At 42.1% G+C, this 140788-nt stretch overlaps 8 protein-coding genes across 8 annotated transcripts; 4 read left to right on the top strand and 4 right to left on the bottom strand.

Annotated features, from left to right (window-relative positions):
- The first annotated feature begins 30006 nt into the window (after window positions 1–30006).
- wfdc2 (WAP four-disulfide core domain 2) lies at window positions 30007–31328 on the top strand. The gene is made up of 5 exons (XM_084552918.1): window positions 30007–30167; window positions 30355–30498; window positions 30686–30823; window positions 30908–31077; window positions 31257–31328. The coding sequence occupies exons 1-4, from the start codon at window positions 30065–30067 to the stop codon at window positions 31039–31041; spliced, it is 519 nt and encodes a 172-aa protein (XP_084409044.1). The 5' UTR covers window positions 30007–30064; the 3' UTR covers window positions 31042–31077; window positions 31257–31328.
- Window positions 31329–32860: 1532 nt separating this feature from the next.
- Window positions 32861–39424, bottom strand: pigt (phosphatidylinositol glycan anchor biosynthesis, class T; the record flags this gene model as incomplete). Its single annotated transcript, XM_084552917.1, has 11 exons — window positions 32861–33124; window positions 33206–33289; window positions 33512–33677; window positions 34688–34888; window positions 35552–35708; window positions 35790–35887; window positions 35975–36149; window positions 36266–36366; window positions 37452–37579; window positions 38284–38461; window positions 39022–39424. 11 exons carry the CDS (start codon window positions 39422–39424, stop codon window positions 32875–32877), a joined length of 1941 nt encoding a protein of 646 aa, XP_084409043.1. The 3' UTR covers window positions 32861–32874.
- Window positions 39425–40436: 1012 nt separating this feature from the next.
- On the top strand, window positions 40437–72763 carry phactr3a (phosphatase and actin regulator 3a; the record flags this gene model as incomplete). The annotated part of the gene is made up of 11 exons (XM_084553545.1): window positions 40437–40539; window positions 61932–62096; window positions 63556–63723; window positions 64277–64492; window positions 64806–65034; window positions 65339–65589; window positions 67266–67419; window positions 71332–71387; window positions 71723–71784; window positions 71906–72046; window positions 72381–72763. The coding sequence occupies 11 exons, from the start codon at window positions 40437–40439 to the stop codon at window positions 72495–72497; spliced, it is 1662 nt and encodes a 553-aa protein (XP_084409671.1). The 3' UTR covers window positions 72498–72763.
- A 1044-nt stretch (window positions 72764–73807) lies between these two features.
- sycp2 (synaptonemal complex protein 2) lies at window positions 73808–90482 on the bottom strand (the record flags this gene model as incomplete). The annotated part of the gene is made up of 47 exons (XM_084553816.1): window positions 73808–74003; window positions 74218–74274; window positions 74534–74612; window positions 75553–75611; window positions 75821–75920; window positions 76149–76243; window positions 76495–76676; window positions 77144–77317; window positions 77733–77861; window positions 77986–78028; window positions 78170–78475; window positions 79410–79711; window positions 80258–80408; window positions 80553–80711; window positions 81154–81300; window positions 81856–82047; window positions 82145–82209; window positions 82325–82490; window positions 82607–82667; window positions 82786–82829; window positions 82930–82975; window positions 83056–83126; window positions 83223–83259; window positions 83363–83481; window positions 83561–84003; window positions 84107–84183; window positions 84273–84318; window positions 84405–84468; window positions 85123–85173; window positions 85329–85444; window positions 85918–86023; window positions 86993–87079; window positions 87335–87379; window positions 87596–87744; window positions 87887–87947; window positions 88080–88184; window positions 88306–88351; window positions 88606–88658; window positions 88785–88927; window positions 89015–89049; window positions 89144–89238; window positions 89328–89413; window positions 89699–89723; window positions 89821–89916; window positions 89974–90141; window positions 90226–90366; window positions 90459–90482. 47 exons carry the CDS (start codon window positions 90480–90482, stop codon window positions 73947–73949), a joined length of 5103 nt encoding a protein of 1700 aa, XP_084409942.1. The 3' UTR covers window positions 73808–73946.
- A 1871-nt stretch (window positions 90483–92353) lies between these two features.
- ppp1r3da (protein phosphatase 1, regulatory subunit 3Da) lies at window positions 92354–94856 on the bottom strand. Its single transcript, XM_084554158.1, has 2 exons — window positions 94623–94856; window positions 92354–94316 (listed from the first exon to the last, which is right to left on the bottom strand). The coding sequence occupies exon 2, from the start codon at window positions 94296–94298 to the stop codon at window positions 93378–93380; it is 921 nt and encodes a 306-aa protein (XP_084410284.1). The 5' UTR covers window positions 94299–94316; window positions 94623–94856; the 3' UTR covers window positions 92354–93377.
- A 259-nt stretch (window positions 94857–95115) lies between these two features.
- Window positions 95116–98875, top strand: fam217ba (family with sequence similarity 217 member Ba). Its single transcript, XM_084554157.1, has 4 exons — window positions 95116–95625; window positions 95715–95814; window positions 95925–95989; window positions 96081–98875. Exons 1-4 carry the CDS (start codon window positions 95519–95521, stop codon window positions 97519–97521), a joined length of 1713 nt encoding a protein of 570 aa, XP_084410283.1. The 5' UTR covers window positions 95116–95518; the 3' UTR covers window positions 97522–98875.
- Window positions 98876–99140: 265 nt separating this feature from the next.
- On the bottom strand, window positions 99141–104237 carry ttll9 (tubulin tyrosine ligase-like family, member 9; the record flags this gene model as incomplete). The annotated part of the gene is made up of 14 exons (XM_084552573.1): window positions 99141–99457; window positions 99560–99684; window positions 99920–100033; window positions 100431–100627; window positions 100750–100808; window positions 101040–101127; window positions 101223–101263; window positions 102153–102243; window positions 102336–102404; window positions 102526–102711; window positions 102803–102914; window positions 102984–103076; window positions 103161–103207; window positions 104223–104237. 14 exons carry the CDS (start codon window positions 104235–104237, stop codon window positions 99387–99389), a joined length of 1308 nt encoding a protein of 435 aa, XP_084408699.1. The 3' UTR covers window positions 99141–99386.
- Window positions 104238–111895: 7658 nt separating this feature from the next.
- edn3b (endothelin 3b) lies at window positions 111896–121594 on the top strand. The gene is made up of 5 exons (XM_084554062.1): window positions 111896–112030; window positions 112461–112775; window positions 112870–113077; window positions 115619–115777; window positions 116378–121594. Exons 2-5 carry the CDS (start codon window positions 112706–112708, stop codon window positions 116430–116432), a joined length of 492 nt encoding a protein of 163 aa, XP_084410188.1. The 5' UTR covers window positions 111896–112030; window positions 112461–112705; the 3' UTR covers window positions 116433–121594.
- Window positions 121595–140788: the final 19194 nt, after the last annotated feature.

A 140788-nucleotide genomic window follows, 5' to 3' on the forward strand; every position in this document is an offset into this window, starting at 1 on the left:
TCCCAGAGCAGCAAACAGCAGTTGAGATAATGTGCTCTGCATTGTTCATTTACCAGAGGACAAAAGAATGAGTTGTAATTTTCCATCCGTTGGTGAACGTCTTTTTAAACACGTACTAGTGCATTATGAGTCAGTCTTTTCTTGTTTGTTTGTTTTTTACATTTCTATGGGACTAGACGTAGACACGATACGTCCGGAGTGCAGCTCTGCAGACAAGGGGGTCATGACCTAGTTTCCCCAGGGGTCAGCTCCCATACTCTGTTGCTGGACTTTAAGCCTCTCAAATCTGAAACACTAAAGGATTAAGCCAATGTGTGTGTTTTTTTTCCCCTTGATTTACTCTATACAAGGAAAATGCTGACTCCGTGGCAGAAGTCAGATACAGTATACAGTACAGTACGGCTGGAAATCCAAACTAGCAGCGGGGGAAGAGGAAAAAAAAAAAAAAAAAGCAGAAAAAAGCTGGGATATTATTTGACTGACATCATGTCCTCATTGTGTCATCCACCTTGCAAATCACCCTGAAGCATAATTAAGGAAAATCACCACAGGGCTTACATGCATTGACTCTTGATTTGGTGGAAGAGACGTGTATACCTTTCCCCTCTGCATGAAGGGCTGCATGAAGACAGAGAAGCTCAGTGAGAAAGAGAGCAGACTTGTCAGTCTGACCACGTTTCATTTAGCACTTCATTTCAAGGAAATTCAAGAGACTCTTCTAATTGCCTATAACATTTCAGCTCTCATTTGGAGGAAGAATGTGCTGCAGACTGCTGGAGCTTACTTCAGCGTTATTTTTTTCTTCTTCTTCCTTCTCATATAATTAAAAAGGCCAACATTTGCACACGGCGATAATGTCAAGTGAGCTAAAGTTAAAATTTCACGAACATTGTTTGTGTAAAAACAATGTGCAGGGAAAAAGTGTTTTGATTGCCCGTGTTTTGCATGCACATGCACAACAAGTCAGTGACATTTGCCCCTGATTTCTTCTCCGTTTTTGGACACACTCTATCCGACGCGTACGGCCAAGTGCGTGTTTTGTGAGCTTGTAGGGAAACAGGAGCTATTCTTATTTCTACTCAATGAGGCACATGGCATCATTTGCCAGAGAAAATTGTTTGTCATTCAAGCAGAGGAATTGTGAGTCATTCCTATAGAAAAAAATTCAAGCATCCAATCACGGTCCCTTTCAGATGAGCAATTAGGTTCCTTTTTGAGTAGCTCAAATTACAGATGTCTCTTTTTTTTTTTTTTACGGAGTGGGGGAAAAAGAGAGAGAAGAGAGAAAAAAAAAGATGGCTAATTTCAATTGAGGTATTTTTTTTTTTTTTTAATGTGACCTAACGGCTAAAACAACCAATGAATACATTTTATGTTTCAGTGACTGCACCTTTTGGATTTTATTTGCTCATAAGTCAACATTTTATTATCACACGATCATTTTTCAGGATCTTTCCGTCAGGGCGTTGTCATGAACTGCTGCTTACGTCCTCTGTTTATGCAGATCAGTTAATATGATACGAGGATTATTTCATGTAAAAACATCCTTTTTTTGTTGTCTCTCTATTGAAGTCAAGACATGCAGATTCTACGTCATTTCTACCACGCGTGGTGCTGAAACAGTGCTTTTGTTTCTCATGTTCAATCCTCTGATTAAACCAACATACTTGACCTGTGTCTGGGCTGATGGAGGACACCTTGCACTGGCCTCCACCCAGGTCCTGTATGCTGTGAAATAATAAGTCCATAAATGTATTAAAATGGCTCGTATGGCTTCAAATCTGCACACGAATTCTGAAAGTTTGTTTGGAAGCAAACATTTGGGAAATTAAAGGGATATTTACCCCCAAACTATACTATTTACAGGAGACATACTGCATGTGCAAATGATATTATGCACTGGGTAAAAGGAAAACATTTCACAATTTTACACTCATTGATATAAATCTGAAAGGCAAGCTTTCCTAAAAACTGTACTATTGTCTACCTTTAACTAAGCTTTTTAATTACTGGTACTTTTCACAAGGAGGCCTTAGAAATCGGGGACATGTGCAGTTGTTTAGCTCCTATCTTATCCATCTTCCAAATTTTTTCCTCTGACTAGCATGCAGCTGCCATGTTGAAACCATAGGCTGTATATAAATATGGACTACACGTCCCCATTTCCTTGCATTGGGCAAACTAAAGCTATTTTCCCGGGGAATACAGGCGGCGCCATCTTGTGGGTTTGGATCCAAAGTCTGCACAGTGCGGCCCGAGAGTAGAGCTACGCGGAGCCGCGTTATCGATGACTCGCCCACGCTTCCTCCAGAATCAGTCACGTTTTCGTTTAATTAATACTACGCGCTGCTCTACCTCCACCTACAAAGAAATGTTGGATTATACACTGTACGTCTTTACTGATTCATTTATTCCACTCTCACGGCCCTACGGGGGCGCTTCGCGGAGCGGTTGGCATGGTAACTTGTAGTCCACGTGATGTCATATCCTGTTTCAATAGCGTCAAATAACTAATACGAAACTTATCAGAAAAATGGACAATTGAGTGTGCGTCAGTATTATATTAACTACCTAAAATGACTGAAACCATCCTTTATTTTATTTATTTGACGTGTATTGCAGCCAGTCACCAGGGAGAGCTCTACTTGCTTTGGCACGATAGTGGGCTAGCTAGGCTCTATGGGCTGCAGTGGTCGCACATAGTTAATTGACTCAGTCCACAAACTGGGAAAATACTTTCATTCCAATGGTGTGCATTGAATGCAGGCATTAAAATGTTTATGATCAACACAACTGTACAAGTGATGGGGCCACCACTATATAGCAACACACCAATAAAACATGTCTGTAATTGAACTCTAGATGGCGAGTAACTGACCCAAACTCTGTAATGTATGAGTAAAATAGTCACTTAATATGAAAGAGTAAATGTTCTTAGTGAGTGAAAGAGGCTTTTTGTCCAACAGGCAGCAGTTAAAGAGAGAATTTCATCGTTTAGAGACAAACCAAGGTTATGCAATGTAATGCCTTCTCACCTTGGCTTTCTCAAGGGACAATAATATTATAGTCACACTTCACAGGTTGATTCATGTGTCTGTGATTACAACAGAAATGTGCTTCTTGGTCAAATTCCTGTAAGAATCTCTCTGCTTGTGATATATACTGAAGGCATTTTTTGCAGTTTTACTCAGCGTCTGTATCCTTGTACAATGCTTCGGCTCTAACAGGTTTCAGTGCAGTGCACACACAGTGATGCACTATATATTTGCCAGCAAGCCAACCCCGACACTATATTTTCCCTCTGCGTTGTTTTCTTTTAATCCCCCCTCTTACCTCTTTGCTTGCATTAAACACCTCATTTGAAAGAAATGCTTGTGCAATTTTGACCTATTGTGTAAAAGGTGTCTACAGGGAGGCCTGAGTGCCTTGTGATGTATAAGCACACTTAGTAATGACAGTTTGGACCTCTGTCAGCCTGGTAGGAGTGGCACTGTTGCACAATGGAAAGAAGGATGGAGAAAATAGTTTCTCGGCGGATCCCCTGAGAGATTGGAGATTAGAGTTTTATCGACGCTACCTTGCAACAGGATGGAGATTTTCTTCCACAGAAAGAGACAGCTGAGCCGAAAGTACACGTACTGTATGAGTCTCTGTGTGGGACATGACTGCCCGCATGAATAAAATATGGCCGTTGAACATGCTGCTCAACACTCGCGGAACAACAATATCCTTTTAAGAGTAATTTCACTTAGGCTGTGTGTCCTCGCCAGCCTCACCCCATTCTTTCTTCCTTTTTCTTTTGCAGACACAAACAAACACACACCCAGACTCATATTTTCAAGGGTGAGAGAATGCTACATTGCCATTACCAGTGAACACAGAGGCTAGGAGGAGAGAGAGAAGAAAGAGGGAGGAGGGTGAGGGTGGTGGCGGTGGTGGGGGGAGGATGGGATAAAATCCATCAGATTTGATGGCATGGTGATGTAGATAATGTTTTCTCTTTTTAGCTCAGCTCACAGAAAAGAAGGCAGAACACAACCACTTTCACTGCCTCACACTCTCTCTCTGTTTTGAATGAAAGGGAGCACAATGTACTGAGTTTGTGTGTTGAACATGTCTCTTTGTGCACAAACACCGTGCCCTTTTACCTATCAGAATGATTGCCTCACCATTATGTGATTTAATGGTAAAACACACATACTCTTAATCCGGCTACAACGCTTTGGCAGAGGAGCCGGGCTTATAATCGACGGAGTGGGGACAAAAAAAAAAAACAAAACAAAACAGAAAGAACATGATTATCCAGTTTCTCATCTGTTTGCACAAATAGGAAAGAAAACACCTCAAAAACTGCTCAACGCTACGGTAATTTGCCGCAGAGAAACATTGGAAAACAAATGTGTTCAGGAAATGTAGATGGGTTTTTAAGGTCTGAAAGCCACAGCTGCTTGGCAAGCAGGAGCTGGCTCCTTTTGTCTTTTATCTTCTTCTGTAATGTGCACAGGTGCTGCTTAATTCAATTGGAGAACGTTGCCATGGTTTTACATTAATATATTTCCATGTTACCATTACGACTGTTGTCATGGAGATGATAGGACCTATTTGAACTGAAAGCAGTGATGGTTTTATGGGGGTACTGCTCTCTCTCTCTCTCTCTGTCTCTCTCTCCCTCTTTCTCTCTCTCTCTTGCGCTCTCTCCCTCCTCTCTCTCCTTTTCTCTTTCTCTCTTTCATTTGGTTGCTCCATGTCAAGTCACATGGTATGCAGCCAGATTTAAGGCTTGACTTCACTGTTCATTTTTCCCCCTTCTTCTTTTTTTTTTTTCTTCCCTGCTTCTAACTCGGTATTGCTGGAACAGAAGATGCATTTCAACGGTACCTGGCTACCTGCAGATTCAGAGATAAAACACAGTTCTTATTCTCTCATAATGGGGATTTTCAGCTTTTGCTGTGATGCAAAAATCCAATCCGGCATTGTGCACAAGAACCGTCCTAACATACGGACACTGGGGAGAATTATTTCTTTTTCACTAATGTTCCCGTTGACTTTCATTGCCAATGAGCCCGTGTTGACTGGATGTAATAAACAGGCTAATTAGGTACAAAGGTTGCGTCGCAATGGAAACGGAATTTGCTCAAAAAATCAAAACAACTATATAAAATGCAGACATTTTTTTGAACATCGTCTGCTACGAACGTCTAATCGAGACACGGTTATTCCAATTAAAGTAATTGCACACTTTCATAAAATCAATACTGCTCCTTGGTACCGTAATTGCTTCTTTCAATCAATTTGATGCATTTTCTAGAACAAAAGGCAAAGCAGGGGTATTCAATTTACTCAAGCATACCAAAGTTGATGGAATGCTTGTATTGGCTATTAAAGGCATTGGTTGTTTTCTTCTTCTTCTTCTTCTTCTTCTTAAGGATGCCAGTGGAATATCTTTAGAGGCAAGTTCAAAGTCACCTTGTTATCTCTGGATTTTGTCTTCGATACCACTGTAACTCATTATATCCGCACGCACAAGAGGAGAAACATATTAGCACCCTGCTACCTCTCTCAAATGAGATGCAAAATGTATCACAATATGCAGTAACTTTGTTGAAATCGACCCAAGCTTCTGGTAATGAATGTGCTTGTGCAGAAACACACACGCGCGCGCGTATACCGGCGTGCAGGCTCACACACCTTGGTTGAAGGTCCAAACAAATGTAGAGGAAATCTAACAAAAGCACCCATGAGAAACTGGGCTATACTGACAGCTTTGATCCATCAGCAAACCATGATGCAAAGCAAAGTCAAATGTGCCCTACTTTTCTTTGCATTAACCGAGCCTCAAAACATTTTTCTGAATTTTTACACATACTGTATTTCAGGCTGCAGCCTCCCTCAGCACTGTTTTGAAATGAAATAACTTAGAATTAGAAATGGGTTACAGTCTGTGTGTCTCTGCTTTTCGCTCTATCTCAGTCGCACACGCTCACACTCACACACGCAGATAGACAGAAGAAAAATCCATGTTTAAGGCAACACCATTTTTCTGCATTTCATTCCTTCTTTTTGGATAATGAAAAATGCCTGATATGAAACTCTGGACTCGCAGTGCAGCACCCAGCTTTCTGCTATTCTTATACAAACACAAAGTGACAAGATGGTTACTCTCTCTGCACACTGACAGTTCATTCCGGACTAGGAAAAATGTCAAAAATGTTTAGTCACGGCTGAGTGGACTTAATTACCATCCTCTAGGCTGCCTCAGAACTCAGTGCCACTAATGGTCCCGAGCTACAGATAAAATTCCATTTACAAGAATGTTGCAGCCACAAGATCTGATTTGGGCAATATGAAATATTTACTTTGATGTAATTAAAGTGACAATGCTTATCACCCATTCTGGCCCGAAAAAAAAAGGAACGAATTGGCCTGTTTAGATAAATATGAAAACAATGATTGTTGGTCTTTTAGATCAAGCTGTCTGGGGAGAAATTGGAGGACTGTTAATAGTGTTTAGTGGAAAAAAAAGTGATGATTTTGAACCATCTGGCTCCTAACAAGGTTACTTACGGAGATGAAACGAGCTGTAACTTTTAATTAACTTGTTAGTATTGTTTCTGAAAAGTGTGTTTCACTTTAAATTACAGTACGTACTCTAAAGTCACGGGTCACACCGCAAAGTGAAAATACTGTAATCACTGCTTTCACTGACACTGACAACAACCAAACCTAAATTATTAAGTTTTTATTTTTAGGGCTCTCCAGAAACGTGCAGTCAAACATTTACAGATCTGCCACTTTTAAGCCGAAATACAGAATAAGCATTGCATTCTCAGACTTGAACTAAATAAAAACGACATTTAATATTAAAACTAATCATCATGACTTCCTGCTCAGTCAAATGTGAAGGTGCTACCCCGTCTCAGACAGAAATTGTGTGATTTAATTTATTCATGGCAGCAGGGAAACTCAATCAAACAGCATCAAATGTTTATTCAAGTTTCAACTCATACCGAGCAACAACACTTGGCTGGATGTTCTGTACATATGCAACGCTAGGCTGTTGTTGTTAAGATAGGAAATGTTGTACGAATGTGCACACTTCACATGCGAGTTTCTCTCGTGGGAGCAAGGCTATCATCCGGAGTGCCAAACTCTAGGGCTGAGAAAAATAAAGCAAATCCTCCAGTGTCCACTTGAGGCTACAAAAGCAAGTCGTTCTCGTTAGAGCTTCATGTTGAAATTCTCATTCATTCATTTTATGTAACCACCTATCCCAGCTGTCATTGGACAGGTCACCAGTCTATCTCAGGGCTAACGCAGAGAGACAGACAACCATTCACACTCACACCTACGGCCAATTTAGAATCACCAATGATCCTAACGAACACGTCTTTAGACGGTGGGAGGAAGCTGGAGAACAAGGAGAACATGCAAACTCAACAAAGAAAGGCCCCAATCGGCCCGTGGATTCAAACCCAGAACCTTCTTCCTGTGAGGCATCAGTGCTAACCACCACACCACTGTGCCACCCCAAAATTTTCAACTTAACTTAAAAAACAAACAAACATGTTTCCAGTCTGGTCCAAACAGATAGTTCCTCCTGTCATGGCATCAGTACAAAGGGATGAATCTATACTAATCTAATCTATACTGAATAATGCATAGATGTCATCACAGGGTGCTACCTGTATGCCCTAGCACCACCACCAACCGTTCCACCTCTTTGCCTATTTCGTGGGTCAGCCGGGAGTTAGGTGGTGTCAGGCACAGCCAAGATGGCGACAGCTGTAGCCACCCACACGGGGCTTTCGAAACCACTGTTCAGGAATCTCATGTTGTGACGTCAGGGAGGCTTTGTCCATCTCTATATTCAGTCCAGTACTATATACGGTACATGCAGGCTTAAGCCAGATTTATGGTGGTGCATCACCTCTACGACATATATATGCAACCTGGATATGGTGTAGCTTCAGGCCCTATACCGTAAAAATGCCCAGACATGCTAACCAGAACCACAACAGCTGTGATTGGTCTGAAATGCATTTCCTCGTTCACGTCTCTCGGTGGCTAGACAACCACATCAAATTCTCCCTACTTCTAACTCCTACACCATCTACTCAGACATCTTTTCCGTGTTGCAGTGATTTTAGTAAAAGCAACTGTTGATCAGCACTGAGCTCCTTTCCTGTTGAGAAAGTCAACAAAGCTGACTAACCACCTGGGAATCACCTAGTAAAGCTTTACTCGAGATGTTTGTTAGGACGTTCACACGCACTAATTTACCTAAAATGGTTTCTAAACATAAAAAATAGCCTTGCTTTGTTTTGAGGCACCGTTCTCTGAGAGTTTTGCATCCACTCTGCGGTACAGTGGATGTAAATGGGATTTTGTTTATGTTGCTCAGAGTATTACAACAGCAGCAACATGTCTTTGCAGAATCAGCATCCCTGTCGCTCCGGATCAATGGCTTTCCTCAATGTTCACACTGAGGTCTCTTGATTACCCATCTAAATAGAAATGTGCTTTAGAAAGTCACACCTTTTTGTCAGCTCTGAGAACCACAAATGGATTTCCTTTAGCCTTTATTGCATTTGCAGAAACCTGAGTGACAAGTTATTTATACCTTTAATCAAACCATTAGCATAGTACATAAAAAAAGTACGGATTCCTTTTTTATAATAAGGAGGGAACAGACCTTTTAAATCCGAGTGAGCGGTCGTATTAAATGGATAGTGACATGGTTAGCAAGTATAATATTTGCCATTTTGTAATTAGTACAAAACACAGTGGACATCTAAGGATATCATGACTTGTTGACCAGATGATCAGATATTTTAACTCCAACCTAAGGAGCTTTTGAGGTCTGTACTGAATTATAAAACGTAAGGAAAGCTTCCGGCTAAATTAACAAATACGTGGGCGGTTGTCAAGACAGTGCTGCAAGTTTTCATCCTCTGAGGATCATGAATGTTTCTTAAGATGATTCACAGATTTATATAAAATAATAGCTGTAACAATGTTGTCCACCAACTGGCCAATCACGAATCATGACACTGTGTTTCCTCATAAAACGCACAGGAAGTTGCTGTTTTCACACTTGCAGACGAGCTGCTCTTAAGGCCATTATGCCTCTGCACATCCGTCATGTGAAAATGAGTTCGCATGCATCACCGCTAACATAATGTTCCTAAGAGCATGGAAGAAAGGCTCACCTAACATGCAAGATGGCACAATAAAGCAGCACCCGCTGACATTAATGAAAATGTATACCATTTAAAACTACTAGAAGCAACGGCTGAGAGGAAGACAAAGCATTATTTATTAATAGTCAATGGCTAAGTGACTGGCTGTTGATGGCATGGGCTATTTTAATACAATCACCGTACACTTGGTGTGCTTTGTTGCCAGGTTCCTCCTCGGGGATAGAAACTATAATATCGTGGGCTGATGCTTATTGGGCGTATTCTGCCTTAAATCCACAGAAGAGTCACAGAAGCAGATATTTCAAGATCCTTATTTGAACATCAAGCCAACAAGTCATACTCAAGTAGAAGCATGGTTTTTTAAAAGATTTATGAGATTTCAAACAAATCATTAGAAACACTTTGACTGTAACATATAAAAAAATGCAAAAAGGAGATTTTTATTCCATAATGATAAATATCTAAAGCGTGTAAAACAAATACCTGTGTGCTGTTGTATTCCTATTTCTCATTTCTAGTTTTATAGTCCATATTTACCTCTGTCTTCCTCCCCCCTCCCTCCCTCCCTCTCTCCTCATCTCCCTCAGTTTGTAACCTGAATACAGTCGCGCAGTGGACCAATCGATCACAGGGAGTCCTTTTTTTTCATCCCGGCAATTTTCCTCTGAGGAAAGGGGGAATAATGTGAGCTAACAGTGTGGAAAATCAATGCTCCACTGGCATAGAATAACTTGGAGTCTGGCTGGCAGAGAGTACCGGGCTCCATGAGGCCAGTTTGAGTGATAAAGCCACCCCACGTCCCTTCTCTCATCCTGCATGATATGCAGCTGCCCCTGCAGAGCTACACTCACTCTTAACAGTAGGTTAACAGTTTTATTCCCCAAATCCTGTGGATTTATAAGGTGTACACTCATGCTACGAGGCTTTGAGTGCATAATGGGTGTGTGTGTGAGCGCCGGTGTGTTTGTGCATGATGCATCCGTGCTGCATATGCACTATACGCCCGCGCGCGCGTATAGCTGTATCATGCATGCATGCACGCATAAACCCCTGACATGCAAATCACTTTGACCTGTCGGTGGCCCAGCCATTACACACTCACGCTGCGCAGCCAAACACTGTTCAAAGACTGGAGCTTTATTTTAAATTCAAGTAGAGATCATAGAGTTTCCAAAAAAGCCAAATAAGTCATGCTGAATTTTTGGGGAAATGTGTTGAAAATGATGCACAAAATAGCTTCATTTGATGGAATGATGCAGCTGTAAAAAAAAAAAAAAAAAAAAAAAAAAAAACCTTTTAAGAATTTTGAGTTTGAATATTTCTCTAAAGTCTAAACATCATATAGCTAGAGTGAAGAGTCAAAACAAGCTGGCGCTGTCAGACAGCGTTGGAAGATATTCTCTTAAGTCAACCTAATAAGAAGAGAAAGTGAAGGCGGAGGGGAGTTTTAAAGTATTCCCAATGCGTTTGGCTGCATGGAAGAAACAACCTTTCTAATGAACTGTCAATGAACACCATCACTGCCATTCTACATTCACTGTGTGTGTGTACAAAGTTTGGGCTTATGCGTCACTGCATGAAAGTATTGTTTCGGTGTGTGAAATAGGTTTCATAATCAACAAGAAGCAGTTTGACACCCTGTTATTTTTTTTTTTTTGTTCAAAGCAGCACTGTCACAGTTACACCGCAAAGGATGCTCGTCTGCGTAGATGCATGTGTCCTTTCGGTGGTATGCAATCCCTTCTTCTCCACCACCACCCACACTGACCCAGGCAGCCTGAAACCTGCTGATGTTGCTTTTCAGTGGAGTTTGCTTCCTTTAGATGCGCACAGAGAGAGAGTAGGGGTGAAACACAACTTCAGTCCAGATAGATAGATAGATAGATAGATAGATAGATAGGTAGATGGAGAAAGATGTCAGGTGATGATTTAAGTTTGAGTTTAGTTTTCCTGCAGCCTTGGAGGGCTTATGCATAAGATTTTATATTACAACACAACATAATCAAGCAAGCCGCTGGTCTCTTCATTAAGAACCGCATGTTGTAACAAAGCACGGATCCGCTTGGGAGACACCAGTCACATCTCGTCTTGCCAATTACACTTTGCATGATTCCTCCCCCCAAATTAGGATGAGCCAAGATGGAAAATGATTCTTGGCATGTCGTGGGCCCCTAATTATCCATTGAACAAATGGAAATATCATTGATGTTGTGTTCTTAATCCACCCGTAGACAGAGAGCAACAAAAGCACTCTGACAGCTTTTTGGCCCGTGAAATACATAGTGAGCAGCGCGATGAGCAAACCTCAGAGTTTAAACACACGGCGTGCCTCGTCATTAAAAGTTTATTTCGTGGCCGATGCTGATTTATGACTTTTCTCCCCCCCCTGTCCCGATGGGATAACATGTTCTGTTACAGATGAACAACATGGCAAACGCATCATGAACGCTAATCTGTTCTGTGCTCGGAAGTGCCAAAAAAGAAAAAAAACACAAATAGCATTGTATTACAGGAAGTTCTCAACTGTCCTGTTGTATTTGAAGAGCCGAACTTCAATCATAAGAAGATACTCATTGTGAATACAGGGAAAATGCAACCTTTCAAACGCAGATTGCGAGAAGGAAATATCACCCCATCCAATTTTCAAGCATCACTTTCATGGCGAGGCACAAACGGATCTCTGCAGCTACCTCCAAACACTTTGCTTGTAACGCACATTTACACTCCGCGATGAGACAAATATTATTTTAAAAGAAACTTTAGATATGTTGCGCATCTGCAAATTTGACTTTATAGGAATAGCAGTGAAATAACATTACCATAAGCTTGGTGCAATGCATGCATAATAGATTGTTGTTTTCACTCTGCATATGGTAGGAGCTGGATTCGCTTCAAAGTGCACCAAATTTGCATGATTCGATGTGAGGGATTCTGGGATTAGAGAACACCACTTCCTCCCCCCCACCCCCTTTTCACTCAGCTATAGAAAGGTATCACATTCCCACAGATGGTGGGGAACATTGTGAAAATACTCCCATTACAATACGAAAAAGAGTGAGCACGGGAAACTAAGAAAATAAACACGGCATTTGTTTTCTATTTTCCCAATTTAACAGTTTTAGTCCGATGCATGCTTTTAAATACATCTAACTGAGTCCTGTCACTTTTTGTCTTCATGAAAACCGCGGTCAAAGCTTTCAAATATTATTCCCGTCTCTGTGTTTTGACACTTCCGATACTGTGACTGAAAGGAAAAGTGACAGGCCCTACATGTGCCAGGAGAGACCAGCGTCAGCAGTCGACACACACTCCTGTACAGCTGCTTGTTGCTGACATTCTTCACCCTTGTCTTCGATCACTTAAAAATGACAGAAAACAGAGAAAGAGAGGGGGAAAAGCCTGTTTGACTGTAGACAAGCCCCAGAGGCTGCCACTGAACACTGTCTGGCAAACAAGAACAAAGTGATTCACAAAGCATTAGAGCCGTGGTATTTATGAAAAACAAATGCTACAAGAAGAGTGAACTGCTCACAGACAATGCTTGGGAATTATTTTCCCTCTCTCTCCCGCTCTCTCTCTTTTGTCTTTTGCGATTCTGGCTCCGTGCATTTCTAAACAACATAAACCGAAGGCATATGTCACAGGCGACGGGGGTTTTTCACGGTAATATGTACTTTTATGCAAATGACTCGCCCATCAATGATGAGGTGTCCTTCTTCTCACTGGATAACCTGATTATAATTTAGATCAGGATGTCCATCTGTTAGGTGAACACCCACGCAAGACGTCATGCGTATGGGACGAATGAAACCCCCCACCCCTCCCCATTTCTTACCCGAGAAACAATGTCAGAGAAGGAGTCAAAGAGAAGGTTTTGTTTACGCCTGTCTCCTGCAGTTTCACCGTCTATTCCTGTTAATTTGTGCCCAATCTGGAAAGAGCTGCACTGACTCGACGCAGCGCGAGAAGAAAAAAAAAAAAACGCGCCTGTGCGACGTTGTCAATATTCTTTCAGAGGAACCAACCTTAAACAGGCTAAACCCTGAGTGGTTCTGATGAAACCAACACTTAGTGGTGGATTTTGTGGCGATCAGCACAGAAGTTGTGTGCGTGTCACTGAGGGAAATCGGATAAGGTGGCAATAAAACCAAAATCGAGTGACCGAATCATTCCTGCGTAAGATGGAAGTGTTGGTGGTTGTTGAACACTACAAGTCCGGCTGAATTAACAGACTGATGCATTTCAAGGTTTACCAGGAGATAAATAATTAAAAAATGTATAATACTAAAAAACTACTGTTGGTGTTCACAGTATGAGTAAGTTTAAAGCACCTGGTTGCTTGACACCCCCTCATCACTGGCCTATGTGGGTAGGCAGGCCCCCGATAAGTGAGAGGGTGGTCGGTGGTCTGAAGACAGCCATGCTAATGGTTCTGCACAGCAGTGCTCACGGCTAACCGCAAACATAATCACAGTTTGATTTCCATGCGCTGAATAAAAGCCGGTGTGTTGTCTACCATGTTCACCACTGCATTCAGAGGTGTTAGCATGCTAGCATTCGCTAATTAGCCCAACACCAACCAGTGGTGTGAATAAAAAAAAAAAGTAAAGCTGCCTGGCATGGTTGCACTGATTAAAGGTTTGCTCCTTCTGAAGTGCCCCCAGTGCTATCAAGCAACGCGGATCACCTTTGTTTTCGAAAACCGATCCTTGGCTGGTGAATGGATTTTTTTTATTTGCGGCGACTTTAAAGACTCAGAAATGCGATATTTTAAAAATGTAACAGTTATGTTCCTGTCCCAGTTAAGTTGGAGAATTCGCAGAGCACACTAGCTGGGGACTGCCTGGTGCAACGCCTGTTGCTTCAGTCTGTGAATATGTCTTTCATGCAATGTGGTAGACCTGACCTTCTGATTCCAGTTATGATTTGTTACTGCTTCTTATTAACTGTTGTGTGCAAGCATTTAAAACGGCCTATTTCTTTTTTTTTTTTTCATGCTTTGCAATCAGAAAGTCGGATTGACAGACATTCTTTCCAACAGCCACCATATGTAGGATTAAAAATCTGTTTGAATAGCAAACTAAAGATGTTTACAAATCCACAGGTGACATATCTCCTATCAGCTGCAGGGATAATCTCTTTCTCTGCAAAAATGATTCCCTCTTCGCAGGTGAACCAGAGAATCCTGAGTACGAGACGAGCCGTTGAAGTGTTTTCCTTCTGGCGAAGCGGTGGAGGATCAAGTCTTGTGATGCCCCTGACCTAATATGGCCTGGCCTGGACTATCAGCTGAGAATCAGGTGCTCGCTAAATATTTAGGAGGATGAAGACTTCCCGCTGGGCCGAGGCCTCGTTCATCATACGGCTCGGCTCGGGGGCTCCCTTTCCACTACTGCTCGCGCTCGCTAGCTCAAGTCTCGTGTCCTTGTTCTCCGCCACTACTGTCCTCTGTTGTGCAAATGGACAGGCATCCTAGAGATTTTGTGTGGGAAGAAAGTATTTTTGTGGGAAGAAAGAGAATTAAAAACAAAGGGTTTCAGTTCTCTGAGAGGATTTCAAGTTTCTATCAAACCCTTTAAAATGCTCGAGGTGAAAGCCGCGCTGATCAGCAGAAGTTGTGATAATAATGATAATATAATTCTGTGATTTAATGCTGGCAAGTGTTTATCACACAGCTGTTTGTTCATACACTCGGCTGATGGCTTTTGTGTGCATATATATATATATATATATATATATATATATATATATATATATATATATATATATATATAAAATGTAAAAATATGGTATTAGCGGTTTGAAGCGAATTAAACGCGAACACATTGTTCATTTGGAGAGCTAAATTAGCGCCGATGTTGAGGCTGTCTATGTACGTAGCTGAATCCTCACTGATTAAATTCCACCATAAATGATTATACTTAATGAAATGCAAGCAATTAAAGTAAAAGCCCGATCAAATGGTGGCTCGCTGTCAGTCACATGCGCTGACATGTAATTGAAAATGTCCCCTTTCACTCGCTCTCCACTGCCCCTGTAATACGAATCCGTTTAAAAACGGGTCAGGTTTCCTGACTGCGACGGGGGAGTAGATGATACTTAATCAACTAATTGACACGACAAAGACCTTTTCAAATGTGTGTTCAGTAGCATCTGGTCCTTCTCATGTTTAAGGCTTAAATTATTTACCAGCCACATATAGCATCCAAACTAGCTGCGAACATTTCAGCTGCTGATGAACACGTCGGGCAGCAAAGGTTAAAGGTTGAAGCGAGCGTTGTGCTATATGTGTATATATAGCCGATGTACATCACACTCTCTATGAGCAAATATGACATTAAACAAGCTGGCACTTTCTGACACGCTGGGGTTTTTGTGGCATGAAAAAGCACACAGCCTCAGCTTCATTGATCAACTATAGCATTAAATGTTATTACTCGTCAGGCTTTGTGGATCAAAGGTAATTATTCATAATTCACCTTTCCAAAATCCTGGGGTGTTGCTCTGTACTACAAAAGCAACAGAGAACACAGAATACAATTTAATGGATTACCATTTTTTTTTCTTGTGCCTTATGACACAATGCCACAATTACCTTAAAGCTTATTTTCAAGGCGGGCAAAAGGGGATCGGGTGACAGAAAAATAAGGCGGATAATGTTCTGCGTTGTGTTTAAGTTTGACAAACTTGCAGGCTCAAGGCGTTAACCATTTCCTGCTCCTTCATGTCACACCACAGAGCAGAGAGCCCCCCCCAACCCCTTCGTATACTGTAGCTACAGGTCACCCTTGGCCTACAGATGAACTAAGTGACAATAATTGAGTTAAGAGGGGAAACAAATGATGTCACGAGCGCATGAAGTGGAAAGAGTCGACTGATTTATTTTCCAAAACAATGCATGCCAGAGCAAATCAGTTTTATTAGGAGGAGCGGGCGGAGGTGAGGGGGGAGCTGGGGAGGCAAACTGTAAAGTAGGTTTCTCTGCAGCGCCACAGAGGGTGACTGTGATCAGCAGTAGTAGTAGTAGTAGTAGTAGTGCGGGTGGAAATATTCTCTTACCCAAAGACAATGGAAAAATAAAAAAAGTGCAAGGTTTACTTAAGCACCAGAATATAATTAGCATGTTTTTAGCGAAGCAAAAGAGAGGAGGTACTTTGAAAATATAATATTACCTGTATTATTGTTTTTCCATTTGCACATATTTTATGCAATCACATGTGTACAAAAGCTAACGTTTGTAATTTGGACCGGCAAGTGTCAACTGTAAAGCAGGTTTCTCTGCAGTGCCATAAAGGAAGAGCGTGTGCACCAAAGATTAGCTGCTCCACGATGAGGAAAAAAGTCACTTTTCTCTCTGAATCAGTAGTCGTAGTAGAAGTAGTAGTGCAGGTGGAAATATGAAGATTGACTTACCCAAAGACAATGGAAACGTAAAAAGTGCAATTTTTACTTAAAGGGGAACTTCTGTTTTTTACAACTTAGACCTTAATACTGGCATAAAATACGGTCGTTTACTCACCCATATAACTTTTGTGTAATTCGTATTCCTTCGTGAGATAATTAGATCAGCGTATATCCATGTAGTGGGAGTGACTGGGGCACCGAAACGCAGCCTCTAAATAACGCATTATCTGCCGCGAAACTCATTCATTTCACCAATATTTTGTTATCGTACGCTAGTGCTATTCCCCGTTGAGTCCGGAGTTACCTGTTATCATCATCCGGGGTCTGTAGATTGACCTACAGACCCCGGATGATGTCTCCTGACCTGGATGATGTTGTCTCTGAGCGCCGCGCGCACCTGCGACAGATCGGCTTGTTTAACTGTTATTTGCTACTGCTAGTTTTTTTGTAACATGGCTGAATATTTTTCCAACTCTGAGGTTGTGGACGAACCACCGTACGATGACAAAATATTGGTGAAATGAACGAGTTTCACAGTAGATAATGCGTTATTTAGAGGCTGCGTTTCGGTGCCCCAGTCACTCCCACTATATGGATATACGCTGATCTAATTTTCTCCTGAAGGAATATGAATTACACAAAAGTTTTATGGGTGAGTAAACGACCGTATTTAATGACGGAAATAAGGTCCAGGTTGTAAAAAACAGTAGTTCCCCTCCAGAATATAATTAGCATGTTTTTTAGCAAAGCAAACATGTTTTATTTTACAGTGAGCAGGCCCTTACAAAATATAATATTAATGTATTATTGTTACTACTAACATGAAAGCAACATTTAACATTGGTACAAGTGGACTTAATTTTGCATTTGTTCATATTTTATGCTTTCACATAAAGCAAGCGTTTCTAATTTGTACCTGCAAGTGCCGAATAAATGTGGCAGGCTAAATCAAATACCTTTGACTATGTTTAATGGCCATTTATTTTCTCACTAAGTTTTGACACAAACCACAGGGTCAGTGGATGCACACATTGCATCACCAACAACATTTTTTATAGTGTATTCATTAACACAATGATCTAAATGCATGTTATTGTGCGTTATAACCGCAGTTTCTGTGTTTTGAATAACATAAACATGGTACACGGCGCTTCTAATGGCCAAAGCATGGAGCACGAGTCGATCGTGTCACAGTACCAGCTCAAAGACGAGCGCTAATGATGTGAAATAGGCCTGAAGGACACGTTGACTTGTTGACATTTAACTGTAGGAAACTCATTGTGTTCTTGTGTGTGGAGGGGGATAAAAAAAAAAACAAAAAAAAAAACAGAGGGATGATAAAAGTGACAAAGGTTCTGTGTGCTCTTGTCCTTTAACTGGGTGACGACTTCACAGAAGAGATACTAATTGCGCGCGGGATGAAAGTGGCCGCAATTATTTCTCTATAATGGCACAGGTGCAGCCATTTGAAAGAGAGGTTGCAACTTCAGATGAAGTTTACTTGATTAAGACCGAGTCGAGGGCCTTTGTTCCTGCATGCAACTGTTTGTGCATTTGCGCATGCAACAATCACACGAATTTATATGCAACTTATGATTTAACTCTATTTCTGCTCATCTATCCGTCTACAAAGCGTGCTCACTACTCGACTAGATCTGATCACCTCCGTTGAATATTTGGGGCTGCACTGCAAAAAAGTAACAAAGGCAAATGTCCCAGTTTAGCGTTGTCAACAGGCACACTGCAGTGGCAGCTACTGTGAAAAGTTTCCCAGTCTGTAGGTGTATGTGGTAAAGCTGGTGTTCTTGTTGTAAGAGGTAGAATATGACTCATAATCCCAGATGACTCATGTGGTGAGTTAACGTCACGCCGAGGTTCGCAACATGTCATGATTGTCATTCTGATACAAGGACGGGTACGGTCCTGACAAGATTGACACTTCCTCTTTTTGTTCCACTATTTTTTAATTTATTTTTTTCAGTCAAGGGGGTTGAAGTTCTCAAGACCGACTTATCTTTGAAAAAAGCTTGATATTCATGACTATGTAGAAGCAACTAGAAAGTCTATTAAACATGCACTTAACTGCAACAAGGAGTACAGTCAGTGGAACTAGCTTAAAGGGATATGGTAGCTTTAGATATCACAGCAAATGATGTGCCGTGAACGCACCCTGAATGCCTCAGGCCAACACAGTGACTAATGCATTTAACTGTGATTAAACAGCCTACATATTTAATGTGAAAACTGGTGACATTTTACAAGAAAGAAAATGGAAATCGTCAAACTATTCATTTTGGTTCCACTCGGAAAAAAAAACAAAACAAAAAAAACATATTCATACGCCATAAACATAGCGTTTTTTACTTTTCTGGAGCAGTGCATTGTGGGAAAAGGATGATGCACTTACTTTCACCACAAACTTGCTGTTTATTTGTTATCGTGGGCTAAGCTTTTTCCATTGTTTGCTGCAATCCAATCATATAGGAGAACAAAGGAATGCCTACTAAAGGAGGCTAGAGCTCAAGGAGAATGTATAGCCAGGATGAAATCTACTGTAATTGTGCGTTTCTGCAGCACACACACACACACACACACACACACACACACACACACACACACACACACACAGACCACTATTTAAGTAAATGCAACTGCACATTGTGTGTCTTTGCACTTTTCAAATACCACAGGGGAAAAAAAGACAGTTTCTGGGTCACAGCAGGAAAAAAAAAATGAACCATAGAGAAAAAGCATTTAATACTTTTGACTTTCCAATTCTGTGTGGACACATCACGCATGCTGCACTGTACGCAGTGTAATGCATGACGATGTCAAGAGCACCCTTTGGACAGCACTCTGTGATGCTTTCTAAAACATCCTCCGTGTGTGGTCTTTAGTCTCAGTTTACTGTGTAATTTTTGCAAACGTTTATCTGGCCGCTACATATCAGATTCCACTCTTTGTTTCGCTTTAATAGGAACTATAAATGTGCTCCACTCAAATAAAAGATACCTGTGTGGAAACCTGGCATTTGTCATATTCCAGCGAGCGAGCAGGAAGGAAGGGACAACAGATGCCGGTGTGGACTCATTTATTGATATCTGCTGGCAGCGCGCGCTGGACGGACGCGGGCCACGTTAACACCCGACTTGGAGGAGCTCATTCCCTCAGCATTTTCAGGTCAGTGGTTTTCATCAGATGTAATGGGGTGGCGGTAAATTATGAATGAGGAACCACTCTGTGGACGAAGAGGATGATGCAGATTATTCATCCCTGCTTCCTTCGACGCCACTCCTCAGCGGAGGGATTTCACGCCAGAGGGATGAGGACCGTATTACTCAATAGTGTAAAGTAAGTAGATTAAAGGCCGTAGCCAGCGACTGGTATCAGCATCTGGCTTATGATCTGGATCAGAATGGGGGGGAGTCCCCAAACTTTTTAATGTCAAAGACTTCTAAGTATATATACAGTACATTTCAGCCTCTGGCTCGTGCATGATAAGATTTTATCTTAAGTAGCTTCAGATGAGATTTTATTGTTATTTTTTTGGGAGCTCTTGTATTACTCCGTATCAAGAGTCATTTAAATGTATTTGTTTAGCCTTTATTTTATCTGGATTGTCTCTGAGACCAGGAGGGGGGGTCCTGGTCAAACTGACAGTACAGTTCACAAACTCAAAGTGGCTTGGGATGGCTTAAGATAATAATACTGACGATATATAGCTGGAGGAGCTGATGGAGACGATAATGGGATGGTTAGAGGGCCGTGAACTTCAACATTATTTCCTTCATCCTCACTTCCTCTGTTTGCCATGACTACCAGCGAGCCATTTAGCAGCAGAATAAATGTTTTTAATTTACTTTTAAAACACGCCCGTGTCTGGCGGTCTGTGGCGGGGGCCCCCCACCCCCCGGGGGGCTAAACGCCAGCGACGTGTCGGTGAAGAATGATCGCTGCTGATCCTGCAGTATGCACGCTGCTGACGACTTTATCGGGACAGATCAAGTTATGGATAATTAATTGAGACGCCCGATCGATGCTTGCTGCTGGCTTCTGCGGGGCCTTGTTGCTGACCTTTCAGGCCCCCATTAGGTGCCGTTGAGGGACAAATGCAAATTCAAAAAAAGAAGAAAAAAGCCTTCCAAATGTGTGAAATGGTTGATTACTTTAAAAGAACGTCTCTCTCACAACATCAGCGCTTTTTCTGCATACAAGAAATGTACTTAAAGTCTAGTCTGGACCATCCATCCTGCACGCCGTTTCTCCTTTTAGTTATTTACCTATGCTTCAGCTCAGTGGGCTGCGGTAAATCAGTAAGTAAGCCTGTAAGTCAATCTTTTTCCTCAGTAACTTTCACAAAAAAATAACACCTCACCCGTGTCTGTCCCAATTCCTGAACTCATGATTATAAAAATTTATCAGTGAGCAGCCAGCTGCACAAGGGACCCGGATAAGAAACATCGATGCTGTAGATCTTCAGTTCTAAGATGATCCTGCACTGTTTCCTGTCCGATGGAGGTGCGGGAGGAGGAGGAGAGAGCCCGGCAGAAGAGGAGAAAAAAGAGGGGAGGGGCCCCGGAGAGGAGAAATGAGGTTGAGCTCTGATGAGGATGAATAGTGAGAGAGAAAGGGGGGGAAAAGAAAAAGGAGGGTGGAATAAAGGGGAAGGAGGAGGGGAGAAAAAGGGGCGGGAGGGGGGGAGGAAAGGTAAGGTGCTGAGAGGGGTCTAACTCTGGCATAAAAGTAAATTCAAATGCATTATTCATGGATCCCTGTGTCAAAATATCATTTACGTGTGCTGTGTTGACTCATGGCTCGTAAAATGAGAAGGACATGAAAAGAAAGAAAGGAGGGAGGAAATAAACAACTCGGGAGGCTTTCTCTATTCTTGGCCTGAAAATAAAAAAAATAAAAAAATAAAAAAGAAAGAAAGAAACCCTGGTGTACTCTCCCCCTACTTATTAGGCATCAATTATTTATCGTATCCCTCTGTTTACTATTCTTTATCCAAGTAATAAGGAGCCACCTTGTCACAGAAAGTCTCAAATCAAAGTTTGCAGGCTTGAAAAGGATCGGAGGGGATTCTAGTGTATTTCACAAAGCAATGCAATGAAATAATAAAACGCATCTCTTGTTGTTGACTTTAAGACCACATATACGAGGGTGACGATTTTCAAATCAGCCCTGACAGTGACTCCTGGACTCCTCAGTCACCTGCTTTAAAATCTGGGCCAAGACAACCAGCTGTTTGAGACGCTTTTGCCTCCGTTTTAATCATTTGAATTTCACGTATAATGAGTTCTGCTGCTACTGTACCATCATCAAGCCTCTGGCCTCTCTCTCTCACTCACTCTCTCTCACTCTCTCTCTACGGTTAAGGCTTCATCCGAGTACACCGACACCACAGCGACCCCTACAGCCGCACCGCCGTACTACCACTACCATCAAGCCACTGTCAAGCTTAATTACAGTAATAGCGGTTTCCAAAGTGAGGGTTGATTGCAAGATAAATCCAAGGGGTCATGAGACGATTAACAGGACAGGAAAAGCTGAGAAAAAGCTTTGTACTAAACCAAATTGTGTTCTTTTTTTTTTTCTTTCTTTCTTCCAGATGATCCTTTGGACCTTTGCTTTTCTTGTGAATTATTAGATAATTTTACCTTTGGAATTATCCAAAAATAATAATAATAATAATAATAAAAAAGACAGGACAGGAAAATACACACACACACAAAAAAAAAAATAGCACTTTGCGGATGACAAATGACATTTTAAACCAAAAATGATGATTTACAAGGTAAAAAGGAAGTCTGATTGAGAAAAACTAGGGTAAGACATTCAAGACCAATAATTTTCAGTGCCATTTTTATTTTTGTTTTGTTTTGTAATTACGTGATACATGTCGCCAAAAAAAAAAGGTCGCCATCTGGATTTAACTAAGCAAACAGGTACGACCCTCCTATTGGATAATTACTGCATGGGGGATTATCTTTCAGCTGGCAACAAGTTGTTTAACCCCAACTGATGCAATGAGTAGTTTCTCATTTCTTAAACAACGATGTCGAAAGACACATCCTGTGGTCGTGGGAAAGATGTTAGTCTGTTTGAGAAGGGTCAAATAATTGGCATGCATCAAGGAGATTGCAAAAACTACTAAAACTTATTAAAAAACTGGAAGGATAGTGGGGAACCATCGTCTTCCAGAAAAAAATCCTAAACTTAAACTCAGGGCTATGTTTAATAGTGACAGTAAGAGCACTTCCACACATACAATGTGAAGGGAACTCAAGGGATTGGGTCTGAACAGCTGTGTAGCCTTAAGAAAACCACTAATCAGTGAGGCTAACTGGAAAAAATGGCTTCAGTTTGCTAGGGAGCATAAAGATTGGACTCTGGAGCAATGGAAGAAAGTCATGTGGTCTGATGAGTCCAGATTTACCCTGTTCCAGAGTGATGGGGGCATCAGGGTAAGAAGAGAGGCAGAGGAAGTGATGCACCCATCATGCCCAGTGTCTACTGTACAAGCCTGTGGGGGCAGTGCTATGATCTGGGGTTGCTGCAGTTGCTCAGGTCTAGGTTCAGCAACGTTATGTGTCCAAAGAATGAGGTCAGCTGACTACCTGAATATACTGAATGACCAGGTTATTCCATCAATGGATTTTTATATCCCAAGATGACAATGCCAGGATTCATCAGGCTCAAATTGTGAAAGAGTGGTTCAGGGAGCGTGAGACATCATTTTCACACATGGATTGGCCACCACAGAGTCCAGACTTTAACCCCATCATCAATACAAGATCTTAGTGAAAAATGAATGTAACACTGGATGGAAATAAATCTTGTGACATTGCAGAAGCTTATCAAAACAATGCCACAGCAAATGTGTGCTGTAATCAAAGCTAAAGACGGTCCAACGAAATATTAGAGTGTCTGACCTCTTTTTTTGGTGCCGACTTTTTTTTTGGCCAAGCAGTGTATTTGTATGCATGCATGTTATATATGAGTGTGTATATATACAGTATATATATACAAATATATATACACATACGTTGTGTGTGTATCCATTGAGGGTGGGGGCTCATATGACCTGCTCCACTTTTATTTTGATTTATAAGGCTGGTAGAGAGCATCATCACAGAATCGCTTCATCTTCCCTCCTTTATTACACCACATTTGTTTTCATTTTACTCCCAAGGCCTGGCTGAATACATTACAGATTTCCCATGGGGCCGAGGGGCCGGCTTCTCCGCCACGGGAGACAATGGGATGACGGGGAGGGATTTCTGAGCATGCTTCATCATTAGAGGCATTAGTATTATTTTGACTTCAAAACATTATCACAGGATTATCATTATTCTTGGTATTAGCACAGTAAGTAGAGACATCGGTCAAGCGTATTGACCGTAATAACAAAAAAGAACAATTTCCTCAAGCCAGTAGTGATAATTAGAGACATTAAAAGTGTCAGGGTGTCAGAGGGGACATTTCTAAAGAGCTAAAAAAAAAATGGCTTCTGTATTTCGAAAGGGCAAATAACAATAACGACTCTGTCTCACACCTCAGTCTGAAACTTTCCACTGAAACTGCAGAAAAACAAATGTCTTCTGCCCCCTTAACTGATGCAGTTTCTACATTTAGGTTTTCAGATGAGGCAACCAGCCGCCCCCACATCCCTTCATATTACCAAGCAGGCAGTTGAGACATATTTTAGGCCCATCAGGGGTAAAGTGGGACACAAAAGCTGATTTAGTCTGAGGAAGATAACTAAGAGTAAAACATTACAGTGGAGATAATACGGCAATTGGGTTTAGCATGCAGAGAGGTCAATGGCAGGTTAATGCACAATGTAATGCATGATTCACTGTGGGGTCCTGTGGGGGAGGGGCCTGGAGGTCAAGGGGTGGCTTTGAGACTTGTTTTGGGTCAGCTGGGGAGGGGGGAAAAAATAAAAAAAATCAGGGCACAGGATGGAGAATTACATCCATTTATCATGTCTGTCATTTGATTTCGGCCCAGAGGATTTGTTTTCCATCTGCACAGGAATTCTTGTAATTTGCAACCAGTCCACTATACATTAATGTATACAGTCCACTATACATGTATAGTGGTGGACTGTATATCAGAAACAATCACCGGCCACTATACGAGTTAAACGAGTTCGGATTCTTTTAAAGTCGACTAATATGTGGTGACAGTCAAGTTGATGACTAGTCGATGATGTCACACGTAAAACCACAGTAGAAAGTAATGCTTTGCAACAATGATAAAGAAACACGCTCTACAACCACAGCAACAATTTCAAATAATAGAACACAGCTGATTAATTCACATCATTTTGTAAGATAATATAATGTAGGTTATATTATATAACGTTGTTAATTGACGCAGATAGGATTTGGACCGTTCCTCTGTTTAGCGGATGCCTTTTCAGATGAGTGTGCATTACAGTAGTACTTTTGTTGTATTTCAGGACTGACTTATTTATCCTGCATGTCCCGGCAGAATAGATCTTTAGTGAAGTATTTCCACACACTTGATGAACCGCTGCTAGTTTTCTGCAATGACCCACTGGGCTCCTCACCTGTTTTCTCTGACGCGTCCGTGTTGTTATTGTCACGTGATCGGCGACTAGTCGACTTCCTGCTTAAAGCGTCATGGCACAGCAGTAAAGTCGACTAGTCGTTACAACCTCTACCGGCCACAACATTAGGTAGGCCTATACTTGTGAAAACAAATGCATTGAATGTTAAACTCGTGTACTAAATCCCGCTATGTTATAATGTTGTAGTAGTTTGTGGTCCAGGTTAAACTGGATTGAATCAAATACTAAAGTGGCCCACTGACTATAATGGGGTAGTAGGAACATGCGAACAAGTTATTTGAAATATATGCTGTATACCATAACCTTCATGAAGCTAAGATTTAGAGCAAGACTGTTATATTATTGGTTTTCACTAGTGTACCTAATGAAATGGCTGCTGAGTGCATACTGAACAAAAACAGTAAAATATGTGGTTGAATTTTTAAGGAGTCAGAAACAAAAGGTTGAGAATCTGTACCGGAAAGTCAGATTTGGTAATACTTGCTGACACATCTTTATTTTTCAGCTGATGTTGAACATATTCATCCGTGATCCATGATTATATCAATTTGCTTCCCTTCATCTCCATAGTCCATCTGCAGGACGCCGTCTTCGGTGACGGCAGAAATGGGACGAGAAGGCCATAAAAACAGGCGATCGGCCTCATTTGAAGCTCTCCACATTCCTCGCAACTCCAGTCATCACCACACCTGCCCTAACTTTTACTTACAGTCAAACTAAGCCACATTTTTTTTTTTCTACCCCCACCTCATTCACATGTTCACCATTCACAGGCACCAGTGAAAGTGATAGCATCTACATCATTTCAAGGACATACAATAACACCCACTAGCCGAGCCCTGTTACATGAATACATAGAGGAAAGGTTTCCAGCAACACTATTCCATGATTGAATTCCCAAGGACACGAGGAAAAAAGGAAAACACTGGGGAAATGAGAAGCGAGGGGATGGAGGAGGAACAAGCTGTTTCTGAGGTTTGGCTACATGAGAGCGTAACATATACATATATATATTTTATAAAACTCCAAATTACGAAACTACAAGAGCTTTGTTTATGTATTCAGAGCACACATGTAGGCACAAGACACACACACACACACCCTTCAGAGCATCAAGTATATCAGATATTGCATGAATGCAATAAGAAGAGATTGTAAAAAAAGCCCACAGATGAGCTCTCATTGGCTACTGAGCTTGCTATAAGAAAAGCAGTTGGACATGTAAATTGCATGGCCTTTCGACTCCAGGGGGTAAAATTACTCCTCAGTGCTCACTGCACCCTGAATAACAACCCCTCTGGATTCTCCCAGTTTGAGGATTTGGGGGGGATGCCTGTCACTCAAATCAAAGCAAGACTGAATACATTTACATAGTTACACAACGTTGCAGCATCTGAGGGGGAGATGAGAGTTCATGACAATGACCAGACCAAAAACAACAAAAAATAAAAAATAGATATGATCTAATTAGATTTTATCATTTAGACATAAATCACACCAAAACCTAAATCCTAAATGTATTGTTAGGAGGTGATTTCTGTTCAGCGGGAAGTGTGCTTCATTATCAAACTTCTGTGATTGGTGGAGGATTTATTGATGGAGATTTTCGAATGGAGACAGCCACCTAGTGGTTTTAAAATGTACTGCAGCTCAGACAGAGTGGGTTTTCAAATAGAGAACATCTTGATAATCATGTAAAGCGTTTTTTTTACAGGTTGGGGCAAAGAAAACACAACATGAATTGCTAGAGCTGTCTTTGATTCATCACAAAGACTCATGTCATCTGCTGCAACTGTTAGTTTAGTCTGTTCATTTATTAGTACTTTGTGTTGGGTCAGCAAACGTTACAAAAAATACAAAAATCACTTACTTGCTGTAATAACTGGTCATGCTGCTTCTTATTTTTGGCCCAGTTATGTGGTTTCATTCATTCATTCATTCATTCTTCTGTAACCGCTTGTTCTGTGAAGGGTCACGGAGCGGGATGCTGGAGCCTATCAGCTGTCATCGGGCGAGAGGTGGGGTACACCCTGGACAGGTCTCCAGTCTATCGCAGGGCTAACACAGAGAGAGACAGACAACCATTCACACTCACATATACACCTACGGCCAATTTAGAATCATCAGTTAACCTAAGGAGCATGTCTTTGGACGGTGGGAGGAAGCCGGAGTACCCGGAGAGAACCCACGCAGACACAGGGAGAACATGCAAACTCCACACAGAAAGGCCCAGTCGGCCCGGATTCGAACCCGGAAGCTTCTTGCTGTGAGGCATCAGTGCTAATACATAGCAGTGGTATCAATTACACTTTAAACACTGAATAATGTATAATTACTACATTTATCTACGGCTATGATTACTTGCTACCGTACAGATGTTACATGTGAACCTCATGAAGCAATTCTAAAATACGTTACAGGTTTACCCAAGGTTTATGAAGTGGTTTAAATTAGCTTCTGCTAGACCAGCTACTACCTAATAATACTATTTACATGTTAATAAATAATCATATGGGGTCTGGAGGCTGTGCCAACCCCTGTATTTTGAGCTGTTCCAAAACTGCTGTCGGGGTGGGGGTGCCTGGTCTGCAACAACGCTAAGGTGGGTGGTACGTGTCTATTAGTCGCTGACACATTGTGTTTTTGGCTGGTACAGCATGACACTGCACGGTAGATTAGTGCGTTGGCACCAGTTTATCAGGATCAGAGGACTGAATCAGATAGACGGTCCACTCTCACAGCAGACTGAGCTCGGCCAGCTGAAAATGTAACTGAGCAGACTATTATTACATTAATTTGCTCCCATCACTACCGTCAGCGTGTATGGATGCAGGGATGTTCCTTTGTCCTCATAAAGAAATAAGCCAGATGCCATCTAGAAGAGAAAGAAGAGGCAATGAAAAGACTGCAAACGTATTCGGGTGCAGAAAGTAGCGCAGCTTATAAGTCAGTGTTTTATATATCTGTGTTTATAAGAAATATAAACGTTCATAATGCATGGTGGGTAAGACGCAGTCAGAAAAGTGAGGTACCAGGCCAGCTCATACTGTAAATACAAGGTGTATCAACATTAAATATCATTAAGAGAAAGTAACATTTGGCATCTTCTAGTAATTATTGGTACCAACAGGTTATATCATAGGACATTTTTGGGAAAATGGCGTTAACAACCTTTTTTTTTTTTTTTTTAATTATTACTCTGTGTTGTTGGGGTTGTTATCTGGTGTTTGATAGAACTACACATCTTAAGTCCCAGTGCTCTAAGATCATTTCTACAAGACAGAAAATTCTAATTCGTTTGTGAGATTTAGAAAACAATACCTGATAAACTGGCAGTTGGCTGTGGATTTTAGGTGGAATAAAACTTTAAACTACCATGGTTTCTTCCTCTGGATCATTAAAAAAAAATGGGGAAAAACATGAGGATCAGAGGAATGAAAAGGAGAAAGAATGGCGCAAGGGGAAGAGGAAAGACACATGGGGTCAAAATGTACTAATGCAGACAAAAGGAGACTCTTAAAATGAGCCCAAAAACAAACGATGATGTTAATAAAGAAAGCCATCCCCTTCATCAAAGCTGGAGAGGAACCCAGTGCACGTCTACAGACAACAACAGGCCTCCTCCACACAGCGACCTGGGAAAACAGCTGGAAAACAGCTGAGGTTCCCGCAGCATATCGCAACTACATCTCTCCGGCCAGACACGATCATCACCTCCGAGGTTTCAAAACACCTAATCATGCTGGAACTCACAGTGCCTTGGGAAGAGCGGATTGAGGAAGCCAACGAGAGGAAACTAACTAAGTACCAGTAACTGGTGGAGGAGTGCAGGGACATTCTACGAGACCATAGAAGTTGGCTGTTGGGGCTTTGCGGGACACTCACTCTGCAAAGCACTTGGATGTTTGGGCGTTACAGGGGCAGCCAAGAAGAGGGCTGAACCAATCCATCGCTGAACCTGCAGAGAGAGCCGCGAGGTGGCTGTGGATTAAGAGGGCTGATCCGTGGGTTGCTACTGGGACGCAAGTCAGGGCTGGCTGGGTCGCCTGGGCGAGGGTGTCTGTTGTAAGACCCGAAACACCTGTTGACCCAAGGAAACAACACTGAAGATGCGTCCCAGTGCATCCAGGAGATGTGTTTTCAAGAAAAACTTGGTGGTTATGGCTTTTTTGATACATATAACTATGTAATCTTTACCCTTCAGTCAAAATAGGAAGCATAATCTGTCTTCATTTAAGATTATCCAGACATTTTTTTGTTTCTATATATATATATATATATATATATATATATATATATGTATATATATTCTTTTTGATATCAGCAGCAAAACGTCATGCAACCAAAGTATCAGGCAGAATATATTGCTAAACCAGCTCTCACATGCATCTCCTGACTATACCTATAGATGGCAGTAGGCCGTGCTACATCCTGTGTGGAGGGTTGACACAAATTAAATTGCATCTCCTTTTTCAGATACATATACATTTGGGATATTATTTTTGCTTCATACTATAAACCACCTAAATGAACCCCCTCTGCATGATGGGATATTTTGCCTAAAACTGAAACCACTGCAGAAGAAAAGATGGCATCAAGGACAGAAAACATGTCAGTAAAGCGCAGATTTATGTAAGAAAGACAATTTTCTAAATAAATATAACATTATATATATATAACTGGGAAAAAAATGCATCCCATCCTGCAGCTTTTGGGAAAAGTGTGTCGGCTGTGATGTTTTGTGAAGGATCTCAGAGAATGAAACTCTACAGGCACCGGGACCCTGCGTCCTGCTGCTCGGCCTACAGGTTGCCTACTGGAATATTTCTCCAAACAGGAGGACATTCTTGAGGTTGACATGGAGAAGCAGTGGTCTACAGTTTGTGCACTGATTTTTGTATTTGGTGCATTTGCACACTTTAACACAGTGCTGTATGCAGAGGCTGATGGCATATTAATAGGTGAGTCCTCTCTTTACTCAGCTGTGTTTAATGTATTGTCTGTCAGTCCATTGTTTCCTTCTGAAAAAGTGCATGTTTGTCTATTTTACATAACAACCAAGTAGGCAACCGGACACCTAGAGTCATGTTATCCCAGTTACCACAGCTGATCTTTATCCTTTTCTGCCTCACTGCCTCTTTCTCTCAGTGATTCTTCCAAAACCAGGCCACTGCCCCCGTCGCCTTAATGTTGTCCCATCACATAAAGGGTGTGTGTGTGATGAAGACTGTCCAGCAGACCACAAATGCTGTGTCTTTGACTGTGGAGCTGTCTGTGTCCCTCCCGCTTTCAGTACGAGCCACACTGTTTAACTTTGTCTCAAGTGTGCAGCTGTTAAGTCCTCTCAGAGAATGAAGTGACGCGTAAAGAGTCTATTAAAAGGCAACAAAAGAGTCACTTCCAGTCAAAAGCTCATATTTTTTTCCAGAACTGTCTGTTCTGGGACTCTTTGCTCATATTGATTTGTCTTCACCTTCAGCAAAGCCAGGAGTGTGTCCTCGCAGGCGCTGGGGCTCAGGGCTGTGTGCCGAGTTCTGCTCTAATGACAGCGACTGCCCCAATGATGAGAAGTGCTGCCATAATGGATGTGGACATCAATGCATTGCACCGTACACAGGTGAGATATATATATTTACAAAAAAGATATAATCCCCCAGACACTCCTTAGAGTATTTTGCAGCCGATATATTTTTGTCCTCAGTGAAGCCAGGTCGCTGCGTTCTGCCCCAGGCCACCCCAATGTGTGCCGAGTACTGCTACCACGACGGTCAGTGTCCAGGAGAGCAAAAGTGCTGCAGGACGACCTGCGGTCACGCCTGCAGTGAACCCTGCTGATCCAACAATCAGCAACCGGGCTGCACCATACTTGTTGTACGAGAAGTACTAGCGTATATTTGTTGGCTATTTTTTAAAAATTTTTTTGCCATGTGAGAATGTGGAGAATTTTTGTGGGAGTTTTTTTCTTTTTTGTATCTCTACCAATAAAAATATTCCATATCCTGTACTATAAATGTAATACAATGCTGGTTTTTATGTTTTGAATTCCACAGATGTTTTTACGGGCTTCTATGCAAGAGTCTGGCTGTGAAAACTAAATGATGAAATACAGCAAGAATGGAAAGTGTTCCCAGGCAGAAAAGACTGCTCCCTCAAATTGTGCTTTTATACAAAAAAATAAACAGCCAAAGTAATTTACAAGGTGGAACCAGATGTGCTCTTGTTCAACTGCAAACACATGCGCCAAATGAATCCAACATTGTGATAAAACATTTATCTGGGATGTGTCCTCTTGGCTGTGTTTTGGAGAGAACACGCAGTTCTCAGCCGACCAGATATGAACATCACTTATGTGGAATGTTACTTTTTTTTTTTCTCCCCCCTTTGTTTTTGTTCCACGCCGTTGGCAAACGTGCAGGGGTGAGAATCGCTGACCGGCCAAACACAGAGATGTCTGTGTTTGTTCTCTCGGAGTCTGCCAGACGTGGGGCCAAGTTTGTTGACACAAAAAAAAAAAAAAAAAAACGTGGGAGCTCAGCGGGAAGTAATAAAGCTCCGGGCTCGGCCGTAACTCAGAACACTGTTTCTCTATTTCACCGCGGGTCATCGGAGTGAAAGACGTTTATTGGAAAGGTAATAATATTCAAGTTCTGTCACAATGCGCGGGTTCAAAGTTTCACATGCTGCTCGAAACAAAATCAAACAGCGTGGACTTCCAAGGCAGACAAGCATGACACATGTTAGGTTTTCATTACAGGGTCCTAAACATGTTGAAACAGCATCAAACTGAGGTGTAAAGGAATTAAAAGTCAACGAGCCGATGGCAATTCATTATGGAGACGTTTAACATTCAAGCAAAATAGTGCAAAATAAATGATCAGTATGTTTTTCTAAAACACATACTTTCAAACACGCAACGTGTTTGCTGAAGGATGAGTCCAGGCTTGAAAAAAACTTGGATTTTGCCCTTTTTCTTTTCTATTTTTGCAGGAATTTGCTCCTTTCTCACATCTTAAAACTAGGACACAATGCATCAGGTAATAAATATGCATCACTAATAAATGGACATGAAATCACTCTGGATTAATTGTGCGTGAATGCCTTAGCTGAGGCATCCTGACCAAGTCATTTTGACCTAAAATGTCATTTTATGTTATCTTACCTCACAGGGAGATGGCAAACAATAGGTCAGGAACACAGCACGATACCAAAAGCAATTATCTTTTCCTACACAAGCTCAGAGGCTTCATACTGCAGTGCAAGACCAAATCTTTCCCAGAATAAGGCTCTCATTTGAGCAGTCTCCTCAGTGAGAGGACACAGTATAGCTGTAATATTACAGTTCCCACAAAACTAAAACAATCAGCCCAGAACGCTGATGCAGTTCACATCGCAGCACACTGGGCAGATTTGGTTCCTTTTACTTGTCAAACAACAGCAAAACTTTCCACCCAGGAAGACACGTGTCGACATTTTTCTGTCTTTATCCCGAAGGAAATGATCATCAATATGTAAACATAAAAAAAGTCCTCTTCCATTTGTTCTTAAAACATTCGTACCAGTGTTTGACTCAGTTTTTTTTTCCCTGGATGTTACACGTTTTCTAGTGGTTTCGTCAAAAGGAAAACTTCCTTTCTAAAAGAAGAAGCCACCGGGAATTCTTGCCAAGCCTCAGAGCGGCGGCACACCCCTCATTTTGCGGATGACGTTGGCTATCCGCTTGGCCAGTCCTGGGTTGGGCTCTTCTATCTGGAAGCTCCTGGTCAGTAGATTGTAGAGGGAGCCGTAGCCCACGGCCACGACGGTGCAGGTCAGGCAGATGACGTTATAAGGCATGCTGAAGTCTGGAGTGGGCAGGTTGACGAGGAGAGGTTCGGTGTAGACGCGCACGAAGTAGCTGGACTCCTCTTTACAAGGAAAACTGGAAGGAGGTGAGGAAACGTGGTTATTATGCTGGAATGGCATTTTCCTTAGGAGAAAGAAACGACTCTGAAATACTCACAAGCTGCCAAAAAGTGGTCGTGTCTGAGTGCTGTTTGTATCCATGGCGACAGTGCTGGGCACCAGAGAACTGATAACTGAAGACCTAAAAGTTGCAGAAACAAATTTAGGTCATTTTAAAACATGAAAAATAAATAGTTAATAGTATTTATTTAGAATCTTAACAATTAATACCCTGGAGGCCTTATAATGAAATCCCAGGCTGAATAATAAATGCAAAAGCTCCAAAACAATACCGTGTGCTCATTTGCCACTCAAAATCATACACCTACCACTTGGCACGAAAAAACAACACAATCGTGCATACCCGACGTAGAAGCCGTGGTTGGGATCAGGCGTGTATTCTGTCCATTTGAGCAGAGCCCTCTCAAACTGAACCGTAACTTCAGTCACAGAGTTGGGAGGAAGCTGCACCATCATCTCCAGCAGGTGGGGCCTCACACGGTCTTTAGACGGCTGGTAGTGGATGTAACCTGGAAGAGGAAGTAGAACCATGTTTATACCAAGTTTATACACATCCTATTAGTGATAATGTTAAAAAAAAAAGTAAGTTTGAGCATAAGCCAGGCAACTAGATATGAAGATCAATATGTTTTCCACTACAGCCTAACAGACAACATGACTCATGTTCTCCTCCTTGAGGCGAAAAGAAGCATCTGCACTGAAAAACATGAACCACTGAGTCCTGTGGAGACAATGGGACTGGACTGTTCCCTGCATGACTAACTCAAGCAGGAAAAATGATTCTACCTTCCTGCGTTTACAAAATATTTCTACAGCATGAAATGTCATAATCAAGAAACTCACGATACTAGATACATTAGCAAACACAACCTGCTTGTCTCAACTTCAAAGACAGTTCAAATTTTAAAAAGGAGAAATGTAAAAAATAACTGCGTTACCTACCATGAAATAGTTGACGCTTACATCGTCAAAACGTTGGTTCAAAAAACAGACGTGCATCGGTTTGTTTCAGCAATGCAAACAAATCCGGAGTGAGATACTTGAAATTACTACCGTTGATAGTTTTAACAACACGTGTGAGGAGTTGGAGTTATTTTGTGTATAAGTTCAGCATCAAACCAAAATAAACAAGACAGAATTTCACTCCGGTTACACAGAAATGGCCTCTTACAGGAAGACATACGAACAAAATCCCTGTTATTTTGCTTCTGTTTATCTCTTAGCTCATCTCTTAGCTAAAGGGACTTTTTGCGTGTGGTTGAGAGACGTATTTCTGAGATAAGAAAGAAATATCTCCCTTTTCGGTCCACGGTGTGCTTAACCAAAACCAGGAAATTTGAGGAAAAAATTAAGAAACAAGTAAAATAAAGTAAACGTAACAATATGTGGATGATTTTATATTTTAGAGTAGACCTAGTTGTAGTTGTATAAAAACTCTGGATGATACTGCGCGTGTTCGGCTCCTGAAAATAGCCTGTAAACGCCACTCTCTGGTTGGTGTGCTCTCTGTGTCACTCACTGGGGCTGTTGTCCTTTCCCTTGCTGGTGACGGTCAGCGTGTGGATGTAGAGCCGGAGGTACCACGGCACCGAGTCGAGCAGCAGCACGGGGAAAGACCTGTAGGGGTGGTAGTTGTACATGAGCGTGTGGATCTCTCCGGTCTGCAGCCCGTATCCAGCCACGTAACGCTCGGCGTGGAGCAACGGGCGCAGCATGGCACCTGCAGGCAGGAAGGGAGAGGAACGATTATGATTAAAATCTTGTAGAATGAGATACAGCTGTTCATCAACAGAACGTCAGACTGGTTGTTAAAACATTATTCTCAACAGATTAGATGTCAGTAAATGCTTTAAAATGCTGCTTAACCTGTCTCCCAATAAAGAGAGCAGGTTTCAGGGCAACAGGCTCTACATCTACATCTTACTGGTTATTAAACGTAGAGCTAGTGATTCTAACTGAATGCACTCTGAGTCAAACTCCAGCCTAGAAGCCAGCCTGATCTCCCTTACCCACAAAATCTTTGTGGCAGAAACCTGGTCTTGATTCGCTCTGTTGGGAATTTGCTCATTTGTGCGACAGCAAGGTCTGTATCTGGTGTGCCGGTTGTTAATGTCGTTGCCATGGTAATGTGCAATCTCTGAATTTGGGAGGCTGAGTTTCTTAAGGAGAACTGAAAGGGAGAGGTCTGTGTGTTTTTTTTTTAGCTTGTTTTTCAGCAGAACCACTAGCTCCACCTTCAATCTTATTATTGCATAGACAGCGAGAACACACAATTGTTCAAACTGACAAAGGGAGATATAACAACCAATTCTTCTTGATGCATTACATTCATGTCCCGCCTTTTCACACAAATCTGAGTCATTATCTCGCTCTTCCCACTCACCTTCAGTGGTTTTCCAGCGGATCAGCAGGTTGAGGGAGCGTGTAGCGCCAAAGGTGGCTTGCTGGGTCAGATCGTACACGGAGAAGGTCCGTCTGTCCCCCAGCACCACTGCCTGGCTCAGCAGAGGAGTGGCTGGGGTGAGCTCAAACTGCTCCCCCTGCGAAAACAAGACACTGTTATTTGTTATTTGTTTCAGATCAAATATCCGACACACTGCGCATGAGGCAGGCAAACAAACCTCAGGGTTGTCTGTGATGTCGATGTATATTTTACTGGAGGAGGCCAGCGGGCACGCTTCCGTCAGAGTCCGAGAGAACATCTTGAACAAAGACCACTCTGAAGGAACAACAAAGATCAGTGATTCAGCTGGGGGGGTGGGGGGTGGGGGGTCATCTTAAGTCAAATGAGGGTGCTTTCGCCCACCTCGTTTACTCTGCCCAGAGGTGTGTAGGTCAAAGACTACATTCAGCGTCTGCCTCAGCTCCCAGGACGTGCTTTTACACTCTGGGTCCTGACACACCGGTCTGATGTGCACTGCCTGGGAATGAAAACTGCTGTGGAAGAGTTTCTCTGACTTCATCAGGACAGCGAGACCGGCCTGCAAGGGCAACACATAGGGATAAAGATTTAAAAAAAAAAAAAGAAACCGAGTTGTCTGCAGAAACACATGAAAAGAAGCCAGATGGTAATAAGGAGACACACAAAGACATTCACCTTGGATCCACACGGCAGGAGTTTCTTCCACGGTGTCAAATTCTCGGTGCAAACTATTTCTCGTGGGAGGGTGGCGTAGCGGAGGAAACGATGGTCTGTCACTTCAAGTTCAACACAAAAGCAAAAATTAGTCCGTGTGTTTTACAGTGAATTATCAACAACAAGCTTGGGAGACACCTACAGACTCCCTCCAGAACAAAAACAAAAGTAAACACAAATTTAAGTTTTAAATAATTGTATGCATTGAAGCAACTTGGTAATTTAATATCTACTGATCTTGTTTGAAAAAGTATTTGCGACTTAAGTTACTAAACCCCCACAAAACTGCATTGGTGTCCCAGGTCTGATCACTAACAACCTGTGAATGAAATCACCTCTTAAATCGCCTATTTTCAAGAGTATGTATAGCATTATCAGATAAAAGTTAAAGTTTTAAACGAGATCTGCATTCTTAGATATCAATTAAAAATATGTTGTTATGAGAGAATGTTTGAATAAAACTTTGAAAGTTTAATGATAGAAGTAAGTGATGGCTCTTATTTAGTGGTTAACTAAAGGACTGACTAACTACTCGGATAATAATCAACTGATTAATCAAAATAATAATAATTAAAAGATCAGTCAGTTGACAAAATAATTGTTTGCAACGGCCCTAATTAAATCAGTTTAATTAGGGGTTACGAAGCTTTTTCTAACGCTGCTCTTACTCTGTTTGCTCCAAAATGAATAAAATGAAAGTTTCATGGTAGCCTAGTCGAAGCCTGAACCTTCAGGTCCCCTGAGATGCTGTGGCGGGACCTGAAAAGACCAGCTCATGCTCACAGACCCTCCTGGGAGCCAATTACTTTTTCACATTGGCAATTTAAAGGTTTTGGTGACCTATTTGCTTCAATATATACAGTTATTATTAAAACTTCAACTCAGTTTGCCGCTTGTATCTTGACTGTACCGTGGTGGTTCAAGCTTGAAACAGAATCTCTCAGTCGGTGTAGCACAAGGAGGCGTGCGTGCTTGAACGATATTAAAGCTCAGTATACCTTAATACCCTGACGGTACTAAAGCCTAATGTACAATCACCTGCATGCTAAAACAACTTAAGGTGTTTGATCATACCATTAGTTTTTACACAGGTTCATCACTAGAGCGCATCATGAAAATGTAGTAGAGGAAAGAAGCCGTACTGTACCGTTGCCTATTCCCAGGGGTTTGAAGGAGGCGCTGGGCTGAACAGTGTTGGTGGAGTCAATGAAGTTCAGTGAAGCACAGAAGATGCCTGACAGAACGTTGGTCAGCTCCTTCCAAGTGGCATCCACACTGCAAATGGCAGAATATAAAAATAATGAAATGTAATAATGAACATTTTATTTATCTTTATTTTTTACTTGAGGTTCTCAGGAGTGTTTTTTATGTGCAACTAAGCTACTGCGACCAAGCAATTACCCTTGCGGATCAATAAAGTCTAAAATATTAAGACGACAGCGGCAACATAAAGCACCAGGAGTTTACAAGTGTGTACTGTACGCTCTTTACGTTTTACAAACTGTATAAAACATAAAGTAAACTGTGTCCATGTCCAATTATATGTATGGATTTATCACAGGCATGTTGCTAAAACAATGCATTTTCCTATGTATGTTGATGCAAAATGGTTAGTCTAGCTTTAATCTGAATGTATGACCAACATGAGACTCACATGAACACCAGTTTAAAAAGTAAAAACTTTCTGCTGTCCGTCGAGCATTGGGTAGAAAATATAAATTAACATCTGTCCAGTGCTTCTGTGGTAAATATTTTTCTCTATTAATCTACAAATCTATTGCATTTAGAATTAGGTCTATGCATATTATTTGGACACTGACACGATTTTTGTCATTTGTTTCATAAAATATTTTTATATATGTGTATTTCAATTGCATCACGATTTTATTTAAAATCTATATGCAGCAGTAACAAAACTATCATGGACCCGGCTGCATTTCACCTCTGCGGCTCTGCAGCCACCAGAGGGCTGCACTTACTCAGTCACAGAGTCCTGGAACCAAACCCAGAGCTCAGCCCCGGGAGGGGACGGGAGGAAGGGCTGGCCCCACTGCATGGTCCTCCAGTAGCCCTGTGTGAAGGAGATGTGCAGCTCCCGCACGGAGAACTTGGAAATGACCTGGCCCAGGGACTTGGGAAACAGCCGGTAGTGGGACACTTAAAAAATAAATAAATAAATAAGTGGGACATAACACAGATTAGGATTAAAACAACATCATTATTATCTGTCTGGACAACAAAAGAGCAGGTGGGATTGATGGGATGTGCATCAAGCCTGTTTAATATCATTGTTGTATATCAGATAAGTGTGAGTAATGTGAAGCTACAAGACAAACCTGAATGGTGGATCAGTACCAGTCACTTTCACTTTTAATATTCATTCATTCATCTTCTGTAACCGCTTGTCTATGCCAGCTGTCCACTTTTATTATATTTTACTTATTTAATACAAGAATAAAAAGGGGTGGGACTAATTTAAACAGGAAGATGACAAAAACTACAGCTAAAAACATGCTATGTAATGTTTATAGTACTTGATGCTACTAGTAGCTTAAGCCTAGTAGCTACTAGTGGCTTAAGCCATTAAATAAACCTGGACAGCCGGTTACTGTCGTAATTGTAGATTTATTTATTTCTAAAAACCCAAAACACATATGCAAATTCAACATTATTTCTGACTTTATAGCATGTTTACTCAATGCTAACAGTTAGCCTACCTTTATTTCCTTTCATGAAATCTGTTTCCCATAAGGTGCGGAACTGGAAGCTGGCATAAATATCTCCAGAGTGCAGGGGTCTGATGACCAGCTCCTCCTGGAAATCGTCTTTAGGCGGTGGTACTGCTGAGAAGACCTCGGTTTCGGGGCTAGAAGCGTCCCGTGTGTGGGCTGCAGCATCACCCGGAGTCGCTCCTTCAACCTCGGTAGCTTCCCACCGCCTCTCCTCCTCCACCACCGCGGGCTTCTCGGCCGTTTGTTCCGCTGCTTGTGGATTATCCACCACGCCGGCATGGTGGTCATTAGTTACCGTCGTTTCGTGGCTGTCCGCGACGATAAACGCGGACAAACTCAGAAGAACGAACAGCCCAGCCGAGTGGGAGCTGCACCTGTTAGCAGCCATTTCTCTTCCTGTAGCGGCGGTTCACTTCCGCATTGAGGCGTCACGCGTGGAACCAGCCAATGGGCGGCTACCATATGGAGTCCTGTGGCACTGACGTGAAGCTGCTGCTTTGTTTTGAGAAAAATATTTTTATTTTTACATTTTTACCGTTAAATACTAATACGGAATGAGCCTTTGCTTGTATTCTTATTAGTAAAAATAATACAATTTTAATACATGCATAAATCGTCAGTTTAATGATACAGTACATTTACTGTACGTAATTTTTTATTATTATTATTATTTTTTATTTTTTTAAAATTTGGGATAATTACGAGTCCATCCCGATTCCATATATTATTTTTTATTCATTTATTCCTCTAAATAAAATAGTATATTATGTATATAATAAGGGCAATTGTGCATCAGCACCTCTCGTATTTTCATTGCAATTAACAGACCGCAGGATATATCATGTAAATTAATTTATCTTATTAAAATGCTCCCCCGAATTAATCTGACATTTTATAGCGTTACTCACGCCGAATGCATCCATAATATATAGCTTTATCTAACCGTAGGAAGGCGTTAAATTATTATTTTTGTATTTTTATTATTGGTATTGGTGTGTTGCCCCAAATTAGAAAATAACCGACATTTAAAAAAAATAAAAATAAATGTCGGATACCAGTGTGTGCAGCATGGTATATGGTGTGTTGATATTTGGCCGTGTTGCTGGACAGGGATGGGCATCAACCCGCTGGCATCATCGGGGGCACATCTCCCCTCCCACATCCACACATCACCGCGCACACAGCCCAGACGCACACACACACACACACCACACACCACACACACACACACACAAATACACACACGGAATTTCAGCTCAGCCATGGCTCCCTGGTAGATGCTCAAAGCGGCTGTTGTCAGAGCGAATTAAATCTACACTCGCTCGCTGCTTTCCTCCTGACCTTGCCTGCCTCCGGTTGGGTTTTCAATATTTTATTCAGGATTCCTGCGCTGTCTCCCCATGGCTACATCGGATGGACTAGACGGCTGTCTGCAACGAGGCAGATCTCAAAGTGACCCGAATATACTCACCGAACCGGGCATCGATTTGGCGCACGGCACAGGTAAGACGGACGTGTCGCTATCTCTTTACATTTGCAAGCATTATAAACATGTGATTTTTTTTTTTTGTTGTGTTTTTTTTTTTTTTTTGAATGTTGCCTCTTCTTTGGCGATGCAAACCTCCTCGCTTGCCCAGTGGGATGTCAGAGCACCAAGGGATAATTAGCGCATATGCTTCCAACATGGGATGCAGCTAGAATATTGACTGTAGCGCCGAATCGAGGGGCTGCAAATTGAAAATGAATGTGCCATATCACCGTCTGCGAATGGCTGCGTCCCCCTCCAAATTTCTCATAAAGACGCCTGTAGCCATTTGGGGCTGATGTGCACGCAAGTAGTATTTCAGAAAAGAAAAGAAAGAAAAAAAAAACGCGTCTGTTATCACGTTTAACGTGTGCAACTTCCACTGTTATCCACCGCCTTGTGCCTCCTGGGTTCAGGACGCACATTTAACATCACAAGATCGGCATGCATGTGTGGCCCGTGATGCCAGGCTCAACGCGTTTGTTGTCTAATCTGAGGCACCGCTACGTCCCCGCTGTTAATGACTCACATGGGTTTATGTTTTGATATGTTGCATTTTTTTTAATTTTTTTATTTTAACATCTTATTCTGCATGCCTATGGGCTGCACTGACATCCCCACCCCCCTTCCCCTCTTCCCATTTCCCCCCCATGCTGAACTGATCACTGTTGTGATCAATGACCAGGCATCCACGTGATCTAGGCTATAGGATGGAAAAACCTCCCAGTTCAGCACAGCCTTGACTCACCAGCTCATATATTGCACCTGCAGGTGTGTCCGTCCAGTGTGGAGCCCCTGTTTGTTTCTCTTTTTTGCATATGAATAGGATAATGAATTGATCTTCTATTAATAACAGAACACCAGGGAGCTGTCCTGTCCTGCACCTCTCTTGCAAAAAAACGTGCTTCTAGTTGATGATCTTGCTGCACCACTATACCTTCACTGAAAATACATAGCTTGATTATTATTATAATTTTTTTTTTTTTACATAAGTGAGTCTATTTATGGTCATATTGTGTGGGCTTGGAAAGAGTCATTGCTCACTCCCACACATGGTGAGTTTTACGCACATGAAGAATGCTTGACTTGAATGATTCAGAAAAAGAAAAAAGAAAAAAAAAACAAAAACGCACTGTCGTTCACCTTTCAACTCTTCACTAATGAGGCCCGTTTCATCGCATCTCCCAGATCACACCTGTCGGCCCTCATCAACAGGCCCTGGCACATTTTAATGGACCCTCGCTGAATCCGCACCCTCCCAAGGATGATTTAATTCACACGTAGGTGAATGTGGTGATGTCACACTGGGCCTCCGACACACCTGAATAAACAACGCAGCGGTCCGGCGGTTCGGCGCGGGCTAGTGATGAGAGCTAAAGCTATCGAGGAGCATGGCCTGGAAACATGCACGGCTGCGTTACTGTATAAGGCGTGACCGCGCTATACAAATGAAACACTGACGGCAAGGACAGTGTCAGTGTCTGGTGACCTAAAGTACACAACGTCGCCAGCCCCTCCTCTTTCTGTGCGGATCATCACTGCACTAATGTCTGGGGCACCAGTCTTTGCCAAAGTAATCCTTTGGCAAAGACTGCCTTTTTTTCTCCAGTACAGTGGGCAGCTGCAGAGGCTGACAGTGTATTCATCCACTTATTACTCAACACTAGGGAGAAGAGTCAATAGAGACAACCGCTACAGCGGACCATCTCAGAGAATCCGAGCCATGTTTTCTCTTGAATTAAGTGCAGTAATCATCTAACTTCAGCCTCAGTCTCTCAGAGAAAAATAAGTCATTGTGGCTCTCTGTTCAAGTCTCCCAACAATCCAGTCCTTCAGATGAATTCTCTCATTCTGGGAGTTCAGCTGAATGGAGACATCAGGCTCACGGCGACATTTCAAAGTTAGTTAAGAACATAAGTCTGATAATAGAGGCCCGCAGTAAAAAGACTTATTTAGTCAGCAGTCTGTTCTGACAATGCTCCCTTATATTCCCCCGCAAATAAAACGTCGCTTTCGCTCAAATTTCCACTTACTCATCGCCGAGTGTCGACCGAGGTAATGGTGTGGAGAGGACACCTTGAAGCCTCGCGGACGGGGAGCTTGTCCGGACACGCTTGGCCCCGTGGCTTCGTTCCACCAAGTAACTCCTCCGTCCTACAGAAGGATGTACGCCGCTAAAAAAGCACGGGGGAAGAGTAGTTAGGAAGTCTGGAAAGGGTTAGATGAGGAATACACAAATGCTGTGCAAATACAGCTGCAGCTAAAGAGCGTAACATTTAAATGGTTTACGTTTTAGTACGAAACATCGTAAAGAAATACACATCACGGTTTACCAGATTCAAGTGGATGCTTGCTTGATCTGACCAACAGTCTGAAACAGTAGAAAGCACTTTGAGAAGTCAAAAATAGTTATTCTGATCAGATATTTCTCCAAAATTTGTTAACCATACCTAGATGCACATGTCCAACTACTCATTTGGCCTCTTGGGTGTTCAGACAGCAAAGTAAATGAAAGAACAGTGTCTCCAGAGACGTCTTCATCGTGGCGGTTCCTTCTCTCACATGGCGTCTTAAACCTGTGAACATTTGGACCCAATTAGCCGAGTTATAAGACAGCGTCTAACCACTAGCACCCACCAGTCAGGGTTTTTTTTTTTTTTTTTTTTTCCTTCCTCTGCCGGTCATACTGATACCGGGATAATCCTCTCAGATCTGACATCAGAAGGATCTCCGAGGATTGCAGGTATAAGTGGAGCCCCCCCCTCTAATGAACAAGGAGATAAATCAGACCCCGCGAAAGCTGATATGGAGCCGTGACGATGACTCACCCCAAAACAGAGCGGCGTCTTGTACATAATTCCTCTATTATACCGCGGCCTTGATGAGTAAATACGGGCAATTCTGAGTCAGCGGGCCTTATATAAGGCGCTCCCCATTTAACAAGGGTTTGTTTAAAATGAAGACGCAACAATGTATACAGAACAGTATCAGCGCCACAGCAATCCTTTGCATAGCAATTCTTAAAGACTCAGTTTTGGATTTGAATGAGACGCTGCAGATTGAAGCCAGCTACATATTCTTTAATACAAAGCTGCACTTCATTCATAAATGTTTGCACCAGTCCAGCTAAGAGCGAACTGTTTTGACTGATCTACTGGGCTTCTATCAATCAGTCTCATATCTATCAATCTGTCCATCTGTCCGACTAAAAACATGTGGAAACAGCTTGCGTTGCTCTGTCCAAAGGTATCAATATCCATCCAGCACATCAGAAGCTCCTTTATTAAAACACTGCACCTCATCTGTACAAAAGCTACTGACGAGCAAAGATGACAGTCGCAGTCGTACAGTTTATGTGCCGAGCTACTTCTTGGCCTTCCCCATGTTTAGAGAATCTGTGCTGAGCAAACGTAACCAGTTGCTGGGAGTAGCTTCATATTTACCACACAGACATGAGGGTGGTGTCAGTTCTCCCTTTTAGGTCTCGGCCTAGAAACGTAATTACATGTGTTTGATTAAATGTGTAAAATGGCACATTTTCCCCCTGATTTGTTATTTTGCGGTTAAAATATAACTTTATTTTTTTTTCTGAATGGTTTTCAACATCATCAGGAGTCTAGAGAACGGGTGTGAAGTTGCTGATCGCATGTGTTGAGGCGATAAAACAACAGAGAGTGCAAGCGTGACTGGGAAGCGAGACTGTTCTCGGTGTAAGACTGCGAAAAAGAGACCAGAAAGTAATCATTCATTATGTTTCAGCCATGTAAATGACAGCTCGGCATGGCACCGGGCTGTCTGTGTCGTGGCCAGGTCAACAGAGCTACAAAAACACACGACGACACATTAGAATAAAGTAAATTGAGGAATTCAAAAGCAAATCACAATAACTTTTAGGGCTTAAAGGGGAACTACCGTTTTTTAACAACCTGGACCTTATTTATGGCATAAAATACATCGTTTACTCACCCATATAACTTTGGTGTCATTTGGACGATATTTAGATCCATGTATATCCTCTAAATAACGCATTATCTGCCACGAAACTCGTTATTTAGAGGCTGCGTTTCGGTGCCCCATTCACTCCCACTATATGGATATACGCGGATCTAAATAATGTCCGAATGACTCCAAATTACACCAAAGTTATATGGGTGAGTAAACGATCTTATTTTATGCCAGAAATAAGGCCCAGGTTGTAAAAAACGTTAGTTCCCCTTTAAGGAGAAAATTTTGAAATTAAACGAAATATTAAATCTAGTTCATAGACAAAACAATGAACCTATTTTTCTAGAAAATATGCTAACAGATTGACAGACGCCAACAGGTTCATAGTATCCGAAAGGACAATGAGAATCCACAGTTCTGCACATAGATTTGGTCTCTTTATATCCTTTCTTTAAGTCCTTACTTCCCGTTTTCAGTAGCGTAGCTATAACTCACGCTAGAGTCACGACTCATTCGTCACATTCAACCTTAAGGGACTACTGTGAGTCAGTAAAGGCCACCTGTTAGTAGCAGCCATTGGCTATTCATCCTCTCCTCCATGATGCATAAAGGTCTCCACGGAGGCACAAGAATTATATATGTTTCAAGAGTCTGGCGTTGCTTAATAAAAAATACATATAAAACGAGAACACATCCCACGAAATGGAGAGTATCCAGAGCAGTCGTGATTGTCAGACTTTATGTATCATGTCCATTGTGAATGTGATGAGCACCTTACTCTGCTTGTGGGCCCTGGCGTGGACTTAACCGATTTTTTATGCATCCACCACGAGTCGCCTTGAAACGCGTTAGTTAAAAGCCGACGCAAAGTGGCAAGCGGAGTGAGCTCAGAGAAAAGGTCAAGCATCATTTATTAAACAAACAAGGCCACTCTATATAAAGAATCTCAAGACTTCTGTCCTCCACATTCATGTAGTCAGAAATATTGAAAAAGGGAAGAGTTGTGAATGAGTACGGAGGGCACAGAGGCAGAGACCGGCAGTGGATGGAGCACATAGAAACTGAGTAATATATGAAGAACAGGTGGGAAAAGAGGTGGCAAAAATGAACGTAAATGACCAGATACTGCCAGAAAGAGAGTAATATGGCGAAATAAGACAATGGATATGTGTTATTTTTGGGTGAATCTTAATTGATCCCACATGGATCTGATGGTAGATGTATGGAGGAGTCCCACCAGACTGGGGGTACAGTAAAGATTAAAGGTGGGAATGTCGACGCCTGGAGCTGTTTTGTTACAGTAGTAAAACAGTGCAGCCACCTGTTGAAAGACAGCTTTGCCCAGGAGATATGTCTTAGAAAAGTCTTCCCAGACCGGTGCATTAAATCCCACAGAGCACCTACCATGGAATACCAGGGAGGAAACTTCCACCGCAGCTATTAAAAAAACTGGGTTATTTAAGCGCAGACACAGTTTAGTGTCTGCACAATGCAGATTCAGTCATTTAATACCTCACTGTTCTTTGCGAAATTGAATAAAAACCATGTTGTATCACAGCAACATTTGCCAAATTGTGGGATAAACCTGAACAAAAGAGCCAAAAATCACATGTGCTTGTGACGTGTGCAAAATGTATTTACGTTACTGACTGACTGATTTGATGGATCGTGTGCTACGGCCTTCACACCGATGATATCCCAACTTTAGTTCTTAGAGAATCAGCTGCAACAAGCATTGCTGCAGTTTTCAGAGTTGGTTTCGCTTTCACTTACCTTTGTGGAAACCTTATATCTCAGGCGGATGGCTGCTAATAGGGGCTTGTGGTTAGGGCTGCAACTGACACTTACTGTAATATATTTTTTTTCTGCATTTTAGAAGAAGGTTGCCCAGTTGTTCCCATCCATTCATCAGTTTTCTAGGGGTTAGGTGCCATGCTCAGAGGTACTTTAGTCCCTCCACCCACATTGATTTTCTTTCTGTCAGTCCAGCAGTTTGAACAAGCGACCCCAGTGATCCCAAGCCTGTGTGGTGGACATTTCTGTTGGAAACTAAGATATCAGAACGCTTTCTGCACATTTAATTCGACACCTGCAGCACTGAGAAAAGCAAATGAGCAAAGAATACACAGTGTAGATCTGTTTTATACCTCTACTGTCACGTTGTTCACTCCTATTAGCTCTCTGTCTGGGTCCCAGACACAGGCCCTGAAAGAACACAAGAACGCTACAGAACATGCACAGATCAGCCACAACATTATGACCACTGACAGGATAACTAACAATACCATATTCTGCTGGGAAACTGTTGGATTCATGTGAATGTTACTTAGATATGGACCACTCGCCTAGTCCAGACCAGGCACCCCCACCCTAGGTGTCATAGCAATAACCCTAACCTTAACCTGGCCTGCAAATTCACTAGATCTCAAACAAATCAAGTGTCTGTGGGATGATCCACAGAGGCCCCTCCCCTCAACCCATAGGACCCAAAGGCCCCCCACTAACAACATTCTGTTACCAGACACCACAGGACGCCCTCAGAAGACCCATGTCCATTCTCTGATGAGTCACAACTGTTTTGGAGTTACAAGGGAGACCTACACAATATTAGGTCATAATGTTATGCCTGATCGGTGTATGACCTCAGTAGACTTATAGTTTAAAGCAGCGTCTAAACCATATATATTGACCCTTGTTTGACTATTCCAAGTCATGTAGATGTTTCTGTGAACGTCACTACTGTACGTTCCATCATTGTTCGCTGGTTAACTGTTTGCTGATCATCTAATTATTTAATTAATGAATCCTGTCAGCTCTGCACATGGTATTAATCATCATATCACCCAGCGCTACCTCTTAATCAGCCTTGATGTGTGTTGTCAATGTGTCTAGCCAGTTCTAAATATTGTGTTGATGGCGGCACATAAAAAGTCTAAGCAAATTAGAGCGCAGACAAACATGGTGTTAGTCTTTTCGTTCCCTTCTCCTCCCTGTCTGCAACAGAACTTGATCTCGTACTGGCTGAGGCGAACGGCGGTAATCTGCATCTGGATGCCTTCGCCGTCTTTTAGTAGCCCGTAAAAAAAAAAAAAAATGGAGCAAGTCCGGCATCACGACTGGCTACGTCGCTTGACAGCGCTTGAGCCATGTGTTGCCGCATCTGTCGCTCGCATGCCCACATCTGTGCGTCTGTGTTTTTCTGGCATGTGCGTCCATGTGTGCATCCATTTGCAAAAGAACTGGTTTGTGCAGACTTATGAAATAACAAAATATATATATATATATATGTTCCAGTCTGAGCTATGAATGAGCTAGAATGAGGCAGACAGTTGAACAGACAGCCCTTGGAGAACAAAAAAAAAACAAAAAACAGAGCACCTGTCAGAGACCTCGGTGCAATGGCAGCATGTAATGGAGCTATTTAGCCTCCAAAGGCTGAGGTTAAATGGAGTTCACTGAAGTTGCATGCACTATGCTGTGAAGGGTAAGGAGCTAAGAGAGGGAACTCCTCTGGGCATCCTGTCTGTGAAACAGTGGAGACACTTTTTTTTTTTTTTTTTTTTTTTTGCAGGAAAGGCAGAAGAAAGGAAGCCAGAGAGGAGGATAGAGAAAAAAAAAAAAAAAGGGGGACAGGAGAGTGAATTAGTGAGGCAGAGAGGAGATGGAGGAGAGGGAAACAGAGCGAGGAGAGGAAGAGCAGCTTTTATTGAAAGAAAGCCAAGATGTTATCCTAATTGAAGCTGGCCACAGTGAGATGATGGATAGCCTATAGGAGACCACTAACAAAGAGGCAGTGGAGCCTCCGCAAGAGCTCCAGTAACTGGCCACTTGTCCGTGGATCCTATGCCGACCTTAAGTTGATAATTAAACCGAGACTACTGGTCTGTCTGACCTTTAGCTTTCCTTTACATCGCTAATTTGATTGCCGCTCATGCCAGCAAACATGAGAACGAAACCTGCTGGGGATGATTCAACCTTCATGGAAGACATTTGATTGGATTTCAGTTCAGTTCAGTGAGCGTGAGCTGGTCTACAAACTCTTCTGTAAGACTTTACATTCCTTTGGCAGAACATTAAACCAGTTGGACGGCTGACAGTGAGAAACCACAAACAACTGTTGTGTTAACTCGAGGGCTGCAGTTAGCAGTGATTGTCAATATTGATTAACCTCTATTTTCTGATTGATTGGTTAATGGTTTCATTCATAAAATATGCAACGCTCTCTCACGGCAGTCGAAACAGCGTCCGGTGCTCGTAAAACGTTCGCGGGCATTTGAAGACAATGTACGACTTGTCCCCATTTCAAGAGACTGTGGTTTAATTCTCGCGTTCTCATTCTACTATTTCACGTTTCTGGATTCGTGTTCAGTCCTTTTTATTTTTTCCTTGCTTGCTTTTAATACCAACTGGCTAGATTTAAATAACAATAACACCTGGTTAAGGTTAAGAATAGATCACAGTTTGGGTATATATAAAAAAATGAAATAAGTGTTTGTATAAGTGCGCAAAGTTACTGAAAATCAGTCGTGCTGTGTGTCACGTCTGAGGATATGAACCACGTTAATTAAATTCTGTGACTATTCCACAAACTCCCTGTGAGATTGGGCTGAAATTGAACAAAAGAGCAATTGGACGACTTTTCTCGTTACAGCTTCGCAAGGTGCACCGTGGCATCTTCACATTCAACTTGTTGTTCAATTTACACACACACAGAGAAAGGCAATTTTTAGATTTAGATATTCAAGATTTTGCAGTGATAATAGAATTTAAAGAAGACAACGATGATGATGATTACTTTTCCCTTGATCCCTGGTTAACTAACAGATTATTTAAGCTGTAGTAAAGCAGGAAATCCACCTACAATCCTTGATATGCTTTAGAAAATGTGGTGTAACGTGTCACAGCTCAGTGAGTTTGTATCTGTTTTCATATTCTTAATTAAAATGTTTCCATGGTCCAAGTTTACCTTCATGACAAATGACCGATGTCTTAATTGAGTTTAAGTTGAACTTCCTTCAGTCTTTACCGTAATAACTTCCTAGTGAGGGTATCTGGATCGTCTCAGTTTGGACTTGCGGACAACTAAAGCAGAAAGGTGGGCACTTTCAACCCGGGAAAATGAGGACGCAGCAAAAATAAGCCATGAGGTTGCATTACGGGAAACGTGTGGCTTTGAAACTTTGCCCGTGCTATTGACTGAAGGTCAGAGCACCTTAGCCTCCGCTCATCAGCCTGCTTTTAAGTTTCACGCATGTGTCAGTTTTTTGCACGGGTCAATTGCGAAGCGCCTGTCTATGTTCTTGTTTCAGTATTACCCTAATGTACAGCAGCCTTTTTAAATGTCTCTGGCGCTTCCTGCTCCTCGCACAGACTTTTATAAATTGATGATGTACCTGTCAGACGTGTTCACAGCCTCAGCGTTCCTCTCTTCTAATGATCTGCCAGAGTGAGTCCGAGGTGGATGAAGAAACGAGTCCCAAGCCCCGCAAACGCTGAAACACTCCTGTCTGGAAACATAGGAGACAGGCAGAAAGGAGGCATAGATTAAGAGAGGACTGGGAAAGTAAAAAAAAAAAAAGGCAGGTGAAGCCGAGGTGTGTATCTAAGACAGGGGCAGTGTGAATATGACAGACGTGCACCGCAGAGACGAGCGAAGGAAAAGTGGCGCGGGGCCTCTTGTAGTCTGCTTGATAGCCTCTTACAGTACACTATTTATCGAACATCTCTGCCAAGGCCTCTGAGGAGTCGGAAAATTAAATACATAGCCAGATCAGATAACTGCACTAGAAGGAATACGGTCATAAAAAGAAAATGAATCGAACCTTTTCATTGTGTTGTTAGACGGGCTGTTTGTGAGTTGAAATAGGAAGTGGAATGACAGTTAGGGAGTGTGTGGCTGGTTTGAAGCCAAGTTAGTGCACACTGATTCGCCAGCCTATTATTTTTTTCCCCACAATGTTTTTGAATGGAAGATAGATCAGAGAAATAGGACACCATAATTGGGCCTTTAAACAAATGCGTACTGTAACATAACAATACTGTAATAAATCCAGTGAGTGATCACAGTTCAAAAGTTGTTTCAACCTTAAAGGGGAATTACAGTTTTTTACAACCTGGACCTTATTTCTGGCATAAAATACGATCGTTTACTCACCCATATAACTTTGGTGTCATTTGGAGTCATGCGGAAGATATTTAGATCCAGCGGAGCACCGCGTATATCCATATAGTGAGAGTGAATGGGGCACCGAAACGCAGCCTCTAAATAACATATTATCTGCATTTCACCAATATTTTGTTATGATACGCTAGTGCTATTCCCCGTTGAGTCCGGAGTTACCTGTTATCTATTCGCGGACGTGCAGCGGTTTGTTGTTCTTTGGCCAGCTGTTCCTCTCTCCTCAGAATTGTAAAAATATTCAGCCATGTTGCAAAAAACTAGCAGTAGCAAACTGCAGCTGAATGAGGTCAGAAGTTAGTAGGTCAATCTACAGACAGATGATGATAACAGGTAACTCTGGACTCAACGGGGAATAGCACTAGCGTATCATAACAAAATATTGGTGAAATGAATGTGTTTCGCGGCAGATGATGCGTTATTTAGAGGCTGCGTTTCGGTGCCCCAATCACTCCCACTACATGGATATACGCAGCGCTCCGCTGGATCTAAATATCTTCCGAACGACTCCAAATGACACCAAAGTTATATGGGTGAGTAAACGATCGTATTTTATGCCAGAAATAAGGTCCAAGCTGTAAAAAAACGGTCATTCCCCTTTAAATATTTTTATTGATGGTCCATTTCGCACACCTTTGAATCATGTCCCTGCGCTGACTGTCACATGTTCACCTCCTGTGATTATTACAAGGCTGAATGTACAAAATTACTGAATATATATGGAAATTACAGGTACTTCTGAGGCCTGGCTCGGCTCATTGGAGAGCCACGTGAAGATGATTGCATGCCGCACTGTGGCATAATCAGGCGACTATACAAAGCAGCCATCTATTACCTATACCAGGATGAGATAGACAGATAGATCATGGAAGGATGGGTGGATTGTGAGATGACTGAAGTACGATATTTCTCAACAGATGCTGAGACAACAACACTCGTACTCTACTAATATTCTTATTACCTTTGTATTTTTGAACATTTTACAGTTTAAATTGGGAGTGAGATGGCCACACGCAAACTAGAGACTTTTCAGTTCGTAGTCAACGCCTTAAACTAGGAGGTTCCTTAGTTTGGTATAGATTTTTTGGGGATAATTCGGTTTGTTTCTGTCAATAAAATGTGAGAAAATGGTAAAAACAAAGCCTATGGTAACGGCTTTAAATAGCCTGTTCTTTGCCTTATCATCATAATTGTCAGTTCACCACGACTAATCATTCAATCAGTCAGTTGACAGACATTTAATCCATAGTTTGATAGTTCATTAATAACTTAAATAATTCAAAATATGTTGATTCGTTTAGAATTAAATGCAAAAAGTAAGGAGTAGTCAAATTAATTTGTTGAAGCCCTGCTAAGCTTGAACTGTCAGATCCCGAAGAGTGACACCTGCAGACACAGCCTTCTATTTTTGCTCTAGTGTTTCTGTGGGCAGCGCAGTGGATGATTTATACACCTAACGCTCCAGCCAATATGGCAGGAAAGAGGAGTAGTGCACCAGTGTGCAAATATGGATGATTTTGGACGGGGAGACTTTGATGTACGACGGCAGAGTGAGTTTCAGCACCACGGACAGAGCCAGCCCTTACATTGCGGCAGGCCTGCTGAACCGAGCTGAGCCCGTGTTCTGAGTACTGATAAGTCTGTCCTGGATCACAGATGCCTTGACTCAACCGGGGCCCTTGATCTGTTGGGAAAGAGGCCCAGCTTCCAGCTTTTTTTTTTTTTTTTCTTCTCACCAATGACACATTAATGAGGAAAGCACACTGTGCAAGATTCAGGCACAAATTCCATTTAATTTAATCATCCCATACATCCATGTAAGCCAAAAGCTCAAAACTAATCCCATTAGAACTACTATTAGAACTGAGGCCTGTGCAGAGCCGGTTGTGGCTTTAAAGCAATTTCTTAATCAACACTGATTCATCACATGGTCCACACCTGTTCCACCACGGGGATAATGTCTTCTACATCACCCCGGCATCGCCGTGGCACGGAGCGGCTGCAGTGAAACTCGAATGCGTTTCAGTAACTGGACAAAAATCAGTCCCACACTGTTTCACCGAAGGACTGATTCACATTGCTTCAGCACAAAAATACAGAAGCTAGCCGGTCATGCCGTGGAGCTATTCGGTGTTTCCATTAACGCGCTGTTTAATTTTAATTTCCATATTTCATGCGTGCGCGTCCCTATAAAACTAACAGGCGCAGAATTTGTTTGACCTCATGTCCCCAGTTTGTCTTCCGTAACATGCATGAGAGCGCTATGGACATGGTTGTTACATGGTGTAATTACAAATACAACCATGCGTGTACAGTAACGTCTGTCCCGTTTGAATCCATATGTCCATGACGTATGAGGTTACTGGACGGTTAGCGCGCTGACTCGTGCTCGTATGGAGTGGCATCCCAAAAAGTGATGTAGGCTTCTGTCCATTACGCATCAGAGGTTCAGAACATGCTGCTTTTTCGGACAATAACATAAAAAAATGCTATTTTTAAATTCAGTTTTGGGACCCCCTCCTTCTCCTCCTTAATGAGTAGCAGCTTTGCACACACTGCTGTAAAGTGTGGCTCCCTGTTCTAGTTCCAGCTACTGCTCGGGCTGTTACATCAAGCTGTTTTCAATGGGCCCGAGCATCCCACACTCGCCTCGCCGCACACTTGAGGGAATCCGAAATGTGAGTGGTGTCCTCGCTGTGAGAACTTGTTTGGAAATTGCAGAGCTAACAGCGGCGAGTTGTTCTGCTCCCCTGCGCGCCTCCCCTTTTCCCTCCCTGCTCTGAGACTACGTGGTGCTCTCCTCCCTGCAGAGCACTGGGAGCACACTGGGATCCTGCTCTCGGCTCCTGCGTCAAGTGTAGACACAAAAAAAGCGCGTACGTAGTCGCGCACATTGACGACACGGTGAATATTTACTCTCGTCTGCTCTCCCTCTCTCTTGCTCATAGACGTGCTCGGTATACATTATATAACTTTCTCGGGCCCTGACCCAAATCAGTGGAAATAACAGGAATAAATTACACACGGTCGCTCACACACCTGACTCTGTTATGGGATTCTATAAACGGCCTCAGTGACCGTGCCCCGCTGCAGACCCATGGCTAATTCTCCTCCCTCACATTTACATTTGCTGTTATTTCGAGGAACTGTTAAACACCAGAGGAAGTAATGCCTCCGAATATTGTTCAGGGACAGTTTTAAAACACTCGACAGACACGCTGGCTGCCACAGAATTGAAACTGCGGCCTCTCCGTCGCAGTGAAAGAGTTTCCAAACACAAGGCTTCCTAGGCGTGTTTTTGGTCAGCAGGGTCTAAAAGTGTAATTTCATAATTAAACCATCTCTATGGAAAGGGAAATGTTTTGGAAGCAGCACTTTTCCAGATATAAAATGAGCTGAATGCGTCAATATGAATCGTGCAGTTTGTTAGATTAATGTGATGGCCTGAGGGAGCTATGGGTATGAAGGGTGAACCAAGACTTCCATTACCTGATTGGAGGGAGCTTTCTTGATGGAGCTGGATGAGATTTCTTGTAATGGGAACAAAGCCCAAAACCTAACTACGGTCTGGAAGTCTTCCTGGACGCATTCAGCATCTCCTTCTTCTTCTTCTTCGTGGTGATGCTGGGAGGGCAGGATTGAATGGCATTTTCCGAGGCTCACCCAATTGTGTGGGTGACAGGAAAAGCACTTTTAGCAGGAACATTTTCAGCCCACTGGGTGGATGCGATGGCTGCTGCGAGGCTTTCACAGTTTGTCAAAGATAGCTCGTCCTTTTTTTGGTTGAAATGCAGAGGCGTGTCGGTGTGTGAATGTGTCCTGTGCGTGTCCAGAAATGATATTGTGACTAGTTCTGTGTGAGCAGTGCGTCCCCCTTTCCAACTACCGTAGCCAGTAACAATTATTAAAGGATGTGAAGACTGAAAACTCTCACCAGTGCTTAGTAACTTGTGTTTTCCTGTCTGCATCTGTATTTTGGAACCATTCAAATTTTCCAACTTGGCGGGTTATTCACCTGTGTTTCCAGCACACAGCACGTGATCGCCTCACAGCTTTGTTGGTTTTGAGTGTTTAATTGTACTATGGAGTTTTTTTGTTTGTTTTTTTATAACCAAACTATGAATATATACTGATCAGCCACAACATTAAAACCACTGACAGGAGAAGTGAATAACATTGACTATCTTATGAGAATACAATGTTCTGCTGGGAAACTTTTGGACCTGGCATTCATGTGGATGTTACTTAGACATGTACCACCCACCTAGACCAGACCAGGCACCCCCACCCCATAACAATGACACTCCTTAATGGCAGCAGCCATCCCCAGCAAGATGCAGTCTGACACAGGCACACACACAAAAATGTTTTAGGAGCAAGTCAAAAAACATGAAGAATAGAACAAGGTGTTGACCTGGCCTTTAGATTCACTAGATCCCAAACTGATCAAGTGTCTGTGGGATGATCCACAGAGGCCGCTCCCCTCAACCCATAGGACCCAAAGGCCCCCACTAACAACATAACCAGACACCACAGGACACCCTCAGAAGGCCCATGTCCATTCTCTGATGAATCACAACAGTTTTGGAGGCACAAGGGAGACCTACACAATATTAGGAAGGTGGTCATAATGTTATGCCTGTTCGGTGTAGCTGCAGCGTAATCAGAAATACTCTAATACACTAAAAAGCTGCTGGGATATCAAAAAGAAGCAAACTTTTCTGTGAGATTCGAGATTGTTCTTTTATATTTGAGCTTGTTTACTTTAAGTCGAATAAAGATACTTTCGTATATTCTACAGAGGAAATGCAGTGATGTAGCATCATCTACAGTTGAACTAAGGTTGGCAGACAAGGAGCGACAAGGAAGTGATTTTGTTTTCAGCTATGGAAGCATCAGATATCCTGTATAAGCCCCGAAAAAAATAGAAAACACTTCACCGCCTTAACATGTTAAAAATGGGTCTTCTCTCCAAGTCACACCAGCTTGATAATGCCACTAAGGGTACGTTGTTTTTTTTGTCAGACTTGACAAAGTTCCTTCCAAGGCTGCAGAATAAAGAAGCAGCACATTATCTGATCTTGAAAAGAGAGTTTTGCGCTTCACTAAAAACTAGGGCAAATGTACAAATGAAAAAAAAAAAAAAAACATCATAAAGAACAGCAATCTCCACCAAAATATAATAAGTTTGCACTTTTCCTAACATTTGTCTGTCTGACAATGCGAATGGAAATCTAAACAGAAGAGACGCCTTTTAATCGGACACTCAGTCGTCCTTGTTGACGCCGCCTTACAACGACTTACAGCGGCTTACAAGCAAAGCCACCCACTAGTCCTCGCTCTAAACACCAACATATGGTAATAAACAAGGGCCTCGGGCCTTTCCTATTGGCTGCCGGCCTCGCTGACATAATTTCTCGCTCCTGACGCCAGTGTAGCCCACATGCCGGCGTTTTCACACTAAGGCTGTTATCACTTTGATGATGTGGAAGCTTGACCTTTTCAAGACTCATGTGGCCTTAATGCCACGATAACCATGCTTCACCAGAAATTAGCTTCATCCTCGAACCAGTTCCTGTACACATTCGATTGGGACGTCTTAACAGATTATTTTGCTTTTGTGTAGAACTTTTTTATGTTGGAATAACATCATTGGTGGTAGTGTTTTTCCTTCAGCGTAGGTGAAATGAGAATGCTATAGACTGATCTTTTATTCTTTCTTCTCCTAATGAATTGCATTGTTGTTGTTAAAAGTGATTACAACAACAAAGAGAAAACAAGGACATGACCTCTGCGCCCTCAATGGGGGTTATGGGCCGCTGCCTAATGATTTTTTCTTTTTGGGCTGGAGGACTGTACTTCTAATGAAATTAACCTGAAGTGAAGAACAGTCTTTTCCTCATATAGCAGTTTTATCACATGTATTGTTGGAAGTTCAGTGGGAGGGATGTTTGGTAAATCTGTACATTGTGTACATTTCTTTTGGTGCCAGCGACAAAATAAATCTCTCAAGCTGAAGAAAGCTTTATGAGACAAGGGCTTCAAACTTTATGCCTATGCAGATTGGACAGAATAGAACCATTTTTGTGATGCTCGTTGTCTTTATTTTAGCCTTTCTGTCTTATCTCGTCTCGTCGTCGCATGCGGCTCCAGCCCTTCTGCTCCGCACTATCCTCCCCGCGAGTTGTTAGCCGTGTGCCCTCACTGCGCCCGGGGCCCCCGAGGCAGCGGGGCTACGGACAGATGGCGGCACAGTTGCAAAGCCAAGGGGGTAAAGCGGGGAGGTTAGCTGGCGTGGCAGCGGGTAAGAAGGAGGTGCTCCATTCAAGGGCACATTGTCGGCCGCATGGGTGGAAGGAGCGGGCGGCGGGCAGAGGCGAGAAACGAAGGCAGTGTAGGGTCTGCAGGGATGAGTCAAGGGTAGGTCTGGCGTTATTTATAGCTGTGATGAGAGCAGTGAAGCACACATACCGTCTGGTAGAAGTGGCAATACATGATGTTAGGCATAGGTTTCATTGAGAGGTGCAAGCAGCGAGCTAGAGTGCTTTGCGTAAGGCATTATAATGAGATTTATAAATGTCTAAAAGCTATAAGCTATGTTGGCATGCTAACATTTGCTAATTAGCATAAGGCTAAGATTTGAGCAAACGTTTAATGAGATGTTGGCACTATAGAGGTTATTGAAATGAATCCGGAGAAGGTTATTAATACTTGTAGCAAAGTTCACTAGTTGTTAAAAAACTCAATAGATCACAGGTGTCAAACATACGGCCCGCGGGCCAAAAGCAGTCCACCAGAGGGTCTAATCTGGGCCACAGCATGAATTTGCAAAGTGTGAAAATGACATAGAAGACTGTAATCTTTCAATGAAAATAGCTGCTATTCCTGATTAGTCGACAGAACACAACACTGAGACCCAAGACTAAAAAGCAGACAGCAATGTGCCCAAACTGCACTTATTTTTCTTTATTAAATGTAAACATTCTCTTCTTCTTTGCACTAAAACAAATGGGAAAAAAATCTGGAGTTGTCGTTACTTATAGGTTATGCTATTATGGTCTGGCCCGCTTGAGATCAAATTGGGCTGCATATGGCCCCCTAAAATGAGTTTGACACCCCTGCCATAGATCATATATCCAAAAAAAGCTGAATCAAGAGCAATTGGACTCTACAAGGCGTAGCTAGGCATAAGCGCCTTCAGGTGAAAGGACAAAGGACACTCTTTTGAAGACAACAACGTCCACATTTTAGCCAGAGAAGACAGATGGTCTCAAAGAGGAAACACCATCTTCACATCAAGTTTCACCCCTGTTCACACCTTGAGACTGGAGCCTCTGACCAATAATGACAGAGAGAGAGAGAGTAAGGACCAAAATGGTGAACCAACTGATGAAAATATGATCAACTATGAGGAGAATATCACTAAATCATCTGCCTGAGCTAAAAGATCAGCGTAGAAAAGAGTAGAAGTTCTGTGCACGTGCCTGTACTGACTCACCGCTGAGTGTTTTCTGGATTGCTATTCCAGGCATCTGATTGTGTCTGATGTACCTCAGAGAACTACTGTAATAACAGTGGATTGTTGTTTTATTCTGATTTGTTTTTAATGCTGCAGAGCGAGCTTTAAACACTCATTAGATCAGTTCATCAGGTGATTCAGCAAAGCAAGGCTTTGCCTCATGCAACCTCACGGCTGAAACTATGCCACTGATATCATCCTACTACTCTGTGTGAATTCCTTTCATTACAAAATATGAAGAGGTCGCACGCAGACCCAGAGTCGTATTCAGTGCTCGCTCACATTCTTTGCCTTTGTCGTTGTCAGTGTAATAGCAGAACAGCAAAGACTGATACAGTATTTTATTTTAAGTTTTAAAGCTTTTTTATTTTCAGACTACCTATCTCTTAACAGAAGATAATGGTTAGCTCTCACTTTGTGCTCCTGGGAGGGGGATGTGCTCAGTGTGTGTCTGTGTGTGTGTGTGTGTGTGTGTGTGTGTGTGTGTGTGTGTGTGTGTGTGGGGGAGAGATCTTATGCTCCTGAATGTGCTGACAAGCTGGTTAAGTGGGGTGTGGTCCCTGGTGGCACACTAATACGCTCTGTTTTAGTTTTCTTGCCAAGTCACATTATCTTATTGCCCACTTTACTTCAGTGTTAAATCATTTGAGTTCAAACTGCACTAATGCAGCGTGGAGTTCAGCAGGCGTAGGTTATACTTACCTGGGTTCCTGAGGTCATTTTAAAGTCATATTGTGGTTTTTTTGTGTGTGTGTGTAGGGAGTTTAAAGTCGTGGGACCACCACCTGATTGGAATCGCCCTGCACACAGACGTGTGTTGGAGAGGACTGTGTTTTTGTGCAGCGATCAGACTACGGGTCCACTGCATACGCATGACACATGGATTTAATAAATCCTATTTGTATTAGCATATTAATTAGAATTGCACATCATCGCCACATGGTGCGTGTAGTCCATTCATGCTCATCTGACACACGTTTCGATACATCCTCATCCAGCGGATAAAATAAATCTCCATGTGCATGCAAGTGTTTTCACCTAAATCCTGGTCTCTGTCCAGACTCCTGTCATTTTTCTCTGAATAACCACCCCTTCTATGAAAAATGAAGAGTTACTTGATATGCATTATAAATAGCTGCTCCGTGATTGGACAAGGCCAGATTCTCCTGCAAGCTCTTCCGTATAGCAACAGCCCCCTCCCATCTCTTCTTCTTCTTCTTCTTGCCTCTTCTCCCTGGAATCCCCCCTCTCTTGTTTCCTCCCTCCCTCCCTCCCATCTCCTTCCCTCTTTTCAAAACGCAGACGGATCTCGTCCTCCATGTGGCTTCACCGCCTACCCACAATGCACTGGGTGCAGCCACTGGCTTTAGATGTGGCAGTGTCTGCGTTGGGGGCTCCTCTCCTCTCCATCTCCTCTACCCCTCCCCTCCTCTCCTCTAAGCTACAGCCTGACTCGCTCCTCCCCCTGGATCCCGCTGCTGCGGCAGCATCTGGATGTGGTCGCCATGGCAACAGGAGCGGGCCTGACCCCACCTCCTCTCCCTTTCCCTTCTCTGTCTCCACACACTCTCTCTCTCTCTCTGCCCCCCATACACAGACTCCTCTACTCCTCCTGCTCCCCCTCTCCTTCTTTTAAGCTTTTTTTTTTTTTTTCTCTCTCTGAGCGACCGGGTGCGTTTCCTTCAAGCTTGACCTGGATTCTGCGCGCGGCGCCACGTCTGCCACACTGCATGTGTGAGAGCAGTGATGATGATGATGGGTGTACATGGTCAACTGACCTGTTTTCAGGAACTCTGAGGGGTCAAGCACCCAGATTAGAAATTATATCCTTTCATCTCATCAATTCTCCTTTACGTCTCCTTCCATTTCTCTCTCTTGCCTCTTCTTACTTTCCTCTCTTCTGCTTTCCCCATTTTTTCCACCCGCTCCACAATAATTTCCTCCCAAATTCTTTCTTTCCAGCTCTTCCTCTTTTTCTTTCATGTTTGTTTCCCTCTGTTCTCAATCCCCCCCTTTTCCCTATCATTTCATTGCTTCACCCCCTTTCTCCTTATTTCTTTCTCCTCTCCTTTCCTCCACTCCTCCCCCAATCACCGACACCCCCCCTCCGCCTTCTACTCCTTGCCCATGTGCTTCAGGGAAGAAGCAAGGGTTGCAAAAAAAAAAAAGGAAAAAAGCATGAAACAGAGTCAGCTGTATCGTCCCTCCTCCATCACTGCGCTCCACATCACACCCTGAACCTCTCTGCAAATCCCCCCTCTCCCTCCACCACAAATCCCTGCCGCCTCCCACTCCTCAGCTGATTGTTTAAACAAAGATATCAGACGTGTGAAGGCGGACACGGCTTCATTTCTGTCACACTGACGTATGTAGCGCTCAAATATCTCAAATACATGGCATGCACCGTGCACTTCCGCTTTCTTGGCTCTCCACAGGCAACCCATACGCAATGTGCGCACATGAATCTGTAGGCCCACACTTTGCTGATATGAGTCACAGTCACATCATTCATTCAAATATAAGTTTCCTGTAAAGACAGAGAGGAGGGGCAGGGGAAGAAGCACAGTGCACGGGGACAGCTCATCAATCACAGTGGACAAATTAATATCATGGAGTTAGATTTGCAGATTGCTACTCCATTTAACTTCATTCGTATTAGTCAATTGTTAAACTAAATCAGCTGTATCCCACACTTTTAAATGAATGTCTTTCTTAAAAAATAGTTTAAATGTACCTTAATTTGATTTCACAAGTAAATATTTCACCTGCAAGATGAGCTCATTTATTTTCTCACGTCTACGGTACGTTTGAGTGCTTTTAAGCTTCTGCGTATTTTAATTTTATGTGTAACCCCAGAAAATCAGCAAGCACTTTGTGGAAACTAATGGGATTCCAAAAATAGAGGGAAAAAATATTTTTGTTTTTTGAATATGGCAAAAACATGGGAGCAAGGGGTTCAGACAGCATCCGTCGTGAGCAACGTAAACAGGCAAAAGCGCGTCCAGATGATTGTGGCTTTGCAGGTGGAAAGAAACGCGGCTAACATGCACTGTGGAAGATGAGTTGCGACAAATAATATGCATGTTATTGCATGTCTATATATATATATATATATATATATATATATATATATATATATATATATATATATATATATACACACACACACACACATGCAGGTATATGTGTAGCAGAGGAGCAGTATTAGAAAAAGGAAGGCTGCCACCTTGCAGCAGTCAGCCCTGTTTCTGAGGAAGCAGCAAGGCTGACACACCTGTTAATCTCCAGGGAAATGCATCTTGTGTATTCTTATTTGGCTGTCTGTGTGTGTTTTCATATCCCCCCTTAAAAAAATGGATGCTGTGAGGTATTTATTTTGATATATGACATAAGAGGGAGGGGATTCACAGTGAGTGAGTGAGTGTGCCTTGATCAAATTAGTCTTTCTAATTCAATCTGTTCACAGCACTTGGACTCCATCATGGTTTATTCAGTAAGGTGAGCGTACTAATTGGGCCACTGTTTCTCTCTTCCCCCACCTCTTTCTGGGTCCCCTTTCACCTACTTTTGGCACGTTCACCTGCCTCCATCTCCCTCCACTTTTCCTTCACTTTTGACGTTTGTGATCCCGTTTCAACCACACACCCCTCCCGTCCCTCCCCTCCCCCTACTCATCCTCCTGTCGACCCTCCTCCGGGCTTCTTCCGTTGTCTCCACTGTCGCCGCAGTAGAGGTGCTGGACCAGCAGAGGGTGCTGAGAACGGGTTGCCTGGTGAGCAGCGTGCACACTCCACCCATCCGACGCAACAGCAAGCTGGCCACCCTGGGGCGCATCTTCAAGCCCTGGAAGTGGAGGAAAAAGAAAAACGAGAAGCTCAAGCAGAGTTCCACAGGTAGGCGGCGGGGTGTTTGGACGGAGGGTGAAGGGGCTGATTACATTTCCAGGTCCCAAATACACACACACACACCCACACACACACACACACACACACACACACACTTGTCCTCATCTCTCCTAATGAATCAGGTTAGCGAAAGATAATGAGACGGTTTGGGTGAGAAGATGTGGCACGTCCTGCTCGAACGGTTTGAATTGAGGCAGTCTGCATCACTTAAACGATGCATTTATCAGAGAGTTTTACAGACTATTTTATCTCCTGAAGCCACACTGAAGCACAGTTCAAAATAATTTCTATTAAAAAGCTGGAAGCACTGACACATTGAATGTTGCTGTTTCTGAAATGAGTGGCTGAGTGACTACAATATTTTGCTTAGAGCGAGCAGTGTGGGTTCTGGAGATATGTTCACGACAGCTGTAAGTATCTTTAAAAGCCTTCTGAGTGTGCTGTCTAGGACTCATATGATGGCTACTAGCAAATAAGGTTGTTCCATACACTGATCAGCCACAACATTAAAACCACTGACAGGAGATGTGAATAACATTGACCATCTTGTGACAATACAATGTTCTGATGGGAAACCAGACCAGGCGCCCCCACCCCATATCAATGACACTCCTTGATGGCAGCCGGATGCAGCCTGACACAGGAGCAACTCAAAAAAACATGACGAACAGCACAAGGTGTTGACCTGGCCTCCAAATTCACTAGATCCCAAACTGATCAAGTATCTGTGGGATGATCCACAGAGAGCCCTCCCCTCAACCCATATAGGACCCAAAGGCCCCCACTAACAACATCCTGTTGCCAGACACCACAGGACACCCTCAGAAGGCCCATGTCCATTCTCTGATGAGTCACAACTGTTTTAGAGACACAAGGGAGACCAGGACAATATTAGGAAAGGTGGTCATAATGTTACGCTTGATCGGTGTAAAGTGCAAGCGTTGTAGGAGTTTCCACCGTTTGTTGGCTCTGTAACACGTGTGTAATAGTGACACACCAAAAAACGTGAGCTCAGTCTACACCACACAAAAAGCTGTAAAATAAACCTCCACACAATCTATTTAAAGTTGATGAATATTAATATTGATTTCTTTCCCACTCACCTTGCGTGTCCACTTCTAAAAGCTGCATTACATGTGCTGATCACAAGGCTTAATGTGATGCTCTTGCGGTAATGGAGAGTGCCGTTGACTAAAGGTGACTTAAAGAGTGAATGTCATTTAGGAAAATCCCAGATGGTCACATCAGTGTCCAGTCCTCTAACTCTATATAGACACCGTGGCTATTCAAGGGCTGCATACTGATACGTTGAAAAGAATCCTGGATTAAACCGACCTGGCTTAAATGAAACTGTTTGATGGGTGTATTATTTAACAGACGTGTGTTTGTATTTTCACACGAACCGATCTTCTCACGTTCACCGACTCATTCTTTTCTCCATCCACAGATGTAGCATTATCCAGTGGTCTTCTATGCCACGGCCCGGGCTCCCCGACTCAGGGCTGCTGCTCGGATGGCGCGCTCTTGCTCGGAGGATTTGGGGGGCCTTTGCATCCGAACCTCACGGTCAGCAGTGTGGAATACCTGGGTCCAGAGGAGGAGCATCCGCCACCAGGTTAGGACAATCCTGCCGTGTCAGTACAACACAACACAGTGAAAACACAGTTGAATCAACAGCTCTCTCTGTTATTTCACATAAATGACAAATACCAGAACCTTCGTGAAGATAAGCTTTAGTGCAGGGCTGTTATATTAGCATTCATTTTCACTGGTGTACCTAATGAAGTGGCCTATGAGCGTACGCCTGAACCAATTTTCTACACACGCACCATCAGAGGGCAGCAAAGACTATTAAATACTGTGCAACATGCTCATCGTTCATCAGAGATCTATAACGTGTACTTGTGTGCACAAAAATCAGCACAATAGGGGACATTTAGGAAATGCATGGCGCTTGTTACCACCAAATGTGTTCATACTGCTCACTATTCAGAAAGACAGCATCAGGAATTTCTATTCAAACTATCACTCTTCACAATTCACATCAACTGTAACCTGTCTCCAAAGAAACTGGTGCATAAGGGCTCCTTATACGAGGGATTACAACCAGAACGGTCACGTTATACTCTGAGCAGTAAAGCTTACATTTCTTCTTTAACGTCCTCCAGCGGCCGCCCCTCTCCAGGACTGCGAGCGGTCGGAGGAGAATGCGCCGCCGCCGGAGGAGGAAGGAGTGGAGGAGTTGCACCCTGCTGGGGATCTACCTGAGGGGCTGCAGGACATGGGTGAACAGATGGAAGAGAGATCAGAGGAGGAGATTCCTTCAGGAACTTCCCCACCACAAGTACCTCCAAAACTTTTGCCCCAGCTGAGTACCGGAGATGGTGAGTGCTCAGAGGTTGAGTAACGGTCATTTTGAAGTGGCAGCTACATATGTGGTTAAAACATTATCCGTTTTGGTACTTATATTCATTGTTTCACTAATCCTTAAGCTTGTGAAAACATTAGATCAAACACTCAACACTTATATGTTGAATTGAAAGAGTTTAAGAGGTTTATAGGAGAAAATCTAGATCTCTCACAAGTCAATGTGCTTCCAGACCTTCAGCTCAGCACCCTTCCTCTGCTAACAGATATTAGGACAGTGCAACAGCGAAAGATCCTGTGAATTAACCATCTGCGTTTACCTCCTCTCAGATTCGGGCCCCGTGTCACTCCCCACTCACCTGCCCAACTCCTACCTCCCCAAGGAGCCTCCGCCCAGGGCAACAGAAAGCCTGGCTTCAATCCCCCTGCCGCTGAGAGGGCCGCTGGCCAACCAGTCGGGGTCCCCGCATCTAGGTAATATGATGCACCCTCCTATGCCCCCTAGCTGTATTATGGAGGAGCTGCAGAGAGCCTTCGCTTCCAAGAACAGGCAGGAGAGGTGAGTTTTTGAGCTGACCCGTGGGTCTGTTTAAATAAAAGGTCGACTCTTGGCATCAGTTTTGAAGTGCTGCAGGGTTTTCAATTTTGTTGCTTCCCACTTTCTTATTTTAAATGCAGAAAACTGCTGTTACGCCCTGCTGAGTTTACAAATATTTGACTTTCATTCAAGGTTCATTAAACATGTAACTCAAAAATGCCCTTTTAAGCTTTGAGAAATGCCATCTATAAATCATCATCCACATATCATTTATTTATTTTTTTTAATCTCCAACATTAACACTATATTTGCCCCCCTCCCTCAGCGTCCATGAAGGGTGTGAGCAGGGCTCACCTCCGCGGCTGTGGTGCTCCGACGGACGGCTCTCTCGCTCCTGCAGCTCTGAGAACCAGCACCCGTCGTCACTGGGGCTCGGCTGCATCGGGGGCGGAGGGTCCGACTGGCCCAAGAAGGAGGCGGAGGAGAACAAGGAGAACGTGCGGCTGGACCAGTGCTTCTCCAACACCTCTGGCCTCCCCAACGACCTGGAAGGCTGGAATGACTCCGTCATCTCTGGTGCGTCGAAGGGCTCAAACGTTTAATTCAGAGCGGATATTCAGATATTCACGGTCTGCATTGCACATAATGGTTTTTAATTTGAAACAATGACAATGAAGTTGAGATTTGTACATTTGCCTTAATATGCTGCACTGCTGAGGCAGATAGTTTGTAGAATTTAATTACAAAGAACTTGAGTTTGGGAATTTGCAAACTTTAATGCTCCACATCTGTCTGTTAACAATGGGTCATATGATCATGTGTAATATGACAGGGTTTGGCCATAGTGACGTACCCAGACAGAAATGTCACCTAAGTTTCACAACTAATAGTCAGTGTTCCTCTCAGCGTTGCTTCCAAGTAGGCAGCTGTTTTCACCACAGTGCTCTATAAAGTCACAGCATGGATGTATGACACACTACCTGTTCAACACCAAACCACAGATCAACAGATTAACCCTTTAAAGGGCACTCAATGAAATGCTTGGAAATTCCAATTCTAGGGCATAAGAAGACTTTTTTTTTTTCACGTAGAAAATCGAGGTCAATGAAGTTACCATATAAGGTTCCTTGCCCTTAAGTGGTAAACAAATGTAAACATGCATTTAGACCATTAGAACATAAGTGCTGATTCAGGCACTTGTCGACATACACATTATCACATTAGACAACATTAGGACACTTCTTCGTGGTACCTAATAAAGCAGTTATGTTCAGCGTTCATGCAGAGGTGGTGCAGTCTGCATTTGACACTGATTTGACCTGAGAACGTTTCCTTGATCTTCACTGATTGGATGGGTGAAAACCACAGGCTTCTAAACATCACAGAGAGGCACAGGGACGCAATTTAAAATGTGTCCTGAAGTTACCAGATATGGTTCCTCGCCCCATAAAGTGTTAAGATTCACCATATTAACACCAGATAGTTCCTTTAGATGGTAGAGACCAAAACAGAACTAAAAGAGTAAACATTAGGCTTACATTAATAATAATAAATGAAGCTCAACTCCTTATGATGATGCTAAAGTTGCTGCGGCTGCATGTTCATGTTTAATAACGTTATGAAGAGGCACTAAAAAACTGATTGAAATGATTCAAATTTGTAGAATCAAGTCTTGTAACAACATTTTTCACGTCTTCATTTTGGCCCCTCTATGAGAAGAAGCTCTCAATAATGCCTCACATTCCCAATTATGTGTTTTGCATGGTTAGTAATTCAGCCTTGGAAGTTACACATAAAGTTGGTGGGTCATACAATAATATGGAAGCAAACATCTCAACCTAAACCTAAGAGAAGAAAGTAGAAAGTGGTAACGTAAATTAGCTGGAAAGTTGGTCTGGAATCTCTCCGTTGGGAAATGAATATGCTCCGGCAAAGATCCAATCTTTTGGGTGGGCTTTATGTGGAGATGGACTCAACAGTAACAGCAATGTCGAATCACGTCCCGTAATGAAATCCTAGTGGCGTGTTACACCAGAAATGTGTCTCTGCTCAAATACTTCCAAATAAACAGTGATCGGTTAGTGTGGATGTTCGTTGAAATTAAGCAGCCCCTGGTGTTATTAAAACTAAGGACTGGGAGCCACAAATTAGTTCACTCTAAAGTATGTCTTTGCATATTGTTAAGATATCCAAGAGTCCACAAAGGCTCATTTGAGTCTTCTGAGTTTTGATGCGTGTATGCGTGGTTGCAGGCACACTTCCTCGCAGGCTAAGGAAGGAGTTGCTGGCTGTCAAACTACGAAACAGGCCCAGCAAGCAGGAGCTGGAGGACAGGAACATCTTCCCGGCCAGGAGCGACCAGGAGCGCCAGGAAATACGCCAGCAGATTGAGATGAAACTTGCCAAGTAAGCAATCGATCGCTACCTGTTAGAATAATTGGAATCAACCTCGTTATCTTGGTCGATTTTGAACAGCCAGGTTATATGATACATGTTTCGTGTCAGTTACAGAGCTTTTTTTATCCCGCTTGCTGATCCTTCTAGCTCAAATCTCTGCAGTGAACAATTTCCACAGCGCAACAATGCACCTTCATGACAGATCTGGGCATGAACATATTTTTTTGTATGCTAAACCTACTGTATATTGCCTCGGTTACATAATGCCTAAGAGTAGGCGGAGGTGGGGTGAAAAAATTGAACCTATTTGGATTACCTGATGCTTCTGTACAGACTTGATTTATCTTGAGCAATCTGCGGCTTCTCTGAGGAGACTGTTTGGGTGTAATGCTGTTTACCGAAGGCAAGTCCGTGTTCTAGGAAGCCTCTCTATATTCCACCCACATTTTATCTAAAACTGTGAAGCATCCCAAAGGAGAGAATGGTATATTTATTCAAACCAAACAGAATAAAGTGAAATAAAAACTTTTTGGCACATAAAAATGCTCAGTAAAAATCCTGGGCGCTTTTAAACTACCATCGACTGAATCACCAACGATTCTCGCTGCCTCTGTGAGAGCAACAAGTGCAGGCGGACAGCTACAGCTTCCAGGAAATGTCTTTGTGCACGAGGCGCCGCTGATGTTTGGTATGCGAGTGACCTCGCTAGGACATTAATAGAACAACTTGTGTTGCTAATGCGACCAAGAAACGTAATGTTCAAAGACCGACTGCAATGTTCTCTCGTGTGATTGTGTCACAAGACTCGGGCTCTCTAACACCGGTGTATCAAAGACGGGGCTCGCCACGTCGTTACATAACCTGCTGTGAAATAACTCGCAGCCAAGCGCAAGAGTGCCACCCACACTTTCCTAAGAACAACATCTACGATCTGTCTGTGAGACAACTAATAATATCGCGTCCTTCTCTATTCTTAGACTCACTGGAAGAAAATGTTTTATTGTTGTGTGAGAACGGCTGTTTGGGGACTCTCAGGTTTGCAAGGAAGGCGAGGCAGGAGCTTGCATAAGATCTACCAGGGGCAGCGTTGTGAGACAGAGAGGTTCCACTTGTAGCACATCAGTGAGAGAAGCTGCCTGTTATATAAAGACCTTCAGTGCATCACAACACTGGGTACAATTGATTTACTTGCATTGATTTGCTTTCGATTTACAGCTGTTTCAATGTCGCCACGAGTACAGAATAAACTAATGATCTTCGAAGACATTAGGATTTTTAAAGCAGCTTTATTTGTCTGTGCTGCAGCACAACATTAGAAAACGATCCCGGCTAAAAATAGCTCAAGTGGAGGAACAGATTTCCCCTGGGTATTCAGACTAAATGACAAAATGACAATCCATCACACGCCGCGCTGGATGTCTGCATTACTCCCACCTAAGACTCAATCTGCTCTCCTTCCTTCCCTCTCATCTACATCGCACAATGAGAACTTGCAGTTACATTCGCTGCAGATCAAGCAGAAAACGGCACCAGGACTTATGGCGGATATAATAGCACCTCGTCTGTCCACCGTGTCAGTGATATATGACCTTTCTATCTTTAGAGACTCCCCGCCTGGCACTTGTGCTGCAGCCGCACTCCGCTGTTTCTAATCTTAGCTCCTGACATTGTTCAATAATGCATCTCCCCGTGCACCTCCCTTCTCTCCACAAATGTCGGGGACTTATATCAGCAGAAATAATAGCAGGGTAGGAGGAGGAGGGGGAGGAGGGGGAGGAGGGGGTAGGGGCCTGCTACTGTACTTTCAGAAAAAGGAAGAGAGCTGGGAATGGACAAATTTGTTTCCCTGGCTCAGTCTGCAACTGAAACAAAAGACTGAAAGCCTCTGCCACCCACTCATGGGCTTTTCATTCTTTTGTTTGGATTTTTATTTCCTCCCCCTGGCGGGCATACTTAGATTTTCTAGCTCATTTTACTGCAGAAGATCCAAAGTGTGCAACGGAAATTCTTCTACCAACTCGGCGTTTATGCGTCACCACAGTATTCTGGAGGATTCCTTTTAAAACTCAGCAGTGAGTCAATCCCCAAATTAACCAACAAACAGCAGCAGGATAATAAGCTTTTGTAATTAACTTGCCTTACACAGAAAACTAGTGTTAAATGTGGACGTGGACTGCCAATTCATTTACGCTGCCATAAAGTCGTGTGTTTCTAAAAAGAAGAACCTCAGATTCTCTGTAAATCACATGCAGCTCTGTGTAGTAGTAGTAAAATCCCCCTGTCGTGTGTTACTAGGCAGAAGTGAGAGTATCTGCGGGAAGACTCTGTTGTCTGAAAGATACCGAGTGTTGTTGCTAAGCAACTTGGCGATCAGGTCAATAATACGGCGGATGGTGGTATTCGCTGGGGCTTTGGAAGTGATTTTCTGTTTCATCAGTTTAAAATGTAATATAGTCGGAGGTGTGTGTGAACATTTTGTTTGTTTATCAGAGAGTCGTGAAGCAAGAACTGTCGCCCACTGAGCTCCTCTTATCCACCTGATGGGATTTAAAGAGGACGGCATAAAACGTGCCTGATTTGATCAAAAACTGATTTGATCCAAAGGCTTAATGGTTTACAGAAAAAGAAAGAAGGCAATGGAAGTGCCGTTTTAGAGCTCTCTATTTATAGTAATGCAAATAAGAAATTGCCAGACTCTTAACAACAATCTGATTTGTGCAAAATGCTGAAATGGTTCTAGACATCTCCGTCTGTGTTCCTTTTCTAATTGTAGTACTTCTCAGAAGAGAACTCTCGAGGGTAGTCAAGCTATTGAATTATTCCTCATGCTATTCCTGTCTGGCCACACATGTTAATTAAGAAAGACTCATTGCTTGGCTGTGCTCATTAGGCCTTACAGTATTGAGTAGAAACACTGTACTGGGAGACGTGTTATGTTGATATTACTCTATGCGTGTGTGTTGTGGGCGTCAAGGTCTCACGTGTACATGTGACCTAACTTTGATGTTTCACTGGACAAAACTATAAAGTGTCTCGTGTTAGCTTGGGTGAGGGGATAAAGAGGGTCCCGCTGCGTGGCGGCATTCTAGCCTATCTGTCCTTTCCACCTCTGGAGGTGCACCGCGGTGTGTGCCGCATGCTGTCTGAAGCCGGGCCCTTTGTGGAGCACGCATTTATTATTTATACAAAGTCCACATGCACTGGGATTCTGGTTCGGAGACCTTTTAGATGCTTTGATGGAGAGTGAGCGGCACATAACAGCATCAAGCTCATGACAGAAATAAAAACACAAAGGTTATATCAGTAAGTTATAGTGTTTTGAACCTAGACTTCTATTCTGTGATTGAAAGAGGTCGTGTTCTTCCTTTGAAGAAAAAAAAAAATGAATTGGAGTGGTGCACGAAAGTGGGTAATATGACTGTGCCAGTGGTCCAATGTGCATCAGCAGGTTGGGGATGCCGTGAGTGGGAGCCTGATATAGACTCCGCCTCCCTCCACATTATGCATGCAGTAACCAGGGAGACTGGAGGAGTCGCGCCCCAGCAGCCGATCACGACCCACTAGAAAAGCGCCCGTGGCGAATAGTAGAGAGGAGTGTCTGCGCTGCTGCGGCGGTGTACAGTTAAAAAAGAAGCAACACGGCGGCTGAGATGCTGCAAACAGAAACCGAGATATAATAATCTTTTTTTTTTCGGTGGAGAAGTCTCACACGGGAGAATCGCGCTTCTATTGACTATTTCCAGATGTGGGGTGCGCCTCTGCCGAAGCATCACAGCCGCGGTTTGGATGCGAGATGGAAACATAGGGGATTCCTCTCGAGAACGCGCACAGTCAAGAAACTACAGCCGGTTTAAAAAGAAGGACGGGGAGGACGGGTTGAGGCAAAATGGTTCAAAACGTGGTTCTGGTGTTTCTCCGCAGGAGGCTGAGCCAGAGACCGAATGTGGAGGAGCTGGAGAGTCGGAACATCTTGAAACGTAAGTTAACCCCAGCTCTTATTACTGTCAGCAAACTACTGCTTCACATTTAACACTTAAATATATGTCAAATGCATGAAGAAAGTAATAATAATTAAAAAAAAAAAAAAAAAACGCTTAAAAAACAAAGGAAACTGTGATGATGCATTAATGATAGAACAGGTTGTCCAGTGTAGTAGTACATTATTCAGGAGCTAAAGAGCGCATGAGTGCACATTCCTTCTCCTGCCTGTAAAAGGTGCATATAATATATATGCTTTTGCTGATCTACTGTATTTTTTATTGTTGATTTAATATGGATGTCTAAATTTGTCTGTTTATTTATTTTTCCTCAGAGAGAAATGACCAGACAGAGCAAGAGGAGAGAAGAGAAATCAAACAGCGGCTAAACAGAAAGGTACAACCCAGTGTGACTGACTGTTCTCCATGTATTTAGACCAACTAATGAGCAGATATTGTAGAAACCGAGACAACCTGACAGACAGCTCTAAGTGTTCGCCCATTCCTACTTGTTCCAGCTCAACCAGCGGCCCACAGTGGATGAACTGCGAGACAGAAAGATCCTAATCCGCTTCAGTGACTATGTGGAGGTGGCCAAAGCTCAGGACTACGACAGGAGAGCGGACAAGCCCTGGACTCGACTCTCGGCAGCAGACAAGGTGTGTATCTGCGTGGAGCGCGGTCAGATAACACAGTCACGTGTTGACCCGTTTGACCCGCCACGAACCACTTGGACTACTCAACTATTTAGGTCATTCTGCGTATATTCTTTGGCCGGCTGCTCGTCTGTCGGCATGTAGCTGTTATCAGCTTATCTGACCAAATCCCCTGTTCTCTTTAAAATCTTTAGCCCGATGATGTTTTTTTTTTTTTTTTTCTCTCCCCCCTTCCTCCTGCCATCACTTTGCCGTTCAAAGGTTGCAGCTTTCTGTGGCTCGGGATGCACTTAGGGATGTACTGATGCCGTTTTTTTTTTCCCCATCTTCCCCACAGGCTGCGATCCGAAAAGAGCTAAACGAGTTCAAAAGCACTGAGATGGAAGTGCACGCTTCGAGCAAACACCTAACGAGGTCAGTATTCTGGAGTATATGTCTGTGCATAGTGTTTTGAAATGCATGCATGCTCTATTCCGGGCATCCACGGTCTAAATTTAGCTCTCCTTGCTCATCCAGAGAGCTAAGAATAGACACGAGTGTTTCTAAACTGGGGAGGGGGAGGCTGTCCTCTGGGGAGCTTGCACTCCTACGCAGAGAGAAATGATAAAATGCAATGGTGTCCTTGGCTAAGCTTGTTTGGTAAACAGGGGTCCTTATTATGAGTCGTAACAGTGACCCAGAGGGAGGACAGGATGAGTGTCGTGCCCAGCCACTCAGCACATATAATGTCTGCGCTAAAAATAGCAACAGAGAACTGATTAATGGCTGCAATAAGAGCGGTGACAAAGGTGCCCTCCGCTCACATGATTTGTTCTTTTCTCCTTCACTCACGGTTTCCCTGCATTGTTTGTCTCTCCAGGTTCCACCGGCCATGAAAGTGAGGAGTTTCTTCTATGAAGAAATGCTGAGCTTAGAAATTTCCAGAGGCAGCTAGAAGCTGCTCAGTGGGGACAGTTCAAAGAGCCTGGAGCCTTTTCGTCTTCAGCGCCTCTTTAACATTCTTCCAGCACCCTCATATTATCAGTATGAATGCACGGGTGTGGGAGAGGAGACGACGGTAATGTTTGCGGCAGTGTGTCCTGGAGACTACTGGATGCCACATTGGAAGCGGGCAGGTGGAAGCCTCCGACTCTCAGGACAAGAGCGGAGGAAAAGAACAATCTTGTCATTCAGTCATTGTTGTTTTTTTTTGTACTAATTCATGGACTCCTTTGACAAGGCGGTGTGAATCCATGTAGTGGGAAGACGTGATGCATGTGACAAGCTTCACCTTTTCTAAACTGATGAATAATATGTCACTTGGACTGTGTAAAGACTGTGGAGTGTGGGGGAGGTCGTACTGGGGATGAATTTGATATCAACTGTACATACAGTATGTCAGTCGGGATGGGGCCGTCATTGTCTTCACTGAAAAGAGAAATACCTTTGTAAGCACTACTTGTCTTCAAAATACAAGGTCTTTTTTAAGAATGGTTTATCTCATTTTTTTAAACGATTTTATTTCCAATCAAGAATAGTTAATAAAAAGCAATTAATACATTTAAGATCTTGAATGTTTAGTTGCCGAATTTCAATACTTATATAACAATATAAACAATCAATTTGTATTAAAATGTCACATGGAAAGAAGTAGAAAGGCTTACACGTTACCTGTACTTACTAACACCAAAACATCAGAATAAAATTTCTTCTGACGTCCAACATTTAGGAACACATCCAGGTCACAATAACCCAAACACATCCACGATAAAAACAGAACCCAAGATAAATGAACGCTGAATTCAAACCTTAAAATCAACACAGCTGAACAACACAGGGCAAGAAGTCTATCACATGGTGAAATACACAACCTGGTTTGGTGTGTTCGAACCCTTGGCCAGGACTTGCTCGACTCCTGGCTCCATCAGGGGAAAAACAGAGCGTGCAGTCCTCTCTTCACACTCTTGATCTCCCCGTCTAGCTACGAACGAGAGAAAAGGCAAATTTAACACCTTACACAACATCATATGAGTCATAAATTCTTCCAGTGCTTGATGTTATGTGCAGGCTTTCAAAAGGAGCTTTATTCTACTGATGGAGTGGAGGATGCAACATGAAAGACAGTCAGAGAGCCAGCCCAGCTGTTCTGGTCTACTTCCTCCGCTGAAGGATCACCTGTGTTCGCGTGTACTCACCATCTCACCGAGGAGCCTGTCCTGAACTGACTTCATGTCTTTTCTTATCAGGCACATCTGAAAACAGCAGGCAGAGCAGCGGGGTTTTAGGGATGGTGAGGCAAAGTAGCAAAAATATGGTGAAGCAGACAGCTGGACAGACAGAGGTGGCATAATCCATTTAAAACAACAACAACACTGGAAGTTGAGATTATATATTCTTCATTCAAGCTATCCGAGGTTTGGATTTACAAAGATAATTAGTCTAAGACATGAGCGACACCATGAAGCACATATTAGACGTCAGCTGTGAAGTCCAAGTCGGAGGGCGTCAGACCTGGGATGTGAATATTCTCTCCTCATACTCCACGCTGTGACACACGTTGCTGTGGAGGGCTTTCTTCAGGGTCTCGTTTCTGGAGGGAAGGAGACAGACAGTCACACAACCAAGAGAGGGAGAACACAAGCTAACACAAGCTAAAGAAAAGGTAAAGAAAAATATACTGTGGGTTGAAGAGAAACACAGGTGAAAACACATAATCATAAATAAAAATTCAAAAGCACTTGATTTCTGGTTTACTCGTCACACTCACATTAATGGTCATCAACCACTGAGCCCCTTCATTGAATGTCAGTGACTATGCAAAAGTCTGCAAATCTGGGGAAGCATAAGTCTCACAAAGACTGAAAAATAAATCCCATTTTTACACCTTTACGTGTCCATAATGTCAATCACTCAACATGTGACCGGCCAGTCAGATGACAACGCCTACATATAACGATAGACTTTGACAGAATGACGGCTGTCACCTTTCTGTAATCATGTGTCGTGTGGCAGCGTGGTCAAACAGAAGCCACAGCTCAACCATTTAACAGCATCACTTCTCTGAATCATGGAGGCAGCAGGATGCTTTTGAGAGAACCAAGACTCCTGTGGGTAATGAATGGGCTCAACTATTTTATTTTGAGCAATAGTATTTCAGGCATGATGATAGTGAGGTATACAGTGCATGCCGATGCATTTAGGTGCTTTATATTTACATGTGGGTGTTGGTTGTATAATAATAAAAACTGTAACATGGTGTCTGACATCAGTAAACCCAGCTTAGGTATAGGAATAAGCTCTGACTACATCCCCTTTCAATAAATAGCTTGTGCCGTCGGGTGAATATTTAGTTTATGATAATAAGCTGGTGGTAAAAAAAAAAAAAATTAATCCTCGTTCCAAAGAATAAATATGTGTGCTACACAGCATTTGGGTTTAAGCCTGTGGGGAGGTATTGCTTTGAGTGTGACAGGCAGAAAAACAACGTGGCTCTGTCAGTGCTAACACAAACACACGAGACTGAATTTCACCTGCTGGTTTCCTGCCTGTGGTAAGAGCGGAGAGCCATAGTCTGTTTTTTCCAGTACATCTGTGGAAGAGTCCAAACAGTAGTCAGACAGTGATCTAATCAGCAACGCAACATATTGAGCGGCGGTTTCATCATCTAACAGACTCGTACGTCAGACATTTACTCTCTGATAATGTTACTTTCCACGTTCTCCCCTCTAAATCATACACAGCCCGTCTGTGTCAGAGCGCAGACAGAAGCGTAAGAGAGACAGAGTCAGGGTGACCTACAGTCAGGTCTTTCTCCATGTTGTTCAGGACTGTGTCATCCTGTTCCAATTTGTGGATTTCTTCCAGCAGAACCTTCTGAACCTGTTCAAGTCTCTGAGTCCTGTACAGAACAGAAAGAAGTAGAGGTAGTAGCCCATAAAACATACAACCTCAAACTTTACAGTGAACAAGCTGTTTACTGGTTATCACATTTACAGGCAACCAGTCATTCAATTAAATTGCATATCTTTGTGTTACCAAATGTTACAATTTCACATTATTCATTCATAAGGCATACATCATATAGAGAAGATATGTTTAGTGATGGTTTGTTACGACACTTACTGACCTGTATTTAGTAACTTGCGTATTGATGGAGGAGATGTGTTGCTGGACAGTCTTCATCGACTGCTTGTTGTAAAGCTCCATCATCTTGCAACGGTTCTGAACACAAATGAGATTAGATAGCGGCTCAGAATTATTAAAACAGAGCTGAGAAGAGATTTTAAAGTCCAAAACAAAAGCGGTGCTTTCTGAGAACACACATGGTCACCATGCCTAAAACATAAAAGATTATTTTTTAAGTTAAACTTAAATTAAGCTTTCAGAAGCAGGGCACTAACATAACTTAGTGTGTTTGCATATTCTCTTGTCTTGTTAACTTGTTAAGTGTCTGTGTAAGTATGTTGACCAACCTGGAACTTCTTATTTAGCTCAGAGCTCAACTGCTGACACAGGTTACTTGGGCTGACAGCGCTTTCTGGCAACTCTAAATCCTCATCTATGTCCATGTCTCCATCTACAACTTCAGCCTCCCAGTGACTGGAGCTCATGTGAGAAGAAGACATCACCTCATCCACAGCAGACAGCTCGGCAACTGTGAGTAAAAGACGGATGCCGTGATATACTCAGGAGGACAACCTCAAATTTTGTTTTTGTATTGTACAGACTGGAAATAACAGTTTCTCTCAAAACTACAAAAGAAGACCCAGACAACTGAGACATTAATGTAATTCAACATGTAGACATAAGTACCACCTACTGTAACTTAAGCAAAGTACGTCTGTCCAGACTCATAAAATATATGCAGTCAGGACTTTTTATATTCTTAGACCGCTGATCAAATTTGAATGATTTCATCGTAGAGTCTAAGTGAATGCTCATGCACGATTAAATGGAACAGACATACATACAGCTGGACTACGTGAAGGCATAAAAATGTATGTCACATGTACAGATTTTAATTCTATTGCAATACAGCTTTGCACCTTTAGGTATTTTAAAAGGTGAACTGAAATTTGTGCCAAATAGTATTAAAATAATATAAAAAAGGGAAATGTGTACCTGTGCCATGAGCTGCCTCCCTCACAGTCGTATTCTTTGTATTCCTGTATTCCTCTGATATTCTTTCCTCCGTAACTTTGAAAGTTCTATCCTTTGGTCTGATTTCCTTGTTGTCTTCTTCCTCTAAGCTGCTTTTCTCTCCACAGCTATGAGACTTACAGTGAGGTCTAGCTGCTGAAACAATGAGGATATGTGTGTAATATCCCATGTAGAGATACAATTTGTAGTATCATTACAGATGTATTAGTGCCTAACACTACATTTAAGAAGCTAGTAGTATCAAGTAGGTAAATAACCAGTTGAGAAGATGCCTCACAGGATTCACCTTAACGGCAGAATTACAAATTTAAACCAGCACAAGAGTTGTGTTGGTTTATGAAAATAATGATACACATTACCCATCTTATAAAAAAAACACAAAGTAATGTTGTGGCATTCATAATACTTTGTGTGATTAATGAGTTGTTTACGCTGCCCAGTGCAAGAAAAGCACTTATTTCTGGGTAGGATTTATTCCATCAGCACATTTGGAGCTATTATTCCAGACTTAATTCACTAATGTTTTTTTTTAATAAGTAATATGTCTTACAGGACTTGAACAATTTCCTTGGCTTCATCCGAGAAGAACGCTGCCCTCTCATCTTGCTTTTCTTCCTGTCTTCCTTTCCGTCTTCCTCAGAATCACTAGACAAGGCCATGTGGCGCTTGCGAATGGGTCCTGTAACAAGTAACATCATTAATTATAATATGTTTGGTGCAGATGGGACCTAGCTGTGGGTTTAGGTCATAGCAACTAGGAAATTCAAGTCTAAAGCACGATTTGGAAATAAAAGATGTTTTACCTGAGAAATGAAGATCTCTGTCTTGATCTGAGAGTGGTGTTTTCTGTCAGGACGGACAGTAACAAGTTAGTTGTTAACTAAGTATCCATATAGGGCTATTTCAGTCCTCCTTTCCGTTTATATATCAATCCATCCAGTCATAGTAATACAGCCATGAAGAATATAGTCAGGTAAAGAGCCCCACCTCAGTTTTAACAGACACAGCCAGGTCAAAAGTGGGGCTGCCCTTAACTCCGCCAGTTAGTACTGATGACCGAGTGGACGACTGGCTCACTGAAACCCGGGATACTGAAGACACTTTACTGAAGCCATAGTGACGGTGGCTATGGGTAATGGTGTCTTCAGGGAATGGTGACAGAGGAGGAGAGGGCATCGGTGGCTCGTCCAGCTCTAGGAGTGTGGACGTCAACAAGGGCCGAGTGGACAGAGAAGCAGGAGATTGAGGTGTGGAGGACAGGTGCTGCTGCTGCTGCTGCTGCACTGTACCTATCTGGAAACAAATTGAAACAGAAGTACGGCAGCTCAATTTGTGGTTGTCAAATTACCAAGTCTGCCATGAATCAGTAAATGATACAGACGTTATCAACAGTGACGGAAGCGCATATGAAGTGCTGCAGTGCTATTATCTTCTCTGCCAGCAGTTAAAGAGATCATTTGAGTCGTGCTACTTAACTGTTCAGATCATCTTATGCAATTCCTACATTTTCTGCATTACAGCGTGACAAATGTATCGTGAACGGCTTGGTGCAATCTCATGTTAGCCCTGACAAAGGGTAGCAGTGCAGTTACAAATTAATTATATCCAAAGCTGAAGCTGATATTTTAAGAAACATTAAATAAATGTTGTTAAGGGGAGGAAGTGTTGCTTCTTTACTTTCTCTACCCACATTTTCGTGACTTTCCACCTGCTTTGACCGGCTCACAGTCTTGCTTCCTTAAATTCTAGGTTAGTGGTAAGAAAGCCTCGAGTCCTGAAATAATTCACACCCACCACTCACGGCACTCCTGTGATTCTCACATGACTGTCAAGTGATGTCAATGATTTCCATGTAGAGTAAAGGTGTGTGAATAACTCAAAGATGCTAAATATCACAGAACCGTCCACCGCTCATCAGAGTTGATGAAGACCGAGTTTAAGATGAGAAAAGTCTAGCTGCATTTGAAAAAGTACTTTTTTGGTGCATTAACTTAAAACACCCGTTCAATAAAGACAAAAATCTGAATCAAATCAAATCCTGGTGAGACCATCTCTTTTATCTGTTTGAACAGTCTTTCCTTTTAACACAAAAAACCTCAGTGTCTGAACCTTTTGAGCAGGACTGTATATTAGCTGGGTGACGGGGAACATTTATTCTACCACAAATCTCTGAATGTCACTCTAACCCTCCACAAATCCTCCATGAGAGTGACACAGGGTGATGTACCTCAGCAGCATTCAGTTCCCTGGCAGGGCTGAGTGCAGGAGTGTGACCTCCCAGTGAAAGCAGAGATGGAACAGACTGGATGGACTGTGTCTTGTAAGAGCTGCGATTCTTTTCGGCGCTGTAGAGCAAGGAGGGCTTGCATTTCCCTTTGCTGCTAACTGTAGAGCGAGGTTTGGGTAGCAGCAGGATTGGAGACGGGGTGTCCTGGCAGGGAGGGTTAGGCGAGGCAGAGGCTGGGGATCCCCGCGGGGTAAGGAGAGGGGAGAAGGTCAAATCCAAGGTTGGGGCTGACCTCTCGACAGCTGTGAGGGTCCAAAATAAGCACAGATGTTAAAACAGCTGGCTTCAGAAGTTGAACACAGAGTAGAAGGTCAATACGTACATGCTTTTTCATATACTGTATCAAGAGGTTGATGGGTTGGAGAGCAAAAGGGTTCGTTTTGAGAAAACATAGAGTGTGTGTACAAGATGTACAGAATGGAGTTTTATAATAATGGACACTGAACCCACCAAATAAATACTTATTGGGGGTGTAACATTTTAGTTTGTAGGTGAAGAATATTCTGAAGGTATGTACATCAAACCTCGGGCCTTGGAAATAAAAGTGATATTATTTTTATCAACAGGGATAATTTTACTAGACACATAAGGACACGAGTGAGATGATATCAAACCCTAAAACCCTATTTAAACTCTCCAGTGACTTGTGATTATGTTGCTATACAGTTATAATATGCTGTATGTGGCCACTGTGATGAAACGAACAAACTATTCAAACAGCATCAAACAGACTTTAGCTGATGTCAAAGGAGTCAAATGACTGTTATCTAACTTCCACAAAGTCTTACATCTCATCTTCTCGATGGAAGGAGGGGATGGACAGAAAGAGGTCTGGCGTGCAGCCCAGGAATCCTTCAATGCACTCATCTGTTTTTGGGCAGTGATGGCATTTTTCTTATTCAACTTCGAACTTCCTTGAGGAAGATTCTCAGACCTCTGCTGCTGAAAAGTAAAGTGTTTCTCGTATTTTTGATCAGTACAAAAGAAAACCATATAGGACCACAACCCGACAATTTGTATATATTTGTATATTTAATGTAAAATGTAAGCTGGAATGTCTTAGATAGAAGTCTGGACTCCCACCTTGAGACCAGATGGCTTTTTCAGATCTGACTTGTTGCTCTCTTGTCTACTGTAGCCATCTGTGGATTTCTCATTGAAGGTGTTTTTTTTCTTCTTTACCTCTGAAACCTCATAACAGATCTCCTCACTCTTCTCCTGCCGTTGGCCTACAAAATATTTCTGTTGGCAGACAAACAAAAAAAAAAGGAATAATGGGACATTGCGGCAACTGTGTTCTTTTGGTACAACTATTATTATGAATTCACACTGTAACCAGCAACTTATCAGAAGTCAGTACACAAAAAAAGTTCCCTGTTGACTTAAATTGGTTTTCGCTTGACAAAACACAATTCGATTTCCAGGGCTTGTCATCTTCCTGTCAGTGTGACTTGGATGCAAAAACGTGGGCGTAGTTTCACATTTTTGTTTGTGAGGGATGTATGATACCTGAACACAATGCAAACAAGGCCTCAAACAAGAAAGTATGAGTAAGCTGCTAACAAAGCTGATTGCAGTATGAGCCTGTGGTGATATGAATTTGAATTTGCCACACTTGCTGTAAACCTTTTGGGATGCAAAACAAGAATTTCTTCAAGATAACATTAAACATAAAGTCACTAACCTCTAACTTTGAAGAGGGAAGCTTCTCTGAGAGAGAGACTGATTTCATGCTTCTTTTTGTTGTTTGTTTGCTGGCAGTCTTTTTCTTCTTCATCTGAGAAGCTTCATGCGTTTGTTCTGTATTCTCCATTTGATCGGTGGAGGAACACTATTTTTGGGAGACAAAAAGCGATTACTTAAATCTACTGGAAACCGCTTTACAGAATGAATAAAACAAAGATTTTTGCGTCAGGTCCAAGAGATGTATGTAGAATAAAATAAGATAATCCTTTAATTTATCCCATGTAACATACTTGATGACTTCCTGGACATCAACCATTGTTTTTAAATTTTTGTCCTTCAAACATATCAAATAGTTTAATATTATTTTTTTTTATATATATATATATATATTACAAAGAATCTAAATCTTAATAAAGTGAGTGATCTAAATTGTGTATGTCAGTGTTAAAGCACAGTCAGTGAAAACAAAATGTTTCACTAGTTTCAAAGTCTGTCTCTCTATTGTAATACTTTGATCATATTAATATCTACTGCAAAAAAAACACAACGGTAACTAGTACGGGCTGATCTGAATACTTAACGTATAGGCATATGCACACAAAATGAGATTATTTACTCATCATTTCTTAAAATGGAGACAAACTACTTATGTATGCTTAAAAAAGAAAGTAATATTAGAAAAAAGGAGCAGTTTTTTTGCCTTAAGAGCAGGTGGCATCTCTGGTTCAGATAGGTTGTCATCAGTATCTGGCTCCCTGTAGCTTCTGGTAGAGATGGCTGCAGCTCTTTTTGGCCTCTTGCTTGTTGCATGTGATTTGCTGGCAGCTGCTGCTGCTGCTGCTGCTGGCTGCTTCACTGTCTTTGGCTGATCCAGTTCGTTCTTCATTTTGGGCTTTTTCAGATACAACAGTGACACTCTGTGGCTGACTGGGGTGGTGCATCACAAGCTCATGGCACATTATTTACAAAAAGCAGCAGTACTCCCTTACCTTTTTGGGTTTGGTATTGCCCTTTAATGCTTGCAGTGAGAACGGCAGTATATCTGGGGATTCACCTGCAGTCAGACAAATCACACGGTCTGTACGGGATTTACTAGTGTCTTTAAACAACTGCATTAACATCTAGTCCTGATGTGATGAATTTCAGATTGTTTGGCTTTAAAGGCTTACATGAAGTAGGAGGTGGTACAGTGGTACATTTCATGTGTGCCTGCCTAGAATATTTGGTGACTTGGGGTTTGGGCTTCCTAGCCGACTCTCTCAGCCAGCTGATCTCTGTTGTGTCTCTGTCTGTGTCTGTGTCACTGAACAGACGTGCTTTCACGTTCCGCCTCTTCTGCAACATAAAAAGCAGCAGACACGTAGATATTTATAGACAGAGATAAGGTTGTCATTGATTAAATGTGTGCGGTATATAAAAAAAACAAACACAGTAGTAGAATTAAATTCTACTTTTTCCACAGGTTGTTCTTGCTTGGCTGTGCTGAGAAGTACTGAGGAGTTGTTGATGTCACTGTCAAACGATGTGAAAAATATGACATTAGAGAGATTTAAATTTACAGCTTCAACAAAACTTGACAGTTTCAGTGGCTGCATTCCTCGACAGATATGTCCACAGGCGATAGGCCTACCTGTGCGACGTGGCAGAGGTGTCAGTTAAGAATTTGCCGCGTCCCTAAAGTGCAATGAAACTGACTTTAAACACAGTGGCATTCGAATTGCTCAAGTATAATAAACGCTAAACATATAAAATAATCAACATTATCAATGTTTACCCCTATACTCGATGGTGTATCGATGTTAAAGGAAAAGACGTCCGACCTGCACAACAGAAAAAAAGGATTCAATAGACCCTAAAAGCCAATCGTTTCTACAGTCGTCTTTCAAATCTTTTAACTTACCTCTGTCTGACAGAGTTTGTTGTGGTTTTGCTGTGGGATTTTATTAGACTTACAGCTCCGGATAGTTCACCCTGTAGCAGATAAAAATCATCTTTAATAAGTGGGGCAAAAGTAAGTTCAAAGATGTAATATTAATACTCAAGACAAATCAAGTAATGTTGACTTACTTTACCAGTTGAAAACCAGCTCATATTGAAGCTTGGTCTATTAAGAAAAAGCACAGTCATTAAAATAATAAAAGTTTCATACTAACAATAAGATATTTTTACTTGCTGCAGTAAAAGAAAGTAACCCTTCATGTGTATACCTCTTGAAAAGAGGGGGAATCCAGCACTGACTGATATTTTCTTTTACAGTGGAATGGGTGTCAATCTTATAACGGCTAGAGATGAGCTTCACCATGCTGCCTGCAACCTCTGCATCTCTCTGGGAGACAGTAGAAATAAAAAGTTATACAAAACTTTGGAATTAACGTTAAGCTGTATAAAGTTTACAGCATCCATACCTTCTCTTTGCTTGAAGTGGTGTGCTTAGTTTCACCCTTAACCTTGGCTGGCATTCCCTTCTGGAGAGTTTTGGTGATGGACGTGCTGACTGAAGCTTTAATTGGAACAAAATCTGTCTCAGCTGATGTCTGGCCTTTGCTCTTCAATTTGCCATGGCTGGTTCTCTGGGCTCCCTGCACTTTGGGAGTATGCAATGAGGAAACCTGCTGGTCTCCCGGGTCTCTGTCTTTAGAGTTGCCTCTGACATTTGACATTTTTCTCTGGGGTGCAGCTGGCTCCTCGCCTGCAGGATCTTGTTTCCGCTCACGGAGGACCTGCTGCAGGCGCTGGGTAAGTTCTTTATGGAGTAGCTTTTGGTGGACTAGGCTCGAGTCTGAAACTGAAAATCTCTGTGGTACGGATGACCGACACTCCGGCTGTCCAGCCAAACTTAAATGAGGCTCTACAGAGAAAAAATATATAGTGTATTTAAAAATAAACATTAGAACGTCTAATTACATTTAAGCACACAACTAAAACATAAATTTGTTGTGTTCCATATTTACCAGGTCTTTGGAGACTCATTTTCTGTGTAGGCATCATTAGCATTTCAGAAACTGACGTTTTACTCCAGCTGGAAAATCTGCATTTTTAAAACATAAACATATTTACATGCACTCTTTTACCAATGAGAGTATTGACTGCCCTGATGGCAGTAGATTTGCAACTTACAGGCTTTTCCCAGTTGTGGGTTGGGTGTCCGGCACAAAACTAGGATCTGTAAGTAAAAAGATCAGTGACTGATTAAGGGGCAGCTTTACTGCACTTCTGGGATAAACTGAAGTCCGTTTAACTATACCAGACCTTGCGAGTCTTCTTTTCCCTGTCCAGACAGAACCATATCTACTGCTTTTGCCAATGGTATGTTCTGCAAGACAAGCAAAGACAAAAAAGGTTACAAATTACTATGCTTTTGTTTGGCCTACATCAGCCTACACAGACAAATGCAGGAGAAACAGCTTGTGAGACTGCAGATTTGACAAAATAAACTCTGTACTGTCTCAAATGATCTAACCAATAAAGAAGGGTAATGGAAACTGAGAAGAGCACAACACCAAACAGTTTGTAATTTGAGTCATGAGTTTATTTGCTGCTCTCACGTTTAAAGCTCCAGTGCTGTTTGTTGATCAAGTAAACTACTTTTGAATCTTGTGCATCCTCTGTATTGTTACCACTGTCAGCAGCAAAAGGGGAAAGATAACCAGCACATTGACTTTGTCTGACAGATGTTTTCATATCACATGACCATGAGCATATTGCAATAAAGTCCCCTATGCCACCCTAGCACCTGCTCCCTATCTCATCACTTCTGTTTTTCTTGCTCTGTTCCTCTTTCTTGCTCTGTTCCTCCAGAATTAGGGCCACAGAGTGACAGCCCGATACAGGAGCCGACCATTAGCTTGGTGTGTCATTATACACGAACACATGGGACATGGGACATTACTAAAATGTCCAATGGTGTCATACTCATACAAAACAGCGCACAAGTAGTAGCAGTAGTAAATATTGAGAGTGATTATACCTTTTTGTGTTCGTCAACTGTATTCTTGGCAGCGTGTTTGGATGCTGTGCTCTGTAGAGATGTGTTAAAATGAGACAAATACCATGAATTTCTAGGTCAGATTACAAAAGTAAAAAGAGAATCATATTTTACAGATGGTTGTATAACGTCACATTTGGTCTTGCCCTGAGAGAGAATTCAGAACTTACAACAATGTACCAACATACCTGCTCATTCACGGCAGCTGCATTTGTGCTTCCAGGTGTTGTGCTGTAACTGCAGGTCCTAGCAGTTGCGACATGCGAACGAACCATCTCCAGAGATGGCCTGTTTTTACCCTTTGCTGGAGAGTTTAAAAAGAAAAAAAAAACTAATTTAGCTTTATGAATAATAAATAAACAAGAACTGCCTGGGAGGGTTCAGCTTGAAAACGGAATACGGATTGATGAAAATCTAGACATATGTGAAACAGACGTGTCAGTGGAAAGATATAAGGCCTCAGTCTCCTCTCTTGTCTCAACGTAAGTCAAAACCATCAAGTTAATAAAAAAAAAAGTCTTAGTTTAGTTTCTTTTCATATAACCGTTTCTTTTTCTCACTGGATGATATGGCTGAGAAGGCTTCTGTCTAAACTACATCAAATAAAAATCCAACCCAAACTTAAACTGGTTCTACTACAAGCAAGCTAACATTTTTAGTACATTTCATTATTATAAGAATTGTATATATTTCAAGGGACTGCTGACACCTGGGCAAGAATATAATAATGGAACTGGTGTGACGGTAATTCTTGAAACACTTTCTATTGTTACTTACTTGATGGCAAACCCGAAGAGAGGGAACTGCCACCACGCACACTTCCTGCACTGCCGGTAATGAAGGTGATGGACTCTGAAAACCTCTTTTTGGCTGGCGTCACCAACTGGATGGAAAATAACAATAAAATGCGGCATTCAAACAATTCTGTAATTAAGTATTTACTCCAGATAAAGCAAATAGCACATGATCATCCGCAGAACAGAGATACAGAAATTCTGGAGTCAAGGGAGATTCAGGGTCTTTGGTGTCAATGCTAGTCTTGGTGGGGCAAATGCTGGTCAGCAGAGGCTTCAAACTGATAATGTGAGTTCCCACATTTTTACAGACTGCCAACAGTTCAAGGTGCAGACAAACATAACCGACATCAAAGATCTACCGGCAATGGCCAACTATGACATCGCCTCATGCTACCTGTGTCTGACTCTGGACCAAAAGGTTGCACTTGGAACACTCACAGAGAGCATAGCCAACAGGCAGCTAGTACAAAATATATTCTGCCCCTGTAGCTGTGGCCCAGCAGGTGGCAGTAGTATGCATCCATCGTTCAAAAGGGGGACAACCAGAAAACCCACTGTTAGCTGAGAGCCTAGAAAGCTAGGAAGAGCTATAAACCATTAGGTATCTCCTGATTCAAGATGATCGGTTGGTCTGCAGTTTTGAATTTTTGAACTTTTGTTTCAGTTCTCTGAAACTGAACGGCCGATCAGAGTGATCTTTCTGACTGACTGCTAAATCATCAGCAAAAATTAGGGCCACAGATGCTTGATATTTCACAGCCGATTAAAAATAATGCATTTGTTTGATGCAGGCATAACACAGGACGAGAAGAACAGCACCACAATGAACACAATTTACCTTCTCAAAACCAATCCACTGTTGAGTCATCTTTTGTAGGCATCAAACATAATATTGTTATGCACAGAATACAGTCTAATAAGGAGCCTCTCTCTGTGTGTATCTATATGCTCACTGACCTGTGATAGACTACTGTCACTAACAAACGTCTGTGCTCTGATAATGGAAGCTACACATCTACATATTTGATTTAATATAAAATACAGAAATATTTTACCTGTCCAGGTGTATCACGGGTAGGTATAGTGTAGGGAGCAGTGGTTTTCTCACTTTCACCAAGGGACACCTGGCTCTCTGGAACAACCTGCATAAATGTTCAGAGGATTTCTTACGCATTTAAATAGCATTCATTTATATTAATGTGATTAAAGGCTTGATATCATTTCAATTTGCACCATGTCAGTTTGACCTTAGACCATCTCAAACCAGAGCCAGTCACAAAGGTGTGCAGCTGCCCCAGCTGTTATTAGCTTAATACACTCTATGATCATCTATGATGACCATAGTATTTTATCATAGCTGTGCACTGAGAGAATCACGGTAACAAAACAATCGTTACCTGGATGCTGCTCTGCTCCATTGTAGTATTAACTACAGACGTGTCCTGACAAAAAGAGACATTATTAAAGCAAATTGTCATATTCACCATGACCACAGTCTCTGCTTGCTGTGGTTTCACAATATTTTTTTCAAGGGGTGCCGAGTTCTTCTTAATGGCGTTATTAATGTCATTATTGTACGTCTTATTATAGTCGTGTGTGGTGTGGTGTGTTGTGGAACAATCAGAAAATATAGTGTGAGTAGGCCATGGCTTCTCTACTTGGTTTTTGCTGTGCCCGTAGACGTTCTGAGCAGCCTGCAAGATGTCCAGGGAGGAGCTGAAATGGATGGTAAGAGTGGAGCCCTCCACTGCACCAACAACCACCACCTCTGACATGTTTATCTGTAAGACTTTGGTCTTTCCCTTTTCTGTAGGTAAAGAACAAACAGATTCACATACCTGTAAGTCTATCAAGTTAATGTATGCATCAAAAATGTATGTGACTTATTGAATGCAAAGAATAATACCATGATACACAACATATGATTGAAAAGACAATGTTTTGATTACCTGCAACAGTGTAGCTTTGGACTTCATTCTCATTGATACATATCGTCTCCCAGTGGCTCTCCTACATGAAGATTAAACATGTTGTTAAGATTCTCACAGATGTTGACGGTTGACCTAGCTCAAGAATGAGATGGTTTGTACTGTATGTAAGTGATGCTGTTTTTTTATATGGACACTGATGATCTTGAGGTACCTGTACCCCTTCAGTAGTCAAGGAAAAGTAAAAGGAGATGCTGCGGCTGCCAAGGTTGAAGTCAATCCAGAATTCCTCAAGCTTCTCATCCAGGGGCATCAGCAGCTGACAACATAACCACAATCTTTCCAGAACACCGACTAACAGAGTACATTACAGACTGTGACATTCAAACTCACTGGCAAACTAGTTCAAAACAAACAAAAGGAGTTAATTGTGTACTGACCTCATACTTGTCCAGATAAACTTCCAAACTAGGGTACGAATACACTCTATGGTATAGAAAAGACACTGTTATTCAGTTATTGTGCATCGTAAGCAATGCATGTGTGCCGTGGTCTAATGAAGAATAAAAGATTAAATATGTTATAGTTTTTTAGGCCTGAATTACATAAATATTTATTCTGTGGGTGTGCGACATTGCTGGGAAAAAGAGGAACACATACGAACCAAACAGTCATCCTTATTTATTCTCTAAAGTCAAAAGGGCAAAAGAAGCATTTAAAGAGAATATCATTGTGTGCACCTTCTCTTGTCTCCCTGCATCCCGTTCACCATGTTCAGGAACTTGCGACAAGCCTGAAATCAAACACATTTACATTCAATTCTCTGTAATCACTCATAAAAGTATTTTAATACAATGCCAAAGTAGTACCCCAAGGTGTGAATGTAAATGTTTAACTGAGCATAAACTGTCCAGTTTACCGTCTCAAACTCTGAATCACGGATCTTGGCAAATGCACTGGCCACATGCCCCATGCTAAACCATCGATCTGCTTGTTGTTTCCTCTGGTTAGGAGTAGCCATTCTGCACAGTGCCTCCATCAGGGATGACTGAAAATCATAATCTGACAAAAACACATTATGTGGAACATATTTTGTGGCTCTTTGTGATTATGAGTGAACAGACATTGTACCAAACACAACAAACTTACCACCACCCTCCACTATTTGACCAGCCAATTTGACCCTGTAAAACAAAATAAACAAAAAAGCTTCAACAGTGTGTGGATATTGTAAATATGGGTAATAGTGATTCTTACTACGAGGAAACTGGGACATACATGATATCCGAAGCCTGCTGTGAGGTTAAGATCTCCCTGTCTCTCTTCAGCTCCACTGGGATTTTGTCCAGAATTAAATTAAATTTACGGATTGCCTGTTAGAACATTATTAGGAAAGTTGATTTAAGAGCACAAACACATCAGTCTTGTACCAAAAAAAGTAGTTGTTAAAACAATTTCCAACCTCTTTTTGAATCTGGATGTCAATTCTGGGGTCTACAGCCAAGTGGCCAACAGGATACAGGAAGGACTCTGTGATTTTGTACGTTCCTGCAAAAATGTTGTGACAAAACTGTTAAAAGAGACAAAACTTACAGTCCTAAGAAGCTCATCTTGATAAGTACACGCTCTATTCCACCTAAATTTGTAACTCTAACTTTAAAATTACACATTTTACTACTTCGATGAACAATAACATTTAAACATTTATGTAGCAATTCAGTTGAAATATGTGTATGCTGGTTTTAATTTCCTTTCGGATACTAAAAATGACCAATTGAAGAAAAAACACAAACTGAGAACAGAATGGAAATAAAAAGTAATATACAAGCGCACCCTCTTTGCACGCTTCATGGACCGCCTGTGACACAAAGAAAAGAAAAAGAAAACACTTTTACATCAGGGACACTAATTTGTTTCATTACAAAGAGTGTGTTTGGGAATAGACATCAGCTCACCATTAAGGCATTTAGGAAGTCCTCGGAGAGAGTGAACAAGGTTTCATCCCACTGAGGGCCACACTGGATCCATAGTTGCCTGCATTTCTCAAACCACTGCAACATGTGCACAAACAGGTTCAGTCAACAACTGAGTCCATTTACTTATACCACACTAACAGACTGTGTGTGTTTTAGATGTATACTCATCTTCTGAATTAGGCCTTGGGCTATTAGCCCTGAGAGTCCTTGACCACCATCAGGTAGTTTCAGGTTTTTCCCATACTTGTGGAGGCTAGCAAGAGCCAAACTGGCTGATCTGAGATCATATTGATTCAAACTCTAAGGAACATTGATAAGGTTTAATAAATCCACAAACAACAGACCATCATGGTGTGCTCATAAGTGCATGGGACTTCATCTTACCTCTCTGACAAGTTTATCCAACTTAGTGAGAAACTGTTGGGAACATTTCATGGAGGCCTCTACACATATGTCTCTTTGCAAGAAGACATCCAGCGCTTGAACGTCCCCACTCTTTAACACCTCATCGATGACACTCTCCAACTGCACATAAATTAGGGGTTTAATGTTCTTCATTACTATAAAAACAAACATCTGAGTGAGATAACCAAGTTGTCAATGCTGTACGTTCCCACCTGAGTGGCCTGACCCGGGGCCATTCTTGTTTCTGAAGACTTTACAGCCACTTGGTCTCTGCAGTCTCCTCAAAATGACTGCAAAGAATAACTGGAAGCATAAACCTACCAATCTTGAAATTCTCATTTGCCAGTTCATTAGGTACACTAGTGAAAACGAATGCAATTGAATGTAACATGCACTAAATCTTAGCATCATGAAGGTTATGGTATTCAGCATTTGATTAAAATAACTGAGAGAGATGTTGATTCAACTGTTTTTTTTCTCTGTACTGTATAATTGTATTGTTTCTCTATTATTTTACCTATTTCAGTCAAAGGGCTAGGCTAAATAACAAGTTTAACAGCACCACAAACTACATCCCCCAAAATGATCTTTTCTGTTTAATTGAATACAATTAACCTTAACATCCCCTAAAATGTATTGTTTGATGATTTTTTCCCCCTTACTTTAATTGTACCAGCCACCTCAATCAAGACGGTTCTGAATCTGATTATTATTTATTTCTTTTTGCTAGGTGTACTTAATATTTTGTCAACTTATGGAGGATTGGACACTACACACTGACTGACTCATTGATTTAAAAAAATAAATAAAAAAATGTTAGTGAGGACAGACTGTATTTTAACACGCTACTTTTGTATATTGTAATCTTAGCTAACATAAACTATTCCTAGCTAACAAACGTTGACTCTTCCCAGTTAGCTAGCTTAGCAAATAATGGCTTTCCTTGCTAATGCTAGCACTAACTCGTAGTTAATGCTAATTAGTGACAATAACTGTCAACGGAAACTGAATAGCTGAAAGCGGTTGAAGAAAAAAAAGTTTGTGATTTAATAATCCTATGTCTTTACTTACCATGTTGTCAATTTTCGCACAAAAACAGGACATGATACTATTTCTTTCTCAGCTTTTCAATCGCTCAACTCCGAAACGCGCGAACGGTCGCCACGCAAGCGCATGACGTGTTTCAACCAACGTCTCACGTCATGCGTGCCCTCTGAGCTAACACTTTTAATATAACACATTGTTATTACACATTTCGTTTCAAATTGATTAAAAAATAAGTAAGAAATTGCACCTCACTAACATTCTCCAAGTTATGTGGCTATGAATTTATTCGTGATCTGTGATTACACGCTCACTTGCCAGAATATTAGGCACACCAATGAAAACTAATGGATTCTAATAGCTTCATGACTGTATTAATGTTTAATTGAAGTTGAAAGAACATCCTAAGGGTGGCATTTCTGTATAATAATAACTACATAATCATAACTGTATAATCATGTTGGAGGAGGTAGTTGGTGGTGCTGTTAAACTGGATTCAATTAAAGTGTTTCTATTATTTAGTCCAGCTCCCTGACTAAAATGGGGCTGTCAAATTAATAGAAACATGTGTCAGTACAACACAAATACTACAAAACCACAGCCCCTAAAATTAAAACACAGTTGAATCAACAGCTGAAACAAATGCTTCATGAAGATAAGATTTTGTCTAGGATGGTTATATTACCAAGCATTCGTTTTCAGCAGCGTACCTAATGATCTCACAAGTAAAAAATATAGATAAAAGAGATGCCCCTAAAACTGTCCCACTTCCATCAAACGCTACCTGCCTGGTTCTTCCCTTACAACCATGTTTTATGAACATATAAAAACAAGTCACCATTTGAAGACAACTGGTTCTCATAGTATACCTGCAACACTAAATGAATATGCTGTAGATGTAATTCCCTGTGGATCTTAATTCACTTTAAACACAGTAAAACTGGGCCCTATGGACTACAAGATATGCTTTCTATTATTCACATACAGCAACAGAAAGATTAGCCACTTATTCCATTTCACATCAACCAAATTCAGAAACAATAAACGTTTATTCAAAATTAATAAGAATGAAACCAAGCAAGTATTTCCTCCTCCCAGAAGAAAGGGACAATGAAAGCAATCGATTAGTGAACTTCCTTTAATATTTTTCTCTAAATTAATACTCATGTCTGGTTTGCATTATGCGGTGTATTTTGCTGTTAGGTGTATCGCTTCAGTCATACTGATCTCATTCGGTTGTCGCTCTGTCTGTTGAAATTAAGAAAATGGAGAGAAGGAAAAAGTCTGTACTGAACTTGGAACAAGTCCTCACTTCCACAAATCACAAATAAATCAGTTATTTTGTCAGTAACAACTACAGTGCATGTCCCTTGAGCAAACAATATTTTATTCCTGTTCAGCCGAAAACATTGACAAAAACATTTGTGTTATATTGTGTGAATGTTTTGTCACAGGAAATTAGAAAGGCTAACAAAAGAAAGCTACAGCGAACATCTGATGATATTCATATCACAAAATGTAGCTTCATTTATTAAACAAAATAAGCATCCATCTCATGGTTTATTAAAATATCTATTATATGTTTTAGTCATTTGGCTTTGCAAGGTTTGACCCAAATATAAACTCTGAACAAAGAGGTAAAGTGGTTCAGCAGATCAATTCTCAGCATTGTATAAAATTATTCTCTACGTGAAATATCCATCTGGAAGAAAACAGTGGACTCAAGTGCATTCATTTTCCTTATTATATAATGATGCAGTGCTCTGTGGGTGTCACTTCAATTGGATGCTCCCACACTGAAGAGCATTTTTTAATATAGATATGAAAATCAATAATTTTGTGCAAAAACACAAGCATAAAAAAGTGGCACTAAAAGTGGCATAGTGTATAAAGTGCGCGTAGTATTTCAGTTTGCCCAGATTTGACACTTTATCTTGAATCTAACTTGATTCAAAGCGTTCCTCCGTTGGCACTACTAAAAAAGAAAGTTAAATGATATGTCACTATTCAGTTATACCTTTTATATGCTACGCTGCCAGCAGTCATAAAGTGCTCTTAACAGATTTCGTCTACATTTAGTGTGCATCCTATATGAAGTGCACCATGCTATCCTCACATTCTTTAGGCACAGTGAGTTTGTAGTTTTGGCAAACCAACTTATAATTATTTCCATCATTGTTGTCCCAGTATTCAGCACCGCCAACTTTGTACTGAATGGCAAACTCTAGCACTGCTCCTGGATGCAGGAATGGAGGGACGGGCAGATGGAAGCGAAATGTATCACAACTGAGTTGGCGCCCTTCTCCTTCCCAGGTACTGGTGCTGGTGGACACCCAAGAGGCTTTTGTTTCTGTGCAGCTCTTCCAATTTGTAAATGAATAACGGGCTGTGACATCTTTCACAAAGTCCAAATTGAGGACCTGCGTAATTCCGACGACCCCCAGTTCAAAACACAAGACTCTCTCCAGACACACTTTCTGCACATGAAGACGATGCAGGAATCCTGGCTGGTCTCCCGGTTGTTGGGCAAAAACCGGCTTCAGGTATGGCAGGGAAATCTCCAGATGCCTTCCATCTGCCATCTCTGCGCCCATCAACAACCTAAATGTCACATGATGTGGCACAAATGGGTCCTCCCCTGACTTAAAAAGCTTGACGTCTTCCAGCTCCAGACCCAAAGAATCGACAAACCGCACACCAACACTCCTGCACTGCTTCCTCTTAGCAGTGGCGGACGGCAGAGAGTGCGACCGTTGTCGGATGATGGGCTTGGGAGTGGGTTCACAGGAGAGACTGCGATGGAGCTCTTGTTTTCTGGGCTGGGAAACTCTGGGGCTCGGGGGTCGGATTGGAACCGGCTTTTTCCCAGCGTGAGGTTTGTCAGCTCGAAGCATTTCAGTCAGATTGATAGTCATGCAGGGCCTGGATGCCATGCCGCAGCTTGACGTTGGCTGCTCAGATTTTGTAGGAGTGATCTTCTCCGGTCCAATAAACCACGCTCTATCCATGTTCAGTTCAGTGTTCTGCTCACCTGTAGTAAGTTGTAAAGCATAATAATGTGTTATTATGTCACATTCATGCCCCTATTTTACTCAAATCAAATTCATAGTAACTTGGCTGTAACATGTGTGTACTCTTTACACCAATAACTCACGATACTGCAATGCAACTTTTAACGAGAACAACAATTTAAAGTGTGGACATTCACAGTCACAGCAAGTGGGCGTGTACTCTTGGAGTACGTGCCTGAATGCATACAGTACATTTCCCTTTCTGTGCAGTTGTAGCATGACTTAAATTTCCTCAAATATGTCTCAGTAAAGCGACGTGACCTCACCATATAAAGACACGAAGCGCTGGATGCATCTAAATCTGCAGGACGTAGCCTAAAGCCCGATCCTCCATGTACAGCAGTATTTGACAGAGCTGCGCGTTTCCGTGCGTCACATAGTCTCCGCTATTGGGAGCAGACTGCGTAAACTGATTTGTAAACCTGTGACCACAGACTCAGCTCCCCAAAAACTCCCCATGTCTCCAGCTAGGAGTAGATGGAGATCGGCTAACATACGCGCAGTTAACAGGAAACTGCACACGAACCTGAACGTCGCATGGGTGATTGAGTAGTTTGAGATTAACTGTTACGCTCGCAGCTGTTGTTTTTAACTCGTTTCCCCAGAAATTATACGGGCCGGCCCCCTGCTTGTGTTCCCCATTGTTTATCGACTGTAAAAGGCGTTTAAAAATGCTCCGCAAGAAAGGCACTAAAGAGCGACTGGTGTGGTTGTACTACAAGTCCCATAATGCACCCGTGACGCTCATTTCGACACAGGCTGCGAGCCAGTCAGCAGCAGGTAAACAAACCTATCTGACAGCGACGGCGAGCCAAACAAAGCGTTTGCGCCGTTCGGCCGTGTTGCATTTGTAATGGCGAGAAGGACGAAAGTGGAAACAGAGATACGTCTGCTGTCTTTAGTCCTTTAGGTTGAACGCTGCGTTGTTATTTAAGAGCGAGGCAGGTCGACGACAAAACCAGAGGGACGCGTTTAACCTGCAGTGGAGGAGACACTGTTATCTGCGCATGATGCATTGCAGCACTCAGGAGAAAATGGGTGTTTTTAACCCCATTTGCAGACTAGAGTATCTGATTCGAGATGTCGGCTGGGTTCTTTAGCTACCGTGTGATTTATCAGCGTTGGACTCAAAGACAGCATACCCCCGGTGGCGCATCATGGGGCCCATCATGCAGGAACGCACAGCATCCACGACACTGAAGCGCGTCGTCTCCAAAGAGAAGATACGGGTAAAAAACACTGAAAATAGCGGACCGGCGACCAGGTAGGCCTTTATTTACAGTGACAGATATGTTTATGGCAAATACATAGTTAAAGGGACGAGCATGGCAAACCGCTATCATGTTTCTGCAGTGCAAAGAAAGGTAACAAGACGAAGAAGGCAGGTGGACAAATGAAAAATGGCCTCCCAGGGTCAGGTCAAGATAAGGACACAGCAACACCTATGTATAGGGTATGTGAATGACATCCTTAATAATCAAGCAGAGATTATTTTTCAGCAGTATAGTCTATGTGTGTCTTAAAATTAAAAAAAATAATCAAACAATTCACATTGTTTTATAGGGTGCACAGTCTAAAGGTGGCAGGGTCAAATCTGGCACTGCGCGGAATACAAGCAAAGTCTCCAGGTAAGCGCTGCCTTCTCGAGTTTTGCTTCAGAAAACAGTAAATCCCTAAATCCCCACAAGTGTTTCCTCAAACTAATCTGCCTCTTTGCAGTCCTGAAGAAGAAGGAGATCGGAGACCTCAACTCCGCAAACACTCATCTGCACACAGGAAGGAGGAAAAGCTGGAAAACCAGCGGATGTTACAGTGCAGCAGCGAGCTCCACCAAAACCGCGGGGGGATGGGGAAAAATCGCCGAGCCCTCTCCCTGCCTCTCTCTCCAATATCGGGGCTACGGCACATGCCCGCTCACCCCCTGACGCACTCCCCAGCCCCCACCCCGGAGGCACTACAGCAGCATTACAATCACAAGGATGAAGACACTGACAGTGCCAGCGATCTGTCAGACTCAGAGAGACTGCCTGTGCTGCCCTCTCCGTGCACCCCCTGCACCCCTCCTCACCTCAACCTCCGGGCCGAGGTCATCAACAGCAATGACTTTCCCCCGGAAATTCCAGGACCATATGGGGCAATGGCCGATGAAGACGGGAGTGAAACGCCCAGCTACAGTTATCCAGACTTTCTGCCTCCTCCCTTCAACAGCTGGAGTCTGAGACAGCTGGCAGTGTTTCTTCATACGGAGGGCCGTGGTGCCCCCCGGCCCAAGCCTGTGGGGCCCTTAGAGAAGTACCTGGAGAGGCTGCTGCAGCTGGAGTGGCTCCAGATCCAAACAGTGCAAGCAGAGAGCAGCCGTCAGCCCGGGAGCCGTCCAAGGCCTCAGAGTTTCCCCGCTGCCGCCGCTGCTCAGCCACCCAGGCCTCACACGGCTCCACCATCCCGACTCAACTCCCCTAAAGGGCTGCGACACACCCAGCGGGCCTTCCCATTTGCACCTGTGAACAACCCCCCGTCACCTGCCCCAGCTCAGCACCAGCTATCCCGCCTTCCAGTTTGTCCCCACTGCCACATCCGCTTCCCGTTGTGTAATGGAAGCTGCTCGGCGTATGCCTACCAGCGCCACTCGCGGCTCAGCCCACTGCTTGAACGCAGAGCCCGACCTGGGGCGCCAGCGAAGCGGAGCAGCAGCGAGACCCGAGCAGCATCCACAGAAGGTAAAAGCCCTGGAGCACCAGGCGGTGGTGGTGGAGGAGGAGGGGCCCAGACCCCAGTCAGCCCCTCAGCTGGAAGGAGTCATCTCCGGCAAATGCAGGCCACAGGCAATGCTCGTAAGCAACCCCAGGAATCTGGCACTAACCCAAATGGCAGAGGTCCTGCGAGGAAGAGCCGTGTCAGAGCCAACTCTGAGACAGATGTTAAAAAGGAGCCTGTTGGCGTTAAAGCAACCGGTGCAGAGAAGCGTGCTTTTGCTGCAAGTAAGAGAGAGATCATCACGTCCAAGAGAGAGGAGAGGGACTGGCAGAGGACGGAGGCAGGAGCTCAGGCCTCTAAAACTGCCATGAAAAGAGCCGCTAAAGACCCGTCGTGTTCCTCCAAAGCTACGCTCGGCACCAAGCAGAATGGCAAAGCAAAAAATGTGCACTTTGTGGCAAAGTAACCCCCACAGGCCTGCAGTATAGTGCTTTACTTATTACTTACCTGGTACAGGAGCTTGAACCTACGCTTGCTTTCTGTGTGATCTGTGTTATACTAACTTGTTGTAACTGTTGTACAGCAATCTAAATCCAGCAGTGGTGTACAGCATTCAAAAGGTCAGAACTACCTGACAGCAAAGTGACACTAGGACTAGAACAACAGAATTATACACTCATCCTAAAAGTTTTAGTCATAATGCTGGACTGTGCTTTGATAGAAGGCTCCGTATGACCCTAAGCACTGCTAGGACTCTACAAACACAGCTTTTATGTAAACTAAACTCTATTGCACTGCAGTTATCTCTCAGTATTGTACTAATGTTAACATAGGCATAAAATAAGCATCTTCTGAACCGCTGGACAGTTTTCACCATAAGTTGTCCACAGTGAAGTCAAACACCGGTCATTACATTTTAGTCACCATATACAACCGTAGCTGTTACTAGTGCAATTTTTTGATGTTGGAATGTACTTGTTTTCAATGTTCTTACTTTACTTGACGTTGAGTTTTCTCATTTTTCTTTGGTGCCTCATGTTTTAAAACATATGCTTATTTAAAACATCCCAGCTGAAACGAAGGAGGCACGCTTAAGTGGTGGGGTACGTCAGTGGTGAACTTAGATATGGATGTATTTCTGCTATAATTTTACTTTTTATTTATTTATTTATTTATTTATTTTTTACAAGGGCTTTTCATGTTTGAACAGCTTCAACTGTAGTCTACGAGAATAAAGTGTATTTTGCATAGAGCCGAGCTCTTCCTACCATTGAGGACGGTGTAATGTTTGCTACGAATGTAAATGCATATTTTTCCAAATTTTCTATACCATAGTTCTATTTATGAGAAGTGTCACCGTTGACTCGTCATTGTCATTATTATGTTTACATCGTCACGCACAAAGAGGAAAAAAATAATAAGTAAAAGAGAGCTGAATGTAACTTTATGTCTGCCGTGCCGTCATTCCTAGGATTCAGTGCAATTTCCACACGTCACCGCTGTCAGGCTGTGACATGGTAATGATAAACATATCACCTCCGCATTCCACCGCATACTTGACGTCTTTGAGTGTTTTTATCTGTTTCTTGTGATTTACCATGTGCACTTGATTCACAAGGACACTACATCGACGTAAATGTGAGACTGCACCTGTGTACTTATTATCCATGTATCAAAGCCATAGATAAGTGGCCAGGAGTGGCAGTATTATTATAAATGTGTACACTGACATTGACATGCACGCAGAAAGATTGTGGTATTTTCTCAGTGTTGAATGCAAGTATTTGTAAGGCATAAAAATAAATGTTTTGCACACAAGGGAGCACTCGTCTGTTGGATGTTCTTTGGAGCACCTGAAAAAATGCACAGTTATCAACTGACTATGGTACTTGCACGTCGTAAAATAAATTCTAAAATCCATGGATGCAAAGAGAACTACGGATGTCCTGATCGGTATTGGGGCCAATCAAGGCAAGTCACTTCGAATCGGAGTGAAAATCCCCCAGTGCAGGATCTTATCTTAGAGTCATAGTCATTAAATCATGCCAATTACTGATTTCATAAGCAAAGCGTTTTTATACCAGAATACTTCTCCTTGAACTCTATAGACTCATAAATGTTTGTAGTACATTGAAGAAAATGTGAACTTCATTCATTTGCATATTCAGACTTTTCACAAACATCTAATTTAGTGTGAAACGATTACTAATACTGTTGTTAAATGTTTTGTCAGTCACTCTGTGTTCACTGGAGCCTGTCTACTCCCACCATGATGATTAAGTCTCTCTCCCGTCCTGTGCTGTGGAGGCAGGACAAGAATTCTGACGGTGATTACATCTTCTTCTGGCATGGAAGTGGTTTTAGAAGTTGGCGAAGCTGCTTCTCTCTGTCATTCACACACCCTGGAGAAAAAAAAAAAAACAGGTGTGTATTTAGAGTGATTAGTAATGATGGAACAATAAATGCTTTGATTTTTCTTTTTTTTATAAAAGCAGTTCTATTACCTAGATGTGTGTTGGCGGTGAACCCTAAATTATCAAATGTTTGTAGATTGAAATCTTCTCTATAAACAGGCCCATCATTCCACATGAGATCATAGCCTCCCACCCTTTTCTCCTTGCCAGTCAGCCTAAAGAGAGAAACAGTCGGTTAGAAAGCATTACAGAAAAACAGAGATAAAATACACAGCTTCTCCAAGGTGCTTCTTTACATCAGATATGCTTTAACTCGGGCTCAAAAGAACAAAAAAAAAAAATAAATGAATAAAAGTAATGAATGCGATGTCTGTAATCAATGGAGGGACAGAGAGCTCCCACTTTGTTCACTTACAGCAAAAGGGAAAGAGTTGAGAAAGAGGCCTTTACCTTCCCTCCATATCGACAACATTCAAAGTGTCTTCCAGCAGTCTGCACTTCATCTCGTAATCCTCTTGACTACTGGGTGTGTGTGACGGCGAGGCATTCACCTCGATTAACCACCTGCAAAGGTATTTAATCAGCCCTTTGAACCTGCATTAAGCAAGTCCAAAAGGAACAGCAAACAGTGCAATAATGTGCGTTGGCATTTCCTTTCAATACTGGCACAGTGGTGAGTTTGTGTGTTATTATTTACAGCCAAATTATTGCACGCCTTGCACTTTTTCATATATCCGGGGCAGATTTATGGGGTTCTTTATACATGGTTATTTCTGGAACGTAACACTAACAGATTTACTGCTTTGTTTTCAAGTATCTAGGAAAGCAAGCACAATGTGTGCCATATTTGCATGTCTCTGCGTGCCCTTTTCTGTGTTTATTTGTGAGCATGCACGCCTTAGAAGTGTGTTTGAAAGCAATTGTTCTAGGGAATGAATGTGTACACTGTGTGAGCACTCACGGCTTGAGGTTCTGATCAAGTAATATGTCGTAACCGTAGAGCTCAAAGCAGTGCTTGTCATTTATAATGACCTTTTGCACACTCTGTAGACTGCGGACAAAGATGTTATCCATCTCTTTAAACAAGGTCTCTACCATCTCTCGACCATGCTTTGCAGTCAGGTATCTTCGAAGCTGTTGCATCTGCCACTTACATCCCTATTTGGAGATGGACGAAACAATGCAGGAATAGAGAGATGATACTGCTGATTGACAGGGAGACAATTGAGTAAACAGAAATACAACACTTAAGGATTTCTTTAAGGATTTGAATTACACACCTTTTCAGGATCATAGTCTGGGGCCGTTTTTTGAACAGACACGTTGGTGAGGTGCATATCTGAAAAGGGATGCTAAGGAGAATTTTAAAACTTTAATGATGTGATCACATCAGGCTCAGAAATTGGGTCAAACTGAGCTATTTAAAACTGACTTTGCCTGAATATTTGATTAGACAAAGGACAAATGTGTTGGGAATTACTTGTGCCAAAAGCTCAAAACTAGACTATCACATATAGTATCAACATTCAGATGAATGGCCACAAAACTTAATGAAACCAAAAAAAGATACACTTGTCATCAATGCTGCTAAGGGAAAAGCGAGTGCTTGAGAAGCGGGCAAAGCCGTCTCGATACAGCCAGGCCTTCAGGGGAACATACTGAAACACAAACACACATGCAGATGCACTGATGTCAACGTGCAGACATTTTTTTGCATGTATAAAGCGTTGTAAATAAAAGACTCAGTACGTACTGATGTGACCAGCACGTAGACTCTCAGGTCAAATTTTCTGCCTGTAGGGACAAAAAGCATAAAAGTAATGAAGCAAGGATGTAAAGCCTGCGGTCTGTCACTGGCCCTCTAGTGTACAATAAGTCTTATTTTTTGTGTTCTACATGTGTTTTTATCTCCCACTTGGTTTTTCAAGCCTGTTGCACAGTGGAAAGTTGGGGACGACTCCTCCAGCAGCTACCTTTAAACGGGTGTTAACCCACAACCGGCTTCCTTCCTCCGGAGCCAAAGCCAGTAGTTCGATTTCTCTGCCTCTCTGCCCTTCTCTTCACATTCCTTTACTGCCTTCTGCAAATTTAGCCACGTCATGGCAGCACCACGAAGCAGTTGTACCACTACTCTACTGACAAAGCCCCAGCATCCAATTTCCAAAGGGTAAAACCTGGGATTTCCAAAATGCCTCCTGGCAATCCTCTGCAAGTTCGGAGTATTCCAGATGTTTCCCATCATGGGCTGCTGTCATGCCCACTTCCCAGGGAGCAGTGGGTTCAATAATGAGGATCCTTTCTTTCACAAGATGTTTGCCTGGAGAGTGGTTGTAACAATCTCTCTTGGGAAGACCAGCTGCCTTTTAAGTTCAACCTGCATTTCGTGTCTTTCCTGGATGGATCTTGTGCTGGTACTTGGCGGACAGAGCCTGGCTTCAGGGTGGGGACTGGTACTTATGGGGCATGATTTGCAGCCACCCTGCAGCTCTCCAGGAGATCAGTCTGCTTGCCCTGTACTTGATTATGAGGCCGTCTGAAATGTCCCCGAGTCAACACCCCGTCTGATTCTTCCCAATTCTTAATTTTTTTGTAAAATTATTTGTTTGCACATTTGACGATTTCTTTCTAAATGCAATGTAATCAAAATGTATTTTTCAGTGTGTGTGTGATTTTTTTTTTTTACCATTAATTAGGTAGGGGTTCTCTATGTAGCGTTGTGCCACATAATTTTCCACTTGGGCTGCATCCTTCTGTTCCTCAGAGCGGGTGCCATCCTGTGTAAGCACACTATTATCAGTCTACGTGGGTCTGCGTGCACAGAGTCTATCCTTAGCGATTTAACATACAAAAAATAAATTAAGGTTACCTTCTTCCAATCCATGATGTCTTTCAATTTCCTGAACAAGAAAATGCCTCTGCCTTGAGATTTTGCCACCTAAATGAAAAGACCGGTGCATTTTTGTGACTTCTGAGCAATATGTCGATAAATTAATGTTAGTTTCTGGTTTTATCTAAATGTGGAGTTAAATATATATTTTTACTGCACTTCAGCTAACCGGCTTCATGATCCAGGTGCTCCCAGGGCTTCTATTGAACTCTTCTACAAACAGGTGATACTCGCTGGGCAGTGCAAAAGTGCAGGGGAAGAAATCGCATCTGGCAGCCTCCATGCGGCCAATATCCCTTTCCAGATTCTTCTGGTATCTTTTGAGGTTTTTCACCATGAGGTTTTTCCGGGTTAGCTATGACATAAAACCCAAAATCATCACATACTGTATTTGACGTCTCCGGTTTATAGTCTCACAACAAGCAGCTAGACAGATGCTACCTCACCTCATAATGGTTGCGAAAGTGGTTTATCCTCACATGTTCCTCCATGTATGTATGATCAAAATTCTCCCGGAGCCAACCGACATCACACCAGTTGAAGTCCCACTCTCCATCACTGTGAGAAGGACAAAATGTGTCATACACATACACCGCCCATCTTTTTGTGGAATAAACATCTACTCACTCTTTGACTTCTACCCAGTTGGGTCTTTGGCGTAGGACATCTTGTATGGTGTTGAGCAGGCCACATTTGTAACGCACACAACTTCTTCCCTCCCTGAGGCAACATTATAACACAGTCAGCATTGCGGCTAAGTGTAAACAACTTATAATTCACAGCCAACTCGAGAGCAACACACACCTTTCCTCACTTTTGCCATAGTCGCTTGAACCTTTGTATCCAGATGTCTGTGGAGACGAAACAGCAAATAAAAATCTCCAAATGTGTTTAAGGTTAAATGTAAACATTATACAAATTACACATCAAGGTCATTTATAGCTGACTATAACTAAATGTGAACAAAACTGCATGCATGACATAGGCATCAGTGCATATGTTTATTGGGACCATTACAAAGCCTTGTGTTTATACTGATTTTCTGAATTTCTTACATTTAGCGCTGACACATGCCGACATACACTCACTTGCCAGTTCATTAGATACAGCAGTGAAAGCAAATGCATTCTAATATATCAGTCCTGCACTAAATCTTATCTTGATGAAGGTTATGGTGTTGAAATAGCTGAGAAAGCTGTTGATTCTAACCGTATTTTCATTTTGGAGGCTGCAGTTTGTAGTACTATTGAAGTATTTTGACAACCTAATTTTAGTTACATGACTTTTAATTCAATCTAGTTTTACAGCACAACAAACTACTGACAAACTGTCAGCATAAATTGAACATTAGACCCGGCACAAAGCTGAGATGTACTGCAGGGCTGTTATATTTGTATATGTGTATTTGCATTTGTTTTGTACCGAATAAACTGATATTAATAATACAAAAAAAAATATTGGATGTAACAAAAAATGACTAAAACTAAAGCTTTTTAAAAAACAAAATAAAAAAATAAAATAAAACTGAAACCCATCTCTAGAAAATAATAAACACATCAGTTAGCAACTAGCTTCCTACTAGTTAATGTTATCTAAGGCCACTTACTCCAAACTTTATCCCAATTTGTGTTATGTATATACATTGTAATATATAAGAGGCACAAACTGGTGCTAACCCATTACACACGAATTATTTGCAAAGTCTTCTAACCAGACAGTGGGTTGAGTTCAATGCAGCTATGAACCTGGGTCCTGTTTTTCCTTTAGGAATTCATAATGAAGACCTAAGCTAAGCTAACGCTAGCAAACCTATATCACGTCCCATTTTGTTTTGGTAAAATAAATCCCTCAGGGTTTCCTGTTTACCTTATACTTTGACATGGATGCGCGCACAAATAAAACAGTCACAAAGTATGATAGTGAAGTTTATCCAAAGATACGTCCAAGTAAAATTAAGCTAGCAACAGCCTCCGAAGATAGCAACGAGTGTTTGACAACAGCTGTTGTCATGGTGACCGCGCAACCGACTAAAGGAAGATTGTCCCAGTTTATTTCCCGTAGCGTGTGTAGAGGCCTTCAAGCTAAAGTTAATGAGGTTGTAATGTCGTGCAGAGCAGTAAATCCTGCCTTCATTAAAGTTATAATTATGGCTCTTTTGAATTATAGGATTGACACTGAGCTACCTGCACTTTAGGAAATCAGAAAAATACAAAAACAAAAAGAGACAAACACAAATCTATGAATTATTTGAAGGTAAATATATATACTATCTGTGTATATAAATATAGACACACATATATAATTGTTTTATGCATTTTCTTGTGTATTTATTTGCTTCTATCAATCCTCAACCGTAATATCAAATCACCACTTGGTGGCGACAAATCCACATCTAACTGAAGAATAGAAAGGTGCAAATACTTGTAGCTAATTCCCACTATTTTTCTTAAATAAATAAATAAAATAAATAAATAAACATAAAACATTACCTTGGTGATGAAAATCAATCAACGTGTCAAATGATTTACCCATTGTGAATAAAAATTCTGAACATGCAGAGAGAATTTCTTGTTCCATTGTTTAATGTTCTCCAGTTAGATTGTTTTGCTTGAATTAGATTATTATTTTTTTTCATATTTCACTAAACTGTGACCCATCGATTAAAAAGAACACACGTCAGCGTACTTCTGAACACAGCACACACGTTGAATGAATTCATTTCGCAACCACTTATGACTGCACTCAGTGACGGGAAGATTATGAAAACAAGGAGGGGAGAGGACCTGGCTCACACTTGATATTTGATCCCTTTCTGCAAAGATTAAAACCCTCCATGGCTCATTGAGTAAACACAGTTCCCTGCACATTCACCCCTTCACACATCAGCAGATGGTTAATGGATTGTGTCTAATCTTTTAATGTTTCTTTGTGACGGAGGCCCGTTTTGGCTCAGAGTGCATAGCTTTCCTCAAAGAAACGTGCAGGTAGGCCTACACCTCGATGTTTTGGCTGTTGTTAATGTGAAATTAACAATAAATACATATTTCAAATATATAGAGAGAAAAAACAAAAACAGTGAATCTAGTGAAATTGTGAATGGTGTTCTTTTAAACTTGGGTTCAGCCAAGAAAACATGTATATGCATGTTTGATGCAGTCTCCAAATGCTAATAAATATTTCCATTTGCTTCGGCTACATGTCATATGACTAAGCACACATGAATCCTTCACAGAGTTCAAGAGGCAGACACATCTCATCACATCAGCTGTTCTACAAATAGATAGATAGATAGATAGATAGATAGATAGATAGATAGATAATTTACGTTGAAAGTTTTATTTTCTAAGTTGCTCACCATTACTCCAACCTAGTGTGTTCCCCCTTTTCCATTTCATTCAACCTGACATTATTGTTTTTCAAATTACTACTTCACCCCATCACAAATGGCAAGTTTCCCCCCCACACACATCAAATCCCGTTGCCAGTAGTTCCAAATTTACATTATGGCAGCTGCCTTACAAATTCAATTTCCAGGTTTAGTGCTTAATGATTTATTAGAGACTGTTTAGTCCTTAAAAAAAGTTTTCTCTCTCTCTCCCTCTTTCTCTCTCTGCATTGTAGAACCCAGCCTCCACAAAACTTTATATCTTAATCCCAAAACAATCGTTAAAAGCCATCAGAGCCAATCAGAGGTCAACCTCTCAGCAATCTTTTAGGGTGCATGTGTCTTTGCAACAGTTTTGGTTTGGCAGCCATCCCTCCAGAGAATTTCTATCAGTCTCTGGTAGCAACTGGATGTCTCATGCCTATAATTATGGCTAACCACTCATGTTTTTCTCCTTACACAACATGGAAAGGCAGCTCCATGATCACCAGCATCTTGGAATGTAAATTGTTTACGAGGACTCACAATGGGGTTGTCTCTTTTCACCGTTCTCTACGGATGTGAAGGTAAAGTCCAACTTTATCGTCCAATTGTAATTGTCATTTTAAATCTGGGTTTTCCTCTCTCACGTCCCCCCCTCTTTGACCGGCTTAGTTTGGCAGTCCCGGTTTCACCACCGTGCAAGTTTTGCATAAATCCCAATATCAGCACTTAATTTGAAGACCGTGCAGTTTCCATTGGGTGATGTTCATATGTCCTGGTGAACCGTACACGCTCCTCCACAACAATACCACAGCGCAGGAACGCTGCGGGATCCTGGGGATCTGATGGTATTAATTTGAGAGGTGTCAGTGTGACAAACCCTGCCATGGAAGGATTTTTAGTTTGGTGGAAAGTCCAGAGATTTTGCTGTAGTTAGTAAATAACATCAAAGCCGTCTCCACATGCAGAGGAAATATCTAATGTCTGTCAATGATTCAAGTCAAGACAGGAAGGTAGTAGGGGTTTGAACTGTGACAGAAAGTCAGTGAGAGTCCATGTGTAATGTAAAGTGTCCAGGAAGTACTTATGACAATATTCCATCAATCATAGGTGAGCAGGTAAATATAAATAATGACCACCATCATGTCTTACAATATGTAATCAGATCTGATATGAACGTAATAGAGGAAATACTTTACTTATTTATTTTAAAAACAAATGGGACTCATCAGAGAATGGACATGGGCCTTCTGAGCGTGTCCTGTGGTGTCTGGCAACAGGACCTTTGGGTTCTATGGGTTGAGGGGAGGGGCCTCTGTTGTTCCTAAACCGTTTTTGTGTGTGTGCCTGTGTCAGGCTGCATCCTTCTGGGGATGGCTAAGGGGGTGCCTGGTCTGATCTAGGTGGGTGGTACATGTCTAAGTAACATCCACACGAATGCCATGTCCAAAAGATTCCCAGCAGAACACTGCATCGTCACAAGATGGTCAATGTCATTCACTTCACCTGTCATAATGTTCTGGCTGATCAGTGTATGTAGAACTATTATACACCAGTTCATCATATTCATTTCAACAGGCTTACCTATCTGCAGCCTCTGAGATGTTAATGCCACTTGTTTATTATTTCTCCGCTTCCTACCTTAGTAGCGCCGGAGCCCTCCAGGGGTAATGACCGCGCAAATCCCCGTGCCTCACACACACAAAGTGTTTTCTAACAAAACATGAGAGGAGGCCAAGAATAACAGGACAAAGTGGTAGCTGGAGCCCGCCTGAAATGCACTGCATTCCCTTACGTCTACCGGTGCAGGCTACGGTGTGTCACATAGAGTTTCCCCTCTGAGCACTTCACGAGCACATGTTGGCTACCGGAGAGTGAACATATAGCACATGTGTTAGAATGTCGGATAATATGTCCGATTTTTTGAGCCAAAGTGAGAAGTACATGAGATTCTGAGGAGTTCGGCAGTCTGGGGAATACAAGAAACCTCCTTTTGGGAAAACTTACTGGGTCCTGCATGGATTTATATAATTTTAATAAACACGAGGTAAACAAGTGCTAAAATGCGTTGCACAATGCAGCAGGCGCTAAGTGAAAGAGATTTAATTATATGAGGCCCACAGTTACGTTTTACTCCCTAAATTTAGTTTATTGCTTTGATAGCCCATGCCAAACCAGATTTTGCACCATTCTCATATACTTTTGACTATCTACTCAGATTAAATAACCAGCAGTGATCATATGAACCCACATTGCAACATCAGACTGAAGAGACCAGGTTGCAAGAGGTCCCTGGATCCCCAGAGAAGACTCCAGAACGATACACTGAAGGCACGCACACATCGTGCGACCGCACACAATCAACTCTCTGATAGCTTTCTGTCTCCATAACTCTGGTCAGGAGAAAGAAAACAGAATATGGTCTTAATTTATCTGGAATTCTCTCCGTTTCCCAGCTTGGGGATGGTGCCAGAGAATTGAGGTATGGCACAAAACCTTAGCCTTGGGGAATTTGGGAAGCAACCAGAGGGCATTCATGAGCCAGACAGATTAAGGTTGCCTCTGAAGATAAGTGCAAATCCAGGACACTTATTGTTTGTAATCCCGAGAGCGAGAAGGTAATCGGTTCAGAAAAACATTAGATCATTACGGCTACACACCCAAGCAAAACCTCCAAAACTTCTGTCAGAGTACACACCGATTACATGTATGTATTTTTATTTATTTTTTATGTCTGCAGGAGGAACTTGCACTTGCGTTATCCTACATCTGTTAGTTCACCCTTGGACAATTATTTCAACCTATAACAGAGACACAGCGCAGGCAGGAAAAATATTAAAGAACATGCGGAAACATTAACAGGTTTCCTCTTGTTTCAGGCAGCTATGACATTCTGCTGTTTGGAAGCAATGATCACGCCAGGAGGCAACACAGACTGAGCGGAAATTGGAGTTAGAGGCTCAGTGAGCAAAGTTTGTTTTCATGAGAATGATCTGAGCATGGCGGCTGTAGGTGCTACCCCCGCCCACTGGTAAAGGTCTGATGGTTTTCTTTTTGGGTTTTTTTTTTTTGTGTGTGTGTGTGTGTGTGTTTTTTTTCTCGTCTATATTGATCACATTCCAACACTGCACGAGTCACCTGAGCAAACATCAGTATCAATGCTTTAATGATTTGCGTTCGTAAATAATTTCATGTCATTAATAATTTACTTTTTTTTTTTTAACATGAAACCTACGCTTCCTCTACTCTTTTGTCTAAACTGTGAGACAATTCATGACAACTTCAAATCGCCAGAGATGTTCCTGTTTAACTTTGATTAATTAATTACCTGTATATATTGTGTCTTTTTGGATCAACTGTATTCGTGTTTGTGTGCTTTGTGTAAACAAATTGTATCTCTAATTTGATCCCACGTGCATTTAACCCATCCACTGATATGCATAGGGAGCACACCCAGGATACATGCGACCCAGACCACCTCCAAACATGGTCACCAGATCAGATCTCTCAAATGCGATGTCAGTGCATCTTGGGGGTGTTCACACCTGTTGTTTACGTAATCGAATCACCCAGATCGGATCTTAATGCAAGGTCTGAACAGGCCCTTATACATGTGGGCTGCCACCTGTAATTCAGGGATTACTCAGGGTCATGTCGAACCACTTGTTGCTCAGTATTACTATGTTCTTCTCTGTATTGTTATGCATTTTTTTAATTTTTTTTTTCTGCTGGGAAACTTCTGGACCTGGCATTCATTCATGTGGATATTACTTAGACATGTACCACCCACCTACACCAGACCAGATACCCCCACCCCATAGCAATGACACTCCAGCAGGATGCAGCCTGACACAGGCACACACAGAAAAAACGGTTTAGGAACAACTAAAAAAAAAACATGAAAAACAGCTCAAGGTGTTGACCTGGCCTCCAAATTCACTAGATCCAAAACTGATCAAGTATCTGTGGGATAATCCACAGAGGCCCGTCCCCTCAGCCCATAGGACCTAAAGCCCCCCCACTAACAACATCCTGTTACCAGAAACCACAGGACACCCTCATAAGGCCCATGTCCATTCTCTGATGAGTCACAACTGTTTTGGAGGCACAAGGGAGACCTACACAATATTAGCACAACGTTATGCCTGATCGGTGCACATATGTGCTCAAAAACAGAATTAAGTCATTTTTTTCTTTTTTCTTTTTAAAGGTGGAATCAAAGGTGAACTAACTAATGATTTGATCGCCTTCAGCTCCAAGCCTTCACAGTTCCTTAAACATCCCAGACACTCTGAGCCAGCAGCAGGGTAGGGTGTCATCCTCACCGAAAGCTGACTGGCGGGTAAAAATCCATCACCCGCTGCTTGACATATATCTCATGTTCCCCTCTTCTTCTTCTTCTTCTGGTGAAGCTGAATTTCGCTGAGGTTGCGTGACTGACTGGATCAGTCAACAACATTCCACTGAGAACCGATAAAACATCTTGGTTGCTTTGGCTCTCCGCCCACGTCTGTCAGACGAGGTGGTATGCTGTGGATTATGAGCGGATCTATACCTTGGACTCATACGTTCCGCCATCCATCAAACAGGGACAGATGGATCTTTATCTCATTTGTCCATTATCGGTTTCTAAATTCTGTCTGTGGAGGACAGTTAGGTAGTCCATCAGTCCATACGTCCACAGTCAACCAGGTGTTTACAACGGCTAAATTCTCTAGTTCCTATCCCTCTAGTTTGTGTAACTCCTTTAAGCGTGACAGCATTAAGAGAGGAAATACACCTGAACATGTACCTTACAGGTGCATGAGCTGGCCTTCCTAAACTTACAATTAGGCTTCATGTGAAGGAAAGGAAAGAGGTTGTACTATGTGGAAGGACAATGAAGGCATTCTGATTCTGATACTCTCCCCCGAGTCTCTGCCCCTACCTGGCCCCCATTGTAAAACAACCCTAATGCATGCAGCTGTGGACCAGCACAGACTCCAGCTACACACAGGTTACAAAAACGCACAGTTTTTTCTTAATCCAGAGAAAATGCTCCAGCAATCATACAAGTCATTTACTGAAACCACAAGGCCACCGTGTAATTAGAGAACTATAGGTGTTTCTGCCGTATTACAATGTCCTAACCTTTTCGTTTGCTTTTTCCGTACACCGTATATCTGCTTTGTAATGCAAGAAAGGCGCACAGTTGCTAAAACTAAACATACAGACTTAAATCATTTACTGCAACTGGCTCCAATTTGTCTCCACGAAAAAAAGGTGAAGGAAAATACTTCTGGCTTCACACATATTTATGCAAACTACACCACTTTACTCAGTCTAAAGCTCCTCCTTAAAGTCAAACTGCACATAGCTAGGGAACATCTGTGTTAGATGGAAACTGTTGGATGGATGAATTGGTGCTCAGAAATTATGGGCAATGTGTGGCATTTCTGTGTGGAGTTTGCATGTTCTGTCTGCGCAAGTTCTCCAAAGACATGCTCGTAAACAGATTAACAGACTGGCGACTTGTCCAGGATGTACCCCTGGGATAGGCTCCAGGCTCCAGGCTCCAGGCTCCAGGCTCCAGGCTCCAGGCCACGTGGCCCTCCAGAGTAGAAGTGGTTGCAGAAAATGAATGAATGAAATTATGGACATGTTTTGGACATGTTTCATACTAGCTCTGATCAAATATAATACAAACTCATGGAGGATATGGTACCATCTCTAAGTCAATGTCAGGAAGATACACACCGATCAGCCACAACATCATGCCCACTGACAGGAGAAGTGAATAACATCGACCACCTTGTGACAATACAATGTTCTGCTGGGACACTTTTGGACCTGGCATTCGTGTGGATGTTACTTAGACATGTACCACCCACTTATACCAGACACCCCACCCCAATGACCCTCCTTGATGGCAGCAGCCATCCCCAGCAGGATGCAGCCTGACACAGACACACACACTAAAACGCTTTAGGAACAATTAAAAAAAAAAAAAAAAGAAAAACAGCACAAGGTGTTGACCTGGCCTCCAAATTCACTAGATCCAAAACTGATCAAGTATCTTTGGGATGACACACAGAGGCCCCTCCCCTCACCCCATAGGACTCAAAGGCACCCCACTAACAACATTCTGCTGCCAGACACCACAGGACGCCCTCAGAACTGTTTTGGAGACACATGGGAAACCAACATAATATTAGAAAGGTGGTCATAATGTTATGCCTGATTGGCTTGTATAACTGAGGATCTGAGGGACTGCTTCCTTGCATTTAACACACTCGTGGGATGACCTACATAGATCATGGTGTGAAGTGTAAGTGTGTATATCTACCTATAAACTTCTGCTTTAAATAAATACATTATTATAACTTCACAAAAAAAAGCCTCGACACAAACTCTGTTTAAGATAAATATTAATGACAGAAGAATGCTGCAATGTGATGATAATCTCTTTTACTGCATTTAAACGTGTCCTTCACAAGGCACGAATCACAGCTAAGGTGGAGAAAGCTTCATACGCGCACAAACTGTAGTCTTATGCTGCTGCATCTGACAGAGGGGGGTGGTGAGGGAGGCGTGGGCGTGAACCCGAGCCTCCCCAAAGCCTCGTATCTTTAATTTCGGCTTTTAGACGGCGAAGTGACTTTATGACGATCGCTCCTCATGGTGCTCCAAAGATTTACTCTGTGACTGCGGCGTTTTACATTATTTTTTTACATTCTTTCTTTTTTTTTTTTCATCAGCCTAAGGAAAACCACAGTTTCCTCTCACTTCAGTGCGCAATTTGCAGGTAGGATTTATGTCATGAAGCCGTACATGTGAGCGGCACAGCGCGTAAATTACGCACCGACACTTTCCTTCCACGTCTGGTCCGGACCACATGAGCTGCACACGGACTTCTACCACAGTTGATGGATTTTCACTCCACGATGGTGGGAGATTAATTTGCATCCTGATCGGGCTATGATTCGTTTTGGAGCTATCTGACATGGCAAAGACACTGCCCATCCTCACGAGAATCATGCTTTTCAAAGTGCTGACGTTCATTCTCTTACAAGGTACGTCTGCGGCATTCATTAATATATCCAGGCTGTTTAATATCATTTAGCACTTTCTCCTTTCGTTAATACTCAGCTTCTGCTTCTTATAAAGGTGTTTTCTCGTCCCATGATTCCGTCAAATCCGAGGTCAACCCCGGAGGTCTCCCAGACTCCAAGGTGTTTGGCTCCGGGGGATCCACGGGTTCCCATCTGTCAGAGACCACGAAGTCCAGACAAAAGCGCTGCACCTGTTATTCCTATAAGGATAAAGAGTGCGTCTACTACTGCCACTTGGATATCATCTGGATCAACACTCCCGAGTAAGACGCGCTCTGTTAAAACACTTTAAGATATCCATAACTCTCCAGTAATCTGTTCTCCTGCTTGCGCAATAGCCCGTGCTGTCCTTTTGTTGGTGGGGATAAAGGCTAGCAATTAAGACAATTTCAAACTCAGATTGGCATGTGGATGGGTTCATGCAGTCACGCCTAGTAACCCCCTCCCTGGGGCGGCAGACGCCGTCACGGTTCAAGTGACGACAAGCCCAACAGAAAGCAGCTGAATGATTCGCCAAAAAAAGTTGTCATGCTCGTATTTCCCGATCACATGGTACGGGTCGTGATCTGTTATGTGTTCATATTGACCAGCTTCAACTACGAGTTCAAACGGAACGAGATCAAGGGCAGACAATTAAAACACAACCATGGCAAAATCACTGGTTATGAATTATGTGTAATGTTGACGTCTCTATGGAAACAGATGCTTGTTTTTGTTTGGTTGCACTCAATTAATCTGCACGCATGCACTTTCTATGTGCAAAAACCCCCATGCAACTGAATGCTGCACCACCTGAAAATAAGATCCTATTTCAAAGGAGCGTCCATTTCAAGCATCCTCATCAGTCATGGGCTAGCCCCGTGGAGACCTGAGATATGAGGGGAACTTTTTTAGGCACTTAAAGGAAAGTGGGAGGAAAAACTAACGCCATAAAAAGCTAAGTGTGCCCAGTGAGAAACAGGCACATGTTTCCTTCTCCCCGTGGTGGACGTCAAACTAAACCGCTCTATTTACAAAAGATCTTTTACTGTGCCAATAAATTTGGACCAAATTAGATTTCTTTGTGGCAGCCTCGAGTCTGCTTATAGAGGTCGCTTTAAATTGCACGCAGCTTAGCTCCATGAACCCATTCCGAGGCTTGAGGCATAGACGAACACTTAGCGAGGCAACATAATGAAGGCGTTATTACCATTTTGGAGGTAATTTGTGACCACCAATGGGAACAGGGCCCTCCCAGCGACATGCTCGCTGTGACTGGTTTTGCTTGTTCCACAGGTGAGGAGGATAACGTAAGAAGCAGTTTTTTTCCGAAACGCACAGTGTGTTCAACATGTGGGCAGGCCCACCGCATATTAGTAGCAATGGCTTAAATTATTATTCCTGACACCTTTTTATTTCGAGGATTGACACGTTCTTACCGCATATTAAAATCCTTGGCAAGGCGGTAGGAAAGCATTCTTTCTTCCTCTGTCTTCTAATGCCAAGTTTGCTGTTGGCTGTTTCAGGTAAACAAGTCATTATGTTACTGCCTAACGTGCTGGGACAAACTGACATAGTTTAAACGCTGAGCGGTAAATTCACATATAGCCCAACATGAATTAAAAAAAAAAAATAGTGAGTGGGGAGCACTGGACTATAGCTGGAAGATAAACTTGTTTCCTTTCAGCTCAGTTCACAGAATCTCAGTAAAGATAATATACAAGAGTGCGTCTCCTCCATCCCAAATGTCCCATACGAGCCACACGTTTCTCTTGTTTACAAGACCAGGTGAAAGGTAACTTCCAACTCATAGCGCGTATGACCTCCCCCCGAGACTACAGTTGCAATTAAAATGTTTTTCGTCAAAGTCAGTGTCTCAAACGGCTCTTCCACAATCGGGTAATTACCCTCAGCTGACAAAAGATTTCTTGCGCTACATCATGACAGGACTCTGGCTCCCAGCCACCACTTCAGACAGAGGCGGTTTAAGGTTAAAGGGTCGTTCTCTCTGAAGTGAAACAGTCAAAATCGCCGCAAGATCTAGCTAACCAGACGCAGAGAAAGCAGCAGCAGGCCGTCAGCAACACTCCAGGTATTCTGTCAGATACAGGCAGCAGGCCGTCCGACATGATCTGACAAATCTCCAAGTGAAAGCCATTTATTCGCACTGTCGATGGGTCTTATAATTCAACTGTCAGAGAGTTGAAGGATCAAGGCAGTCTGTTCACACGTATGGGCTGACCGTCCTCTCACCCACTGCGATTTTTTAAGAGCAGGCTTTGACCCCCGAGGGCCTTGTTAGTCCTAAATCCACAAACAGCCTTTTCTCAACAAAATCTGTCACAGATGGGCGAAAACAGGTGAGTTGAAAGGGAGAGAAAACAAATGATGCCCGTCTGACACTCCGCTCAGAAATGCTGGCGGGCAGATGGAAGGATTACGGGCGAGAACAGGCAGTACGGTGATGACTTTGTAAATTTGATCTATGGAAGTCATATTTCGAGCTTTTTCACTCTCACTGACCTCTCTGGGAGCCTTTGATTTTCCATTACCTGCTTCCACTGGTCATTCTAAGAACTTAAAACAAATGTTCGCAATTGGTTCAAGCCATAAAATAAAGAACCTGTACCCTATAACCTATAACATGCAAATCTATAACAGATTGTAAAAATAGCACTTATGATTGTGCAGGCATGCATCGTGCAACTTTTAGAAATTCTTTTGGAATCTAAACTTATAAAATAAAATAAAAAGTAATTATCTTGCAACAATTCTCTTTGAATTCTTACTTTTACCGATAACCGGCCTGTGTTTGTTCTTACCAGGCGCACCGTGCCCTACGGGATGTCCAGCTACAGAGGACCTCAGCGAAGCAGACGCGCTGCCGGCGAGCAGCCACCCGAACACGTGGGGGCAAGGACGCCACGCTGCGTCTGCATTGTGACCGACGCGGACCACGAGTGCCACGACTTTTGCCTCTCGAGGTCAGTCTCTCCGAAGCTCTCTTCTCATTAACTCCAAGATCGCAGTTTTCCCTGTCATTTTGGTTTTTATCAGAATCAGGTTCATTGTAGGCGGGTGCCCCCGGTTAAGCAAATTTATATGCATTTGTATGACATTTGTAATAGTTTTATATTTTCATATTTGGATTTACTGGCATAGAAAAGCATTCTTTAGAAATTAAAGATAAGTATTTCAAGCTGTTAGGTGTCCGTTTAACTAGAAAATTTGACAAAAGAGTCCTTGTAAGAAGACTTTAAATTTAAAATGAATTAAAATGATTTAAGATGTTACATATAAAAGAAAGGACACACATTTGTTTGGCAGAATGCACCAACTAAAAAATACTTTTCTAGTGAGGAGTTAAAGAAAACTTCCAACATATTAAACCTATTAGAAACAAGAATAGTAAGACAAGGCACGCTTTATCTGTTTTGAATACGTTTCTATTCTGTAGCGATGTCAGTGCAAGGCTTTGATGCCGCTTTGATTTTGAAATCATTTGTCTCTTGGGACTCAACAAAAACCTTATCAGGGTTAGTCTTTTAACATCACAGATTTAACATGAAACGTTCTCTTCAAAGGCCCCTCCAGACTCTGCCAGCCGGGAGTCTCCACAGAGTCCCGGGCCTTGGATGACCCGTTTAACGCCCCTCCATCTGCCGCTCCTCGGGTGAATGGACCCTCCCCTCCTCCTCTTCGGCCCCTTCACTCTCCGTCAGGCACCTTGCCTCCCCGGGTACGCACAGTCAAGGAAAGAACTTTGGAGTTTAACACTGCCGACATTCCTCAGCATCATAACTCTTGGAGCAAGTTCCATCAGGCCGAGCGGTTTCAAGAACTCTTCAGAAAATTCGATACAGATCCCTGGAGGCTATCCCCCCTCCCCCCCCCTTTTTTTGTTCCCTCTTGAGCACGAGGAGTACTTTCACCATAGCATAATAGCCAGTGACCATACCTATGTCGAGCTCGGTCTTTCTAAACCTTAGTATTTGTACCGAAAGGTGTGGACGGCGCTGGACTCAATCTGACATAAAGCTTGTATCATTCTACCGAGGGACCACAAAAAGACATTTCCACGAAAACGCTGAAAGGCAAAATGGAGCCATGGAGAATAGGAGCAATGTGGGATACTGAGATATTAATGCTAATAAAAAAAAAAAAAAAAGAAAACTGACAAAAACAGAGCCACCTGTGAAATGGTGCAAACTGTATGACTGAGCTGAGCTTACTGAGCAACAATATGTCATATTCGCTGTGCTTTCACCTCACCGCCATTGGCTCGGCTCGACCCTGTACTTCCTGTATGACAGCTTCAGCTGGAGGGAAGTCTATATCGAGCAATCCATTATACCCTTTAGCCCGAATCAGCTACTAACGTCGCGTCCTTCAGCTGTTGAAAGCTATTAATCGTCTTCATCTGTAGTTTGCTGTGTTAATGGGTAAGGCAGTAAGGCAATGGGAATATTCTATAGTTTTAAACCAACAAAGAACTGAATCTATTGACTGGTATTCCCTGTACTGCACCAATAGACATGTGTCTTCATAACATAACTCCTACAAGTTATCATGAGTGCACCAAACGCATCCGCAGTCAATCTGCAAATGAAAGGTTCTCCAACAAATGCAAGATAAGATGCAAAATTTGCAACTCTTAAAAATTCACATTTTCATTGGAAATAAATGCCACAGTCATGGTAGGAAAGATAAGAACTCCATCACAATATGTCGCCTTGTAATGGTGATACGTGACTATATGAAAAACTAAGTGGAAGTACAAATACCCGATTATTGCCCGAGAGGCACCTTGAACCTCAGAAGTAGTTTTTCGTGTGACGAGAAAAAAAAAAAAAAAAAAGGCACATAAACTACAGAAAAGCTATTGTGCGGCCTCTCCTCTTTTAGTTGGACGGCATTGTGAAAGCGGTTAAATTATGCTCTAACTATGCCGTCTCCTCTAGAAAACAACAAGAGGCCGACGCAGTGTGCCTTTCCACAAAAGTGGAATTTTAATATGAGGAGACATTTTAGGACAAAACACTTGTGTTTGGCCTTTCCTTTGGGCCTCGTAGCTTAACGTGGGATTATGGGGTCTTTCTGTATTTACAGGTTCAGCAGGGAATGTAATGCATGCTCTTGTCATAACTGGCATGTGTGAGAGAGAGAGAGAGAGAGAGAGAGAGAGAGAGAGAGAGAGAGAGAGAGAGAGAGAGAGAGAGATGGGGCGCATAAGGGAAGCAGAAATAGAAAGAGCATAGAGATGAAAAATGTGTGTGTTTATGGAAACTGTTGATCGTGAATGCAACACTAGAAACAATGCACAAGAATATTGTTTACTTAACAAAAGAAGCTATTTTTGTATGAGGAACACACGAGTTTCTGATGCAATGAGTCACTGCGGTGTTCAAAAAGTTTTCGTGAGCACACGGAGCATGCCCAAGAATCCGACAATGATCGTAACGGTGGTCTCATGTGAAATGACAAATGTACAGCTACAGATTACAACAGCTGCCTTCTCACTGTGTATACTGTGTATATTTATGTATGTATGACATGTATGTACATTTAAAAATCCCATATTTTATATATTAATGCATCAAGACATATGTATGGGTAATATAAAGGGAATATGTATGGAATTAGAGGTGGAGGATTTTTTTTTGTATTACCATGATCTGTAATAACGCTTGTATTTATATGTAACAGTATGTTTTCTCATCACCAGCCAGTAATAGTGGTTTCATCGTCGCTGTAGATTAATAATCACTTTTGTCCCTTTGACTTGGACCTTAATGCACACTACTAGAATCTATTTTGACATTATTAGAGACTTTCCACTAAAACCTTTGAGATTACTGACCTCTGTAGGCGATGCATTGAGGAGCATTAAACGGCGTCATCTGCATGCAGTGGCGTTCCTTGGTTTCTAGGGGGCGCCGCGCGATCAGAGACCACCCTTCACGCCCCACCACCCGGCTCAACAATCTGTCGGAATACAAAAGGGGGTCGTTAGAGTTGTGTTGTCGAGTATTGTCGATGCACTGTAGGTTTTGTGGCAAAATACGTCAAAAGGTTTCCGTCGGGCTGGTAATTCACGGGGCCACATACAACCTGACGCAGTGGCGCCCCTGTCTGCATATTCTTATAGATCATTTCACTTATGAGCCCTATCCCTCTGGTTGGAAGATCAGCACCAAAAATAGTGACTAATATGGTAACTTTTCTGTTTTTACCACTGAGTAAATTCTTTGTTTTTTGTTCGTACAAAAATGACACATCCTTCTCCTTTCCTTTTGATTTTAATTATATTTGCCTGCAGTTTAAATCCCTTCGTTGACAGTAACTCAGACCAAATACAGCTCAAATAAGCAGCCAGACTAAGAAGAGTACAGCTCTTTTTACGGGAATATTTAAATTTCTCTGGTCTGGAGAAAATTTGCGGTTTAATATGGAGAGGCAGCCAAGAGGAGCCAGGTAGCGGTGGGTTTTTATTGTCTGCTGGGTGTGTACGAGGTCAACCACAGCCTTTTAACCCCCATTTGCCCTGGACTACTTGTTCGCAGCTATATCGTGTTCGGAGCTGAATTTATGATCGACACTTCAGACGAACCCATGTTCCCGTTGTGAGCTGTAAGCATCTCTGGGCTACCACTGCTGTTCGGTTTTATCACTCATGCGGGTCTGTTATGCAGCGCAGTCATAAATTTAGAATGTCTTATCCCCGTACAACAAAATTTAAATCAGCAATTTTCTTTTTACCTTGCCACGAGTGGATTACTCAACAAAACCAAGAGAAAAAAAAATAAAAAACTGGCACAAACCCGTCCAAAAGTATCCTAGAGACGTTTCGTGAAACTGAAACCAGCTGCGGTTGTGATGATTTTCCACTTATAACAAGTTTATTATCTTGTTATCCTTAGATAGCCAAGTCATTTCTCTTTTTCGTAATGGGACAAACACAAAACTAAATATTTGTTTTTGATCATGAGCTAATTTTCTAATTTGAGAAAATGAATTTTTGTTTCGTCAAGTTAAGGAGAAAAAACAACAGTGTAGTGTTAACCTGAGACTTTGAGATAATTTATCTGGAGAGAACAGATTTTTATTATAAACAGCTGCATCTATAGACTCTTTAAATAAAAAATAAATACATATATGTGTGTGTGTACATCGGTTATTTTGTTGTCATTTGCATTTCTGTCGTCCAAACACCTTTCCCCTTACAGAAAGAATGTCAGATCAGCTGGGCCTTTTGAAACCTTAATACCACCTATCATCCTGGAATGTCGCGCTAAGTCTACCCTAAATAAGCCTATCCTGGAGCCTCAGCGTAAACCTTTCTCCAGTGAGCGAGGCCGTATTCCCACAGTACACCCTGGGAAATATGTCCGCGCAGACATCCTGACCGTGCAACGGCAGGTTCAAGGCCCCTGCTGTGGCTTACAGTTTGTTGTTTGTGTTCTGGTTGATTAAATGAAAAGACCTCTTGTAGCACACGGTGAACTTTTGCTTGTTACAGACAATTGAAATGACAACAAGGGTTGCTCTCGTCACACAAGCACATCCAGATACAATAATACCGCGTGGCTATCTTGCTTATTGTGTATACTGCTGTGGATTTGTAGCATCTGCAACTATCCACTGCAGTGTATTATGCTTGGTCTATAGTGTGCTATGCCAGTTGTGAAAGACCTGATATAATATTATGACGCTCAAAAACTGTTTCTGATAGTCTGTGTCTTCAGGGGATTGGTTCAGCCACCACCCTCATGTTTGTAAGTTCCTCGAAGTAAAGCTTCTTGTTAGCAAAATGCAATGCAGTGTAACTAGGATGCATTAAAGTCTATTGTCCTTTCATTGCAACATAGCGAGCACCTGAGTTTTATTGCATGTTAAGTTCAGGAGAAACATTTATACACAATGGAGTGAAACCTTATGTCTGAGTCCTGCTACCTTCTAGCAGAGACAGTATAAAGCTAGATTCTTTGCACATTAATGCGACATTTTCCCTTTAAATGCTTCAAGTTGCCCACTTAGGCTTCATCTCACAAATGTAAACTTAAGAAAGACCATATGTTGAAGCCAGCCTCAAAGATGCAGGAGGTCTGCAGCCGACGTGCATCCCAGCGGTAATAAACATGGTGATTTATGACAAACTGGCTTCTGATATGACTGCTCAAAACCTGCTGCAGGTCAAATGCATTTTGAGGGATACTCACGTGTCATCGCTCTACAGGGAGCAGACCCAAACTCAAAATTCATAAGTCACCACGGTGAACTGCTGCAAAGTTAGGGCGTAATGCATTGAATGCCATATAAGAGTAACTTTCTGCTGCAGAACAGCTTTGGCGCTGAGCTCTTTCAGCACTAAAAAATCCCCCAAATCCAAAGAAAATATGCAAAATGCACTGACAATGAGAAACAGGCTCAATTTGAGTGGAATCTGACAAATGCTGGCATCTCGCGTATTATCTTTTATAACCAGACTTCGTTGCGCTGTTTGCAGTTATGATTTATTTCCTGCAAAGTTTAAAACATTTATCACAAAGTATTAAGAGTAAATTTACATCTGTTCCCTGTAAGGGGTTTAAATGAAATCTCCTCAGCTGCTGTCCGTCCAGTTTAGAAAAGATCAAAAGTGAACTATGGCTAATGTCTTGATACCAGCACTCATGATCTTATCTTATGAGGAATCACTCTATAACGTGTTCACCTCTTTTCCTAATGTTAACAAGGTGGGACTGGTGGAGTTTTGAATCTTCTTTGAAAATGCTTTTATATGCTGTTGGAGTGACATTTGCTGGAATAAACTGCTTGTATAAATAAATTCTGATGCACATATCATATTAAAACATAAAATAAGATATGCTTGGGTTAGAAGGTACAGACAAAGGCACTGTCTTTTTGAACTTTAGTCCATTGGACTGGAATTATTTCAATCACACTTTGGACAAAATTAAAATTGCAAAAAGTTTTTTGCCTTCTAAACAAATATTAATTAATAACTAAAGTCATATTATATTAAATATTAAAAACTAGCCACAGGAGTTCATGCAATGAACTTATTCTTTCAATGGGACGTATTTGCGATTTGGAAGTCAAAGGTACTTTGAAGATTGACATAAATTTACTAAATGTTGCTGCTGTCGCCTTGGTCAAGGATGGGGAAAGGTCCAAAAGGTACACAAACTCGATTCGGCTTCCGGCCACTGCTCGAGAATGGGAGCTGAGGGTCGACAAGGGGAGTCAGCTCAAATTCAAATTCGCAGCATAGCCAACACTTAGGCCAGACATGCTTCTCGTGTCCACAAGGCAGGCGGTCCTGCTGGAACTGACTGCGCCCTGGCAAGATTTGAAGGAAGAGGCTTTCGAGAGAAAGAAGTATGAAGAACTAATGGGTGAATGCCGAAGCTGGAGATGCTGCCGAGGATTTGCTGGCCACTCACTCTACAGGGTGGGCATCGCAGGACTGCACACAAAAAAAGCAGTCAAGAACACCACCGTTCCCTGAGTGAAGACATCAAGATGGCTGTAGACCAGGAGCAGTGATCTGTGGACCACAAAGGCTACCAAGACAGAAGCTGGGGACTAACAAGCCCAGACTGGGTACGATACGAAACTGTCCAATTCACTGACTGTTGACTAGATCCTCTAACTGAAACTTACTGACGTTAACTTGAACGACAATGTTTGTTTCTGTGTCTCAACCAACATACAAATAATTTTAGACGTCCGCACACATCTGCAACAGCCAGTTTCATTCCAGCTGAGGATGTTCGTACTGCAGTGCCTTCCTTATGGAGTGTCATCCTCACCTCGTGGTAGAGGAGCAAAAAAAAAAAAAAAAAAAAAAAAGAGAAAGACAAAGAAAAACAAAAGATTATTCAGGGGCAAAGGTGAGTTTAGAATACACTCAACTGGTTAATCTGTCAAATTCCAAAACATATAAAATGACCCAGCTAGGAGAGGAAATACTATCACTGACTGACACTGGCTTAGTTTTCTTTGAAACACGATATAACCCATGGTTTTTATTTATGTACGCTACCGGTCAAAAGTTTTAGAACACCACACTTTTTCCATTTTTTTACTGAAAATTATTCAGTCTAGTGTCTCATTGCACTCTGAAAAGAAAGCATAGAACAAATAAGGAATTTGAGTTGAAAAAGAAATCATGGAATCAATTTATAGACCAAAATGTATTCGAAACTTTTGACTCATCAAAGTAGCCACCTTTGGCAGATATAACAGCTGAACACACTCGTGGCATTCTTTCTACAATAGAAATCAAATATTCTTCAGAAAGTTCTTCCCAAGTCTGTTGCAGAAGTTCCCATAAATGTGCGGCACTTGTAGGTTGCTTGGCTTTCACTCTTCTGTCCAGTTCATCCCAAACCAGCTTGATGGGGTTTAAGTCTGAAGACTGTGCTGGCCACTCCATGTTTTCAAGCTCACCATCTTGTTCTTTTTTCTTGAGGTAGTTCTGGCATAGCTTGGACTTGTGTTTTGGGTCATTATCTTGCTGTAGGATGAACCTCTGACCAACTAGGCGCTAGAGCCCGACCGATATATCGGCCGGCCGATATTATCGGCCGATATTAGGCATTTTCAAAACTATTGCATGTCATGAGTGTTGGCGTTGTATAGTTTAATTTGTCCACCAGAGGGCACTCTACACCGTCCCTGTTGGCAACACTCGTGTATAACTCGTGCTGATCCAGCCAGAGTCGGGCAGAGAGAACCAGTTATCCGCGAGTAAGATCATCGGTGAAGTGTGTTCATGGTGAGTTGGTCACGAGACATACATTGCTTGAATAACAATTAAAAGAACATCCCCATCAGTTCTCTTAACTCAAATAAGCATGACAAAATTCGTGACTATCATGTCCAGTTTTGCTGCTGTTAAATAAGTCGAGGGTGAAGCGGAATTAGCTAATTACGTTACGTTGTTACAGTGTAGTTGACTGACTGTCCTTTTAACTTTTGACAATGTGACTGAAGTATTTCTTTAATAGCGTGACAGTTATAGCAATGAGACGTATCATCTCTCCTTGGCCTGTTATATTGAAAATGTATGTTTTACAATTTGCAGTATGACGTTATCCATTGCTAAATTATGGCTCATCATAGACTAGCTACCCACAAAGCTAGCTAATGCCACTATCAGTGGAAGACCGCTAACGTTAACATTAATGAGCTTGGAAACCACAACGAACTTATTCTGTCTAAATAAAGTACTGTAATGATTACTGTATTTATAACTAGCATATCTCTAGTTACAGTCCCTGCATTGTAAAATGTAAGTTAGACTTGCGAGGAGTGAACATTTAGACATAGAGAAAAAGTATCAAACGTAGCTTGTGCAGCTTTTCTTTTACACGTGTGAAATCCAATGACGCCAAGTGTGCGTTGCAGACTGTCGTTCAGCCGCAGCATTAACGAGTCACATAATGGATTTAGATCCTAAATAGTAGGTTTTAGAAGGCAGGCAGCAACTGATGATTGAAAATGGTTTGATGAAGCTTGATGGAAAGAATTTAAAAAGTGCAGGTAAAGGGATGCATTATCATATTATTTTAGTTAAAACTCATAAATAACTACAAATAGCTAATGTTAGGGAAATCTGTTAATGTTTTGTTGCGCGTTTCTGAAAAAAAAAAATATCGGCCGATATATCGGAATATCGGTTTTTAAAACCAACAAATATTTGTATCGGTATCGGCCTTCAAAATCCTTTATCGGTCGGGCTCTACTAGGCGCGTACCAGAGGGTATTGCATGGCGCTGCAGAATGCTGTGGTAGCCGTTTTGGTTCAGGGTGCCTCTCACTCTGTACAAGTCACCGACCCTGGATCCAGCAAAACAGCCCCAGACCATCACACTTCCTCCTCCATGTTTGACAGTTGATGTCACACACTGTGGAACCATCCTCTCGTGTCCTCGACGGCGTACAAAGATCCTGCGTGATGAACCGAAGATTTGAAATTTTGATTTATCAGTCCATAATACCTTCTTCCAGTCTTCAGTAGTCCAATGGTGGTGTTTCATGGCCCAGGCGAGCCTCTTTGTCTTAGTCTCACATCTTAGCAATGGCTTTCTTGCTGCAACTTGTCCTGTCAAACCTGCAGCTCGAAGTCTTCTCTTCACAGTTGAAACCGAGACTTGCTTACTACGACCACTATTAAGCTGTGCTTGAAGCTGTTGTCCTGTGAGCCGCCTATCACGCAAGCTGTTAACTCTCAGAAACTTGTCCTCTGATTCAGTTGTGGCTTTGGGTCTGCCAGATCTCTTCCTGTCAGAGTTTCCCCCAGTTTCTGAGTGCCTTTTGATGGTGAAGAAAACTGTACTCACTGACACCTTGACTTTCTTTGCAATTTCCCTGTAGGAAAGACCTACATTTTTAAGTGTTATGAAGGTCTGTCCCTCTTCCATTGTTAATTGCCTTTTTCTCGCCATTTTTGTTGCAACACACTACTTTCTGCAGTACAGTACTGTTCACCTGATGCTCATGAGGGTCTGGTACCACATTAATTATATTAATTAGTAGCACCAGCTTTCAAGGCTGATTCAACCTTCACTGCTGCAGAACAGCTTTAAATTGTTAACCCACTCCGTGTTCCCTGAAAGAGGACTTTTTGTATAATTCTGAAATGCACATTATTTTTCAGATTTGGGTAACCAAACCTTTTTTTTTTTTTTTTTAAACCTCTGGCTGTTCAGTACTTACCTTTGTACCATTTCAAGCTATTTATTGGACTTGCACAACTTGAATTGCAATAAATAACTGGAAAAATTAGGGTGTTCTAAAACTTTTGACCGGTAGTGTATATGTCAGAAACACAATTCAAAAGACAGGCAAGGGGAAAAACTGAGACATTATTACAATGAAAATGTTTCGGAATAAGTTGCTAGCGTTTTCTCCAAATTGTTGGATTTTGGTATATAACATGGCGAGCAGGTTACCACTACAACCTTGTTTCCAAAAAAGTTGTGACACTGGAAAATGTCAACAAAAACAGAGTATAATGAACTGAAAATCTTCTAATCTAGGGAAGTCCCAATCGGTATCGGCAAGGCATTTTTTTAAATGTTCGGATCGGGATTGGGCTTCAGCCAAGTCCTACCTTTTTTAATTATTTGTTTTTGGTCAGCCATAAACCAAAACCTGTTCTTTTTTTTTTTGTTTTGTTTTAATGGCGGATGGTTAGCGCCAAAGCTGAAGAAGAAGAAAACGAAGAAGGGTTAGGGTTAGGGTTAAGAACCAATATCACGTGACTAAATATGTCTGCTTCGTGGATGTTTACTCCGGAAAATGAAGTCAGCAAGACAGCAGTTTGTAAATTGTTCATTGTGGCTGTTCGGCAAGGTGGTAGAAGGAGATCGTTTATCAGTACTGCCAACTTGATTCACCAAAAAATAGCACAAAACAGCTGGGTTCTGAGCCATACAGAAGTAAAGATGGTCTGTGATAAACTGTGTGAGCAAATAGTTCCACTGCTTAAGAATAATGTTTCTCAAAGTAAAATGGCAAGAAGTTTGGGGATTTCATTATCCATGGTGCATAACGTTAAGATTCTACAGAAATCTCCTTATTGGCCAAATCAGAAAACCAATCCTGAATGACCGTGATCTCCAGGCCCTCAGGCATAGATAATGAAATCCCCAAACTCATTAAAAACAGACATGATTCTGTAATGGAAATCCCTACATTGGCTCTGGAGCACTTCTAAAAACCTTTTTTCAGTGAACACAGTACATTGCAGTAGCCATCTACCGTAGGATGCAGCCTGACACAGGCACACACACAAAAACGCTTTAGGAACAACTCAATAAAACATGAAAAACAGCACAAGATGTTGACCTGACTTCCAAATTCAATAGATCCCAAACTGATCAAGTATCTGTGGGATGATCCACAGAGGGCCCTCCCCTCAACCCATAGGACCCAAAGGCCTTTGGGTTGTGGGGAGTCCTTACTCTGATGAGTCAGAACTGTTTTGGAGGCACAAGGGAGACCTACACAATATTAGGAAGGTGGTCATAATGTTATGCATGATTGGCGCATATAAAACAAGTTCCAATTCCAAGTGGAAAACTGTCCTGTGGTCTAAAAAATCTAAAGGTGAAATTGTTTTTGGAAATCCCTCGGCTGTCAGTGCACTGTTTAATAGCTAGCAACTGCGATGTTGTGGGGGTGCATAAGTGCACGTGGCATGGGTAATTTGCACATCTGTGAAGGCACAATAAATGCTAAAAATATAGGTTTTCTCCATCCAGCGATGTCTTTTTGTCTTTGCTTATTCTAGCGAGACAGTTGCCAAACCACATTCTGCACGTATTGCAACAGCGTGACTGCGCAGTGAAGGAGTCAGGGTGTTAAACTGTCCCGCCTGCAGTACAGACCTGTCAAGCACGGAGAACATTTGGAGGGTTATGAAACGTTAAATACAGTAAAGGAGGCCCCAAAGTGTTGAGCAGCTGAAATCCTGTAATAAGCAAGAACGGAAAACATTTTGTTTTCAGCAAACTGCAGCAATTGTTCTCCTCGGTTCAGTGTTGTTAAAATAAAAGTGTAGCAAAACAGTGGCAAACTTGCCAGTGGCAAAGCTTCTTGAAACATGTGGCTATCAAGAATTGTAAATAAGCATGGATTGAAAGGAATAATAACAAAAAACACTGACTATTTTGAATTTAATACGTAATTTAAATGATTTGCAAACCATTGTGTCCCATTTTTAGTCACGTTTTAGCCAAACCTTTCTGGATAGAGGATTAAGGGAAAGTAATATAAGACGCAGAGTTTATTAACATAAATTCAACACAGATGTGAGTCAAGCTAAGCTCATAAAAGGTAACACTAAATTTAACACACAATAAGCCACCATTAACAAGAGATGTGCCACAGTAACATTTTGTGGACCTTGTTACACAGTTTATTAATGCTATGCACTGATTTCATCCATTGCATTGTCCTTTTCAGTTCAGACAGTTACACAACATCTATGCAGCAGCAGAAAAGGTAGTGTGGAATAGTGCTGCAGTGAATGCTCCACATATTAATTGTAGCATGTTGACAGTATGTGGCTGAAACATGCTGAGATTTCCAACTGCATTCACTCCAAAACACTTCATCGCCATACTTCTGGTTACACACAAATGTGGTAGTGTTTGTATTAAATGGGAAATGGGGCCCAAATAGTAAGCATATGTTTAGGTACCGGGATACTCGTGCTAATATATGCGTGTTCACTTCTGCTGACATCAGCATGCCCGGATAAAATCACTGCAGCCTTTTAGTGACACGGTTCAAAGCAGTGTCTTGTGGCAAAGTTATTGTTTAGGTGTTTATGGTAAAAAAAAAAAATAATAAAAAAAATAATAATAATAATAATTTTACACGTACGTAAAAGTTACTGTCGAACTAACTTTTAAATCCATTCTGTTGTTATAATAATACAAATAATGTATGTAACTTCAGTTTTTGCAAACATCAGGTTTGGATTGTTTTAAAGATATTGTTTTATTCTTATAATTTATGTTGTGCGATATTATTTTAGGACTATGCAGGATTAATCTTAAATTATATAATTATTTCTTTATCTGCACTGTATTTACATGCGTATCATTTTAGTAATTTTCCAATCCCCTTGTGTGTTAACTGTTCTGTCGTGTTGGTGTCAATTGCTGAAGACTCAAAACTGTAACCCATACAATACCCACAGCCCAGACAGGGTTGTGGAGAATGCTACGCCAAGAAAATATAGCTGGGGTATAAACCGATCACCCACAACATTAAAACCACTGACAAGAGAAGTGAATAACATTGTCCATCTTGTGACAATTCAATGTTCCGCTGGGAAACTTTTGGACCTGGCATTCATTCGTGTGGATGTTACTTAGACATGTAGCACCCACCTAGACCAGACCAGGCACCCCCACCCCATAGCAATGACACTCCATGATGGCAGCAGCCATCCCCAGCAGGATGCAGCCTGACACAGGGACACACACAAAAACAGTTTAGGAACAACTAAAAAAAAAAAAAAAACATGAAGAACAGCACAAGGAGTTGACCTGGCTTCCAAATTCACTAGATCCCAAACTGATCAAGTATCTGTGGGATGATCCACAGAGGCCGCTCCCCTCCCCTGCTGCCAGATGCCACAGGACACCCTATTTATGGACAGTATATAGGTTGTGAGTCGTACCTTGTGCTACATTTGTAGGCCAGCGTGGTGATAAAATTCCCTCTGTTACTAATGTATTTCTGGTTAAACTGCCCGTGGAACCTGCCACCTTCAACATTTTATCAACCAAAGTCAAAGTGAATGATGTTTATGATGGTGCCACTCTGTCTGCCAACAACATGCGAAGCTGTCCCCTGTTGCTCTTGGAATTTGTTGCAGTTAAGGTGATTTTAAAGTAAAATAACACCAATGAACACAGTAGTCCTAAATTCTTCTTCACCGAAAAAGTTCCAGATTTAAGCAGTTTTTTTTTTTGTTTTATTAATACTTAAGTTACCCAGTATAAGGTCTTCCTAAATTCAGATTATAGCTCAATAAATCATACATACTCCCTAATAATAGAACAGAAACCCAGTAGTTAAATAGTAACTACCAGATAATGGCTCAGAAAGTCATACCTAACCTGTAATAACAGGGCATCTGGACAACATATTTCCTCAGATATGTGACAGGAGAAGTGACGACAACAGCACTCGAGCTGATGACAACTCAGCACGTTAAAAGCTTTCCTAACAGCCTGTCTGCTGATAAGGCCGACTTTGACCCCTCTTTAACCCTCCTTGACTGTCAAACGAAGAAATACTCCTCTTCGCTCTAGGATACAGATAATGCACCTTTAATTCAACCTCATACACTTTGTAGCAGGACGCCCTGTCTTATGGCAAAAAAAAAAAAAAAAAGTTATGACAGTCTTTTAAGCTAAGCTTTATATGTTGTATGTGCAACAAACCTGCTAGAACTGTTTGCTAACAAGATTCAACCGAAAAGGTCGTAATATGTCAATAGTACCAAGAGGCCCAAGACTCCACTGACCTCAAGTGACAACAATAAATTAGCCTGCATGTTTAAAACCGGAAGGCTGTTTCCTCTGTTCTCTTGGTTTCCTTTCATAACTTAAAGATGGACGGGTTCCCTGTGTCTCCGTGTTTTCTGAACACTAAAACTTTAAAACCTGAACTTTAAAGAGGCAGCATTAAGAGAAAATGACCCCCTCATTAGCCTTCTAAGGTGTGAACAACTTTACAGGTGTTGACTGGTTCAGTTCGGCTCACCTCAGAGAGACGCAGCTCATGTTCAGAAGCGGCTCTTTTTCTCCTCGTAGCTCACGGGTGAATTACTTTCATTAGCAGCTCCCCAAGCAACTGTATCTCGATGAATTTTCAACATGGAGCCCACAGGTATAGTGCAGATCTAGGCATGACTGAGGGAAAGCCTGAGATTAGAGGTAAACTGACCACAAACTGCACCACTGCACCTGTGGAGAACATGCAATGCATCTGGAAGGTTGAGCCCAAACGTCCGGACCTTACAGGATGAGGAAGAAGGGTGAAGAAAAATGCACCCCCGGCCTGGGGCATGATTCTGTAGAATTCTTCGCTGCGAAAGTAAATCACAAAGGCCTAAGTCTTTCATAACATTTGACTTCTTAAGCAGCCACGAGTCAAATATCACCCCAAGGGACAGAGGCAAACACTGGTTGGTTCAAGTGTGGAATGTGAGGAGTGTTCTCGTTTGAACTCGGTGACCTCATCTTGCAACTGTTGCTTTATGTTCATTATTACAATCAACAAACTGTTGAAGCTGTTATTATGAGACTTGGAAAGCCACACATCCCTCAACTTTCCATGCATTTAAGTGGAATTACAGGCTAACCATTCTGGAGGAAACGATTTGGAAAATTTAACTTCAAATTAGCCACCCAGGAGATGCTTAATATATGAGTGATGGGATTCTTCGTGGACACACTGTAAAGGTTTGGACCAGGGGTGCCCGATACGTCGATTTACTGGTAGATCACGAAGCTAGCGAGGGTAGATCACGCGCCATTGAAAAAAGTTTTACATGTTAGTCGTTTATCTGTTGCACCTCCAGAACGTAAGGCGAGACAAACTTCCATCTTCTCTTATTTACTTTTTATTGCAACACGCCCTCAGTCATGCACAACATCAACAACTCAAAAAAGTGCAGGCAACACTGGTTTGGACTGTTCAGGTGACAGGTTTATGGTTTACATTTACAGTTTGATGAGTCATTACTTCCACTTTCAGTCCTGATAAAACTAGACCCAATCAGCCGCAATAAACCGGATTATGTGTGTGCGGCACCTTTTTAATTAAAAAACTATTGTAATAATTGCCGCCACATTTCCGAAGGGCTGTAAAAGACTCATATGTTGATTTAGAGCCAGCTGTTGGACACATTTTTTTCCATATGCTAAGTTAATAATGGAGACTGTATGTGAGGAAAACATTCAGTAAGTCTTATGGGAAAAGAGCTAGAGAGGAGGAGCAGCAGTAGTAGTGGTGTGTGGGCCTCTTCCAGGGGTATCTGTTTATTTAAGCCTGCAAATTAAGGCAATGTCTAGATTTTGAAAGTGCAACATGAATAATGACACGTTTTTATTTTACATGTAGTTTTGGACAGCAAGAATGAAAGCTATGTGTCAAAGGGAATGAATAAGAGTTGATCAACTGCACAGTTAGAGACACAGGAAAATGACAAAGTGGGCTAATGACATCCACAGTAATGCATTTGGCTTCAGCACCACATGTCCTCCGAGCTCCACCAGTAACGTCTTTGACAGGCCAGTCTTGTCTTTTCTCTATTTATGGCTGCTTGGTTAAGAGTGAAAAGCTCCATCTGCTGCAAAACCGCTGCACGACTATGAATCAAACATGTTTAGCGATAACACACCTTAGCAGGCGGCGCAACAGAGGAAAAACACAAGCAGTGAATTTAATACGTAACTGAAGCAAAGCCATCATTAACTGTAATAACTTAAATAAACATGTTTTCTCAGCTGCATTAAAAAAAAGAGGTTAAATGTTTGTACGTGCATGAAGCAAGTTATTTTGGATGATGGTTACGTTCTCATTTATCAGAGTAGGCTGGTCTGTCAGGGCTTTATTTGATTATATGCCCACGGGGAACAGAGAAGTGTCGTGTATCGGAGCATGTTGAAGCACCACACCTGCTTCAAGTCAGTATAATTATGGATGAGGATTCCTCAAAGAATTTAGCAAAATGAATTAATGAATTGTTGGCCCTTGGGCTTGTTTGATGTTCTCCTCTAAGACAACTATTTACACTGCAAGCCTAACACCTAACACCTAACACTTTCACTTGAGCAAGACTACACAATGTACTGACTTTATAGGAAGTTATTATAATTTAAGTTCAGGAACTAGGACATGCTCCATATCGTTCTATTTCCCGTGCCTACCTATAAAAGTGTGTTCTAACCCTCTTTCATCCCACCCCCTTTACCCTTTTCATCCCTTCTGACCCCTTTTCATCACTTCCCTTCGACCTTTTTCATCCCATACCCTTCGACCTTTTTCGACCTTTTTCATCCCATACCCTTCGACCTTTTTCATCCCATACCCTTCAACCCTTCTCCATGCATTTATCTTAGGACCTGTCAACCAATAAACTTATTTGGATCACTTAAGGTGTGGTCTTTGTTAGTGAACATCCCATTGTGGTCAAGTTTTTTTTGTTTTTGTTTTTAACAGTATTCATCATTTTTGAGACAGTTGTTATGGAAGAGATGGACTTTTTACCTCCCTTTCCTCTTCCTCTCTGGAACTGAAGCCAAAAGTAGCGAGCTGGGTGCAGGCCAGAGGCTTTTACTCTAAGTGACAAGGATGAACACACTTATTATGTGGTTAGGTGAAAATACAATTTGCATAGGAGCAGTCTACGTATCTCGACTATTTTTTCCCCAATTTATCTTTTTCCTGCCTCCAACACTGTCGTGTTGTCAGTCTTTCAACATCTGTGCTTGCAGTTTTGGTGTCTTGATGTGTGGTTCTACAGTGGCCTCAGCCCAAATCCTCTGTTATGTCCAAGCTATGTAGATTATCCACGTTTTCATATCTGGCACAAATAATGTGGTATTACTGTTTTTTTTTTTTTTTTAAGTGATTAATGGAAAACAGAGAAATCAAAATGTATCTGTGTTGCTTTACTGGTGGGCTACATTTATAACATCTGTGGGTGGTGCTGACCTGAAACTCACTTGAACTAGGGTTGGTTAAGAACCCAACACTCGCTGGCAATCAGAGAATGTTGTCCAGATAGACCTTGGCGGCGTCTTCTTTTCACAAATTATGGTTTCTCATTAATGACAAGAGGCTCTCACTGGGGATGTTATGGCTGTTTTGTAAGTGGCTCATAAGGGAGCCACTTGGATGAGTGGTGCATAGTCAAGCAAGTCCAGATGCCTTTGTTTTACCTTAGTAGTACATTCAGTCACAATTGAGGCACCACCAGAACCTTCACCACTGTGCCGTAACAGTACGAGTATCAAGAGTGCACCAAGTGCAGATGTGCCAAGTTAAAACCTACGAGCCATGTCGAACTGAAAAAGCCAAGTTTATGACGTCTTCATGGAAACTCAACAAATCCAGTTGCCTTTGCTTTATTTTAGATTTTTGCAAAACATAATTGTATTTGACTGCTTTATTTCACATGCAAAACATAGGATGATATTGATAAAACTGGATGTACTCCTATAAAATACATTGTCCAAGATTGTACTGATGATTTAAACATGAGAGTTTCACACCAATCCGAGCAACAGTGCACCAACCAGCGAGTCATCTAACATTTCCTGTGAGAAAATGAAGAGAACCTGTCAGGAGGCACTCCCTAAACGCTGAAGTCAGGGAATAAAATTAAGTGTCTATGGACAGTAAACACTCCAGATCAAGGCTGTAAGATCTAGGTCATGTAAGAGGTCTAGGCCATATACCTTCTAACACGCACCACAACTGACACATAGATGTAAATATTCTTGGACAGCCATAGTTATCTGTTTATTGCCAGGGCTTCTGGTCAGACCGTATAGTCAAATCCCCGAACAAGCCCTGAGGACACATTTTGCTGTCATACATCATCACGTGTAACAGCGTATTGCACTCGTAAATCAATTCGCACCTCTAGCCATCAAAGACTATTGGCAAATTTCAACACATGCCTCTTCCTGAGTGAGTTCTCTGTGCAAGAGGTGGAAAGAAAAAACCCAACATAAAACCTGTTATTCCACAGCTTTCACTCTCTGCGCAGGGCTAAGCTTACCCTACGACTAAATAACTTCACACATTAGAAACAAAAAAGCTTGTCCTGTTTTTTTTTTTTTTTTTTGTGTTACATTAAAAAAGTCTGCAACATCACCTGAGTGGAATGATTTACTTTTTTTTTCTGTATGACATGTAAATTGGCGAACAAGCCTTCTGGCAGATTTATGCTTCCCTAAAGACATACTTCTTTGTTACCACTAGGTAGCAGAGGTTCGCGGAGGAGGCAATAGACGCGCCTCTCACATCTCAAAAGCTAATTGGTTGATTCCTCTCCTGCCAGAATAAAAAATATGAGCAGCAATGAATCCAGGTTAAGAATCCATAGATAAAGACATCAGGTTTTATTTTTCTTTTTTTCACTGCATGGCCCTGTGTGCTTTGAGCCAACTGGTTAACATGTGGACCTTCAGCGCCTCACATCCGTCAGCGTGACACAAACAGTGAGCGGTTTAAATGCAGATGTTTACCTGGTATGACATGTTCAAGCATCTTAATTTAATAAAGTTAACATTTTAGCAGCTAAGGCTGATGGGAATGTCATTACTTCTGTGGTAATTTCGTAATAAATCAATGGAAGATTTAGCAAAACAAATTAGAGGAACAACATTAAGCGGATGTAAAATCTTAATCCAGAAACTATTATCACTATAGTCTGGAGAGAAAAGTAGAAAAGTGGATACAGGTATACTCTAAAGCTGCATAAAATGAAATGAACCAACTGAATTTAAAGTGCCCAGAAAATTATACTGAAGTACACGTAAAGGTTGTTTAGTTTGCTGATGCTGTTAAAATGGCCAAATATCTATCAAATTTAAACCATATTAAACCAAGAAATAAACAAAAGAAAAATGCTATTTAATAACTACAAGGAAGAACTCCTCATGAGAGGAGCAAGTCTCCTTCCTCTCATAGCTACTTGTCTGCCTTTTGCACCTGCAGTGGATTGATGGTGATTTGTTTATTGGTTTCTAACCACTTATTTTTACTCAGGGTCACAGTGAATCCATCAAAGCGTAGCAAAAGAAGAGCCTCTGTGTCTGCAACACAGTTTAAAGAATGAGGATGTGTATTTGTTTTCTGTTCGAGGCAGCTACCTGCAGAGTTGTCTGGCTCTCTGACAGATAAGACATCTGGAGGCCAAACTTGAATGTGGGAGCGTGCCTCACGGAGGACTACAAAAGGTGCACTGACTTTGATCCTCGGCGCTTAGCAGCTATAATTAGATCCATGGCAAGAAACGTGGCCTTCTCTCACTCCTTCAGCGTTATTACTTACAATTTTCTGCCCGTTCGTGCCACAACTTGAGAACAGAAACACTTTTTTTGTGTACACACATTACATGTATCTTCTATAACAACAGTCTGGGGTGCTGTGACAGCATGCATTGCTACATAACGTTTCTCAGAATTTAGAATCGGATAAAGTTGCAATAAACTTTATAATATAACTTGACATAAATTGACACGCATTTCCTTAAGTGTGAACTGTTTGATTGGAATATCTGCAATGTCTTAGGAACTATGTAAAGGTAAAATTACTAAAATATTAATTACAAGGGTATTTTTAAAGCCCTAATCGTTATACTTGGTTATACACAGACTTACTTTTTAGGTGTTTCAATACAGACAGGCACACGCATTAAAATGTTCACAAACTTTGCCGGCCTTGAAATACCTTTCACAGTACAAAAACATCAGCATTCTCGATTATGAGGAATTAATGGACAATGGGGACGGTTCTGGCCTCTGTGACATCCATTTATTTCACATAATGGACACCTCGAGTATTATCTTAGGCCCTGTTCAGACGTGCTATTAGCCGTTATGTGTCCTGGGTGATCAGATCACAAGGGAACAGCTTTATGCTTCTTTGGCGCCCACTTGAGATCCGATCCCAGCTTTCCACTCCGCATGGAAATCAAGATATTTTCAGACTCACCCATCAACCGAGTGATCACGCGTAATTTGTCTTTCCCTGTTTCGATATGCAGTAACCGCCAGGCATCTGTTGCTTTTAGTGCTTCAGTGCACATCGACAAAATACTTAATTCAAGTCACTGGGTCTGAGTCTGAGCACTGTCTTTTGGTTGCATTCGAAAATCCCCATTTGTCTGTATAGTTATTCATCAACTCTTCACTTGGTTAACATTTGGCAAAGAGCAAGAGTGCAGTTCTTTTTGTGTCCAAGCCGTTTTCAGTGAAATATAGAAGCAGCAGATGTCTGTCAGAAGCACTGTGAGTCCAGCCAGAATCCTCTCTTCCATTACTACATTCATTGACATAATTAGGGCAGCTGCAGAAATACTGCAGAAAGCATTTGTCTTGTAATTTAGTAGTAGTTGTTGTATTTGTTGTTGTATTGTAGAATGATCTCCGTGTTGAGGTATTGAGGAACACCAGGACATTTATGTCAATTAAAGTCACAAGACATCATTAATTTGCTCTGGAACATCATACTTGTGTTTTCATAGTTTACATTTTCTATGCATTTGGATAAATGCTCCCAGTGTGATCTTAAAAAGCCCTTTAGCACATTAAAAGCTTTTGTGCCCCTCAGAATTTTCCACATTTCTGCATGAAAATTTCTCCAAGTCACTGTAGACGACTGATCACCAGTTACCGGAAATACTCACTCGCTGTTATTACTGAATTAGGGGGTCACAGCAAATACTGAAAACAAGGAATCATGCTTTTGCAACTCACATATTTGTAGAAATGATTCATTTTCCTGAATAAAAAAATGCAGAAGAAGAATATCTGTTTCATTTGTTTGATTTGGTTCTCTTTGTCTACTCTCAGGACATGTGCCGAGTCATTTCCGTGCAGAAATGTAGAAAATTCTGAGGAGCACTGTATATTATGTCTCTATGCAGAGCACAACATACACTTGCTGAGATCCAGATGTTTAATTCATTTGAGTTTCGGGCCATGGGAAGTGCCATAAGTGTCTGTGGCTTTGCCCAATTTGCATGGGGCCTCATCGGCTGCACTCGGATGAAGCGAGCAGGATCATATACCGCGGTGTCACGTAACACATAGCCTCTCAGATAGGACCCGTGATGAGCGGCACTTGAGGGTGAGAAAAAAATGCGTGTATGTATACTGTGTGTGTTTGTTTCCACAGGTGTAAGTTCCAGGTTATGCTAAGCGTTTCCACTGACAAGAGGTCTGATGACACTTGACACTGTGTGAACATACCACACGCATACTGCACTCATGACCCCAGTGCACCGACCTCAACAAGTTACAATCGGCCCCGTGGTTTACATTTTCCTCGCTCCCTCACACCTTCATCTGGTTATTATTATTATTGTTATTATTGGAACAAAGACGGCATACAGTATATTGCTGCCTCCAGGTATCTTGGTTTGGAATGACTTAACCATGGTTCCGTGTTTCCCACAAAATTGGCAAGACCCTTGCTGTTACTTTTTAATTTATTCAAGTTTTTTGGTGGTGGTGGGGTTCTACTGTCTTAATAAATGACCCCAATTATGATGCTGTCCCAAACATTAAAAACTATTGATACGGTATATGACACATAAAATACGATCATGCGTTTTGTATCAGTTTGTCTTTAAATTACCGTAATAATGCAGATATTGGATTTAGCGACAAATAGCAGCAGTCTGTGCAGTTTGTATACAGGGAAACCGAACATAAGCTGTTGAGATGTGGCATTCTATGGACAAATGTATGTAAGATTAAATAAAGTATCAGCAATTAAATCTAATTTATAGTAAGCAGCTGTCTTACAATCTAACTTTGCTAGCTAGCTCTTATAGCATTAAGCTAGCTCACGTTATGTCCGAGTCGCTTCCTCCGGAGCAGGAACAACTCTCTTTAAATAATTGTAAATTTCCATGGTCTGACAAATCAAGAACACAAACATCGGTGTTAACACTGTATGGGAGACACTGGTGATTTACATTTCTTTTAGTACGAGGAGATGCAACCAAGACTTGTCTGTTGTCTGGGGAGTTTTAACTCTGCTAAATGATCTGATTGGTGTTATGGCCAGAATTCTTGTAACTGTGTGAAGTTATCTTGGTCCTGCTGCAACTATTCTTTTTATTTTTCCCAGCAGAGGACTGCATTGTCACAAGATGGTCAATGTTATTTACTTCTTCTGTCAGTGGTTTTAATGTTGTGGCTGATGTGTGTGCTGTATATGTTACAGAGTCCTCTGAAGGGTCGCGGGGAGGCTATCCCAGCTGTCATTGGGCGAGAGGAGGGGTACACCCTGAACAGGTCGCCAGTCTATCACAGGGCTAACACAGAGAGACAGACAACCATTCACACTCACATGCACACTTACGGATAATTTAGAATCAGCAATTAACCTAACAAGCATACCCGGAAAGAACCCATGCAGACGCAGGGAGAACATGCAAACTCCACACATAAAGACCCCAGTTGGCCGGTGGATTCAAACCCAGGACCTTCTTGCTGTGAGGCATCGGTGCTAACCACCACACCAGTGTGCCATCCCTTTAAAAAAATCTGTAATGTATATGTGTAATGCAACCCGGACAAAAGCTAGGATAAAAAAATGTAATTCAGGGAACTGAATTAAACAAAAAAAAAAAAATGTGGTCCACTTATGATATATATATATATATATATATATAACTGGTAAGATATGACAGCAATCAAAAGGAGGAAATTGTCAAAATCCATCCCATGCATCTATGCGGAGAAAAATGAAGTGTTACTCCTTCCCTGTGGTTCCTTCTTCCTTTTTGAGGTTGAAAGACAACAATAATTTCATTCAGTGGGAAAAATCCTTCATCGCGCTCCTCATATATAAAGCCTGGTTTCCCATTGATAGCGGTCCCGCGGATTTCTGCCACCACTTCATCACCCTCCAGAGCCTCAGTCAAGCCAGGGCAGTGATAGCTCTTGAACGCTGTCGCCAAGCGGACCACTACAATGTTGCCAGCATGTTGAGGTTTGAGGTCTCTGGCTCACTTCTGACATCTTCAGAGCTGTCAGACTCCGAGGTGTCAGCCAGCAGAAATGGAAAAGCATTCTCCTCTGAACTCCTGAAAACAATCATCTTCTTTTATTTATTTATTTTGTTTTTATTTGAAATTTCCTCACCTTTCCTTGACACATTTCCCTTTGTTTGGCTTCTGCTTTTCCTCATGAACCTTTTTTTTTTGTTACTGGTTTTCACACAGTAGTATTTCTTTTGCGCCCTGGGATGCTGACTTGTAGACAGCGGGATGATGTGAGCAGGAGACGTGCATCCACTGCAGCTGGGCTGTATATTTGCCTCTCTCTGGATGCTGGCCGTCAGCGTAGCTGGAGCTGGTGGACCACTTTCAGCGGGAGATGGTGCTCCTGGGTTCTGGGCCTGTCATGAGGGATGGATGGCTTCAAGTCTGCATCAGAAAAAATACCTCTACCGTAAGGGGAAAATCCCTGCGGACCTGAGTCTGGAGATGATTTTCTGAGGTGTGATGGCTGATAGAAAGGCCTTATTCACACATCCTTGGATCTGGTATGTGCCAGTAGTTTTCATTTCCTTCTTCTTCTGGGAGTATATTGCATCCAGGTGAACAGAACAGGTCTTGAAAGTAGGTTTTGAAAGTAGGTCTTGAAAGGACCGAACATGTTGAAGTTGATGTGACATGTGACGTAGGATTGCAGACATGTCATCGCCATTGCTCCTTGCCAATGTTAATGCCCTCAAGGAGTATTGTGAATAGGATGGTAAAAGGTAGGGCTGGGTTTAAAAAAATCGATTTTTAAGATTCAAATCGATCTTTTTCGATTGGAAATTTCGCTGCCGTCTTGTGGGGTTAGTCATGCTCGCGTCATAACCTCGTGTCATGCTTTCTAACGAAAAAAGATTGGTTTGAATCTTAAAAATCGATTACCAGAGAACGACATTAGTCTACGTGTGAAGGACGTACAAAACACGACAGGAGCTACAACCCTGAGCGCACTGTCAGGCCTGAAAGCTGATGGATTTAAAAAGTATGACGACAGATAATCAAAGACATATCCAAGATGTGAAACTAGAAGTGAAATGTTGTTCCAGTAAAACCAACGTATCTCCAAATGAACTGATATCGAATTCAACTGAATTGGAATCAGAATCAGTTCAGGAAATCAGCAGCGACACCCAGCCCTGGTCAGAGGAAACTGATTTTTTCCATTTATCCATCCAGAGCTAGCGCCGACACCGACCGATCCCGCAGGTGCTCCTTTCATGACAAACTCTTTCAGTCTCATTCTTGGGAAAGTCCACACGGATAGGAACACGCTCCCTCCCTCGCAGCAGTGACCACACACACACACTGCTGTCAACAGCGTTCCTCAGTCAACAGATTTAATGAATCTACAGTACTCTCTTCTTCTGCTTCCCTTCCTCAGTGACTATTTGTTCTGACACTTTCACCGAGGTCACACCTGTTTTCTCAAGGTTATAAATCATGTTCGGTTGGAAACCGCGCCTGACAAAACAGAAACGCTGGAATGTTAGAAATGACGATGACACGACTGAATAATTTATGAATTTATTTCTTCCAAATTTACTGCACTGGAGTTCACACCCTATATTCTACACGTGCTGAAATGAAATCATTAAACTATACTGAACAATAAACGAGCTTGAATCTTTAAGTACGCCATGTGTTTTGTCCTCGTACCTATCCG

Source organism: Chelon labrosus (assembly GCF_963514085.1).
Source record: "Chelon labrosus genome assembly, chromosome: 10".
NCBI lineage: Eukaryota > Metazoa > Chordata > Actinopteri > Mugiliformes > Mugilidae > Chelon > Chelon labrosus.

Coding starts and splice junctions, on each gene's coding strand:
- wfdc2 (XM_084552918.1), top strand. CDS start 30,065: ATGGAGAAGCAGTGGTCTACAGTTTGTGCACTGATTTTTGTATTTGGT. Junction 30,499..30,685: donor CTGTGTCCCTCCCGCTTTCA/GTACGAGCCACA, acceptor CTTCACCTTCAG/CAAAGCCAGGAGTGTGTCCT. Junction 30,824..30,907: donor ATGCATTGCACCGTACACAG/GTGAGATATATA, acceptor TTTTGTCCTCAG/TGAAGCCAGGTCGCTGCGTT.
- ppp1r3da (XM_084554158.1), bottom strand. CDS start 94,298: ATGGATAGAGCGTGGTTTATTGGACCGGAGAAGATCACTCCTACAAAA.
- fam217ba (XM_084554157.1), top strand. CDS start 95,519: ATGGGGCCCATCATGCAGGAACGCACAGCATCCACGACACTGAAGCGC. Junction 95,626..95,714: donor AATAGCGGACCGGCGACCAG/GTAGGCCTTTAT, acceptor ATGTTTCTGCAG/TGCAAAGAAAGGTAACAAGA. Junction 95,815..95,924: donor CAGCAACACCTATGTATAGG/GTATGTGAATGA, acceptor ATTGTTTTATAG/GGTGCACAGTCTAAAGGTGG.
- edn3b (XM_084554062.1), top strand. CDS start 112,706: ATGGCAAAGACACTGCCCATCCTCACGAGAATCATGCTTTTCAAAGTG. Junction 113,078..115,618: donor ATCTGGATCAACACTCCCGA/GTAAGACGCGCT, acceptor TGTTCTTACCAG/GCGCACCGTGCCCTACGGGA. Junction 115,778..116,377: donor CACGACTTTTGCCTCTCGAG/GTCAGTCTCTCC, acceptor TTCTCTTCAAAG/GCCCCTCCAGACTCTGCCAG.